The sequence below is a fragment of the Cryptomeria japonica genome, chromosome 5 (assembly GCF_030272615.1).
Source record: "Cryptomeria japonica chromosome 5, Sugi_1.0, whole genome shotgun sequence".
NCBI classification, from domain to species: domain Eukaryota; kingdom Viridiplantae; phylum Streptophyta; class Pinopsida; order Cupressales; family Cupressaceae; genus Cryptomeria; species Cryptomeria japonica.
In genome coordinates this window covers 233,907,503-234,051,681 of record NC_081409.1, presented here as the reverse complement: position 1 = coordinate 234,051,681, position 144,179 = coordinate 233,907,503, and positions in this window count along the sequence as shown.

The window sequence follows — 144,179 nt, the reverse complement described above, 5'->3', positions numbered from 1 at the left end:
TCATCGAATTGTGGGTAAGGCTTCCCACCGTGGTTTTTCCCCTTACAGGGTTTCCACATCAAAATCTTTGTGTCAAGTGTTGTGGATGTGTTTTGCTTTTTGTTTCATGCATTAAGTTGTACTGGTATTAATATAATTGTTAATCTATTTTACCGACACTGAGTTTTAAGTTGGAATAATTTGTTTTGGGTTATAATTTATTGACAATTGATTCACCCTCCCCCCTCTTAGTTTTCCTTCCCAGTTCCTAGCAATTGGTATCAGATTCTAGTCCTATTTTTGTAGAAGCCTAATAGTTTGAGGAGATCCTATGGTAACAAATATCTTTAGGAAGGACAGTCCCAAACTTGATGGAACTAACTATGGTATATGGAAGATCAGAATGGAAACACATATGAACTGCATTGGAAGAGATATATCGGATATTACAAAGAATGGGTATGTTGCTTCTACTTTGAATAACCCTAATCCACCAACCTTGGCTAAGGACTTGGAGAAGCACTTGTAAGTGCATTATCAGATCGTCAAATCATGGGATTAATAGACGGATCCACTGCAAATGCTATTTGGGATAAACTGGAAAAATTGAATGAAGGAGATTCCACTATCAAAATTGCAAAATTGGAATGTTATCGTATCAGGTACGAAAATTTAAAAATGGAAGAGCATGAAAGAATTTCTGCATTTATGGAAAGAGTTAATGAAATTGTTTTAGGAATACAATGTTGTGGAGGATCTTTAAGTGAAGATGAAATTGTTTCTAAAGTTTTAAGATCTTTTCGACCAGCTTACAAAATGAAAGTGATAGCTATTAATGAGTTGAGAACAATGCCTAATACATCAATATCTAGAGATACTTTGGTTGGAAAAATTTCAACATTTGAGCTTGAAGAATTTGGTCCTGTTGCTACAGTCAAGACTGATATAGCCTTCAAAGCATCATCATCGGCATAATCATCATCATCATCTGACAAATCTGATTGGAAAGCACTTTAGGAAAAATAACTTGAAGATATCAGAAGAGAAAATGAAGAACTTGAAGCACTATTTGCAAGGAAGATACCTAAAGGTCCAGCAAGAAGTAAGTATGAAGGTAAATCACCTTTCAAATTTTTAATTGCAATAAAGTTGGTCATCTGGCATCTAGGTGTCCTGATAGACATTCAAGACAAAGAGAGGAGGCAAAAAGAACATATAAACCTAACCCTGAATATCAGAGATACAGATTTAAGAAAAATAGAGATAAGTCATGTTACTATGTAGATGAAGGTGTTATAGATGACTCTGATGAAGATCCAACAGATAGTGGATGGGCATTTTTTGCAATAAAAGAAGATCAACCGACACCTATTGTCAAACCGGTAGGGTAGGCATTAGCAAAAAAAATTGAAAAAAAAGATGAATGGACCATTGATAGTGGTTGCTCGCATCATATGAGTGGTGATAAAAGAAAATTCTTATCATTTCAGGAAATTCACGGAGGTATAGTAAGATTTGGAGATGACAAAGCTTGTTTAATCAAAGGAAGAGGCATTATATCTTTTGATGGTAAGAACAATACTGACAATGTTTATTATCTTGAAGGTTTAAAGCATAATCTTTTGAGTGTTGGTTAGTTAGTGGAAAAAGGATTTCAACTACAATTCAAGAATGGAAAATGCAAAATCATGAATAGAACTGGATTGGAGATTGCAACCGGTAATCAGACTAAAGGTAATATCTTTCATTTGAATACCAGTGATAAGACATGTTTGATTGCTCAAATTGATGAAAGCTGGTTATGGCATAAAAGACACTATCATGTGAATTTTGATTGCATTATAAAGATCAGTTCAACCAAGGTAGTAAGGGATTTACGTAAGATTGTGAAACCTCATAATCTGGTATGTAAGGAATGTCAAGTGGGAAAGCAAGTTAGAACAACATTTAAGAGAATTTCTGAGAAATCCAATAATATTCTTGATTTAATTTATACTGACTTATGTGGCCCAACAAGAACAAGGAGTCTTCAGGGTGATATATACTTTATGCTAATAATTGATGATTATTCTAGAATGTGTTGGGTTACTTTTCTCAGGGACAAATCAGAAGCCTTTGGAAGATTCAAGATATACAAGGCAATGGTAGAGAATGAAACCGGCAAGAAAATAAAATGTTTGAGATCTAATCAAGGAGGAGAATTTACATCTAGGGAATTCAATGCATATTGTGAAGAGAATAGAATCAAAAGATAACTATCAACACCCCAGACACCCCAGTAGAATGGAGTTGTGGAAAGGAAGAACAAAAATATACTAGATGCATCAAGAACCATGATGATGAAAGAAAAACTACCTCATATGTACTAGAGAGAAGAAGTGAATACACTGATTTATATTTTCAACAGAGTTCACATCAAAGGTGAAACCAGTAAGACCCTTTATGAACTATAGTTCGGTCATATTCCTACTCTTAAATATTTTAGAATATTTGGAAGCAAATACTATATTAGGAGAGATGAGTCTATTGGTAAATTTGATCCTTGAAGTGATGAAGGAATATTTCTTGGTTATTCAACTAGAAGCAAGGCATATAGATGTTATAATAAAAGACTACAGAAAATCATTGAAAGTACTAATGTGAAGATAGATGAACATTTTAGAGGAGAATCAAGATCTATAGGTTCTGAACCAGTAGTAGAAATGATTATAAATGAACCGGCACAGATTGCACCATAATAGAGTGAAGAACCAGTCACACCAGCATCACCAAAAAACTTAACTATGACTGAAGAACAACAGCCTGTAAGTGGAAATCAAAATAAACCCAGGTATGTAAGATTGAATCATTTAGAAAATCAGATAATTGGAAATAAAAATCAAGGTGTTATGACAAGAGGAAGGTTGGAAAATGAAGAGGTATGTTTGATTTCACAAGTTGAACCAACATCAGTTGTTGAAGCATGTCAAGCTAAGCATCGGATAAAAGCAATGCAAGATGAATTAGAACAAATTGAAAAGAATAATACTTGGACACTAGTTCCCCGACCTAAAGACAAAAATATAATTGGAACTAAATGGGTATTTAGAAATAAACTTAATGAAGATGGTGAAGTAATTAGAAACAAAGCAATATTAGTTTGTAAAGGTTATTCTCAAAAAGAAGGAATTGATTATAATGGAACCTTTGCACCGGTAGCCAGAATTGAAGGAGTAAGACTATTTCTTGCATTTGCAACTCACAAAAACTATAAAGTTTATCAAATGGATGTAAAATGTGCATTTTTGAATGGAGATCTTGAAGAAGAAGTTTATATTGAAAAACCTAATCGATTTTCATTAACATATGTTAAGGATATGGTTTGCAGGTTAAGGAAAGCATTATATGGATTGAAGCAAGAGCCCAGAGCTTGGTATGCTAGATTGGAAAAATATCTTCTAAAGCTTGGATACACAAAAGGTAATGCTGACAGTAATTTATATTACAAAATCACCAATGATGGCATTTTGCTTATTGAAGTATTTGTGGATGATATCATTTTTGGAGGAGAAGAAGGGTTATGTAATGATTTTGCTAACAAGATTCATGAAGAATTTGAAATGTCCAGGATTGGAGAGATTAATTTCATGGATCAGCAAGAAGTAGACTTATACATCATTATCTATAGCAAAAGCAGAATATGTTGCAGCAACAACTAATTGCACTCAAGTATTATGGATCAAGCAAATGTTGAAGGATATCAAGGTAAAATGCAAAGAATTGGTAATTATTTACTATGATAATTGAACAACAATAGATATATCAAAGAATCTGGTATTTCACTCTAAAAAAAAGCATGTTTCTATTAAGTATAACTTTCTGAAAGAAAATGTTGAAGCAAATGAAGTGAGATTGGTTTATGTGAATACTAAAGAGAAAATTGCAGATATTTTTACAAAGCTTTTTCCTAAGGAAACATTTGCATATCTTAGAGAGAATCTTGGGGTAATCACCCCACTGATAGAGACTTGAATGATGAAGATTGGCATCAAACCAACAGGGACTAACAGGAAAATCTTTTTTCCAATTTTGATGAAGGAGAGCTACTGCTCAGGGAGAGTAGCTAGTTGTATGTTATGTTTTGATTTTGATTCTTGACTACTTTGGCATTTGAGGTCAAAGGGGGAGAGATGTCTATGGAAAAACATTGTACTTTGAAGATTGGGGAGAGATGTATTTTTGGTTTTGGTTATATTATTTTTGGTACAGAACTTTGATTGATCTATTTTGGGAGATTGTTGGTATTTGGCATTCTGTTTTGGCACTTAGATGTTTTTCCATCTAGTGTTGCCATCAATGCCAAAGGGGGAGATTGTTGGTATTATGGATGACTTCATCATGCATTGCATTGGTTTTATCATTGATGTCAACACTTGTCTCTTTGGAGGTCTACATTTTTTATTTGGCACTCTAGTTATATTGGTGTGTTGTTGAACCGACACATTGTGGTCCCGACATGGATATTGGCTTATGCACAATCACCGATATATGTTTCACCGGTAGCTCAGGAAGTTGATGATGACTTGTTATCATCTGGAGATCATTTGGTTATGTTGAAGACATGGATTTGATGTTTACACTTGGTGTTTTTCTTATTGGACTAATCAGGTTCACATATTTGCCTTAACCAACAGACAGGTCTAGGTTATGGACCGGTACAAGATTTTATATTCCACATCAGCATGACACGTTTTGAAAATGGTTTATTGATTGGATAATGTGTAAATATATTGAGATTGACATATTGTATTGCATCAAGACTTATTTTGTAAATGTCATATCTTTAGGGAGCCAACCTAATCATGAGGTCTTAGGTTTTGTATAAATAATTGTAAGATGTATGAGTGTATGAGTATATGAGTGTGCGAATATTGAAGATAATTGTGAAGAGCAAAAATAAGTATATCCTTGTGCGAATCACATAGATATTATCTGAAGGTTGAACGAAAGGTTTGAAGGTGTTTGGCACTCATGGTTAGAGCTTAAACCGGTACCGAATCCAACATTGTAGATGCTATATTGAAGGAGTACATTGTTATTGGATTTAACCATCCAATTGTAGTCAGTGTGACTCCTATTTTGTGATTGAGTAGTGATCTCTAGGCGGTTGGCCTTTCTGCATGTGCAAACCCCTTATTGTATTCACTTACTATCTACAGTAGTATCATCTGATTGTGGGTAAGGTTTCCCATCGTGGATTTTCCCCTTACAGGGTTTCCATGTTAAAATATCCATGTCAAGTGTTGTGGATGTGTTTTTCTTTTTGTTTCATGCATTAGGTTCTACCAGCATTAATATAACTATTAATTTGTTTTACTGCTACTGAGTTTTAAGTTGAAATAATCTATTTTGGGTTAATAATTTATTGACAACTAATTCACCCCTCGTCCCCCCCTCTCAGTTGTCCTTCTTGTTTCCTAATAGATATCAGTTTGGAGGAGAAGAAAGTTTATGCATGAAATTTATTGATAATATGAAGAATGAATTTGAAATGTCTATGATTGGAGAGATGAAATTTTTCTTAGATTTGCATATTACTCAAACTAATAAAGTTATTTTCATTTGTCAAACTAAGTATGTGAAGGAATTGTTAAAAAAAGTTGGTCTTCAAAATTCAAAACCTGTCAGTACTCCTTTGATAATTGGTTGCAAAATGACTAAGAAAGATGAATCTCTGAGAGTGAACCATCTAGATATAAATCAATGATTGGTGGATTGATGTACTTCACTCAGACTAGACCTGATATAATGAATAATATATGTATTGCTTCTCGATTTCAGTCTGACCCTAGAGAAACTTGTGATATTGTTGTTAAAAGAATATTCAGATATTTGGTAGGAACAACAGAGTATGGGTTATGGTATCCAAAGGATGATGATTTTAGATTATGTTTCTATACACTCTGATTGGGAAGAAGATGTGGATGACCAGAAGAGCACTATAGGTGGTGCATTCTTTTTTGGGAAGAAGTTGGTCTCATGGCTTAGCAAGAAACAATCATGCACTTCATTATCTATTGTTGAAGCTGAATATGTAGCTGCTACAATAAATTGTACTCAGATTTTATGGATGAAATAGATGTTGAAGGATATAAGGGTAAGTTATGATGGGCCTATTGTAATTCACTGTGATAATACTACTTCTATTGATATGTCAAAGAATTCAGTATTTCATTCCAAGTCAAAACACATTTCTATAAGGTATAATTTCTTGAAGGAAAAGGTTGAAGCAAAGGAAGTTAGATTGGTTTATGTACCTACTAAGGAACAGATTGTAGATATTCTAACAATACCATTTCCTAGAGATACTTTTGAATATCTCAGAGATCAGTTGGGGGTCACGACCCCTCTGACAGAGACTTGGAGATGCAAGGATCCATCAATCTAGTGATCTTAACTATCAGACATATATTCTGATCTGGGTTCATGAGATGATGTTGCTACTCAGAGGGAGTAGTCAGCTATTTATTTCTATATTTTGTTTTGGCATAAACCCTTTGTCATTAATGTCAAAGGGAGAGATAGTATTCATGTGAAAAACTGATAATCTTAGGGGGGAGATATTGTGTTGGTTTTTGATTGTTTTGGGGAGATTGTTGGTATTCCTTGGCACTTGGATGTTTTTCACATTCAGTGTTGCCATCAATGCCAAAGGGGGAGATTGTTGGAAATACTAACTATGTGTTTTCATTGATGTCAACACTATGCTCTAGTTGGATTTGGTTCTTTCCCGGTTGGTTATTGCTATCCCAGTTCGTTCCTGGTCCTAGTTAGACTTGGTTTTGGCTGATTCTGATCCGATATGATTAGATCCTTCGATTCAATTTTGGATGATTATTCAAGATGGTTACATGCTTGTCACATTTAGTTGGTTCATGATTTAGTGCTTCGGAAGCTATCATTTATATTCCCGGTTGATATTCTTGGTACTAGTTAGCTTTACCAATTGGCGATATTTGATGATTTGGTTAAGTGATTTTGGTCCAGCTTATGGAATTATTTCTAACATGTTGAAGGTGCTTATTGATCATGTCCTAAATGTTTGGTGGCTTTGTATTGGTTGGCATTCTGATTTGGTGGTCCTATTTGGATCTGGTTGATTATTCTATGTTATTTTACTGAGGGTTTCTACTGGTTGGTGAAACGTGTTGGAGATTGGTCTTAGCATGATTTTCAGTGGATATAATTGTTTGAGAATTTGAATTAGGTCCATGATATGTAATTTGAATAATAATATTGGTCTGGTGGTATTATGTGATATAATATTTGTAATTATGGGTTTGTGGGGGTAAGTGCACCAAGTTGTGGTACCAAAAAGGTGTCACTTTTTATCTTTTCATAAAAATGCATCATTGGCATGAAAAGGTCATCCAAACCTACGGGTTGGATACCCAAGGAAAATCCAACCCAAAGGGTTGGTATTCTCCCAAGCAAACCATATGGCGAGTGCCAAATATGGTGCTCACTAAATGCCAAATTTTTGAATTTTTACATTTGGTGCTACAGGTTGGATGCCCAAGGCAAATCCAACCCAAAGGAATGGTATTCTCCCAAGAAAACCATTTGGCAAGCACCAAATATGGTGCTCGCCAAATGCAAAATTTTGAATTTTTACATTTGGTGCTCGCCAAATGTGAAAAGTCAATTTTTTTCATTCGAAGAGTGCCAAATGTTCTGCATTGTCCAATATGAAGGTTTTGTGAGTGTGTAGATTTTCCAATCTGGGCACAAGTTATATCCACCCCCAAAGGAGAATATATACATAAAATATAACATTTAAGTATAGCTCTATAGGACTTATAATTTAGATTCTAGTTTTTAGAGGATCATATAAAATTTCAGAAAGTCAAATTTCAATAATCAGCATGTCAAATTTCAGTAATCAACATGCTCCTATTAGCATTCTTTAGCTATGTATCTCACTCTCTTTATCTTCCCCAAACTCTAGACCTATCTCTCTCCCTCTCTTATCTCTCTCACTTCTCTATCCTTGACTCTCTCCCTCTCTCTTCTCTCTCACTCTCTTATTGTTTCTCTCCCCTGCCACTCCTTTCTCTTGGTCACTACCTATCCCTTTTATCCTCTCTCTTTGCATATCTAGGGTTTTCCCTCCCTCCCTATATTATTACCCACCTTTCTATCCCCCTCTAGGTTTCTCACTTATCTAATTTTCCACCCTCTAGTTCTCTCCCTCCCTCTTCACCTTTCTCTCCCTTCTCCTTACCTCTATCTATTTATTAACTCTCTCCCTCTCTTCTCTCTTTTCTCCAAACCTATCTATCTCCTCATTCTCTAGGTCTCTCACTCCCTCCATGTCTACATCTCTATCCATCTCCTCTTACTCATCTCTTTGTTCTTCTATCTCTTTTATTCTCCATCCCTCCTCTCTCCGGGTCTCTACCTTCCTTTCTTCCTCTCTCCCTGTCTATCTCGCTCTCCCACTCTCTCATCTTCTCTCTTCCTCTCTTATTCTCTATCTTCATTGTCTAGGTCATTACTTCTCCATCCCGCCATCTCTCCCCTCTCTAGGTTTCTCCCTCCCTTCCTCTCCACCTATCTACCTCTACATATAGGTCTTGTTACCCACCTCTCTTTATCCCCCTCTATCTATCTCACTCCTCTCTGTCCATCTAGGTCTCTCACCTATCTATATACCCCTTCTACAGTTCTCTTTGTCCCTCTCTATCTCTCTCTCCCTCCTTAACCCTATCCCTTTATGAACTCCCTCCTTTTTTCTTCCTCCCCTAACCTATTTATCTCCTCCTTCCATAGGTCTCTCACTCCCTCCATGTTTACCTCTCCATCCATCCCATCTTACTCATCTATTTGTTCCTCTATCTCTTCTCTTCTCCCTCTCTCCCCTCTCTAGGTATCTCCCTTCATTTCTTCCCCTCTCTGTCTCTACCTCCCCATCCATACTCCCCATCCATACATACCCCCATATATATCTCACTCCCCCACTTTTTTATTCTCTCTTCCTCTTTTATTCTCTCTCTACATTCTAGGTCATCAACTCTCTCTCACTAGTCTAGGTTTATCACTTCCTTCTTCTCCACCTATCTACCTCTGGATCATGTCTCATTACTCACCTCTCTCCCCCCCAACTCTATCTATCTCATTCCTCTCGCTTGTCATCTAGGTCTCTCATCTCTCTTTTCCAATATAGTTCTCTCACCTATCTCTTTGTCCCCTCTCTAGTTCTCTCCCTCTCTCTTCCCCTCTATCTCCCTCCCCCTTTACCCCTATTTATTTTTGAACTCTCTCCTCCTCTTCTCTCTTTCCTCTCACCTCTCTATCTTCTCCTTCCCTAGGTCTTGTAGTCCCTCCATGTCTACATCTCCCTCAATCCCCTCATACTCTTCTCTCTCTTTATTCTTTTATTTCTCCTCTTATCCCTGCCTCCCATTTATAGGCATCTCCATTATTTTCTTCCCCTCTCCCTCTCTATCTCCCTCTCCCCCCTTATCCCTATCTCTCTCTCCCTTCCCTACTAATTCTTATTCTCTCTTTACCATATACATCATCAGCTTTCCATCACAACCTCTCTACCCCTCTCTAGGTTTATCCTGTTGGTATTATGGATATGTTGCATTAATTTTGTCATTAATGTCAACACTTATTAACACTTATCCTTCTGGAGATCTTTTCTTATGTTGAGTCGGCACATTATGCTCACTGACAAGTTCAATGACTTATGCACAATCATCGGTATATCACTCACCAATAGGTTATATTTTTCATTGACACTAAGGATGACTTGTTATCATCCAAATATCACTTGGTTCTATCAAAGACATGGTTTGGACACCTGGTTTTGTTATTTTGGTTATTGGTCTAATCAGGTTAACATATTTGTTGTTACCAGTAATTTGGTCTAGGTTATTGACCGACATGCATCATCTATTTCAGATCAGCACGACACATTACGGAGATGATTTAATTAATTGGATATTGTTGTAATTGTATTGAGCCAAAATGATGCATCACATTTGACTTATTTGTAATTAATTTAATTGCAATATTCTTACTAAGCCGACCTACACATTTGGTCTTAGGTTTTGGTATATATGTAAGATCTCATTTATGAGATAAATGTAACATGTGGTATATGGTATATGGTTTTGTGACATGGTATGTGCAAATATTGAAGATCATATGAGCAGACCATAGAGAAGGTTCAAGGATGGTTTGAAGGTGATTATCAGAGCTTAATCGATACTGAATCTAGCATTGGAGATGCTACTTGGAACAACACATTGTCATTGGATTTAATCATCCAATTGTAGTTAGTGTGACTCCTATTTTGTGATTGAGCAGTGAGTTCTAGGCGGTTGGCCTCTCTACATGTGTAGACCCCATTTGTATACACATATTATCTGCAATAGTATCATCTGATTGTGAGTAAGATTTCCCATCATGTTTTTTTTCCCTTATAGGGTTTCCACATACAAATCTTTGTGTTACGTATTGTGGATGTTGGTTCTCTTTCTGTTATATGCATTGAGTTTCACCAATATTAATATTAACTGCTAATCTGTCTACCGACATTGAGTTTGGTTTACTAGTATTAAGTATCAAGTTTGATTAAGTTATATTTGGGTTGAAATTAATAGACAACTAATTCACCCTGTCTCAGTTGCCTCTGAGTCCTAACAATTGGTATCAGAGACAAGTCCTCTTTTTGCACAAGTTTAACAACCTGAGGAGATTCTATGGTAACTAACTTTTTCAGGAAGGATGGTCCGAAACTTGATGGAACTAACTATGGTATATGGAAGATTAATGGAGACGCATCTGAATTGCATTGGAAAAGACATATGGGATGTTACAAAGAATGGCTATGTTGGTCCTACACTGAATCAACTTAATCCACCAACATTGGGTAAGGATCAAGAGAATGATTGCAAAGGAAGAGAAGCACTCTTGAGCACCTTGTCAGATCAGTAAATCATGGGATTATCAGACCAATCTACTGCTAAAGCTATTTGGGATAAACTGGAGACATTGAATGAAGGAGATACCACTGTCAAAATTGCAAAACTAGAATGCTTCTGGGTCAGGTATGAAAATCTGAAAAATGGAAGAAGATGAAAGAATTCTTTCTTTTATGGAAAGGGTTAATTAAATTGTCTTGGGAATACAATATTGAGGAGGTTCTTTAAGTAAAGATGAAATTGTTTCTAAAGTTTTAAGAGAATTTCCACCGGCATACAAAATGAAAGTAACTGCTATTAATGAGTTGAGAACAATGCCTAATACATTAGTATATAGAGATACTTGATGAATACTAAGAGGGGAGGGTGAATTAGTATACCAAAAAATACTGAACTGAAACACTTAAACAGTCTAGCAATAAACCGGTAAAACAATCTTACAAACAAACTGGTTAAGACAAATGTAAACCAAACAATAAATAAGGCATTCACCCACAGAAGCACAATCACCATAACACAAGAGATTTTGATGTGGAAACCCAAATGGGAAAAACCACGGTGAGATGAAACTCACAAGTAACTATCTGCAGAATAGTAACCAGACTGGTTAAGGTCATACAATGTTCTTTACCAGAACAGATCCTGTTAGGAATCTCAATCTGTGTTAGGAAATAAGTCCGATTAAAGACTACCTTCTGAGAGGATTTCTGATCCATAGTTGTGAACCACCTTGTTAGATAATTTACATAGGCTTTTCCAGGCCTACCTGGTTAAGGGTTTTCAGACTTGTTGAAGATCTAAGTAATCAACAAGTGAGTGATCTAGATACTAGCACAGTATGCTTGGTTAGATCCTTGATATCTCACTGTTAATGCATTTTAGCATTACTTCAGTCTTCAATATCTCCACTCTCTGTTACTTCGCACAAACTTGATCTTGTCTTCTGAGATCATACCTGCAAAAACTCAAGCACTATTGAAACCCTAACAACAACTAAAACCCTAGACATGATGTCCTTATAAAGGAACTTGATTTCATGTCGGTCCAATAGAATTCCATTGCAAGTTCCTAGGTTCAGTGCATCTAGACACATTTGGTAATGCAACACAAAATCACCATCAAAGTGTCGGTGGATGGTAACTCATCACAAAAATATCGGTTGGTAACACATCACAGAGTATTATCGGTTCATACGACTTTACCGATTATCGGTTGGGAACTCAGAGTAATACCAGTTTACACAACTTTACTGATTACTGGTTGACAGAAATGAAGACTGGGAAAAATGATAACTGCCACTTTTAGTTCCTTTGCTCCGCTCCACTTGAGATCCTCAAACTACTTGAGGTCTTCATGCCTTTTGGGTCTTTATGCCGCTTGAGATCGGTAAACACTTTCTACAAAGCATTGATAGTCTAAAGACTATAATACATGATACCGGTTTGGAACAAATACTGGTTGAGCATAACTCATACTTACAAAAAGTGATCTCATAGCAAGTGTGTGTCCATCAATGACAATCACAACATAATCATCAAAAATGCCAACAATCTCCCCCTTTGGCATTGATGGAAACACTTAGGAAAATTTTTGACATCTAAGTGTTTTACAAAGAAAATGCCATAATCAAAATTACTCCCCCTAAGCATATACACTATCCCTTTGTAGAAAATACAATGTATACAACTCCCTTACAGATATAAACATGAAAGTATACATAGCATGCATCAAAATTTTAAATACCAGAATACTACTCCCCCTTTGCCAACAATGACAAAGTACAGCTGAAAAACCCTCTTTCCATTAGCAAAAAAAATAAGTGTTTATTGTTGGCATATGCACACTCCAATGAGACATTGTAGGTGATTGAAGGTTTTTTCATTGATGGCAACCTTACAATCCTATGACACCGGCAAGGCATTCCATGAGCACTAGCAAAATCAGACTCTACACCGGCACACAGACTACTGGCACTAGCAGTGAAAGGAAGCATACCAACACAGAGGCCGACATGATTTTTGTTGTAATTTAATTTGTTTATTATTGTAAAATCATTGTAATCCAACTTGGCAACATTGTAAAATGACTCATATATATAAGAGATCATTGTAGAACATTTGATGAGGAATAGGAGAATATATTAGGTGAAATAAGGCAGACCTATTATGTGAATTATAGGTTAAAGGTTTATGTAAGAAGCAGAGTAGAAATTGATACTGGATCTGGCATTATGGATGCTATTCTAAAGTAGTACGAGACACTAGATTTATATAATCCATTTTGTAAGTCAGTGAGACTTCCCTTTTGTAATTGAGTAGTGAGCTCTGGGCACTTGGCCTTCCTGCATGTGCAGGCCTCTCTTGTAGCAGTAATATTCTCTTATTGGTTAGTAAGTGAATATTGTGGGTCACAAATCTCATTGAGGTTTTTCCCACACTGGGTTTCCTCATTAAATTTTGTGTTATGGTGTGTTTTTTATGTGGTTGTTTCTATCTCTATTTATTGCATTATTTCTTCCTTATTGGTACACTGTTTTAATGTGCTCTACATGTTTTAAGTTAAGATATTCTACATACCAGTTAGATACTGATTCACCCCCCCCTCTCAGTATCTGTGGGAATCCTAACAATTGGTATCAAAGCCTGGTCCTCTATTTTCAGAAGCCTAATAGCTTGAGGAAGATCTTGACATCGGTAACAATGGAAAACTTGATGAAGCAACTTGAAGCAACTCTCTCAGACTATGATACAGAAAAATTGAAAAACACCAAACTTGAAGATGATCTAAAGGTAGCTCAGGATATTATTCAAGCACTTCAAGAAAATATTACTATAACAAGAAACAAGAGAAGAGAACTTTGTGAAAAGATGCAACATGAGAATGATAAAAAGGAAACTCTTAATGATATGATAAACAAGCTGAAGCAAGAAAACATGACAACAAAGAATGAGATGCAGGATATGACTATGAGATTTTGCAAGGAAATTGAAGATAGAAAGAAGAATGAAGAAGATTTGACAAGAAGATTAAGTGATGCAGCAAATGAGAACACCAGACTTAGTTATGAAAATGATTTGTTGAGGACAGATCTGATGCATACATAGAATGACTCAAATGAACTCATGAGACAGAAAGAATTCTTGAAAAGAGAATTGGATACAACAAATCAGCACAAAGACAAATTCAAGAAAATCTTAGAAGAACTTGGTAACTTATTGAAAAATCAGAAACCTAATGGTGACACTAATGGGCTTGGCTTTGAAGTTGGTGAAAGCTCCGGTACTGCAAACACTCAGGATCACAGTAAACAAGTAAGACAACCTAATGCTTACAAATTCAATGGAAAATGCTCTAACTGTAATAAGTATGGTCATAGAGAAAATCAATGTAGATCTAGAAATTATCAGAACATCAACACACCCACTGGTCAATGTTCAAAGTGCAACAAAGTTGGTCATAACTTTGAAAATTATACAATGAATGTACGATGTTATGTTTGTGGAAGATTTGGACACTTATCAAATCAATGCAGAACACAAACCAGCATAGGTTATGGAAAGGCTATTCAGAAAAATAATGTGACTTGTTATGCTTGTAACAAGATTGGGCATATTGCAAAATTCTACAGAATTATGGGATCACTGATAGACAACAAAAGTTCCAGATTGAAAGGAAAAGAAAAAGTTGAAGTGGTTAAGAAAGAATTCTCAAAACAATGGATTAGAAAGTCAGACCTAAGTAATGTTGGGAATACTCCTCCACCGGTAGAACCAATCAACACTCCACTGGTAGGATAGAGTAGTGCTCCACCGTCAGGAAGCTCTTCATCAAATTGAAGAAAATTTCCTTTGAGGGTTTGGCAATCAAATGAGACATATGCTATTATTCCCTTGATTAATGGTGAGAAGTTGAAAATTACTTCTATACCGACAGACAATGTTAAGTGATTACTTAACCAACATACATTAAATGTGGTAGGTGACAAATAAACATTATAAATTTGTGATTTTGGCTTCATTTCACTTCACTGAGCATTCAAACATTTGAAGAGTGCGAAATTTCTAGAGCTAAGGCATTTCGAGCAAAGAGGCAAAACATTTCAGCAATCAATCCTTCCAAAGGCAGAAAAAGATATTTATAATTATGGCATCCTCCTCTGCACCTAAATTCCTAGCAAACCCTATTGTAGTTTAGCTAACCAAACGCCCTAGGCTGGTATTTCAGCTAGTTCCCAAGATAGCTAAAAAGGATGACAATGTTGGTGCATTTTCCCAAATTCCAAAAGGAGTTATTTATGTAGAAGACCCTAGAATGTACATCCATTGCCATATAGAGGAATTAGGAGATGAGGAAATCAAAAACATATATAAGACTGTTATATGTGATAATTCTGGAAATGTGAAGCTTGAACATAAAATTATTGAAAACCTAGGATTCACTGAAATCCTCTACATTCCAGAATTACCAAGGAAGTGATTAGCATAGTATTGAGTATAGTACATGAAGATTTCTTTTAGCTAGATTTGGTCCATAAAATTACCAAGGAAGCTGTGAAAGTTGTAACAGGGTTACCTTCCACCGGTAACAAACCAGACAAGACAAAGAAGGTCTCAAATGACCTAGTAACAAACCTAACTGGTGCAACATCCGACAAAAGGTCCTTGAGAGTTAATAATGTAACTGACATAAATCTGAGATTCATTAGCATGATTTTAGGGTACAAAGCAACTCATGCAAACAGACTTAACTCAATTTCCCGTTTATGCATAAAGAGTGCTTATGACATGGTTAAGGACAATGTGAAAATTGATGTATGTGAATGGTTAAAAGGTGAGTTGATTGATAATTTAGGTAAAATCAAGAAGGATAAGAAAGAGACTTTTAGATTTGGTAATCTACTTGTATGCTTAATGCTACACATAACCAAAGAGGTGCCCGATATAGGCAACAAGAACCTTGGATTTGATATACCAGTAGGGAAACAGTTATTAGACCTATTCAACAACATGGGTGAAAACAAGGAAAAGAACATCAATGAGTACTTTCAAGCACTAAAGGCCAGAATGAACAAAAGAATCATACTGTCACAGAAAATTGTTAACAAGTACAAGGATGATATATGTTTTGTGATTAAAAAGGATGAGATCTAGATGGAAGTAGTTATCCCAAGAACAATTTGGGTTACTGAGATGGGTTATGAGATCGATGATCACATCATTGAGACTTATGCAAAAGCCCTTCTTGGAGCACCCAGGGAACCCAAGGAAGAAGTATTTGGTAGTGTTGAGACCATTGAAATCCAAATTCAATCTAAGAAAAGAGTGAAAAGGTTGAAGAAACTGTGAGAAGAGGCTCTAGGTAGGCTAAGGCTATCAAAGAAGATGTACTCAAGAAAACTGGCATCACTGAGGATGAGTTAGTAACATTACAGCCTGAAACTCACCTATCATCGATAGCAACTTCTTTAGAGAATGACATGCCAACAACATTCAAAAGAGTTGTAAGGAAAAGGGATCCTTCACCGACATCCACACCCTCACCTAGAAGAACTAGACAAAAACAACAGGTAGTGAGGTCTCCAGTCAAGAAAACAACACCAAAGAAGAAGAGGACTAAACAAAATATTGCCCCTCTTGACAAATTATTGAATGAAATCACAAAAGAAGGAAAACTCAAGAACATAGAGAAATTATATGATACACTATCAGCAGATGAGAAAGAGCAAGTTGAAAATAGTGTCATTTTACACTTGGATATCTATAAGAAGTTCTTAATGGAAGTGCTAGATGAACTGTTCAAGAGGCTAGAAGCAAGAAGACAAGCTATTATAGAGCTTGATAAGAAAATTAGAGTTGAAAAATTACTTGCTATTTACCCAGTAAACTCACCAAAGGAGATAGATGACCTAATTCTAGAAGCCAACTGGTCAGTATTCTCTACTACACACCGACATATTGGACTAATGGTTGGAAGAGTAAATGAGATAATAGAGGAAACATAAAATGCATGGGATATATTCCTTGTTGAAAAATAAAAATAGGAAGAATATAAAAACACTAAACCAATAAAAGTATATCAGAAGCTCAAGGACAAAGGAAAAGGAAAGGTTGGTGGACCTCCTAGCATCAAAGTAAAAGATAACTTACCCCCATCACCTCTGATTACTCCATCGGTAACAACCACTGGAGATCAACCGACATATGAGAGTACGGATATAGAGGATACAAATCCTAATCCTAAAGTTTTATACACAGTTGATGTTGATACTCACAAGGTCAACATTATGATAGATAAGGATACAACCGATAAGATAGATATGGTTAGTGAGCCATCGACAACTAACAACATTGATAACAGAGAAAGAAAATTTGAAGATGATAGTACAGGGCAATAGGTAGAGATTCAGGCAGAGAGACAAGCAGAGCAACAGGCTTCGAAATAGGAATAGGTTCATATGGAAACAGTGCCACCAGCAATAGGAGAGGAACAAAAACCCTTGCATAAGGAAATAGAAACATAGATTGACCTACCAAAGGTCACTCCAAGCTTGGTTACTTCCTCCACTGACAGAATTCAGAATATTGGTTCCTCCTCAGTAGGTTACAAGTCAACAAATGTAACTGAAGTTCTTTTAGACTCCATTAAAAGGATAACTGATTGTAGTTCACAAGCTTATAAAGCTATGGATGACACAATCCCAATTTTGAAGATGATAGCTCCAAACTGCAATATAGATAATAAGGACTCTTTAAGCCAACTTGACACTTAGTCTAAATACATCACTGAGAACATAGTGACAGTTGAGCAAATAAAGGAAGAGGCATTCAAAGATAGGTTGGAAATTGAAAAGCAAAAATTCTTTGAGGATCAAATAAAGAAGTGTACAAGGGAATTTGACACACTTCTACTTGAACCATGCAATTCATTGAAGGAATTTAAAACTCTGTATAGAGACATTTGCAAGACAAACTTTCTAATGGTTGACATAGAAAAGAAAATGAGCAAGGTACAGGATGAAATCAATAAACTTGCTGACAATTTTGTTAACTCACGTGATACATTATCAGTTTTTGAACAAAAGATAACAAGTTTTGAGGAAGAATTACTTAAGTTAGGAAGAGAAAAGGAGAAAATAATAAATAAGGCGAAGAATCTGACACTGAGACTAAGTCCAAAACTGGACTATCTAGCATCCTTGAGGAAGGAAATATCTGAGGCATTAGTACAAGGACAAAAAACACCGGCAGAGCATATGCAACACCTCACCGGTACAATTCAAAGAACAGAGGCAGCAATAAAAGATAGTAAGCAGTTTATGGAAAGCATAAATTTGGTTTTGGCAGATCTTTTTCAAATTGTAACCACCCAGCTACAAGGTTGAGACAGAAAACTACAACTCTATTGACACCTTGACAACCTTTGTCATTGATGCCAAAGGGGGAGTAGTAGTATGAGAAAATAATTAGCAAAAGACTTATCTACTCAGGGGGAGCTCATATATTTTTGGTACATATTTTTGGATTACAAATTTTGGATACACTTTTGAAATTTTCTCATGAGTGTTTCCATCAATGCCAAAGGGGGAGATTGTTGGCATATGCACACTCCAATGAGACATTGTAGGTGATTGAAGGTTTTGTCATTGATGGCAACCTTACAATCTTATGACACCGGCAACGCATTCCACCAGCACTAGCAAAATCAGACTCTACACCAGCACATAGACTACTAGCACCAACAGTAAAAGGAAGCATACCGGCACAAAGGCCGACAAGATTTTTGTTGTAATTTATTTTGTTTATTATTGTAAAATCATTGTAAGCTGACTTGGCAACATTGTAAAATGACTCATATATATAAGAGATCATTGTAGGACATTTGATGAGGAATAGGAGAATATATTAGGCGAAATAAGGTAGACCTATTATGCGAATTATAGGTTAAGGGTTTATGTAAGAAGAAAAGAAGAAACCGGTACTGGATCTGGCATTATAGATGTTATTCTAGAGTAGTACAAGACATTGGATTTATATAATCCATTTTGTAAGTCAGTGAGACTTCCCTTTTGTAATTCACCAGTGAGCTCTAGGCACTTGGCCTTCCTGCATGTGCAGGCCCCTCTTGTAGCAGTAATATTCTCTTATTGGCTAGTAAGTGAATATTTTGGGTCACAAATCCCACTGAGGTTTTTCCCACATCGGGTTTCCTCATTAAATCTTTTGTTATGGTGTGTTTTTTATGTGGTTGTTTCTATCTCTATTTATTGCATTATTTCTTGCTTACCAATACATTGTTTTAATATGCTCTACATGTTTTAAGTTAAGAAATTCTACATACCAGTTAGATACTGATTCACCCCCCCCCCCCCTCTCACTATCTGTGGGAATCCTAACATTTATGACAATAAAGAGTGAAACTTGTCAAAAACTAATTTAAAGTACTGCATAAATTGCTTCATGGATAAGGACCATGACTCAAACAATGAGGTAGCAACCTCACTCTCTGTTTCCATCTAGGATACCTGTTCCTCCATGGCATCCATGATACTCATCTCTTGAGTGACCGTTAAGGCATCTAGATTGAGATAGCATTTTTGAAGTATTTGCAGTCTTGGTAGTAGAACTAGTTGAAGTTCCTACAAATCTTTGGTCTAGTTGTTGATCTCTAACTCTATTCTGGCATTCTGGAGTTGAAACCGATGAATGGTTTGCCCATAAGCGGTGAAGGAATCATATGGTGGATTAAAGGTGCTTATGAATGACTACAAGTCAGATTGCAGTTTGTCTTTCTGAGCAAGCACATCATCACAAAATAAATGGGGTTGGCTTATCTTACTAAATAGTAGGTTCCCCTCATCCAGAGCATCCCTGATGTCTTTCTATGCTTTCTGAAGTTCTATTTGAAGCTCATTCAACTTCTTCACTAAGGTAGTGTTTAGAGCCTTTTCATGCTTCTTTTGTGCATTGGCTTCAACAACTTCTTCCAGGCTTTGTACCTGGTCCTCCACAACTGTGCATAAGAGTTTTAGTTGGGCCAGAGAGGAATCGATACTGGAGAGGTTGGTACCGGGTATTAGACCGGTAAGAGTGTCCACTGCAGCTTGAATCATGTCTTGCTCCTTCTTCCTCCTTATCACTTCTAGGTGTTCTTGAGAAATCTTAATGCTTTGTAGAAACTCTGATTCATTTGCAGATTGGAGGTCAATGGGACTAGTAATGTCAGCCGGTTTGGCTTGACTATTAGTTGCCTTTTGTAGAATCTTTAGTTCGTTAGGAGGGCAATCAAAAGGTAACTACCTTAATTGAACACCGAATGGGAGAATTAAAACAACTCAATGAATTGGAGCTACCCATTCTTTAGAATGAGGACCCTCCAAGAAGAAGACGAGGACCCTCCCCTCCAAGTATTGGTGGCTAGCCTAACATTCTTTCTTGATTTATTTCCTGTCCTACTGATCAGCCCTCACCCACTCTCTTTCTTTCCTGTCCACCTAACCAGTAGTGACCTCCTATTTTATTGTCTTAAATCTAGCGCCACCGAGGGTGTAAGGGCCCTAGGATGGATAGCAAATCAAAACCTAAGGATCATCACTCCCAATGAAGGACTACCCGAGGGAGTAGAGCACGAACCCACCTATGTGCTCTGTGCTGCTTCCTTCTTCTCTTTGGCTCTTAGCTTGTCCTCTTCTGCCTTCTTTTGCTCCTCCACTTCTTTATGTCTTTTCTCTTCTTCCTTCTTCCTCTCTTCTTCTTGCCACTTTTCTGCTTCTTCACCCTTCTTCTTCTTCTCCTCTTCCTTCTTTCTCTTCTCCTCTTCCTGTTTCTTTTCTTCTTCCTTCCATTTCTCTTCTTCTTTCTTTTTTGTTTCCTTCTTTTTCTTTTCTTCTTCCTATTTCTTCTCTTCTTCTTTCTTTTCCTCTTCCTTCTTCTTCTTCTTTTCCTCTTATTTCTTCTTCTTTCTTTTCCTTCTTCCTCTTCTTTTCTCTTGTTCTCCTCTTCTTCTTTCCTCTTTTCCTCCTCTTTTCTCTTTTCCTCTTCATCTGCCCGTTTCTTCTTTTCTTCTTCCTGTTGCTTCTTCTCTTCTTCTACCTATTTCTCCTATCTTGCTCCTTCTGATGGTGTACCTAGAGTAACATTTTCACCATTCAAGGCATCAACATCAATGGGGTCCATTTGATCAGTGACCGGCTCTCCTTCACTATCATACACCTCATCTGGTTTATTGATTTCTAGTTCTTGCTCAGCTTTCCTGTTGGCTTTAGCCACTTGATGCAACCTTAGAGAAAATTGAGCAAGGGAGTGGGTATCTTTTACCACTTTCAAGACTTTTCCTTCTAGTAATAGGAGTCTCCTTCTTCTCATGAAGAAGAGGCCTTTATGTTTTTCCACAACTGCATAAAGTTCTGATTTAGGCACATCAGGAAAGTATTGTGCAACTTCCTCTCTTATTTCTTGTTCCTTCTCTATGGCAATGCGCCATTTGTTATCTAAAGAATTATATAAAGAATCAGGTGTCTTATATCTAATTTCTGATGGCCACCGGTCATTAATACATAGATATTTAATGACTTCCTATTCAACTTCTTCCTTTTCATCATCATTAAAATCATCAAAACATTCTTTCAAATCACTAAGAAGTTTTCTTCTAATGTTCTTAATAGTTCTTTGACAATGTGTCAAAGGTTTGTAAGAGGAAATATCAATTTTTACCGGTGTTGATGTTGCTGGTTCATTGTTGGTTGTCTTTGTCTTCTTCCTCATTTGCCTAGTCTTCTTAGGCTGTTCTTCAAATACAGTGTCCTCTGAGTGTGGTGTGTTTCCTTTTGTCTTTCGCTTTCTCTCAAATACCTTGGTGGGTGCAACTTCCGGTTTCTTCTTTATCAGTGACCACTTGGTCACTTTAGGACTTGCTAAAGTAACCAATACCGATACAGATGCCACTTCCTTCCCATCTTTACTGAAGGTTCTTTTCCTTTCTTTACTGAAGGTTCTTCAACTAGTGTAACCCTTTCCAAATAGGTGTTGGTTCTCTTCTCCTTTTGATCAAGGGGCAAGGAGAGTAGGGTTGAGGCATGCCCATCTAGCATATCATACATTACTTCATATCCCATGGGTTCTACTTTTTCCTGTCTAGGCTCCACCACCTCCATTATGCACTCATCAACCTTGATGGTGAAGCAGATGTCATCTTCATACTTCTTGACAATATCACTAGATATTCTTACCCTTTGGCTCATTTTGTGTCTGAACTCATCAAAGTATTTATTTAGAACTTTCGGATAACCAGTTCCAACCGCTTGAAGGCTCTCTTTGATTTACTTTGTAACCGGTTGGTCAGCAGATCACTGAATATCTCCAACTCCTGGGAAGTAACCTTGGAAATAGAAGAACAACCCAACCAACAGTTGTCCAAACTTAAATCTTAGGGAATTGTCTTGTTTAATCGACTTCAGGTTCACTAGAAGTTGCCTTTGCATACAAGTGCATAAATCAAATGAGGCATCTTCTTTGATCATCTTGTAGGTAGCATTTACCATTGCAGCAGAGATAGAGTTGATCCTGCTAGCATAGAATGTCCAGTAACCTATTACCATACAGGCATACTTGACCAGATCATCATTGATGGTATTGATGGTCATTCCCCATTGGTCGCTCATAGAACTAGTGAGCTTGGTCATTTCACTCTTGCTAATCTTCCTTAGGGTAGGAACTTCACTGATGTTACAGAAATTGGTGATGGCATGGATCACTTCTGGTGTGATTTCATGTGTCCGCTCTAAGTACATTTTGTCACCATGAACTCTGCTTAGGATGATGCGGATGTGATCATCTGAAAACTCTTCAAGGAAATAGACCACATTGTGAAGCTTCTTCTTTTCCAAGATGTTGAATTCTGGTTTGATCTTCTTGTCCTTCCCATAGAATAAACTTAACTGGGAATGGATCATTAGAGATCCTAGGCCTTCAATTTTACAATCAATATAATCTAAAATACCTTCCTTGACTATGACACCAGCGGGTATTTGGGATAGGGAATTATATTTTGCCTTCCGATGGATGAATTCAACTGAATCAATGGGTGCACTAGAGCTAGAGTGTGATGCAGAAGCCATGATAAATAGAGAAATTTGAAAAATACCTTTGTAAATCAAAATTTAGGGCTTGCAGATTCCACTTCACCACACACTCCTTCAGTTGCTGCAATACTGCTTTGTGTTCTACACTTGACCGATTGATATTAGCTTCTGATTCTTCTTCAAGGTTTTGAAAAACTCTTTGAATCACAATGCAAGTCACCTTTTGTCACTCTACACTTGAAAACTTCTTTTCTCAAAAACTGATAAGTGAAAAATGACTTGAAAATTCCTTTTAAACAAGTTCTTCACCTACCATAATAAATGCTCCATTATTAGGGCGTAAACCCTAATTTGCCTTTTACCATTTCCGGTCTTCTGCCAAGAGATAGGTATCACATACTGGTTAAGGTCTTTTACTAGTGTAGACTAGGGGTTCGAAACATTTCACCGTTTGCTCCCTCTAAGCTTTTCTAAAGCTTAGTTTGTCGATTCGGCGACTTCCACACTTGGTGCAAAAACCAATTCCTCTTGTAACACTTCATTAGATTTCTTCTTCCATGTTGTCTTCATATCCAATTGAACATTTTCAACATCAATCTTTCCTTCTGGAATGACTGGTATATCATCCGATATGTTCTTTCTAGTTCTACAAAATCTTGTTGTATGACCCGGTTTGTTGCAATGATAGCAAACCATTCTAGGTGCTCTCCAAGGTCCATTATTCATGTTTCCATTCTTCCTTCTGCATGTTGTGGCAGTGTGACCATGACCATGACAAATCAAATAGGTTACTCTCCATCTGGTTGCCACTTGATAGCCATCGCTACCTGACTAATGATTATAGGTATTAAACCGGTTTGGATTTTGGTTCCTAGAGGGTTCAAGATAAACTCCTTGACTCCTTTGAGGATACCTTCTGGTGTTGTGCATGACAGACCTGTATTCAAATGCTCTATTCCCAAACTTGTTGCATGCATACCAATTACAATTGAATCTATTGGGTCTAGGCTTATCATTTAGAAAATAAGGAAAATTATTGTAAGCCTTACTTCTACATACATTGGCAGTGTGTCCTTCCTTGAGACAATTAAATCAAACATGTTTGAACTTTTATTTACCTTTATCTTTTGGTTCTGGTTGCTTCTTTGATGCTCCATCTTTTGTACTAGAGGTTTCACCTTCCTCATAACCAGAGAAACCAAGTCCATTAGTATTCTTTACCAGTTTAGCTGATTCAAGCTTTTGCTCTAGCTTAACAGTGCTCTTATTGAATTTGGCAAGTATTTCCTTTGACTCAGTGAGTTCTTTGGAAATAGCAGCATTATATTCCTTCAAGGTTGCAATCTCGGAGATAGCGAGGTTTAATTCACCTTGCATTTCTTCTTTTTCAGCTTTTCTCTCTTGAAGATGAGTGGTAAGTGCACTGATTTCTTGTTTTAACTTGAAGATCTCATGATCTTTGTCTTTTACAAGATCTTCATTTTTCCTCTGGTTCTCAAGCTCTTGACACATTCGGATAGTCAGTCCTTCCAACTCCTTTCTCAGGTTGGTATTGGATTCATTCAGTTTTTCCACTTCTAGAACTAGGGCTTCCATGTCCGCCTCATCAGAAGAACTATTTTTAGTTAGCTCCATTAGTTTTTCAACATGCTCTCTTCTTTTTGCCTGAGAGGCCTTATATTTGACTTTGAGTTCATCATAGGCTTGCTCAGTCTGACTGAGCCGATGAGTAAGTTCCCTCACAGTGTATTCCCCCATATCTCTTTCCAAGTGGTTAGACTTATAGAAAAGTTGGCTCTGATACCAATTGATGAATACTAAGAGGGGGGGTGAATTAGTATACCAAAAAATATTGAACTCAAACACTTACACAGTCTAGCAGTAAACTGGTAAAACAGTCTTACAAACAAACTGGTTAACACAAATGCAAACCAAACAGCAAATAAGGCATTCATCCACAGAAGAAAAATCACCATAACATAAGAGATTTTGACATGGAAACCCAAATGGGAAAAACCACGATGAGATGAAACTCACAAGTAACTATCTGCAGAATAGTAACTAGACCGGTTAAGGTCATACAATGTTCTTTACCAAAATAGATCCTGTTAGGAATCTCAATATGTGTTAGGAGATAAGTCTGATTAAAGAATACCTTGTGAGAGGATTTCTGATCCATAGTTGTGAACCACCTTGTTAGAGGATTTACACAGGCTTTTCCAGGCCTACCTGGTTAAGGGTTTTCAGACTTGTCGAAGATGTAAGTAATCAACAAGTGAGTGATCTAGATACTAGCACATTATGCTTGGTTAGATCCTTGATAGCTCATTGTTAATGCATTTCAGCATTACTTCAGTCTTCAATATCTCCACTCTTTGTTACTTCGCACAAACTTGATCTTGTCTTTTGAGATCATACATACAAAAACTCATGCACTATTGAAACCCTAACAACAGCTAAAACCCTAGACATGATGTCCTTATAAAGGAACCTGATTTCATGTCAGTCCAATAGAATTACATTGCAAGTTCATAGGTTCAGTGCATCTAGACACATTTGGTAACGCGACACAAAATCATTGTCAAAGTGTCGGTGGATGGTAACTCATCACAAAAATACTTATTGGTAACACATCATAGAGTATTACTGGTTCATACGACTTTACTGATTACTAGTTGGGAACTCAGAGTAATACCGATTTACAAAACTTTACTGGTTACTGGTTGACAAAAATGAAGATTGGGAAAAATGATAACTATTGCTTTTAGTTCCTTTTCTCCGCTCCACTTGAGATCCTTGAACCGCTTGAGGTCTTCATGCCACTTGGGTCTTTATGCCACTTGAGATCAGTAAACACTTTCTGCAAAGCACCGGTAGTGTAAAGACTATAATACATGATACCAGTTCGGAACAAATACTGGTTAAACATAACTCATACTTACAAAAAGTGATCTCATAGCAAGTGTGTGTACATCAATAACAATCACAACATAATCATCAAAAATGCCAACACATTAGTATCTAGAGAACAATGCCTAATACATCAGTATCTAGAGACACCTTGGTTGGAAAACTTTCAGCATTTGGGCTTGAGGAATTTGGTCTTGTTGCTACAATTAAGATAGATTTAGCCTTCAAAGCATCATCATTTGCAACATCATCATCATCATCTGATAAAGCTGATTGGAAAGCACTTTATGGAAGAGAACTCAAAGATATCAGGAGGGAAAGTGATGAAATGGAAGAGCTTGAAGCACTATTTGCAAGAAAAATACCTAAAGGTCCTATTAGAAGTAAGTATGAAGGTAAAGCACCATTTAAATGTTTTAATTGCAATAAAGTTGGTCATATGGCATCTAGTTTTCCTGATAGACATGCAAGATTAAGAGAAGAAGCTAAAAGAACATATAAGCCTAACCCTGATATGAATATCAGAGATACATATTTTAGAAGAATAGAGACAAATCATGTTACTATGCTAATGAAAGAGTTACTGGTGATTCTGATGAAGAACTGGTAGACAATGGATGGGCTTTTCTTGCAATAAAAGAAGATCAACTGGCACCTACTGTTCCATCGGTAGAGCAAGCCCTAGCAGCTAAAATTGAAGAATAGGATGAATGGATTATAGATTCCGGATGTTCACATCATATGACTGGTGACAAAAGTAAATTCTTATCTTTTCAAGAATACAATGGAGGTCTAGTAAGATTTGGGGATGACAAAGCTTGTTTGATCAGAGGAAAAGGCACTATATCTTTCGATGGTAAGCACAATATTGACAACGTTTATTATGTTGAAGGTTTGAGGCATAATATTTTGAGTGTTGGTCAATTAGTCGAAAAGGGATTTCAATTACAATTCAATAATGGTAAATAGAAAATCATGAATAGAACTGGTTTGGAGATTGCAACCGGTAATTAGACTAGAGGTAATATCTTTCATTTGAATAACAATGAAAAGACATGCTTGATTTCACATATTGATGAATGTTGGTTATGGCATAAAATACACTGTCATGTGAATTTTGATTTCATTGTAAAGATTAATTCATCTAAGGCAGTAAGGGATTCATCTAAGATTGTAAAACCTCATAATCCGATATGAAAGGAATGTCAAATGGGAAAGCAAGTTAGAACAACTTTTAAGAGTATTTATGAGAAATCCAATAATGTTTTTTATTTAATTCATATTGACTTGTGTGGTCCAGCAAGAACTAGAAGTCTATAGGGAGATAGATACTTTATGTTAATCATTGATGATTATTCTAGAATGTATTGGGTTACTTTTCTGAGGGAGAAATTAGGAGCTTTTGGGAAATTCAAATTATTCAAGGCAATGGTAGAGAATGAAACCGGTAAGAAAATCAAATGTTTAAGATCAAATCAAGGAGGTGAATTTACATCTAAGGAGATTAATACATTTTGTGAAGTAAATGGAATAAAAAGACAACTATTAGCACCTTAGACACCTCAGCAAAATGGAGTTGTGGAAACGAAGAACAAAACTATTCTGGATGCAGCTAGAAGCATGATATTAGAAGCAAATCTACCTCATATGTACTGGAGAGAAGCAGTGAATACAATGGTTTACACTTTTAACAAAGTTCACATCAAAGGTGAAACCGGTAAGACACCTTATGAACTATGGTTTGGTAATACTCCTACTCTTAAATACTTTAGAATATTTGGAAGAAAATGATACATTAGGAGAGATGAGTATATTGGCAAATTTGATCCTAGAAGTGATGAAAGAATATTTCTTGGTTATTCATCTAAGAGCAAGGCATATAGATGTTTTAATAAAAGATTACAAAAAATCATTGAAAGTGCAAATGTGAAGATAGATGAACACTTTAGAGGAAATTAAAGGTCTATGGATTTTGAACCAGTAGTTGAGATGATCATAAATGAACCTATACAAAATGTATGGGCACAAAATGTGGATCCTGTCACACTGGCATCATTATAGAATTCCACAGTGACTGAAGAACAATAGCAAGTGAACACACCCAGGTATGTAAGACTGAATCACTTTGGAAGTCAGATAATTTGGAATAAGTATCAAGGCGTTATTACAAGAGGAAGACTGGCAAATAAAGAGGTATGTTTAATATTTGAAATTGAACCAGCATCTATTATTGAGGCATGTGAAGATAAATATTGGATTAAAGCTATGGAAAATGAATTAGAAAAAATTGAAAAGAACAATACATGGACATTGGTTCCCCAGCCTAAAGACAAAAATGTAATTGAAACTAAATGGTTATTCCAAAATAAACTTAATGAAGATGGTAAGGTAATCAAAAACAAAGAAAGATTAGTGTGAAAAGGATATTCACAGAAAGAGGGAATTGATTACAATGAAACCTTTGCACCGATAGCTAGAATTCATGCAGTCATATTATTTCTTGCATTTGCAGCACACAAGAACTATAAAGTATATCAAATGGATGTAAAATGTGCATTTCTGAATAGTGATCTTGAAGAGGAGAAGATGGACTGTCTAAAGACATATTGGTTATTGAAGTTTTGATTGATTACATCATTTTTGGAGGAGAAGATGGACTGTCTAAAGACTTTGCTAATAAGATGCATGAACAATTTGAAATGTCTATGATTGGGGAGATAAAATTCTTTTCACGAGTGTAGATTTCACAAACTGATAAAGGTATATTCATATGTCAAACAAAGTACTTGAAGGAACTACTGAAGAAGTTTGGTATGGAAAACTCTAAACCGGTAAGTACTCCTATGACTACAACCGGTAAATTAATATTGAAGGATGATTCAACTCCTGTTAATCTGATAAGATACAAATCTATGACTGGTGGTTTACTATATTTGACACAAGCAAGACCTGATATAATGAATGCAGTATGTATTGTTTCAAGATTTCAAATTAATCCTAGAGAAAATCATGAATCAACAGTAAAAAGGATTTTTTGGTATCTACAAGGCACAACAAATCTTGGTTTATAGTTTCCTAAAGATAAAAATTTTGATTTATGTGCATACACCAATGCAAATTGGGCAGGAGATGTAGACGATAGAAAGAGAACCACCGGCGGGGCATTCTTTCTTGGTAGCAGATTGATTTCATGGTTGAGCAAGAAATAGAGTTGTACATCATTATCAATAGCAGAATCAGAATATGTTGTAGCAGCAACTAATTGTACTCAGGTATTATGGATTAAGAAAATGTTGAAGGACATAAAGGTAAAATACAAAGAACCTATAATCATTTATTGTGATAATTCAACAACAATTGATATATCTAAGAATCCAGTATTTCACTCTAAAACTAAACATGTTTCTATCAAATATAATTTTCTGAAAGAGAATGTTGAAGCAAAAGAAGTGAGATTGGTTTATGTGAATACTAAAAGATTGCAGATATCTTTACTAAGCCTTTTCCTAAGGAAACTTTTGAACATCTCATAGAGCACCTTGGGGTTATACCCTCACTAGTAGAGACTTAGATAGTTGATGATTGGCATCAAACCGACAGAATTAACAGAGAAACCTTTTTTCGACTTTGATGGAGGAGAGCTACTTCTCAAGGGGAGTAGTTATTGAAGATCATATGAGTAGATGATAGAAAAGGTTCAAGGATGGTTTGAAGGTGATTATCAAAGCTTAACCGATACTGAATCCAACATTGGAGATGCTACTTTGAACAGTACATTGTCATTGGATTTAATCATCCAATTCTAGTCAGTGTGACTCCTATTTTGTGATTAAGCAGTGAGCTCTAGGTGGTTGGCCTCTCTGAATGTGCATACCCCATTTGTATACACATACTATCTGCAGTAGTATCATTTGATTGTATAACCCATCTGGGTATGTGCAGGACCATGGTGGGCCATATGACCCCTTCGGAAACCATTACTATCTATCTTAGGACAAAATATGACCTCTTAGGATAGCATATGGTGTCTTTACAAGTCATCTAGTGTCCTAAAGGGTCATATGGTTTTGTTATAGATCATATGGTGTCCTAAGGCATTATATGGTGTCCTAAGGGGTTATATGGTGTTCTATGGATCCTTAGGATACTATATGATCTATTAGAACACCATATGAGCCATAGAGACACCATATGGTGTCCTAAGGGGTCATTTGGTGATTTATGACCCCTAAGGACATCATATGACCGCTTAGGACACTATATGACTGCTAATGACATGATATGACCCCTAACGACACCATATAGTGTCCTAAGGGGTCATATGGTGTCATTAGGGGTCATATGGTGTTCTAAGGGGTCATATGGTGCTCTAATAGGTCACAGAATACCATATGACCCCTTAGGACTCCATATGATCCCTAACGACACCATATGACCCCTTAGGACACCATATGACCCCTAATGACACCATATGGTGTCATTAGGGGTCATATGGTGTCCTAAGGGGTCATATGGTGTCGTTAGGGATCATATGGAGTCCTAAGGGGTCATGTGGTATTCTATGACCCATTAGGATTCCATATGACCCCTTAGGACAACATATGACCCCTAATGACACCATATGGTGTTGTTAGGGGTCATATGGTGTCCTAAGGGGTCATACGGTGTCATAAGGGGTCATATGGTGTCCTAAGGGGTCATACAGTGTCATAAGGGGTCATATGGTGTCCTATGACCCCTTAGGACACCATATGACCCCTAAGACCACCATATGGTGTCCTAAGGGGTCATATGGTGTCGTTAGGGGTCATATGGTATTGTTAGGGCTAATATTATGTCCTAAGGAATTATATGGTGTTCTATGACCCCTTAGGACACCAAATGACCCCTAACAACACCATATGGTGTCCTAAGGGGTCATATGGTGTCCTTAGGGGTTATATGGTGTCCTTAGGGGTCATATGATGTTCTATGACCCCTTAAGACACCATATGACCCCTTAGGACATGTCATATGGTGTCCTTAGGGGTCATATGGTGTCCTAAGGGGTCATATGGTGTTCTATGACCCCTTAGGACACCATATGAGCCCTAACTTCACCATATGGTGTCCTAAGGGTTCATATGATTTCCTAAGGTGTCATGTGGTTTCCTAAGGGGACATATGGTGTTCTATGACCCCTTGGGACACCATATGAGTGCAAAAGACACCATATGACCCCTAAAAACACCATATGACCCCTCATGACACCATATGGTATCCTAAGGGGTCATATGGTTTCGTAGGGGTCATAGAACACCATATGACTTATTAGGACACCATATGACTCCTAACGACATCAGATAACCCCTTAGGACACCATATGGTGTCATTAGGGGTCATATGGTGTCCTGAGGGGTCATAGAACACCATATGACCCCTTAGGATTGTTGGAAATGTGCCTCCAATTAACTCGACTTGTGTTTCAGGCTTATCGGAGTAACCTATCCCAATGGATCAACTGTCAGTGTGACTCTTGCCAATGGGCTGATGGAACCCTCTTCTTGTGATCAGCTATTGGGCGAACAGATCAAGGTTGATCCAATGGTGGTCACTAGGTCGCAATGGGAAACTCCTCGTTAGAATATCCATCGTGACCCAGTGACAAAGAAGAGCTTCATTTCAGTGGTTTAGTGAGGTTGTGCTAAGGTGGCATGGTAGAGACTCTGGAGCCAATCAAGAAGTGACACATGGCATAAGTGAGTGGCCTCGGTGAGATAAGGGTCACACAAATCGAGAAGATCCAACGACAGATCCAAGGAAGATCAACGGTGGAGTAAAATTTTGGGACTATCAATGGTTGTTGTTGTACCAAGGTTGTGAGGTGCCCGAAATGTTATCCCTCATGACATGGCGACCAAGTGGTGAGGCCTAGAAGGAGAGCGACTAAGGCAAGTTAAAGGTTGAGCAGATCGTAGATGATCAGATGACGATTGCAAAAGATCCGATGGTGGTCACTAGGTCGCGATGGGAAATTGCTTGTTAGACTTTCCATCGCAACCTAATGACAAAGAAGAGATTCATTTCGGGCATTTAGTGAGGCCTTGGTAGGGACTCCAGAGCCAATTAGGGGGTGCCATGTGGTGGAGCTGCATTAGTCGAGTTGTTGGTTTATCAGAAGATCTGAGCAATGCTTTTGTGGTCTTTTTGATGGTCAATGGAGTAGAGACTGACTACAAGTGTGCACTCGAAATGGAGTCTAAAAGATAAACACTTGGACATTGAAGATGGTCTTGTCAGTGTATATGAATACAAACCGACCTGACTTCCTGGTGCATGTGGGATATTGTGTTTCTCATGAATGCAGACCGACATAGATGGTTAGACTTCAAACCATTAGTGCAGTTGCTCGGATTAACTATCAACAATCTAATATATCTAGCCATTGGATAACTATGGTGTTATACTGATATCCGGGATCTGATTGTAGTGTCCAATTCGTGAGAATCTGAGAACGAATACCTATAGTCGTAGACTAAAACTTTATTGTAAATTCATTTACTAGAAATAAAGTGTTTCAATTGTTGGTGGTGAGTTTTTTCTCGAAAGGGTTTTCCCACGTAATTCTTGGTGTTCTGTCTTTGTGTTGATTCTATGTTTTTTGTCTATGTTATTCTTACCATTCTGTAAAAGTTTTAAACTACATTCTTTCTTGATCTTCCCTATAAATTGACATTAGGAAGGTGTTTCCACACTGTGCTTTCCTTACAAGGACACCATATGACCACTAACAATACCATATGACCCCTTAGGACACCATATAGTGTTCTTAGGGGTCATATGGTATCCTAAGGGGTCATAGAACACCATATAACCCCTTAGGACACCGTATGATCCCTTAGAATACCATATGACCCCTAACAACACCATATGGTGTCCTTAGCTATGACCCCTTAGGACACCATATGACCCCTAAAGACACCATATGACATGTCCTAAGGGGTCATATAATGTCTTAAGGGGTCATAGGACACCATATGACCCCTAAGGACACCATATGACCCCTTAGGACACCATATGGTGTCGTTAGGGGTCATATGGTGTCCTAAGGGGTCACAGAACACCATATAACCCCTTAGGACATAATATGACCCCTAACGACACCATATGACCCTTAATGACACCATATGACCCCTCAAGACACCATATGGTGGTCTTAGGGATCACATGGTATCTTAAGGGGTCGAAGAACACCATATCACCCCTTAGGACACCATATGACCCTAACGACACCATATGGTGTCATCAAGGGTCGTATGGTGTCCTAAGGGGCCATATGGTATCCTAATGGGTCATAGAATATCATATGACCCTTGAGGACACCATATGACCCCTAACAAAACCATATGGTGTTCTATGACCCCCTAAGACACCATATCACCCCTTTTAACATCCTAGTACATGACATGACACTTCTAACACCATATAATGCCTCAAGACACAATATGGCGTCATTAGGGGTCATATGGTGTCCTAAGGGGTCATATGGTGTCGTTAGGGATCATATGGTGTCGTAAGGGGTCATATGGTATTTTATGACCCATTAGGACACCATATGACCCCTTATGACACTATATGACCCCTAACAACACCATGTCTTAAGGGGTCATATGGTGTCCTAGGGGGTCATATGGTGTCCTAATGGGTCATAGAATACCATATGACCCCTTAGGACACCATATGATCCCTAACAACACCATATGACCCCTTAGGACACCATATGACTTCTAACGACACGATATTGTGTCTTGAGGGGTCATATGGTGTCACAAGTGGTCACGTCATGTACTAGGATGTTAAAAGGGGTCATATGGTGTCCTAGGGAGCCACAGAACACCATATGACCCCTTAGGACACCATATGGTGTCGTTAGGTGTCTATGGTGTTCTAAGGGGTCATATGGTGTCCTAAGGGGTCATATGGTGTCATTAGGGGTCACATGGTGTTCTAAGGGGTCATATGGTATTCTATGACCCATTAGGATGCCATATGACCCCTTAGGACACCATATGACCCCTAACAACACCATATGGTGTTGTTAGGGTTCATATGGTGTCCTAAGGCATCATATGGTTTCATAAGGGGTCATATGGTGTTCTATGACCCCTTAGGAAACCATATGACCCCTAAGACCACCATTTGGTGTTCTAAGGGGTCATATGGTGTCATTAGGGGTCATATAGTATCATTAGGGGTCATATTGTGTCCTAAGGGGTCATATGGTGTTCTATGACCCCTTAGGACACCATATGATCCCTAATGACACCATATGGTGTCCTAAGGGGTCATATGGTGTCCTTAGGGGTCATATGGTGTCCTTAAGGGTCATATGATGTTCTATGACCCCTTAAGACACCATATGACCCCTTAGGACATGTCATATGGTGTTGTTAGGGGCTATATGGTGTCCTAACGAGTCATATGGTATTCTATGACCCATTAGGACACCATGTTACCCCTAATGACACCATATGGTGTTGTTAGGGGTCATATGGTGTTCTAAGGGATCATACAGTGCCACCATATGACCCCTAATAACACCATATGGTGTCCTAAGGGGTCATCTAATATCATTAGGGTTCATATGGTGTCCTAAGGAGTCATATGGTGTTCTATGATCCCTTAGGACACCATGTGACCCCTTAGGGAACCATATGCTATCGTTAGGGGTCATATGTGATGAATAATGATGAACAGTAAATACTCAATAGATACCAAGAGGGCGGGTGAATCAGTATAGACAAAAAAAACTTCTTTAACAAATTAAACTACAGAGACTACACTAACTGGTAAACAGTATCACTAATATAAAATAGGGCACTACTGGTAAAACATAGTATGACTGTGAAAGACATAAACCGGTAACACTTAGATCTTGACCACATCTAATATCTCATTTCCATTTCACCCATATTCATAAACAAGTAATACATCATTAGAAATATAATGACCAATGGATCAACATGCATTACCACTTAACAGAAAACACTAATCATCACATGAAAAAGCATCACACATGACACACTAATTTTTCACATGGAAACCCAACTGGGAAAAACCACGGTGGGGATGAATACCCACAAGTTGTTTTTGAACTCTTCTGAAGTTTGCTTTGTTAGGAGCCTAGTCTAGTTAAAGACTTTACAACAGGTTCTGCTAGGAACTGATCTTGCTAGGGATCACCTAGTTAAGGGATAACTAAATACTCAGTTAAAGGTTAGAACCTTGTTAAAGGCTACCTCACAAGAGGATTTGAAGAACTTGATGATCTCGAGTCACCTTGTTAAAGGATTTACAAAAAGCCTATTAAATCTACCCGGTTAAGGGATTTTCCAACTGCTGAGATGGTTAGAAGTCAACAGGTAATACACTGATCTGATAAGAGCACTCAATGCTAAGGTAGATCCACTTTAGTTCCTTTACATCTGCAATCACACTCTACAGATCTCTACTCACTGCACTGGTCTGGCAAGAATCAAGTATCTCTTCACTTGGATACACACACATCATTTGCCAACAACTCCAAAATGTGAATCATCATCGACCTTATAGGAAACAGATAGGTTGGTAGCATAAACCCTAAACCCTAAACATTTAGGTTATCAATACAGTTAGTCCAATCCTAACCATTCAAACACATTACATATAATAAAACATCCTTGAATAAATCTCAAGACATTCTCCATTGCTCGTTCTTTGCAGCTTTTGGAAGTTGATAACCCATCACGCATTCTCCACTGTTTATTGAGACTTTGCACATTCCCAAGGTAGATAGGATCAATCTTCTTCATGCAAGATCCTTAAGGAAATTATTCACACGCACAAGGCTGACGTGGTAAGATGATCTAATATTCATTTCAATGCTAACCCATCACAGGATGTCGTCAATCGAATCACACAGACTTGAAATGCATCAATTGGAAACCCTGAAGCTGAGACTACCAACCGGTAGTCATATCAAATGAAACCCCGATACAAAATTTGCATATACCGGTTCACATTCCAACATACCACTTCACTTTTTCATATATACCGGTTCACATCATCATACCGGTTCTCTTGCCAGTTTGCTTACTTCAATATACCAGTTCATACTTCAACATGTTGACATCAATGACAACATACAATATCATCATGTCATCAAACTCTGCACATATGCCAACAATATGGTGTCATATGGGGTCATATGGTGTCCTAAGAAGACATAGAACAACATATGACCCCTTAGGATACCATATGGTGTTTTTAGGTATCATATGGTGTTTTTAGGTCTCATATGGTGTCTTTAGGGCTCATATGGTTTCCCAAGGGGTCATAGAACATCATATGGCCCCTTAGGACACCACATGTTGTTATTAGGGGTCATATAGTATCCTGTGGGGTCATAGAACACCATATGATCCCTTAGGACACCATATGGTGTCGTTAGGTATTATATGGTGTTGTATGGGGTCATAGAACACCATATGACCCCTTATAAAATTATATGACCCCTTGGGACACCATATGGTGATGTTAGGGGTCATATGGTGTCCTAAGGGGTCATCAAACACCATATGACCCCTTAGGACACTATTTGGTGTTGGTAGGGGTCATATGGTGTTCTAAGGGGTTATAGAACACCATATGACCCCATAGGACACCATATAGCCTCTAAGGACAACATATGACCCCTTAGGACACCATATGGTGTCATTAGGGGTCAAATGGTGTCATGTGGGGTCATATGGTATCCTAAGGGGTTAAAGAACACCATATGACCCTTTAGAACCTCATATGACCCCTTAGGAAACCATATGACCTCTTTAGACACCATATGGTGTTGTTAGGGGTCATATGGTGTTCTCAAGGGTCATAAAATACCATATGACCCCTTAGGACACCATATGGTGTCATTAGAGGTCATAAGGTGTCCTAAGGGGTCATAGAATACCATATTTCCCCTCAGGATACCATATGACCCCTTAGGATACCATATGGTGTCATTAGAGGTCATATGGTGTCCTAAGGGGTCATAGAATACCATATGACACCATATGACCCCTACGACACCATATAACCCCTTAGGACACTATATGACCCTTAACGACACCATATGACCCCTTAAGACATGATATGGTGTTGTGAGAGGTCATATGGTGTCCTAAGGGGTCATATGATATTGTAAGGGGTCATATGGTGTCCTGAGTATCAATACGACCACTACCCTCAACCCTATCTACCCTAAACAATTTTCCATCAATCTTGTAACCCATACCATAAACCTTATGTCCTACAACCTATTATCTATATCCTATATAGGGGAGGGAGAAAAAATAGGTGAGAGGGAAGAATAAAGAGAAAGAGAGATCTACGAAGAAAGGGAGAGGTGGGTAGGGAGTGGCTAAGAGACCTAGAGAGGGAAGAGTAGATAGGTGAGGGAGAGAGAATAACATAAGAGAGATAAGTTCACAAAGAGAGAAAGAGGGGTAAGGAGGTGGAAAAGAAAGAATTTGAGAGGAAAGAGATATAGAGGTGAGAGATCTAGAGCCTAGGAAGAGAGAGATGAGAGAACTAGGGTGTAAAGATAGAGGTGAAGGAGATATAGGGAGATTAAGAGACAAAGAGGGAGATGTAGATATGTAAAGATGGAGGGAAGGAGAAAAATAGGTATGGAAAGAGAGGTTAGGAGGGAGAGGTATTCATTAAGAGAACACAAAGAAAGTGGAGAGAAACAATAAGAAGAGAAGAGAGATGGAGGGAGGGAAGTATAGATATGGAGATAAGGAGGGAAGGTGAGAGAGAGAGAGAGAGTATAGGAGAGACAAAGAGAGGGGAGAGAGAAGAAAGGGGGAGTAATAGGTCTAGATTTTTTGGTAGATAAAGAGGTGACAAGAGAGATAAGAGAAGGAGAGAGTTCATAAAGGGAGATGGGTAAGGGGTGATGGAGAGAGAGAGAGGTGGAGAGGAAGGGAGAGAACTAGAGAGGGGATAAATAGAGAGATGAGATATGTAGAGCATGAGAGAGAGGTTAAATGCCTAGATGGGAGAGATAGAGGAGAGATAGATAGAGGGGATTCAAGATAGGTGCCTAATGAGACATTAATGGATAATTATAGAGGTGGAGAGGGAATGAGGGAGAAAACTAGAAATCTGAGAGAGGGACATAGAGTAGGAGGGAGAGGTGAGAACCTAGACAATGGAGAGAGGGAAAAGATAGAAGAGAAAACAGATGACTAAGAGGGGATGGATGGAGAGGTAGACATGGAGGGATTTAAAGACCTAAAGAATTAGGAGATAAATAGGTTTGGAGAGAGAGAATAGAGGGAGAGAGTTCATAAATGGATAGGGTTAAGGGAGAGGGAGATAAATATGGAGATCGGGGGAGAGAACTAGAGGGTGGAAAATTAATTAGGTGAGATACCTAGAGGGAGAGAGAGGTGGGTAATAATATAGGGAAGGAGAGGTAGTGAGGTGAATAGGGAGGGAGGAAGAAACCTAGATATGGGGAGAGAGAAGATAGAAGGGATAGGTAGTGACCAAGCGAATGGAGTGGGAGGGGAGTGAAATAATAAGAGAATTATGAGAGAGAAGAAGAGAGAGGGAGGGAGTGAAGGATAGATATGGGGTTAAGGAAGGAATGAAAGGTAGAGAAGTTGGGTTTACCTATAGAGGAGAGAGGAGTGAGAGAGATAAGAGAGGGATAGGTATAGGTCGATACTTTGGGGATGATAAAGAGAGTGAGATACATAGCTGAAGAATGCTAATTCGAGCATGCTGATTACTAAAATGTGACTAAGTCTGAAATTTTATATGATCCTCTTTAAACTAGAATCTACATTATAAGTCCTATAGAGCTGAAACCACTCTCAAACATCTTGGCAATATATACATGAAATATCACTTAAAGTATAAGAATGTGACTTAAATATTATATTTCATGTATATATTCTCCTTTGAGGGTGGATATAACTTGTGCCCAGATTGGAAAATATACATACTCACAAAACCTTCACATTGGACAATGCAAAACATTTGGAGTGTGCCAAATTTGGCGCTCGCCAAATGCAAAAAATGACTTTTCACATTTGGCGAGCACCAAATTTGGCATGCACCAAATGTGAAAATTTAAAATTTTGCATTTGGCGAGCACCATATTTGGCGCTTGCCAAATAGTTTGGATTGGAAACCACCAACCCTTTGGGTTGGATTGTACTTGGGCATCCAACCCAAAGGGTTGGACAACCATTTCAGGCCCGAGACGTCTTTTTATCAAAAGATTAAAAAATTTCACATATTTTTGGTCGTGCTCTCCATCAGGTTTGCATGTGTTTCAATGAAACTAAAAAAAAACACCATAGAAACCTCAATCTCTCTCTTAGCTATCCAAGCATGTAATTTTTTTCGCATTTTGATTTCATTAAGGCTTTCATCTATAATTTCTTTTGTTAGTGTGTCCATTTTTGGTCAAAAACCAATATGCACTATTTTGGGTACAGTTTTTTACACGTTCATCGGATTTTAAAGAAACTTATATTTTTAGAAACTAGATTCCATTCTACACAATTTTTTTAAAAAAATTGATATTTGATTAGTTATCAATGATTTTAGGGGGGAACATGCTCAAATTTCTATTTTTCAAGATGTGTCCACTTCAAAAATTAGTAAAAAATCATATACTCATTAAAAAATTAGCTGAAAAATATGGCATAAACTACAAGGTGTTAGCTAATTTCTCACTGAAGCGATTTTAAAATTCAAAAAAAAAGTTAACATTTTATGGGGGCCACAACAGACACTATGTTATGTTTTTTGCATGAAAATAGGACCACTTTTTGTGGCCCCCCTTTTTGAAGCCCTTAATCTCCACCATTTCCAAAACAAACTAGTAGTTTAGAAAGTAGACTCGAAGCAACTCTGACTCTTGTTCTTGTTGCATCTCTGAATTTGGAGTGTAACTATCTTCAATTTGTCATTGAAGTTCAGACTTTGCTGATTTCAGAAAAAAGTGGCATCTTAAGACCCCCTTTTCATACCACAACTTGGTGCACATACCCATGGGTTTAGGGTTTAGCTGACCTTTTTATCAAGGTTGACGATCTGTATTTATAGGTAACTTATTCATGTAATTTCAGTATCAATGGTCATGTCTTCATTATTAGAGAACAGTTTATGTGCGAACAAAGTTAGATCATCCATTGAAGGTTGTGAAGGACTTGGTGTTGCAGGGCAGACATTTGTTCTTAACCAGAATTGTATCAAGCATTAAGAAATGCTACTTTCACAGTTCATTTTCTGCGGATTGTAGTTTGATGTTTATGTAAGTCAGTGAGACTTCCTTTTGTGATGAGCAATGAGCTCTAGGCGATTGGCCTGATTGCAAATGCAATCCCCATTGTAATTATTTCACATACTATTGTAGAAGTATTATCTAATTGTGGGTAGGGTTTCCCACTGTGGTTTTTCCCTTTATTAGATTAATACACCCCCCCCCCCCCCCCCCCAAGTATTCCTCTGGTATCAGAACTTCCTAATATAATCTTACTTTCTTAGTGGGTTCATAATTGTATTGGAGAATCTACAGTAAGGTTGGGGTAGTCACTTGGACTCATTGAAGAACTCTTATGCTGATATGTTCAATTTTTTGTGAATATATAAGGACTATGTGCGCACATGTGTAAATAGCATTTTTGTTTTTTGGAGCTCTACCTTTGTCATTAATGTCAAAGGGGGAGATTAGGTGAATGAAAAATATTTATCTAAGGGCGAGATTCTTGATTCTTTGATTCTTTTGAGTCTCAAAGTTTGATTTTGGTTTTGAACTGACACTTAGTCATTTTTCACTAAGTGTTGCCATCAATGCCAAAGGGGGAGATTGTTGGCATGAGATATTACATTGATGATCAGTTGTTTTCATTGATGACAACTAGCATTTGGTGAATCGGATATCCAATCCATAGTTCGTGATTCCTTCATTCCAGAATATTGATTGAGGTTCAGTGAGGTCTGGTAAAAAGAACAATGTATCCAAAAGAGTGTGTTGTTTGGTGGTCATTAGATTATTTTGGTTAAAGTATTTTTCTTTGCAGATCTGGGAGATGTGTTGTGGATATGCAATTCACTTTATTCCAGGTTTGTAGCCTCCAGTGTTAAGTTTGGTGTCGGTTAGAATATTCGATAGACCTTTTCCAATATAACAGTGTTTCGATATAGTAGCGTGTAAATATTTGTTGTGTGGATCATGCGGAGAATTTTTTATGATTGTTTACATGTTAGATATTGATGGGCTAACATATGGGAAGTATGTGGACATCTTTTTTTTGGTTTGGATAGTTGTTTTTGGATAGGATTGAGCCAACTTAGATTACACGTTTCATGTTGTGTGTTATGCGATTTTTGGAAACTGACATGAAATTTGATCTAATTTGATGGTGCAGATATATTAATTCCATTGACATGATAATTTGGTGTGTTTTTAATGTTGTAGAAAGTGTGTGTGTGAGCGATTGTGTGCGATTTCACATGCACAATTGAGAGATCTATGCTCTAGTATGTGATAGACTAGAGCAGACCAGAGTAGAGAGACAAAACAATGGTAGAAGACCTTTTACACTTAACCAAAACTACAATTTGGCATATGTAGATGATATTCTCCAGTTCATTCATTCTTGTTATCATTTGTAATCACTTGTAAGGCAGTGAGTCTTCCTCTGGGTTGTAGTCTTCTTTTGTAATTAAGCAATGTGCCTGAATGCATGTGCATTCTGCTCTATAATATTATTATACTCCTAATCACAGTATTATAATTGTGGGTCCCAGTCCCACCATGGTTTTTCCCTTAGCCGAGTTTCCACGTAAAAATATTTGTGTTATGGTGTTGATGATCTTGGCTTTGAGTTTTTTTCATTTATTTTACTTCATTTGCATAATGTGGTTGTATGATTAGGTTATTAAAGTCAATTATGTTGAACACTGATTCACCTCCCCTCTCAGTGTTCCCTTGATTCCAACACATTCAAGCCCCTCTCTACTTTGCATAATCACTTACCCTCTCTCAAAGACCCTAGAGACATCTTTCTAGACTATGGTGTTTATAAGATCACTTGCATACCTTATATAGGATAAGCGGGTCACTCCTTCAACATTAGAATCAAAGAGCATTGTGCAGACATTAGACATGATCGAGTCTCTAAGTCATCCCTTTCCGAACACTCCTCTTTGAACAAACATCACATCCATTTGGAAAACATCTGTATCTTATCCAAAGAAGAGGACTTCGTCAAGAGAAAGCTCAAGGAAGTCATTGCTATTAGTATCTATCCCAGTAATCTCAATCGCAGTGAAGGTTGGAGTCTCAGTCCCACTTGGCAACCTCTTCTATCCAACCTCAGACATTGACCCCTTTCCCCCCAGCTTTGGCTTTGTAATCCCCGTTTCTTCCCTCTCCTTCCATTTTTCCCTCATGCCTTTGTGGTTTTTTGTCTTTTGGGTTTTTCTAACTTTGTCTTTTTATTCTTCTGTTTTGCTCGCCTTCCTCCATTTGGCAATCTTTGTCTCCTTGGTTGATCTTTTAGTGTTGTTCCTTCTAGTCTTCTTCTTTTTTAGATTCTTCTCTTTGTTTTATTTAACTTCCTTCCCCCCCTTTCATTTTTTTTTATTATTTTCTCTTTTTTCATTAATTTTATTATTATTTTAATAATAATAATATTATATTATTATTATTGTAATAATAATAATATTATATCATTATTATTGATGTTGTTATTGTCATTATTATAACAATTTAACAATAATTAATAATAATAATAACATCATTATTATCATTATTATTATATTAATAATTTTATTTCATTATTATTATTAGCATTCTCTTGTTTCTTGTTTTTTTCATCTCTTCTTCTTAGTTTTCTTATCTTGCCATTTTATCACATTATCGTTCTCTCTTTGTCATCATCTTTTAATCCTTTTCTCTCATTCTCACCTCTTATTTTTTAGTTTCATTATTTTCTTCTCTCATTTTTTAATCTAATTTATTTTGCTTTGAACCTCAAGAATCCTTTCCTTACCTCTATTCTTCTTTTTAGCCAAGGTTTGGTTTTCATATTATCATTTCATGTTCTCACCTCTCTAGTATCCCGATGATAGATCACAGAGTGTGATCTGAAATATTGATGCAAAAAACTGCTACATAGTCTAATCCAGAACTAGATGAAAGTGAAGGCCCGATCACTGAGAATTGAAACACCTAGATTTTATTCTTTCACATTCTTTCTAGGGTTAGGTGTCTAGGTATCTCAATTTTAATTAACTTCATAAGTGGAAGCCCCGGTCATTGAGAAAATTCTAGGTGATTTTTTTATGAGAACAAATCACAAATACAAGGTAAACATGGAAATGCTGGTAGTGTTTGTAGCAACTCTCCTTCACTTTGGTTTTCCTAAAGTCAAAACAAAGAAGATCTATAGAAAAGTATTCAAGGAAGATTTTCTTGGTGGTTTGAGAAATGTTTTGGAGAATATTGAAGAGAATTTCACTATCCCTCTTCCAACTGATTTTAATGTAACTATCAGGAATGTGAAACCTCCTCCAAGGCTTCCCATTTTATATTTTGAGGATGAAAAGATGTTTAAAGAAAAGTATTTCATCATAAAAGAGAATGTCAATTTCCTTTGGGCAATATTCAAACAGACAAAAGCCTCTGAGGAAAATTGGATAATGAATTATCTAGAGTTTCATGGGCTAACTAAATTAGCTCCAGTTGAGAGGGTAGATGATTGGAAAGAAGAACTAAAAGAGGTATTCGCTCGTAGGGGTCCTCAACCAACAAAAAATATTAACTGCTTCCCAAAACCTCCAAAACTAAATCGGGGAAAGAGGACTCTAATCATTGTCAACTAGGTGGACACTTCAATTATTCCTCATTCCCCCTCCTCTGCCTCAAACCCATCTTCTCCTTTTTGAGCTTCTTCATGGTCGGGTTTGGCAAAAAAAGCTGCTTCTTTTAAGTTTTAGGTTAGATTTTCCACTAGTTAGCTATTAGACTCCATGTTTTTAAGTAGGTTTTTTGGTTTACGTCCCTATTAATATCTGGGCATTTCATGCATATTTTCTTCTAGGCATGTTTTATCAGACTAGATCATTATGACTTTTATTATGTATTTTCTAATTATTTTAATATAATATATCTGACCTCGATCCTTTGTTTATCAAAAAAAAAAAAAAATTCAAATACATTTTAAGTTTATGAAAAATATCTAATCTATAGAGCTATCTACACTTCTAATATTTATGTTCACATCACCAATCTCCTATTCATGATCTCCATTTTAACACCACATAACAATATAAATATGTGTTCTCTTGGTCTAAGAAATATTCTTTGATTGCCTACAAGTGGAAAGATTTGTCAACATTTTTTAAACAATAGATGAGAGATGGGTTATTTAGCGTTCGGAAAAATATTTTCAAGAATAATTTAATTTTACATATAGTTTAGTTATCTAAGTGTAGAAAATATAATGTTATCATTTTAGTCATTATTTAAGAACACTAGTAGTCACAAAATTCTTTGCATTTTTATTTGCATTATGTATAATAATATTTATGTTCTATATGGCTATTTTAGTATGTGAGTCTATTTAGATATTCACATAAATAATCTAGTAAATTATGTAAGATCATAAAATTGCAAGGGTTGTGTTATCTTTAGCTAATGCTCTTAATTAGATCAACTTTATTTTGTTGTGGGTGGTTGTTACTAGTGATCTTTAGTTTTGCAAAAGGTATATTTGTGAATCTTTTGTTAAGAAAAGTTTTTAGCTTTATAAGATTTGTCATTATTTTATTAAAAGACTTGAACAATTTTGAAGTAGATGATAACTGTACATTATCCCTTATAATGTTTGTAGGGGTACATTTTTATTTTATTTTTGTTGACTTTCATTTTTTGTTATTATACTTGAAACATTATATTAAAAACTGAATATTCGTATATATGATTTCATATTTTGTATGCATATAGTATCGTTGGAACAATAAGATGTTAACAAAATTTCCTTTCCATTCTACTTACATGAATATCCACTTCAATTATATTTCTAAACTAAGTACCCAATTTGGTTGTGCTTTATTATTTAATATGTTTTTTTATCATTTAGAAGGATTTAACACAAACAATTTTTTGTCAATGTTAAAGTTGCATAATGAAGTGAATTACTACTTAAAAATTATACTCTTTGAAAAAAGAAATTTATGAAAAATAATGATAATCATATATATATATACAATAAATGTATCTTTCTTATTTCAAAGAACTCATTATAATCTAAACATGTCTCTGGAATTTGTGAAACATTCCTTTTAAAAGAGAAATCTATATACAAAACAAATTCAGACAAATTCAGTCCTATTCATTTGACAAATGGAATTGGTGAAAAACTCCCTGTAAAATAAAATTTAAAAAACAGTACATAGTGTTGCTGCAGCAGAATCATTCAGTGCATGAACCACTAATGTTGATATATATGGTGTTGATGTGCCATTTAATGACTGCTGTAAAGGAACTGCTGCATTTGAATCCAAACACATTGTTTCTTATAAATTTAGGAGATTGTGCCATTCAATGAGTTAGAATTTAGGTAAAGTATTGTGAGTTTTGACAGTTTAATCATAGATGTTGGGATTGTACCACTCAAAGAGTTATGACTTAGGTCAAGATGCATGAGCTTTGACAGTTTACCCAATGATATTGGGATTGTGCTACTCAAAGAGTTAAAACCGAGGTAAAGTTCTGTGAGCTTGGACAACTTACCCAAAGATGTTGGGATTGTGCCACTCAAAGAGTTAGAACCAAGTAAAAGATGTATGAGCTTTGATAGCTTACCCAAAGATGTTGGGATTGTACCACTCAAAGAGTTAACACCTAGGTCAAGATGTATGAGCTTTGACAAGTTACCCAAAGATGTTGGGATTGTGCCACTCAAATTGTTATAACTCAGGTCAAGATGTATGAGCTTTGACAGCTTACCCAAAGATGTTGGGATTGTGCCAGTCAAAGAGTTAGAAATGAGGTAAAATTCTGCGAGCTTTGACAGCTTACCCAAAGATGTTGGGATTGTGCCACTCAAATTGTTATAACTCAGGTCAAGATGTATGAGCTTTGACAGCTTACACAAAGATGTTGGGATCCGGCCACTCAACGTGTTATAACCTAAGTGAAGTACTGTGAGCTTTGATAGCTTACCCAAAGATGTTGGGATTGTACCATTCAATAAGTTATAACCTAGGTAAAGTTCTGTGAGCTCTGACAGTTTACTCAAAGATGTTGGGATAGAGCCATTCAAAAAATTAGAGGACAAATCGAGATATGTTAAGCTGGACATATTACCAATCTCTATTGGAATCTCACCAATAAAATTAGAGGATAACAGGCTTAAATACCTCAATTTGCTGAGCTTGTGAAATTGTGAAGGGATGGCAAGAGGAGGGGAGAAGCCATTGTCACTGAGTTCCAAGTGCTGGAGATGGTGCAGATGGAATAGTCCCCCACGTATTTCCCTCCACGACATGAATGGCCATGGGGAATACTCATCAGTAATCCAGGAGGCATTGAGGGAGTGATGGCTGAGGTCCAAGGAAATGACATGAGCAGTGATTGGGTGGCAGATGACACCTTCCCACGCGCAGCAGTTAAATCCCTTCCATGACTGCAGTGTGTTACAAGAGGAATTGAAGTTGAGGCCCTCTTTGAAATCCAAAAGAGAATTTCTTTCATCTGTATAACAAGCAGAAGCGAATGACATCATCACTGCTAACAACAGCAAAACCCACATCAGTACCATCTCCATTAGAAATTGCACAACTGATCTCTGTTCTTCCAAACAACTTGATCTCTCTGTGAAAACTAAGGAAATCAAAAGGTCATTTATAATTGTATTTCTCGTACGAAATCGGTGGCGCAAATCACTCGAAACTTACTTACTCCGACTTTTGATTCTACCAGCGAAATCTCCTCTATTTGATTTTCCACACTTCTTCTAAATCTACGAATACTATATTTTTAAATTGACTGATATATATTGGAAATTGTGTGGAAATTACTTGGAAATTGTTTTATTGAATTTACAGTGCCTGAAGATGAATTGTATTCAACATGAGAAATTACTTGGAAATTTCAACAGCGGGGAAATTAAGCAGTTCATGGAAAGCTCTTTAATAGTTTTTTTAATCTTTTTCTAAAGCTTGTCTGAACTTTTTCTATCAATCAGAATAACATTAGATGACTGTACGTGTTTTTTTTCAGTTTTTAAAGCTCGTCTGAAATTTTTCTACCAATCACAATAACATTAGATGACTTGACTTTTGTTGTTTTATTTATTTATTTTGAAGTCTATAGTGGAGCGATCGCAATCGCACTGTAATGATCGTAGTTGTACAATTAGTCTTTTAGTAGGACGTCAAGTTAATACTTATATTTAAAAATATTTTCAAAAATATATTAATAAATCTAAAAGATAACAATTATAAATCAGTGCATCTATAAGCATGACGTAGTGCAACTGCATAACAATGGGTCTTAATTTTTTGGGATTGTTTTGGACACTTTGTAGACTCAAAACTAAATTTTACAAGTAAGCAATTCAGCTGCGCAAAATTGAGAGTAATTTGAAAAATCCACATAAGATTTTAAGAAGCACCAAGTCAGAATGCTCTAGTATAAGACCTTCTCCCCTATTTCACTTTTAAGATATTTGAGAGAATTAAATGTATTTTGGTTGTCAAATTTGTAGAATTTTGCAGCTATCCCTCCAAAATAAAATAGATCTAGTAGAAAAGAAAGAAGCAAAACTTGCAGGAGAAAACTAAACAAAGACCAAGAGAAAAATAAACTCTATTAATTCATTGTCAAATTACATTATGTTGAATGCATATTTTTATACAATAGTAACCACTGCATGATTGCAAAATTTACGGTGGAAACAAAGACATAACAACCATATTAAACAAAGTTTGTGGTGAAAGAGGCAGAGCATGAATGCTTAACTAGTTGTTGCACTATTCACTTGGTTGGGCTTATGCAAATATCATGCAATCGTGATTGATGCTCGCAAATCACTTAGATGACTGCAAGAAATTGGAACTACCACCGCTAGCTCTACATGATATACACTGCTAACACCCCCCCTTAAGTCTAACTAAGGAGAGATATGGCTCCTAGCAACAAAGCCTGATCAGAAACCCAATTACAAAGAGGAAAAGAGAAAACCCAATTGAGAAAAACACCTAACCATTATTCAAACTATAGAAGAAAGCCGCAAACTGCAAATGAATCCACACTGCAACAGGATTGTATAGAATCATAGAAACCACTGCATGAGTACCTCTAGGATACTTTGAAAATGTAGTTGTACATATTATGCATTGCTCAAATGGATGAACAGATAGGTACACGGTCTCTGAATACAAAAATGTATCATCTGAAGATAGGAAGATATGAATCTGTAGAAATGTGCTCTAAGCTAAAGAACTACAAAGATGACCTTCGGTTGAGATGATGCCATTGTATATCCATTGCTCAATAATGTCCCACTAGAAAAAAACTTTGGAAGCACTCGGGAATGCGACTTTGGAATCTCATGTAGTTAGGAACCCTGCTAGAAAGAATCTCTAGGAGCAAACAAAGTTGCAACAAAGGAATCTCATGTAGATAGGAATTCAAAACAAAAGAATATTTTTGGTTGTTAATTGGACGAAGAGTGCATAGAAACTTAATCTTCTATTTATTCAGGAAACTTATTAAAAGAAACCTATACTAAATGCATTAAGCGAAACCCCCATATAAACTTTCTAAAAGTTCAAATTTTTTTTTAACAAAAAGCCCCAAATTTTCCAGATCTTTGTCATGCGGTGCTTGGAAAGCACGTACAAGTTTTAAAGAATAAATATACAAAAAAAAAAACAAGGAGCATGCAAAAATTAGGGGAAGAATATGCATGCATCTAGAAACAGGGGACTACATCAACTTCCATGATGATGGTAATCTTCAGAAATTTGCCTAATGCTTCTTGTTTCTAACAATCTAGCTCTGATACCATGTAGAATTTTGCAACTGTCCCTGCAAAATAAAATAGATCTAGCAGAAAAGAAAGAAGCAAAAATTGCAGAAGAAAATTGAACAAAGACCAAGAGAAAAATAAACTCTATTAATTCATTGTCAACCACCGCATGATCATAGAATTTATGGTGGAAACAAAGACATAACAACCATATTAAACAAATTTTGTGGTGAAAGAGGCAGAGCATGAATGCTTAACTTCTTGTTGCACTATTCGCTTAGTTGGGCTTATGCAGATATCATGCAATCATGATTGATGCTCGCAAATCACTGAGATGACTGCAAGAAATTGGAACTACCATCACTAGCTCTGCATGATATACATCGCTAACAAAATTTAATAAATTTAAAAAGAAAAAAATCAATTTTATTGCTCTAATATATTTTACAAAGATAATTTTAAAAACTAAAAAATAAGTCAAAAGATTTATATTAGAAAATTTAGAAAAGAGTAATTTGAATTATTAAGAAATCAAATGAGTTTATTTCCTTTTCTTTACCACATTTAGGTCTACAAATGTAATGAGTAATATATATTAATTAGTTTTATTAAGCCGGTAGGATTTTAGTGGGGGCTTTTGCCCGCCAAAGTGTAAGACTCTCTGGTCGTTCAGTTTCCAGCGGTCGGATATTTTTCCCAGGGCGATGGTGATGTGTTGGCAGCAACCGTTTGTGGGGTTCTCTCCATGGGTCTGCACAAATCCCAAAAATTTTGTTGTCTCGGTGATAGTGTGATGACAGTACTCCCTTTTGGCTCCATCAGTCGGCACAAATCTCGAACTGTTTGTTGGCTTCACCTTTGTCAGTGGACATGAATCTCAAAGTCGTTGTCATCGTTAAAACAAAGGTATACTCGCCGCCTAACCCTAATTACTTTTTGGTTGTTTCCATTTTGTGAATTGTTTTTCTTTGCAACTTATTGCATTGTTAGGGTTAACCGTGAACTGTGATCTCCTTGGATTTTGTCATTGACTTCTTAAGGTTTTGCCGTGAAGTCTGTTACTTGTAAGGTAAATCCTTTACATTTTGTTACTATTTGATTATTGTTTATTTTCTACAGAATGTGTTGAATTTATTTTTGACTTTCTTACCGTTTGTTGTTTTTCTGTCATTGGATTTTATTTGCAAGTTACAAGTGCTTGCCATCTCCAAAACAAACGTATATTCACTGCCTAACCCTAATTGCTTTCCGTTGCCATCAACTCTGTTACTCTACAAGGTATGTTTTCTTGGCCTTTATTAGTGTTTGGTTCTTGTTTGTCTGCAAAGTAAACTTCTTTATGTTTTAATGGGTTTAGTTTTGACATATTTTAGGTTTCTTTGCAGCTAGCGAGTGCTTATAGCTTTTAGGGTCTGGTTTGGGTTGATTTTGAACAATTTAATGCCATTCATCTGCGGGGTTGTGACATTGTACTAGGAATTTCTATTATCTGTTATTCTCTGCGAGGTATCATTGTTTTGAATTCTTCAAAGGTAAGAAAATTTTTGCTGTGAAATTTTATAGGGTTTATAAATTTCTTACTAATTAGGGAAATTTTATAGTCTTTATAGTTATTTTTGAATTAATAGGGAAATTTTGTAATTAGAAATTTTTTGTGATTGTTGCTTAATGCCATTAATTTGCAGGGTTCTAGTATATTGGTAGGCTTTTCTGTGATTTTCCACTTTGTTGTCATGAAGCCTTTTACTTTGCAAGGTATAGTCCTTTGTGTTTTATTACTATTCGATTTTTTATTTCCTGCAAAGAAAGGTTCTTTTTGTTTAATTTGCCTTCATTTTGAGGTGTTTTGGGTTTGATGTTTCCCTATCATTGGGTTTTGTTTGCAGGTTGGGAGTGCTTTTAGGTTTTAGGGTTCTGTGTGGGTTGATCTCCAACACTGTAATGCCATTGATCTGCATGGTTCTAACATTGTGCTAGGTTTACCCGTTATCCATTATACTCTGCAAGGTAAGCTTCTTTTGAATGCTTCAAAGGTAAACAAATTTTTTATTTCTAATTTATGGTTTTAGAATCCTTTCTGAAATTTTGTACAGTTTATGTTGTACAGAATATGTGAAATTTATTTGAACTTAGCATTTCCAGTATTTTCCGAGAATGATTGATGTTCCTTAGTAGAGGCATTTATGGTTTATCATGTATGGTTGCTATTGAATTTCTAATTAGAAACATAGTTATAGAGGGTACATCCCTTTAGATTAATGACATTAGAGTGTTGGATTTCAACCACCACCGAACCCTAAAATGTAAAAGTACTGGCAACCTGGAATAATCATGTTACACAAATATTATTTACTCGAAACATTAGATAATTTATTGATAATTATACAAAACTTTATACTGATGTAATGGTGATGCACTATGCCATAATCCTAAAAATTAAAGACATTAAATTGTTTGACATGTTTTAAATTTGTTGTTTCCTATCATTAGATTTTCTTAGCAAGTTGGTAGTGCTTATAACTTTTAGGGTTCGATTTGGGTTGATTTCCAATAGTTTAATGCTATTCATCTATAGGGTTGTAACCTTGTGGTAGGCTTTTCTGTTATCTGTTATTGTCTCCAAGGTATCCTTACTTTGAATGCTTCATAGGTAAATGAATTTTGGGTAGGAAATTTGATAGGGTTTATAAATGTGTTATGAATTATAACCTTTATAGTGTTGTAATGGCGATGCACTATGTCAAAATCCTACAAGGTAAAGGCATTTAGGGTTTATAGTTTTTCCTTGAATTAGGACCATGAGTGTTGGATGTCAACCACCACCGAACCCTAAAATGTAAAAGCACTGGCAACCTAGAATAATTATGTTACGCAGATAATATATACACAAAACATTAGGTAATTTACTGATAATTATACAAAACTTTATACTGCTATAATGGCGATGCACTACGTCATAATCCTGCAAATTAAAGGCATTAAACTTTTTGACATGTTTTAAATTTGTTGTTTTCCTGTCATTGGATTTTATTAGCAGGTTGGTAGTGCTTATAAATTTTAGGGTTTGATTTGGGTTGATTTCCAACAATTTAATGCTATTCATTTGCAGGGTTGTGACCTTGTGGTAGGCTTTTCTGTTATCTATTATTGTCTCCAAGGTATCCTTACTTTGAATGCTTCACAGGTAAATGACTTTTGGGTAGGAAATTTGATAGGGTTTATAAATTTTTTATGAATTAGAACCTTTATAGTGTTGTAATGGCGATGCACTACGTCAAAATCTTGCAAGGTAAAGGCATTTAGGGTTTATAGTTTTTCCTTGAATTAGGACAATGAGTAGAAACATAGTTGTGGAGGGTCATACAAAGTTCATGACCAATAACAATTTTAGGCAGATAATATACTGATAATCTAGCAGCCTTTTATAATGTTGCAATAGCCATCGAGTACAACACAAGCGTACAAATAAATGGCATTACAATACTAAGTATAAATTTTTTTATAGAAAATGATACCCTATAACCTAAAAGCACCACAACCTGCAAAACAAAAACAATGAGAGGGTGATTAGTTTTATACTGTTGTAATGGTCATATAGTAAGGCACAACCCTACAGATTAATGACATTAGAATGTTGGATTTCAACCTACACATAATGTGCAACACTAACTTCAAGATATGCATTCATACAAAGAAAAATAATTATAGAGAATCATAGTTGGTGCATGATCAATAACAAAGACAGGCAACCTGCAGATTTATATAGTACATTTATGTGAGAAACATTGTTATTGATCATGAACCTCGTATGACCCTATATAAATATGTATATAATACATTTATCTACTTAACTTTTTTGTAGATCATGAACCTTATATGCTCATTTTGGATACAAGGTTCATGACGAATAACAAAGTTAGGCAAATTTCAAGGAGATTAGAGTTCATGTTTAACAGTAACAAGGTGATAACTTGTAGATTAAAACAATTGAGAGAATGAAGTCAACAAAAAAGCAATTAGGGTTAAGCAGTGAGTATACCTTTGAAAGCACTCCCAAGCAGCAAATAAAATCCAATGACAAGAAAATAACAAACCCAAAAGAGGTAAAAAAAATACCAAAAAAAATAGAAAGAACTTTACTTTGCAGAGAAACAAAAATCAAACACTAATAAAAGCCAAGGAAACTTACCTTGTAGAGTAACAAGCTTGAATACAGATGGTGTAAAATCCCTAAGAGGTCCATGGCAATAGACAAAGCTAGGTACGTTGGCAGGAACATGCCACCAACACTGGGACAACAAATTGTTCGGGATTCGTGCTGACCAATTGAGACAAGGTAAAGTATGTTCACAAAAAATTTAGCCACAACCCTACAGATTTATACAGTATATTTATCTGAGTAACTTTATTATTGATCACGAACCTCATATGACCCTCTATGAAGATTTACACAATACATTTATCTGCTTGACTTTGTTATTGATCATCAACCTCATATGGCTCTTTATAATTATGTTCTGGCAATATTAATTAAGCCAATACACTTTCAGTGTGGTTGTTTGCCTCCTGAAGATTATGCCATTTTGCATACAAGGTTCATGAACAATAACAAAGATAGTCAAATAATATAGTGATAATCATGTAGAGTTTTATACCGTTGTAAAGGCCCTACAACCCTGCAGATTTATACAGTACATTTATCTGACTAACATTGATATTCATGGACAATAACAAAGTTAGACAGATAATATACATTCAAAACATTAATAGTCTATTACGGTAAATAACAAAGTTAGACATATAGTATACTAATAACTATACATAGTTTTATACTACTGTAATAGACCTGGATTACGTCACACCCCTGCAGGTTAAGGCATTAAACTGTTGGATGTCAACCGGCATAGAACCGTAAAAGGTAAAAGCATTGCAACCTACAAAAGGAAAACTACGAGGGGGAGATTAGCAAACAGAAAAATATCAAGAACTAAATTGCAATGAAATCAAAATAACCTTACTTTGCAAAGAATAACAGATAACACAAAAAACTAGCATTATGTGACAACATTTGAAAACTACATTGGTGTAGTGTCATGTCACCTTGCTTTCAATAGGAAGCACTAACTTAAAACTATGCATACATAAAAAGAAACATAATTATACAAGGTCACAGTTGGTGTATGAACAATAAAAAAGTTAGCCACAACCCTGCAGATTTATATAGTACATTTATCTGAGTAACTCTGTTATTGTTCATGCACCTTGTATGACCCTCTATAAAGATTGATACAATACTTTAATATGCATAACTTTGTTATCGATGATGAACCTCATATGGCTCTCTATAATTATGCTCTAGCCATATTAATTAAGCCTATTTACTTTTACTGGGGGCCTTTACCTGCCAAAGTGTAACACTTGCCGGCCAACTTATTTTCCACCGGTCGGTTTTTCCCCCTCCTAGCACTAGTGATGTGTACTGGCAAGCGTAGTTGAGCTTGCCTCCATCAGCTAGCATGAATCTCGAACTGTTTGTTGTCCTTGTGCTGGTGACATATTAGCAGAGTGCAAGACAATCCACCGTGCTTGTTTTTTGTCAGTTGGCAGCTATTCTTGTACAATTTCATTATTCCTAAAATGTAAAGTAAATGTATAATTTGTTAAATGAAATTAGGTATTCTTTTCTTCTCTTTTTGTTTCAGTTCTTATTTTCACCCGAATTCTTCATATCTTGGGAGTTTTCAAGTTTTTACATTTTCAGTTAATGTTTCTTGTAACCAGTCAATAAATTTTTATTTTGCATTTTCCAAAAATGTTTTTATTTTCTTTCACATTGGTTGGCTTTTTCTCTTGTATTAACTTTTTCAATGATTTATTTTTGATATGTTGGTTCTCACATAAAAGAGCCACATTAACATAATCAAATTTGTACAATGCATAGAGCAATCAAAGAAACAGAGGATATTAACAGTGTAATTGCGAAGTTGTTGCAAGAGAGCAACAAGATAAAGGACAACCTGAGAAAGCTAATTCATCAGTATGAATGTAAAATGGCCAAGCAATCAACAAAATCCCCTTCTACTTCCTCCACTATTGTTACTTCCATACATAGTATGGTATTATGCCCTCTTCCAATACCAACTACTGAACAGTTAACAAATCCACTAGCCATTTTTATGCTAGGAGACAAGATCCTTAAGTGGAATGATAACCAAATTGGATGGGTTGCATGGGTAGATACTATCTCTGTTTAATTACTGAGACTTTCATCAGTTGAACTCATCTTTTGATTATATTTTGAGATGAAAAGTAAACTTCGTGATCCTTGTACTTGATTGTTAATTATCTAAATCATAAACTGAAACTTTGAATTTTGGTACTCGTATGTGTATTACAAGTAACCTAATAGAATCATCCATGCACCAAAATGTTGATACAATTTTACTTTTATTTATGTTAGTTTTTCAGTTGCTTTTACTGTTCCAACCTGATGGATTCCTAAATACCTACAAATGTGGATACATAAAAGATGCATTTAAATTAGATTGAGATAATAAAACCACAAAAAATAATAGACTAGAAATTATGAATTTTTTTTGTCTATGACTTTCATATTTACTAGGATTTAGTTAGGTACTTATCCTTGGCAGTGAATTACTCAATCCATTATGTCATTCAATCTCTTCTAATAGAATATTTTAAATATCATAATAGGATCACAATCAACTTTATTCTACAAGGCAATATACCAGTCTAGATGACAGGACTTCTTTCACCAGACTGAATCTAAAACCGTTTCTGCTCTAACAAACAAGTAAATTAACCTTCTCTTGAAAACTACATTTGTGTTCCCTGTAGATATGATTCCCTCCTTTTCTGCATTTTTTTCCAAACATGCGAAATACTTTCCAACTCATTAAGATTTTCATTTATGAATATATCTTTACGTGTTGATAGCTTTATTTGATGATAATCTGTACAATATTGCATTCTTCCAATAAGCTAAACTTATACATACAAAATAAATTAATCACTTGTTAATAACATGTACTAGCATGTATGTTTAGCCCTGAGATTCCTCTCAAATTTAAAGCTCTCCATCCAAAATGTCATCTGCACCAGGCACCTCTAAATTCATACAACAATCAACAATGGATACTTCGGTAAGATAATACATCATACCTTTTAAAAAAGACAACTTTGTTCTCATTACTTTCATAACATATCTTTCTTTTTTATTCCATCCCTTCCATTTTGGCATGCACCCTTTTTTCTAACATACACAAATATAGTTAAGGATTCTGTAATTTAGATAGTTGAATTGCATACACTCCAAAACAATAAACTATACATTAAGGAATAACCACATATATGTCTTCGTAGCCCTTGACATTAAGTCCTCAAAATTGATATTATCTTTTTGTAGGAAAATACCCAAGAGTATGCCCCTACCCCATTTTTAATTCAATCTATCAATGCTAGGGATGAGATTCCTTCAATATTGCTCCATGTTTTATCATTCCAGAAAATGCAGGGTAGCAAAGATGATACATACAGATATAAACTAGTGTTGTCTGATGGGACATACATGCAGTTAGCAATTTTTCCTTCTAAGTATGCCACTCTGATAGATTCAACCACTCTAAAAATAGGCTCGATAGTCCCGTTGTCCAGTTATACTTGCAGATATGTATGGGACACAAGGTAGGAAACATACTATGTTTAATAAATGTAATATCCTTCTTTGCTATTTTATTGTTTCCAGCTACAATTCAAAAAAACTTAAAGAAAAGTATTTTCATTTTATAGAACTATTATAATACTTAGTTTACAAGTCAAACAAAGCGATTGTCAATTCTTTGGCAAACCAATATACCTGTTCAAAGAACAACAACCAGAAATGATGAGTGAAGATACACCATCATCCTCTAAATGTTCTCTTCAGTTTTCTACTGAATTACCATTCCCCCAAAGTGCAGCCTTTGAAAATATAAGCCCAATCAAAAGTTTAAATCCATACCAAAACAAATGGAAAATCAAAGGAAGAGTTTAAAATCATAAAAGGCCTATAAGGTCATACAGTACAACTACTAAGAATGGCCACGTCTTTAGTTTTGACATTGTTGACATTGAGGGTTGTGAAGTTAGAGTTACATGTTTTGACGAAATAGCTCAACTACTTTCTGACCGCGTGGAGGTGGGTGCCCATTATGTCATTTCTAAGGGGTCCATTAAGGAGGCAAACACAAGGTACAACAAATTGAACAACCATTTAGAGATCATCCTCTCTGATGCCTCCATATTAAAATGCTACAACCAAGAAGAATTACCAAATCAAGAGCACTCCCCTTTCATTCCTATTAGTGAAGTGTTTCAACTAACTAATGATACATTAGTTGACATCATTGGTGTTGTTGTACATGTTGGAGATATCATTCCAATCCATAGGAAAGATGGCACTCAAACACAGAAGCAATTTGTCAGAATTAATGATCTCTCAGGGTCAACAATTGATATCAACCTATGGGGTCCAACATCAGAACAAAGAGGACTAGATTTTAAAAACGTGTTAACCGGTGATAGTGTTCTTATACTTTTTGTACGTAATGATCATGTCAGGTATTTTAATGGTAAGGTTGTTAACATGACAGCTGCAACAATATTACATTTTAATTCTCCTTTCCCAGAGGCAGAACCCCTAATATTAAGAGGAAATCTTCCCTTGCATACTCAGGATTCTTCTACAACAATTACTCACATTGATGGCAAATACATTAGAATGACTATTTCATCAATCCATGAACATATGAGTGTGAAACCAGAAACTATTCAAACCACTTTACTGGCTATTCTGAGATTTGTAAACGTAACAAATAAAACTTTCTATCATGCAGCTTGTCCACTAAAAGTAAATGGAAACCCTTGTAAAAAAAAATGAACTCAACAGGTTGATGATTCATGGTTTTGTCCTAGATGTGAAATGACCATGGCAGAATGCAATTACAGTTACCTTTTACCAATGAAACTACAAGATGCAATGGGTATTGTTTGGGCTATTGCTTTTGATGAGGTTGGAACTCAATTGATAAAGAAAACTACAAAAGAGCTTTGTGCGCTACAAAATGATGCCACAACAACACAAACACCTTGCTCTATGATTAATAAACTTATCTCACATTGCTACTTATTCACACCGTTGGTTTCTACTAACATGTACAACTCTGAATCAAAGATGAAAGTTACAATCAACAAAATCTTCTTTGTTGACTATAAAACTAAGTGTGATGGATTACTTGCAGAGATTGATCACCTCTCTACATAGGGTTAGCTATATTAGGCATTCTGCCTAATTACAAAGGTTGATGTTCATGAAACGGTTTACATTCCAAATTTTACATATTTTATACTATTACAATCCTACACATAACTCTACAAATAGATGTCTTGATAGCCTTATTGATTTTCCTTTGAATCATGCATTATGTAGAACTTTTTTGTATATTGATATAATTCTACTTACAAATACAAACGATTGATTTCTATGAATACATGACTACCTATATATATGTATATGTATATTTATTACATAAATAATAGATTGCATTAAAATTTCACTATTATCTCTTTGCAATTCTTTCCTTACCACATAAACTTTCCTACTGTCATGCTTATTACTTTTGCATGTCCTATTATAATAAAAATTAGTCTATTTATGTATGCATAAATATTATAATAGAGAATTCTTATCTCAATAACTATGTATATTTAGTTTAAAAATTCATACATACATGTCAGCAATCACATCTACAATTGCATATTGAACAATAAGAATTTGCATCTCTGCATATAGATATATTTATATGTTTATGGACAACTAGCTATACAAGGTTTCAAACTCTTCTAGAAGTGCTCGTCGCTACATTGCACAATATGTTTAACTACATACTCATCTATGCTAGTTAATTGCCTTGCAGAATAAATTTGGTTTCCTTGAGATTCCTCTCGTATATAAGTACTTACTGTTCATGTTTTGTTGTACAATTACATATTTACATTTATCTAAAAATTCTAGTTTTCTATTCCTTTCATACATTAATGATTTTCTAGCAATTTCTTCAACTATGATCTTTCTACAAAGTCAACACACTTTTCAATATCTTTTTTCCCTTGCATTCTTAGATTTAATTACTTACATTTTTATCTTTGTTTGCACTCTTTCTATTTCATATGAATATACTAATGTATATTTCTATATACAAAATACAGTCTAAAGATATGTACACATATATAAGTATCTGTTGCATATCTATTTCTACAGATATACACATACTTATATATACTTTTTTTTATAGATATACATTTGTACATGTACATATTTGTATATATATCTATATATATGTATAAATAAATACATATGAAGAATATATCCATAATCACATTCTCGAAATGTTATCGTACCCAAAATTATAAAGAAATACCAAATATAACAAAAAATCTATACAAAAATCTATTTATACATAGTTATAGAATTATATATATACATGTGTATTTATATATGTGCATATCAATGTATATAGATATACACATATTTCATTGATATGTATATATACATGTGTATATATATACATACATCTGTATGTAAATATAATTTTATATATCTATGCATATGTATATTTCAATGATGCCTTTGGGAAGGGAAGTCATAGGTAAACACTACACTCAGCAAAATACGCATTAGTAAATTGAACACTTGCACAACAAATACATCTCGCAACAAAATGATGACCACAAAACTAGACAAAAGAAGATTACAAATTAAATTAACCATTTTCCAATACCCTATGTTTCTAAATACTACTCAACTAAGCATGTGTATACTAAGAAGCCAACATGATTTGTATGCACCCAATATACAATCAAATTCTATACAAAAATATGTGTGTGTGTGTGTGTGTGTGTGTGTGTGTGTGTGTGTGTGTGTGTGTGTGTGTGTGTGTGTGTGTGTATTTATATATGTGCATATCTATGTATACAAATATACACATATTTCATTGATATGCATATATACCTGTGTATATATATACATACATCTGTATGCATTTATAATTTTATATATCTATGCATATGTATATTTGAATAATAGCTTTCGAAGGAAAACTCATAGGTAAACATTATATTCAACAAACTATAATCACCACAAAACTAAACAAAATAACAATATAAACTAGATTAAGAAGTTTTCAATTCCCATATGTTTCTGAATACATACTTCAATGCTTTCTCTCTTTAATTGTTAGAATTCTAACATACCTCTATTCTCTTCCAGCTATTAGATATCTATTGAACCTTCCACTCAAGAAGGTGATGCCATCAAATGGAGGAGGAAGCAAACAAATAGAACTTACTATGTAAAGAATTGAGGCAATATCTCCAACAAACACCAAATGAAGCATTGTACACAACAAACATTTGATACTAACTCAAACATTCTATTACAAACAAAAAGCAATGACCTTGAGCAAAGTAATGTGCCTGAAACACATTTTATTGCTCCTGAACTCACCCTACAGACTCCTTCATTCCTACATGCTTTATCTAACTTCCAAAAAACATTTGTTATGTTGGAGCTCATGGAGGCATGTTCTGTTTGTAGAGAAAGCTATGTGGGCATGACTATTAAAAATGTCAACCATGCAGTTATATGCATGAGATGTTCTGCTGAAAGAGGAATCAGTCATTTCTCTTTATTGAACAATATGGACCCAAGTGAGCAACCTTCTATTTTAAAGTGTCTTTCTCAAATAGAAGAAATGCTCATAGCAAGGATTGCCCCCATTTTGCAAGTTAGTCATGCAAGGGGAGGAAAATATAATTATTTTGGTCACACAATTAACTTCCCACAGGATATTTCAGAAATTGCATTATCCTTGCCACGCAAAATTCAGCATTTAGAAATCCTTATTGTCCGTAGAACTAATCTACAAGGGTTAACTTATGACTATTACATTAATAGGTTTCATGTCATGGATGCATTGACTTACAAAATTAAGCATGACCAATACTATAAAGATGTTGTCATTGATTTAGATGTGGTACAGTTATTACCTAAGCACAACACTAGCATTTTAGACCTTTTACATTCAGTACCTTCACCTCAAGAAGAACCTATACAAGAAATTCCTGATGTGGCCAACATCAACAATGACGAAGAAGTAATAGAAAACACATCTTCATTCATTCCCTAACTTTCATCCTCAATACTTTAAATTTATGCAATCAAGACAATTCTACATCTGATAATACCGACAACAATGTTGTCCCTTGGTCACAAATTAGTACATCAGCCATCAATGAGTACAATACGGAAGGCCTACTTTCAATGGCATTCCCCACACTATTACCTAATGGATTGGCTTTACCACTTCAAGATAGAATAAGGCATGTACATTTACATGAATATTCTTTGCATTTGATAAAATATTATGATCAAAGATTTGGCTAGCATGTCCGTTTTAGTTATTATATCTATAACCTTATGATGAGGCATCGATTTCAACAATCAGCTATTGTTTTCATAACTTAGACAAATTTAGAAGATTCTCTTCTAGTGAATCTTCATGGCCTAGGAGAGTACTTATAGAACACACCATCAAATGAATTGCCAAATCATATCATGCGATATGCTACCTCCTTGCGTGGGACATGCATTTTGGAGCAAATCCCATAGAGACCTTACGACAATGATAGAACAGTTAGATCCACCAACGCTTTTCTTTACTCTAAGCTCTGCTAATACAAAATGGCCTGACTTGCATAAAATGTTCCAAAAAACACAATCAAATATTGTGCAGCACAATAGAAGGCAATCTATTGAGAATTTGGTCAATAACCCGCATATAACAACTTTATACTTGCACTTAAGATTTCAGATCTTTCGTGATGAAGTCATTGTTAAAAAATTGCATGCCACTGACTACTGGTACAGATATGAGGGTCTTCCCATATTCATGGATTTCTGTGGTTTCCACAAGCACCTAATCTTGACAACCTTGATTGGTCAAACCATGAAAGCATTCATTCAATTAAAAACTTCTTTGACTAGTACATCACAACATGGAATCCATGCACTGAAGTGGACCACTTAAACAGGCAATATATACTTGCAATTTTAGATCCATGTCTTTCAAATACAGATGTCATTTTCAGATCTAATCCTTGCACTAACTACACTGAATTAGTGAATTTTGTTCAATGGCATATAAAGTGTTTAGAAAAAATAACTCAACACTTGAATGTTGATACAAAGCACCTTGGCCTGAACAACATGACTCATCATTGAATTTAGACCATAATAATAGCCCATGATACAAGCCAGCAAGGAATGATAGTCACCTCAATGTTCACAACCCAACGATGCTCTCCATATGGAGGGCTAGTGTTGCCATTGGTTAAAGCGGTGTGCTCCAAAAAGGCAGTTCTTCGATATATCTCTAAATACGCATCAAAAATTGAATGTAAATCAGAGAGCTATAGTGACATGCTAAAAAGAATTGTTGGATCAAAAAATTCAGAAGATATAATTCTCTTAGCATATCAGTGATTCATGATGGGAATTGTTGTTGATAGGGACATTAGCGCTCAGGAAACTGGCCACATGCTACTAAAACTCCCCTTGATCTCTTGCACACATCTGTTTGTCACCCTCAATGTTGGGAAAAAATATTCCAACGTATAATAAATTATGATGAAGCTTCACAAACATCCATTTCTTTCATTTCTAATTACATGAAAATACCATCAGAGTTAGCAAACCTAACATTGCTCCATTCAGCTCAGCAATATACTTACTATGAACAACACAAATCATGTAAATGGATAAAAAGAAAGCTACCAACAATTGTAAATGTCTACCCCTAGTATAATTCCTTACCTTCAGAAGTCATCACTACTTTTGAAACTTTCTGTTGGAGTGAATTACTTTTGTACAAGCCATTCCGCAACATCCCTCTACATTTAGGTACCTCAACTGATGAAATTATACTAAATTGGAAACAACTTCGAAGTACTCATTACATCTGATGGCATGTAAATGGCATTGAAGAACAAATGACTACAGAAAATAGTGAAGACCTACAATTACAAGATATTCCACAATCTACTGATCATGACCTCTACGAATGGGAGTTCTTGTCACAAATGGGAGCCTCAAACAACTTTGATGCTGCTACTCTTCAAATGCTAGGAAAACGTGATTTTGATCTTCAATTTAATTAGGGTGCTTCCATACCTAATGAAATGTTGTATACAAAAGCATTTCAATTCATTTCAATGGATAAAATCCAATTAGCTCACACCCTTGCCAACATACATTCAAATGCACCTAATACCTTTGAGCTTGCAACAAACCAAAATACTACACTTGATATTATAACTTTGCACATTGCACAAAATTTAAATTCCTCACCATTACGGTTAATTATTCATGGCACAACACATACTGGAAAGTCATTTCTTATTGATTGTATATGTAGACAACTAAATTTCCATTTAGATCCTACACAATACCCATTTCTTGTACTAGCACCAATAGGTGTATCCGCATATAATATCAAGGCTACCACAATCCATGTTGCCCTCTGTATACCTATTCAAGAATACAAATCCTTAACAGGCCACTCATTATTAATGTTTCAAGAGCAATGCAAACATTTACACTACATTTTGATAGATGAAATGAGCTTTGTTGGTCCTCAATTACTGATCAAGACTGATAACAGATTACGAGAATATTTTCCCACCAAACAACATGAATCATTTGCAACACTCTCAGTCATCTTGGTTGGTGATCTTCCACAACTTCCCCCAGTTATGGATAAACCATTATATGCATCCCACTCAACAACACTCGCTCTATGGCACTCCTTCAATAATGTTGTCACCTTGGATTTTTATTTTCGACAAGAAGGTACAAGCCACTCCCAGATACACTTTTGTGATATTTTTCTTAATATATGCAATGCAACACCATTACAAATAGATTGGGAAAGCCTACAGATGCGCTCAACCCATGCTTTGATACTTGATCAAAACAACCACTTCAACCAGCAAAAACATTTGTTTGCAACAAACGCACACAACATTAAGATGTTGAAGCAATTGTACTCACCCATTGCACATGCAACAAAAGTCATTGCACACCACAAAGATAAAAAAACACACCAAGAAGAACAACTATCATTTCAAATCCTTCTTTCTATAGACTAGGAATTAATGCTTATTGCAAATTTATGGATAGAAGTTGGGCTTGTCAATGGTGCTTTGGGTCAAATCAAAATGATTGTCTATGATGCAGGTTCTAAGCCATCGGATCTACCAAAATATGTGGTGGTCCTCTTCCAAAATTACACTGGCCCATCATGGGATCCAGCAAATCCAAAACATGTTCCCATACCACTAATTACTAGGGGAAACCACACACAAACACCATTAACAATGGCTTGGGGTATTACTATTCACAAATCATGAGGTCTGACACTAGACTTTGCAATAGTTGACATTGGCAAAACAAAGAAAGAAGGCCTTACATTTATAGCACTTTCTAGAGTGAAATCAATTAACCACCTATGGATTCAACCAGCTTTCACCTACCAAAGGTACTCAAGATTGCAAGTTTCTACATCAACCATTTTCAAAAGAAAAAGAAAAAAGAAGCTCGTTTGTTGAAGATTTCTCAGATCACGAAAGAAAATTACTTGCAAAACAAAGATAAATAGGTACTGCAAACACAACTTCATTGTGATTTTACATTCCACATATTTTCTATCAATCATTTCAATGTATTACAATAGTGATGGTGTCACGACTCGAATTAGACCTTAGTTAGATTTATTTATTATGTCAGATACCTTTTGATTAACTTTTAATAATGATAGATGATATTGTGTGGTTTAGTGACAATGATGATGGTTAGTTATTTTATGATGATAATGTTTTAATGATACTTTACTGTTATGATTAATAATACTTAATAATGATGTTTTATTGATATGATGTCATTATTTAATGATGATAAATAATAATGTTATGATGTTAATATTTTGCTAGATTTTTATGTAATGGGATTTGACGAATTTTTGTCAAGTATAAGTTGCAGGGTAACCGTCGAAAGCGGACATATGATCAAGGAGGGGTTTTTCTAGCTCGCCAGTAGCAACCTAAGTATTGGAACCTTGTGCAAAGTACCCAATTAGATAAGCAATTAGTAAATTAAATTAGGGAGTCTAAAATATATTGATAAAATAAAAATAATAATAAGGATAAATTATTAAATATACAAGTATTTAATATTACAATCAAGCTAGAAATAATTATAAAATAATTATTTAAAAGAGAGTAAATAAATTAATTAGTTGAGTAATTAAAAATAAAATTATTTGATAATTAAATTATAAAATATAAAAGATATTTAAGATATAATATCTTATAAATACTAAAATTAGAGGACTAATTAAAATAAATAATGAGATTAATTCAAGAAATTAATTAAAATATTAACTAATAAATTTAAATAAATGATCAAGGCATGCAAAAATACAATGTTGGAGTAAACTTATGTACTAAAAATATAGACGATATGTGAGAGCCTAATAATTAATTATTTTCTTAAAAACTAAATCTTTAACAAATTGTAATTTAATAAAATCAATTAACTATTTTGTGAGTTCAATAATTAGTTTTATTTTTAGAATTTAATCATGCAAACAATTAAATTTTATTTTTAGAGAATTCAATGTTTATAAATATAGGAATAAACTTGTTATTTGATCATTCCAATTCTTTTTGAGCTTCTTGATTCGTGTGATTGTTGTGAAGTCGACAAGGTAGATTGAAGAGATTGTTTAAAATTTGGGAAACGCCTGCGATTCTTCTTTCTTACAGCCAGGTTCATTTATTTTACATATTTTATTGAGTCTTTATTTGATCTTTTTCTTTTAAAATTGGGTATTGTGGATTTAATGCTAGTTTGTTTGATGTGTCAGTTGTGTTGTCAACACCTTCTTCTCGATTTATCATAAAAAGTAAAAACTGGGTTTTTAGTAAATTTACTGGGTTTTTGTGTTTCCATTATTTTTAGTTACTGTGAAAATTTTAGAGAAATTGGAATTTGGGTTTTTAAGAAAATACTGAAACATTACGACTGTATTTGGAAAGTCTTGATAGTGGTAAATTCTAACTTAAATAGAGATTCTTAATTTAGAATTATTGAAAATATTAAAATTTAATTTTGATTTGAGGAAATTATATTAGAAAGGGAAAATTTATAAAAATCTATAAAGAAAACATATAATAATATTATTCTGACATTAATCCGCGAAGGGTTAATTATTTTTCTGTCTATGAGGGATGATTATGGAATGAGAGTGTTTGTTTATGGGCTAACCAAGGAAGGGTGATTTTCTTCACCTCCCCAATAGGGTAATGATGGCCATCATATTTATTTATTTATTTTTCTCCCTGCCATAACTCATGTAGTTAGTTCAACCAGGATGGGTTGTTAGTTCTACATAATTGCACAGGATTCCTTTACTACTAGTTGGTACCGGCTTGCTAGGATACTCCATCGTGAGGGATGGGAGCTTATCAAGAGCACTGGGAAGCTTATGCTTCATTTGGTTGGGCGGATAAAATGCCTGGGTCATTTGTCCGTCATCCAGTTTGCGAGAGGAGGTTATCCAGGTCAAACGGAGGCGACACATCCAGAGACAAAGAAAGTCAGAGATTCCAGATAAAATTTTATGTAATAATTAAAGATGTATATTTTATTTCATTGTAAAGACCAGAATGGTCGCATGTAGAGGTTATGAAAAAGGACCTCTAAAGGTCACATGATGTAAAGTGACAAGAAGTCGCCATGCAATGTAACTGACAAATAAAAAAGAAGAAAAAGGGTTACTAACATACTAACCCGCTAACATGCATGATTTACTTTCTTAGATTAGTTTTCATTTACGCATGCACGCATATTTAATTATCTGGTAGATTATTTAATTATAAGTTTTTGCATGTTAATTTAATTCATAATAATTTCATGCATATGATTTACGCTACTCATGTGCACACGTAACTCGACATCGTAACTAATTATGGTTTGCATTACCTCATACGTAATTTTAGATTGTTATTGTTCGCGTGCACATTTAATTCCTACATGTTATTTATGAGTTGCATGGTTGTTCAGTTACTTATCTATTACTTGCATGTTAATAATTATTGCTTTTGCATGTGTAATAATGGTTAATTTAATAATTAATTAAAACAGCGAGTTTAAGTTTGGTTTAACTAGGGTTAGGACAAGCGGGTCCTTACAGATGGCTTGCAGGATCAACAACAAATGTAACCGGTTATATCTCAACAAGCATTTTTAAATACTATTCAGATTCAATTAACAATAGGTACACATCTACCATGCACCGTGTTCTCAACTATTTACCTTCCTTACAATTATGCTTCTTCTAATGGTTACTAAACTTCTCTTCTCTTCTTCTACTTTCAGGTCTTCTTCTACTTGCAGGGAATGAAAGAAGACACCATTTCAAACAACAAAACCTACAAGGGTATCGAAATATCTCTAACTTTTAACTTTATTATGATTTTACATTCCATATATATATTCTATCAATCATTTCAATGCATTACAATAGTCATGGCTTGTAGGATCAACAACAAATGTAACCGGTTATATCTCAACAATAATTTTTAAATACTATTCAGATTCAATTAACAACAAGTACACATCTGCCATGCACTATGTTCTCAACTATTTACCTTCCTTACAATTATGCTTCTTCTAATGGTTACTAAACTTCTCTTCTCTTCTTCTACTTGCAGGTCTTCTTCTAATTGCAGGGAATGAAAGAAGACACCATTTCAAACAACAAAACCTACAAGGGTATCAAAATATCTCTAACTTTTTCAATCAATGATACTAGCTTATGTTTCTACTGTCTGTGTACTTTGCAGATTGCAGAACCACCACCAAAGATAATCCTACTATTAATAGATGTAACTACGATCCTTTACAATTCTTTTCAATCTACAAACTTTGCAATTTAAAACACTTCAACTTTTCTAATACAATGTTATTTGTCATAGGTATGAAATGGCAGGCAACAAAGCAACCTACAAAACAAACCAAATACAACATCACCAAAAATTGTAACTACCTTCCTTTAATATTATTTATATTCTACAAGTGTTACATACATTTACAATTTCCTAATACAATTTATTACTCACAGGTTTATCTTCATACATTTGCAATTTCCTAATACAATTTATTTCTCACAAGTTTAAGATGATATACATCAAATGGATATACATCAAAAGGCTGTATAACATGCTACCGTTACCAGCAGGGGGGATGGAGTGTGGATAACAAAAAAATTCTAGGTCCAACAAATCCTGTTGGTTGGGATTAATAAAATAGTCTACAATACAAACCATTTATAATAAGTACTCTTTATGGCACTTTCATTCTGAACAACATTCGTTCGGATTAATACAATCTAAAATGCAAAGCATTTGTAATAAATACTCTTCATGGCACTTTCATTCTGTACACCATGCTACATTCAGCAGCATGGGGGATGTTGGGTGGTCAACTTCTTATTTTGGGAACAACTATAAACATTGGCTGCGTTTTGTACAGTGCCAATACTATATATCAATAAAATTATTCATTTTTACTTTTAATTGCCTTCTCTCATTATGATGCATCTACAAAGCACATTTCTATATTATTCATTTTTTCTTTCAATTACCTTTTCTCATTATGATGCATCCACAAAGAACTTTTCTGTAAATCAAATTCCTTAAAAAAAAAAAAACCCTCCTTATAATGTTATAATGCCTTTATAATCAGACCTATCGACCTCCTATTGCAGGCACTCCCCCTACAACTGCTAGTTTAGAGTTGTGTTGGATTATATGGTTAAATTTAAAAATTCAATATTAAGACAAATGAAAGTGTTTAAATAAATTTAAGGTTTAATAGATAGTTGTCTATTGTTTTAATCATAATTATTGACATATAGAATTGCTTAAACTTAAATGTGTTGAATGCAAAATGAGAAAATATTAATTAGGTCATTTTTAAATTTTGGCCAAGGTTAAATCTACTTTAGAAAATTGATCTAAACTAAATCCACCTGCATGAAATGAACTCTATGTGTTTATATGATCTTTGAATCACATAAATGAACCTTTATCATGCAAATAGATAGATATCGAGATGATGGGTGGATTAAAGATTTATTCCCTTTTTAAATGACTTAAGGGTTATGTCTTTACACTTAGATACAATTTAAATGTTTTCATATAGAAAATGGTCGATAACAATTAATGACAATATGAACTAGTGGTAACAAATGAAATGTACGAAGGTCTGGGCCATAATATCTCTCATATCCCAACGGAGTTGAGTGGTAATAAACCTTAATGGGTCTTTTGAATATTTTTTTTTGTAATTTGGGGTATGTAGGGTGTGAGGGGTGGAGGGAAACACTACATTTCCCTCTTTCTTTCTTTTTGTAAACTCTTGTCCAGACACCTAAATTGTCCTTTAATAAAATAAATATTTTTATTTATATAATTATTTTATCCTAGTGTCTTCTATTGATTAAATATTTAAATTTATTTAATTAATTCATTAAGCCTCTTCTTTCAAATTTAAATAAATATTTATTATTTATTTAATCTCATCCCCTTTTCCCAAATTAAATAGATATTTTATTTATTGAATACCACTCTATGTAAAGATAGGGTAGGAAATGGGTTCATAATAAGGTGCCACAATAGCCTATCAAATTAATCCATCGAGTTTAAACACCAAACATCAATGTTGTTTTTTCGGTTGCTTGCAAGTCATGTGATGTAGATATTGAAACTTGTACACCATGGGTCATATGATAATGATCACAATGTGTGTGCAAACAAGGGGAATTTATTGTGGATAGGTGAACCTAAAAGGGTTCTAATATATTTATGTTGAATCATGAATATCAATAGGTGGATTTTAATTGAGATCTTGATATCCTTAAGGGGTAGTGTTATTAAATGAGGGGAATCCTCAAAAACCTTAAGTTACAAGAACTTGTGTGTAGGTATCCTTTGAGAGACTTGGTAAGGAAAACTATGTGTGACTTTGACTTGTATGGAAGTGAGAACGTAGGTAGTCCTTGGGTGAAGCATCTTTGTGTGAGCTCAAGTTCGTAAGGGTAGGGTCTAGGGGGGATAAATCCAAGGTTCGGGGTTGCTCATAACCTATCAACCTTTCCTCTTTAGTAGGCTTTAGATGAGGCCAAATAGGCATTAGACGATTATGAAAGAGTTAAGAAAGACTTAAAAATCATATTATATATATATATATATATCATATTTTTTAATGACAAGTTGATTAAGTGAAAGGGTAGCCCACCTTATAGTGAGTTTGTTTATCTATTGAGTAGATGCCATCTTGTGTTGGATAGAAGTGAAATCTAATCTTAGACCTAGATAAGATTGTATATATACTCCTAGATCAATGAATTATGATCAATTTGTTCTAAATTAAGAACCTCTCTTCTAGTTATAGTGCTAAGCCTAGTACAAGCGCTGACTTTTACGATAATGTATAGAGTTTGGACCCTATGAGGGCATAGGTAAAGGATCATATTACTCTAGCATGTATATTGGTCCTCTCTATCTAAGGTGATCACCAAATAATAAATCCTATGGCCCACATATGATAAGATTATCCACTCGAGATTGACAATAGTCAAGGAGTGTACTATGTCGGTAGATTGTTAGTCGTACCTCCTAGTTAGCGGATGGTTATTTCTAGTTTCATGAGGGAAAGGGATACCCCACATTGATCTAAGGTATTGGGTAGATTTCACTAGGAGCATGTAGGCATGGGAGCCAGTTGCATGTCGACGATGGATGTCCTTATTGCTTAGCTATTCGATGGATTGCAAGGAAGAGAATTTCTAATGAAGAATAGGTAGGTAAGAATTGGTTCAATCTTATTGTATAATTTTGGACATATATTGATGTGGACATGGTATAATTGGCTTTGTTAGGATGAGGATAGACACTTAGTGTAGTATGAGATATATCAAAATTTGTCCCTGCTTGCTTGTTGGGGCAAAAGACTAGACAAGGAATGTGTCCCATGGTGCAACGTGCAATGCGTAGTGCACCGACATTTCTTTCTATCTAGGATGCACTATGGGAAAGTGATAGATAGTTGTAATGGATATGTCAGTTCCTCAGTTTGTAAATGCTAGTCACTAGGTATGGGATGCCTACTGAAGTGAGTCACTATCTTTGAGAGATGTATATTGAAGCTAGTCCCTATGTGTATGGGATGTATGCTAGAGCTAGTCACTTTGTATATGTGACATAAGCCAGAGCTAGTGATTATTGTGTGATGTGTATGAGTTAGTCACCATGTGTAAATGGGAAGTGTGCTTGAATCACTCTTTATGGAATTGGAAATTTTGGAAAGGTAATGACCCCTAGTATAATTGTGTATGTATGTACAGTACTTGAATTCAATTAGATATTTCTTATTATTCTTTTGTTAATTTTTAATAAATAGTCCTATTTTGAAGAGAGATCAAAGATTTGATACGAGAGGAGAGAACAAACTCCCTCTAAACTTCAAGGTTGAACTATGAAGCCTCTGACTTCCCTTAAAGGGATACATAGGCAAGGTCATTGGGAATGAACCCTCAAGGCTCAAGTCTAGGTCTAATTAGGATCCTAACCTCAAGAGTTTACCACCTTTGAGTGTAAGCTTAAGTGGTGATGTAGGTTTATCACTATTTTGGTAATTGAAGAAATTATGAAGATGGCAATTGTAAGAATAGAACAAGAAGGTTGGTCAATTAAGTTGGTATTTGTGAATAATAATAATAATAAATTAGTAGCAACTAAGGGTTGTTGTTACAAATGAGTCCTCAAGAACTACCACTAAATAGACAAGGTAATGAAGAATGAAAAGACATCAGTCTAGGTGATACACTATGATAGGAAATAAAGAATGAACATCTAATAATGCTAGAGTATTCACACTGGGCTAGGTGTTTATGCCATTTCACTGGGCTAGTATTATTCTTATTTACAATTACTTAACTACTCTATTTCACTTAGGTTGTTGTCTCATTCAAACATATGCCTATGTGGTGTGCACTTTATTGACATTCAACTAGTTTAATTTAAGTTGTATCCTAAATATTATCTTAATTTTCTTTATTTATCTTCCACCTATAATGATGGATAATATTTAGTTAACTTCCATCCTTCATCCATTACTTAGATTTATCTTTACTTCATATTTAAGAATAGGGTCATATTTACTATGCAAATGATGCAAGAATTGTAATCAATCAACCATTCAATTAAGAAAGTCGGAAATCTATTATTTCTCCATGTTCTTATCGTCTTGCATGATAGATCTAGGTGTAAGGTTCTTTCATGCTTTACTATCTAGGTTTTCCTCTTGCTTTGTCCTATCTTTCTTTCAAGTATAAAAATAGTAATATTTTTACATTTGGAGGTGTAAATTAGTTTTGCATCTTCAATTGTATATGTAATCTAATAATATGTTTTTATTGATAGATCTGTAGGCTTGTGAGAATAAAAAGTTGCCAACCAATATGTTCAAAACAATTGACTACTATCCTAGCACTAGTTTATCTTTAGTTATCTTCCACCTACCTTGCATTTATTTGATTCATGTTTACATGTACAAACATGGGCTCATTTGTACTATTAAAATGACGAAAGTTACATAATTAAACATACAATCAATTAATGAAGCTGGATATCTATTATTTTTCTATGTTTATATTGTTTATGTAAAGATCAAAGTGGAAAGTGTGTTAATTTAATGATTATTGGTGATCAAAATGCATTTACTTTCATCAAGATTAAGTGAAGGATGATAGCGTGTGAATATATAGTTATATGATATACTTGTATTCAAAACTAATCAAATACCTTAAGGACTTATTGATTGCTACCTTAGTACTATCCACTAGATCATTCTCAACCATGATAATCATAGGGAACTTATTATCATGCCATTTAGAATCCTAATAGTTATTAAATCACCATGAAAGAAGATTGAAAAGTTTCGTTAAGGTTTGTAGAAGATTACTAAAAGAGATAACAATGGATATTTTCATGAAAACAAAGAGATTTCATACAACCAAGGTCCTTCTCCTTGAAATCTCTTTTTTTGAGACAAGAAGAAACCAAAGAAACACCATTAGGATCTATAATATTCAACCTATGACCTTTATTTTCTACTTTTTGCTCGTCCATGCTAGCAAGATAGGGTTGATCCTTCTCTTCCAGACTTCTTTCCTTGTCCAGCAAACTAGTAACTTAGAATTTTTCATTGCAAAATTAGGATAGGAAAAGTGCTTTGTCATTTGTTTATTCATGCAAAGAGAAGAGGGTTGCTTACAACTAGAAGACATTGATTGATTTTTCCTCCAAACTGTATGGTTGTTTTGAATGGTCTCACAAGAAGAAGTGGCATGACCCACTTTTGTATAGTAATCACAAACAATCAGAGAGCTTTCAATTTTAATTTTATGTACTTTTTTTGCCAATTGTAGATGATAAAGTGAGCTGAGTGGGAAAAAAATTATTCTTCTCCATCAACACACAAAATCTTGCATATAGCAAAATTTTCATAAATTTGGTAATATGGTCAATTTAAACTTAAGAACCAAGGAATTTCACAAATAATTCTTACACAATCCTCTAAATTCGAAAAGGAAGAGAGAAAACATTTGTTCATTATTACAATTATTTATTTTCCCCTTTAGTTTCTAGACTCAAGAAACCCATCTTTTCATAGTGTTTATATGAGAAAGGATTGAAAGAAGAAGAAATACACCGAAACACATGATCTCTGTTTCCATTTTCAGCATTCAAAAAATAGAGAATCACGGACCATAACTTCTAACACCTTATTGTAGAGAATAAAGGAATTCATAGGACTAGGGGAAGGAGAATCAATAAAGGGTGGCATCCAAACCCAAATTCATGAATCTATAAGAAACTAGAAACCTACCTACAAGGAACCTTAGAAATCTTAAGGTAGACCAAAACACCAATGGAGTCATCCTCCACAACATTATTTTTCTTGGTTAACTTTGGTTGATTCAAAGCTTTGCTAACTAAAATATTTGTCTTCTCAAACTTCAAAAAAATAAGGAACCTAACCTCAAAGATCTCAACGATAAGGGAATTGAGGAAGATTAGTCAAACCAGTGAACCCGATAAACCCATCTCCACCTGCAACCAATGTAGCAAGGGAAACATGGGGTATGTGCATCATTGGCTATAGATGATAAGGAATGACACAAAACTCTGGCCTCAAACAACAAGAGCTTTTTTGGAGTAGTAGAGAGGAATCCTCTACTGAGGTCGTAGAAAGAAGGAACAACGGTAGGAAAAAGGCTAGCGGCATGAATAGGCATATCCCCTAAATGAAGGGCCTCCCAACCTAGAGCTTCCCTTGAATTTACAACTTTTGATTATAACTTTCATGTTGAAATATTAAAAGGGAAAATTGTGAGAATTTTAAAGACTATGAAATGCCTTTATTCATTGACTACCACTCTCATGTTTGATGGATTTGATGGATGTTGGCATTGCATGTTACTACTTATCAAGTTGCCATTAGTTTTATGTTCAAATTTATTCTATATACTCTAGTCGGTTACTACTACTGAGATATTCAGTCAGTATGCACAATCTAGTCATTTACAGAAGAAAGTAGTTTCAAAGCATAGTTTACATCGAGCTGTCTACCGAGTATCATTCCATGTCTACCAAGCAACAAAGATGACACACTGAGTTGATATACACCAAGTGAAACGTGTTACCAGATTCATTGAACCTGGACATATATATGAAAATGTGTTACAAGATCGAGGAACATCTAACCATTATCACATTGGAAATTGCAATTAAAGATTGTGTATGATTTTGAGGTCATCTAACCAATGAAATATTTTGCATGGTTATTCATTTGATAAAACATGTTTGTAAGATCAAAGCAATTAATGGATCATCGACATAAGAGATCTATATATATAGCATGAGTTAAGAATTAAAGAGGTGTGTGCATGAGTGTAAGAAGACTGTTACAGAGACATAGAGGTCACCGAGAAGGTTTTCAAAGAATAGTCAAAGAACAGAGTAAATAGAAGGGTTTACCGAGTTACTATATGGGTTACCGAGGTATGCTATAAGCAAGGTAATCTATTATGAGCACATAGAATCTGCTATAACATTCCAGATGTAAAGTTGCAGATATTTGTAATGATTTATTGTAATATTTTGAAGTTGTAAGAGAAACCTTCAACAGGGTAAAAGACTCTAATCAAGTCTATAAATTGTAAAGCCTCTAACCAGGTGCAACATTTAGATTAAGTGTTGTAAAATCCTTTAGCAAGGTAGATCTAACAAATCTTGTTACTCCTAACAAGGTAAGCTATCAAAAATAGCTAAACATGTAGCTCTAACCGAGCACTCTTTATTATTGTAGTAGTGAAGTTGTGGGTGCCATCCCCACCACAGTTTTTCTCTCTAACCAAGAGTTTCTGCATAACCAAAATATATGTGTTATGGAGTGAATCATGTATGATTGTTATCTATTTGTTTTACCTTTATATTATGTTACTGCACTATTCGGTTTATGCATAACAGTAAAGTTATTATTGAAGAAAAATTTTGAAGTACTGATTCACCCCTCCCCTCTCAGTACATTAGCTTTCCATATTGGGCCTAACAATTGGTATCAGAGCTTGAATCTTGGAAAAAGGTTTAACTACCTAAAGAGAAAGATCTTATCAATGGAAGGCTATAAACAATCTCGGAGGATTGTATACCTACAAGAAGAGCTGGATCATGCTAATCAAGTGATTGCAGACATACAAAGGCAAATGCAAAAATCTTTGAAAGTGAGAAGAAGATTATCTAATGAATTACAGGACTCTCAAGAGTTAGTGGAACAAATTGAGACATCATCTGAGAACAGTATATCTGAAGAGACTGAAGAAATGATTGGAGTATTGAGAGAAAAGAACAAAGCACTAGCTGATCAACTAAAAGCAATGAAAAGAGAACATGAAAATTTCAGCACACAGATGACTGAAAATCTTGATGCATTGAGGACAGTCGAGGATAAAGTAAGAGATCTAGAAAGAGAAAAACAACAACTTGAAGCTTTAGTATCTGATAAGAATGATGAAATCAAAAGGATGACTGGAATTCAACAAAATCTGTCAGATCAACTAGGTTATGCACATCATGAAGCAAATCTGAAGGATGATGAGAATCAAGCATTGAAACTTGAAGTGTCAAGGTTGACTGATGAACTTAAAACAGAGAAGAAATCCAAAGAAACACTGAAGAAGAGTTATGAAGCATCAAAGATGTTGGATGAGCAACTGAATACAAGGAGACCCAACAAGGATGTAGGACTCATGTACAAAGGAAAAGACTCTACCGAGAAGGGAATTCATGCTACCGAGAGAGGAGAATCATCAAAGCAAGATGGAAACAAGAAGAACATCAAAAGAAAGAAGCCTATTTGCAACTACTATGGAAATCAAGGTCACACTGCCAACATGTGCCAAATCAGAAAAGGTAAGCAACCGAATGTCACTAAGTCCAATGGTTATTGTTACAATTGCAATAAATATGGTCACACATCTAATCAATGTAGGACAAAGTCTCTAAATAATTATCAAAAGGCAAAATTCAAAGGGTTTTGTAAAAACTGCAATAGATATGGATATAGTACCAAGAAGTGTTGGTTTAAGCAAAAGAACTATATGTGGTATGCACACTGAGCAAATGCTAGAGGTTACCGAACTCACACAGATCCTTACTGATAGTATTCTGCAGTACCATGGGATTACAATACAAGGATATGGTGTGAATGTTGTGGAAGATATGGACATATAAGTGCCAATTATTTTATAAGGTTTGGGATGAACAACCGAAGATCATGGAGAAATCCTGGTATGACATGTTTTCATTGTCACAAAGTTGGACACTTGGCTGGAGATTGCAAAGATCAACCTAGAAAAGACATTGAGGAAATAAAAGAAAAATTAAAGATGATTTGGAAAAAGAAGGAAATTGTGTCAAATGAAGAAAACACCTTACCTACCTAGTTAGGTGCACCTATTCCAAATTAATCGGTAAAGGTATGAAGGGACTGCATTCTCTCAAGGCTAAATCTTAACAGTTCCTATTTTATTATGTACTTAATTCAAAATCTGCATAATTAAGATGTAATAGTAAGTTTGAAACTCTATCAAAGTCTTTTGAAGAACTTATACAGGAAAACAGTCAAGTCAGTGAATACAAAAAACCTGTCTAGTCAATGAATGAAGGAAGTTTGGTTACTCGGTTAAAGCGGAAAAAGGAAAGAAAGTTAAAGTGGAACCGAGTGCATTTAATGTTTTTGACCTAACCTGCATGTAGCCTGATAAGGTATAATGTGTACTTAAAAGCATTTTCACGGTCATTTTCACTTACCAAGTTTTCGAGAGAGAAAAGAAAAGTGAATCTAAGATGATCAAAACCTCCTACAAAGCAAATTCAAGGTATTTAAATCAATCTCAATGCATTGTTAAGTTGATTTACCGATCGTATCTAGTTGCCATTATCTGCTAAAGTGTGAAGCATCAGTCATTTGAAATACTAAAACCCTAAGGATCTTTTGTTAGCTTTTATCTGAAATAAAAAATGACACTTAAGATCCAAGATCCCATTGTTGTCAAGAATGTAGAGAAGCCCTCACTAAAATACTCTTTGACTCCCAAAGTTGCATCTGAACCAGATGACAAAACCGCTTTTTCACTCATCCTGGATAGAGTGTTGTTAGTCAAGGATGTGAGATTCTTCACCAAATGTCATGTTGAAGAACTCGGTCATGTTGAAATCAAAGACACCTATGATGAGTTATGTACCAATGGTAAATTGAATAGCAAGTATGAACACATCAAGATCAAAGGATTGACTAAAGCCCTAACCTATCCCCGTGTTTTCAAACCCCAGTGGGTCAAGTTTGTTCTAAGCAGAGTTCACGATGATTTTATGTGGCTAGAAGAGCAACCATTTAAGATTACCAAGGAAATCATTCATCTAATTACCAGTCACCCCATTTATAATCATGCCCGAGCCCAAAAGATGATATCACAGAAGGAATTGATCAGTTTAACGGGAGTGGAATCAAATTGTAGAGGATTGAAAATGAATAATGTCACTGATGAAGATCTAAAATTTGCCATAAGAGTAATGGGTTACTATTTCTTCCAATCAGCAAGGGAAAACAGTGTACCTTGTGCAGTAGTAGACCTAGCATACAAAATTGTGAAAAAGGGAATGAAAATTGATCTATGTGAGGTGTTGCTAAAGAACCTGTTTGAGAATCTGAACACCATCAGGAAGCTGAAGAAGAACAACTTGACTAATACACTAAAGTTTGGATCATTACTTGTATGCATGTTTTTCTATTTTGAAAAATTCTTTCCATCAGTCGGTAAAGTTGTTTGGGAACTACACTGACCAATCACCCATCAGATCAATGACTTCATCAAGAAGTTAGGTGGTAATTTCAATGATATTATGGATGACTACTTTAGTAAATTTCAAGAGAAAATGCATAATAGATACTGTATTCCACCCCAACTAGTGGAGAAATACAAAAATGATATATGTTTTGAAGTAGACACTGATTACTGTTATGTGAATGTTGTGGAGCCAAGAACTCAATCTTTGTCACCTATGGGTTACGAGATTGATATTGACATCACACAACAACAAATTGATGCATTTCTCTCATTACCAAGGCATGCTACTGAGCTAAGGTATGGAACCTATGAGGAAGTGAAGGAAAAGGTAAAGATGAGCATTGTAGTACCCAAAGCTACAAGAAAGGCAACAAAGATGATAAAGGCATTGTCGGAGAAATTTAGAGAAGACTCTTCCTCTACACCTATCAAAGGCACCATTGCCATTACCGAAGAGGAATTTGAAGCCCAAGAGGCAGCAATAACACTAAGCATTGAATTGCCTAAGGGAAAAGTGTTGAAGAGAAAGAAACGGGACACATCAAAGGCCTCACGGACTCCACCTCCAAAGCGACCTAACACTAGAGCATCTGCAGCTTCACCAAGTAAGAAAATAAAGAGTGTTACTATTCCCAAGGTAACAAAGACCTACAAGAAATCTACTCAGAGACTCATTTTGGCAAAAGAGTCTAGTGATACCAAATCAGAGGATGCAAGCAAATTTCAGATTGTCAAGAGCAAGAAGGTAAATGTACATAGTGTTGAAAACTTTTGTGCTAATTTGAAAGAATATGGTGGATTTGGATCATTTAGATATGTAAAGTATGAAACTAGAAATAATGATGAGAAGAGACAAATTGAAGAAGTTGTCATCTGCACACTTCTAAAATTCTGGTTAGCTCCATTGGAACTAGCTAAGTCACTTCTAAATGAACTTTACTTACATATTGATAATAGGTGGAAGTATGCAATGGACTCGAAGAAATAGATTAGAGAAAGAAGTCTGGTTCATCTATTTCCTGACATGTCAGTACTGAAATAAAAGAACATCTGACAAACTACAACTCAAAGTTTCTTGTCAAACAAAGAGCCTTAAAACTGATGAATGGGTTGTATATTGAAGTTGAAAATGAGACAAAAGCAAAGTGGCAGGAAATCTTTAAAGTCAAGGATGCCAGTGAGCAAGGTGAAATTGAAATTGTTGATGTCACCGAGCAAGATCCTAATGTTACTGAGCAAGACCCTGCTGACACCATTCAAATAGATGAAGATGTCATGGATATAGAGGCACCAGAATAGAAAATGATAGAAGGCAATGCATATGCAAAACTTGTATCTAGTGAATCAGTCTTGGAACAAGTTTAGCCTTATCCACTGGTCAAGCAACCTGTCTCAACCAAAACCCCTCATGACACGGATCAAGGCACCGAAGGTCACAAGTCTACAACAGGAGAAGGTACTACTCAAGAACATACATCTCAAGCACCTTCTAGCACTGAAAATGTTGCAATTGAGACATCCAGTACTGAGACACCAAAGGACTCTATAAAGGCAAAAGAAACCAATCAAAGTGTTGCCTCTACCAAGCAACCTACCGAGGGTCATCAAGCCTCACAAGCCATTGTCATAGTTCCATCGGTGAAAGGTAAAGAAAAGAAGATGAAAAAGCATAGTTTTAAAGTTGATTTGTCAAAACCAATAGTGTTGCCCAATGTAGATATATCAAAATTAAAGGAGCAAGCACTCATTGATTTCGGTGAACTATGCAAAGCAAAGGCCGAACAAGAGAAGCAAATGGCCATTCAAAAGAAAAATAAGGTACTTCAGAAGGTGAAAGCACTCTTAATAGATATGCTACCTGAAGCTATAGTGTCAATTGATGCAGCCATCCACATTCAACTAGATGAGCTCCTAAAAAAGATAAAGACATCTGGAGTCGATGCATTGGAGTATTTGAGAAAGCTAAAAGATAAAGATCTCACTGCAAAAATGATAGAAGAGGTACAGAAAGCTATAGCTATTGGCAAAGTTAAACTTGTCAAATTTATTGCTGAGTTGACTCCTCAACTCAAGCACATTCTTTATTTATTTCAGAAACTTTGCACATTTTCTTTATTCATTAAAGACATTAAAAATAAAATAGAGGCAATTGAGAAAGAGATCACCGATCTCTCAAATAAGTTGACCACAGAGCCAAATTCAATTCAAAATTTTTATACAAAGCTACAACAACTCATGGCTCAACAATTGGACCTAAGAAATGAAGAATACAAGATCAGGATGGACATAATGACACTTCAAACATTATTCCTTCCTCATCTTTCATCCATCCAAGAACAGATCAACTGAGCCACCTCCCTATCTACTACACAAGAGGGATGCACTCTAGATGGATTAATATCATTATTGGCTGATATTCAAGCACATAATTCTTTAATGGACAGTGTAATGAATGCACTCTTTGTCGCTCTCATTGAAGCACAGGACAAGTACAAATCCATTTTTGACCAGTTACCACCCCCAAATGGTAATTAAGTTTTGATGTTTGTAAAAAAGGGGGAGTGATATAGTCCTACAGGAATGATAGGAGTGATACAGTATTGGGGGAGTGATATAGTATTCAAAGTATCAAAGAAAAGGAGTATAGTATACAGCGGGAGTATACCGAGTAGAGCAAGCAGAGTATCCAAGAGTAGTGAACTGAGTAGTAAATAGGATAGTAAGCAAAGATCAAGAGTAGCACATAGAACATTGATCATCGAGCATGCAAAATCAGAGTTTTGTACAATATATCGATAAGGGGAGTATATCTGGATATATTATTTCATTGACTATTGTATATACTGTCAGTATAGTCAAATTTTGCAAGTATATAGATTATTGAGTTATAACTTTGAAAGTAGTTTTTGTCAAACATCTCAACTAATGTCAAAAGGGGAGATTGTTACTACTTATCAAGTTGCCATTAGTTTTATGTTCAAAGTTATTCTATATACTCTAGTCGGTTACTACTACCGAGATATTCAGTCGGTTTGCACAGTCTAGTCGGTTACAGAAGAAAGTAGTCTTAGAGCGTAGTTTACACCGAGCTGTCTACCGAGTATCATTCCATGTCTACCGAATAGCAAAGATGACACACCAAGTTGATATACACCGAGTGAAACATGTTACCAGATTCATTGAAATTGGACATACATAAGAAAATGTGTTACAAGCTCGAGGAACATCTAATTGTTATCACATTGGAAATTGCAATTAAAGATTGTGTATGATTTTGAGGTCATCTAACCAATGAAATATTTTGCATGGTTATTCATTCAATAAAACATGTTTGTAAGATCAAAGCAATGAATGGATCATCGACATAAGAGATCTATTTATACAACATGAGTTAAGAATTAAAGAGGTGTGTGCATGAGTGTAAGAAGACTGTTACAAAGACATAGAGGTCACCGAGAAGGTTTTCAGAAAATAGTCAAAGAACAGAGTAAATAGAAGGGTTTACCGAGTTACTATATGGGTTACCAAGGTATGCTATAAGCAAGGTAATCTATTCTGAGCACATAGAATCTGCTATAACATTCCAGATGTAAAGTTGCAGATATTTGTAATGATTTATTGTAATATTTTGAAGTTGTAAGAGAAACCTTCAATAGGGTAAAAGACTCTAATCAAGTCTATAAATTGTAAAGCCTCTAACCAGGTGCAACATTTAGATTAAGTGTTGTAAAATCCTTTAGCAAGGTAGATCTAATAGATCTTGTTACTCCTAACAGGGTAAGCTATCATAAATAGCTAAACATGTAGCTCTAACTGAGCACTCTTTATTATTGCAGTAGTGAAGTTGTGGGTGCCATCCCCACCACAGTTTTTCTCTCTAACCAAGAGTTTATGCGTAACCAAAATATATGTGTTATGGAGTGAATCATGTATGATTGTTATCTATTTGTTTTAGCTTTATATTATGTTACTGTACTATTCGATTTATGCATAACAGTAAAGTTATTATTGAAGAAAAGTTTTGAAGTACTGATTCACCCCTCCCCTCTTAGTACATTATCTTTCCATATTGGGCCTAACATTGCACACTCCAATGAGAATTGTAGGTGATTGAAGGTATTGTCATTGATGGAAACATTGCAATCCTATGGCACCAGCAGTCACCGACAGATAGTTCACCGACGGTGATAAAGATGATTACCGACACCCTAGCCGACATGATTTTGTTTATTGCATATTGTATTTAATTGTAATATATTTTTGTAAGCCGACATGGCATATTGTAATAAGACTCATATTTAAGTATGAGATCTTCTAGATCATTTTGCAGTAGAGAAGAGATACATACATAGATGGATATGATGAGAAAATATTAAGGTAGATTTTGGAGTAAGGTTTATGGTTATTGTATGAGATTAAACCGGTACTGAACCTGGCATAACAAATGCTTTTTGTAGTAGTGCATCACATTGGATTTCCATAATCTATTTTGTAAGTCAATGAGACTTCTTTTTGTAATTGAGTAGTGAGCTCTAGGTAGTTGGCCTTCCTGCATGTGTAGGCACCACCTATTGTAAGTAATATCCATTCATTGGCCAGTGAGTGAATATTGTGGGTCACAAATCCCACCAAGGTTTTTTCCACACCATGTTTCCTTACCAAAAATCTTGTTTTATGGTGTGCTTTATATGTTGTGTATATTGTTCATATTTACTACATTAATTCTTGTTTACCGGTACACTGTTTTGGAATGCAATTTATTTAATAAGATCAAAAAATTTGTTAACTGGTTAGATACTGATTCACCCCCCCCCTCTCAGTATCTTTGGGAATCCTAACAATTGGTATCAGAGCTTGGTCCTCTATTTTCAAAAGCCTAACAACTTGAGGGAGATTCTGACACCGGTAGAGATGGAAAACTTGAGAAAGCAATTGGAAATAGCTCTTTCAGATTATGATGCAGAAAAGTTGAAGAATATCAAACTTGAAGATCATCTGAAGATTGCATAGGAATTCATTTAAGGACTTCAAGAAAATCTCACTATTGCTAGAAGCAAAAGAAGAGAACTTCATGACAAGATGCAGAGTGATGATGATGAAAGGAAACTCTTAATGACCTTGTGAACAAGTTGAGACAAGAAAATAGTACTATGAGGGATGAGATGCAAGATATGACTATGAGGCTTTGTAAAGACATTGAAGACATAAAGAAGAATGAAGAAGACTTGACTAGAAGACTCAATGATGCTAGAACTGAAAATCTAAGACTCAATCATGAAAATGATACATTGAAGACAGATCTGATCCATATGGAACATGATAAAAATGAACTTATGAGACAAAAGGAAATCTTGGAAAATGAGTTGGCTACTGCAAATCAACACAAAGAGAAATTCAAAAAAAGTTTAGAAGAACTTGATAACATGTTGAAAAATCAGAGAACTGATGGAGATACTAATGGACTTGGCTTTGAAGTTGGTGAAATCTCTAATACTACAAACAATCATGATCACAATAAACTGGTAAGACAACCTAATGCTTACAAATTTAATGGAAAATGCTTTAACTATAACAAGTATGGTCATAGAGCAAGTCAGTGTAGATCTAGAAACTATCAGAACACTAATGCATCCATTGGTCAATGTTCCAAATGCAACAAAATTGGTCATAATTCAAAAAATTGCAGAATGAATGTAAGATGTTATGTTTGTGGAAGATTTGGACACCTATCTAATCAATGCAGAACACATACTGGCATAGGATATGGAAAGGCTATTCAGAAAAAAAAAATGTGACTTGTTATACTTGTAACAAGATTGGACATATTGCAAAATTTTGTAGAAGTAAGGGATCATTGACAAATAACAAAGGACCCAATTTGAAAGACAAAGAGAAGGTTGATGAAGTAAAGAAATAATTTTTAAAACAATGGATTAAAAAGAGAGATTAGAATGCTGATGAGACTATTCCTTCACCAGTAGAATAGAGTATCACTCCACCGGTAGGAGATTATTCATCTAACTGAACTAAAACCCTTTGGGGGTATGGCAACTAATTGAAAATCATGTCAGTTTACCCCCGATTGATGGTAAGAAGATGAATTGCTTCTTTACCGAAAGATGTGTTAAGTTTCACTTAACCGACAAGCATTTATTATGGTAGTTGAAGGAAAAGACATTATAAAGCAAGTGTTTTTCACTCTTTTTCACTCACCAAGCATTCAAATTTCCTAAGAGCGTGAAAAACCCAAGCGAAGGCATCCACGGCGAGACGTGAAGCAAAATATTTCAAGCATCCAAACCTAAAGGCGGATTAAGGTATTTATCAATGGCTTCCTCTTCTGCTCCTGAATTCATTGCAAACCCTAGTGTCATTGAAGTGGTTAAACGCCCTAGGCCCATATTCAAGATCATACCCGAAGTAGAGAAGAAGGATGATACCCTAGGTGCATTCTCTAAAATACCCAAAGGAGTTGCATATGTAGAAGACCCTAGGAAATACATACATTGTCATATTGAGGACTAGGTGTTGAAGAAATCATGAATATGTATAAGAATGTCATTTGTGATGAAAATGGTGTTGTCATTTGTGATGAAAATGGTGTTGTAAAACCGGAACACAAAATTATAGATACCCTAGGTTTTGTGGAAATACTTGATATTCTGGATTTCCCTAAGGAAGTTGTGAAGATTGTACTAAGTAGAGTGCATGGAGAATTATTTTGGCTTGACTCTATCCACAAGATCACAAGAGAAGTAGTTAGGGCGATGACTAGCTTACCTTCCATTGGTAGTAGGCTTGACAAAACAAAGAAAGTTTCAAATGACACTATGATGACATTAACTGATGTAACCCATGACAGCCGATCCTTAAGAGTAAATGATGTAAAAGACATATATGTTAGATTCATTAGCATGATACTAGGATACAAAACTACACATGCTAATAGATTGAACTCTGTTTCTAGTTTATGTATCAAGAGTGCTTATGATATGGTGAATAGTGATGCTAAGATAGAGATACGTGAATGGCTGAAAGATGAGATAATTGACAATTTGAAGAAAATCAAAGGTGAAAAGAAAGGTACTTTCAGATTTGGTAATCTTCTTGTGTGCCTAATGCTATATATTACAAAGGAAGTTCCTGGTATAAGAAGGAAATAATTTGGTTTTGACATACTGGTAGGCAAACAACTATTGGATATCTTTACCGGCATGGGAGCTAATAGGGAAAACAATATAACTGAATATTTCCAAGCATTTAAGGCTCAAATGAAGACAAGGGAAAGACTACCTCAAAACATTGTTGACAAATATCAGAAAGAAATTTGTTTTGTTATTAAGAAAGATGAAATTTGGATGGAGGCAGTGGTTCCTAGAACTATTTGGGTGACAGAGATGGGTTATGAGGCTGATGTAAACATAATTGAGACATATGCCAAAGCCCTACTTGAAGCCCCTAGAGAACCTAAAGAGAAAATATTTGGTAATGCTGAAACCATTGAGAGCAAGGTACAAACACTTAAACAAAGGAAGAAGAGAGAGAAACATATTAGAAAAGCAACAAAACAAGCAAAAGAGATCAAGGAAAACTTATTGAATATCACTAGTATTAAGGAAAGTGACTTGTAAGGGTTACAATAGGAAGCTCACCTTTCACCAGTTGGAATTTCATCTAACTGTGAAATCTCAGCTGAGTTTAAGAGAGTAGAAAGAAAAATAAAACCTTCACCGACACCCTCTCCTGCACCAAAGAGAGCAAGAAAGAAACAAAAGGCAGTAAGGCCCCCGACAAAGAAAATGACACCAAGGAAGAAAAAGTTAAAACAATTTATCTCTCCTCTTGAAAATCTTCTGAATGAAATAATAGAGGATGGAAACTTGTCAAATGTTAGCAAATTGTATGATACTTTCACAAATGAAGAAAAGGAAAGCATAGAAAATAGTATCATTCTACATCTAGATATCTATAAGAAATTTTTGATAGAAGTTGTAGATGATTTACCTAGTGTCTTGTATAGGAGACTTGATGCAAAGAGGCTAGCTATTATGGAATTGGATAAGAAAATAAAGATTGAAAAGTTGCTTGTTGTACATCTAGTAAAATCAGTAGAAGAAATTGATGAGTTAATAAGTGAGGCTGACAGAACAGTATTTTCTAGTGGTCGCCATCATGTATCTTTAATGGTTAGTAGAGTGAATGAAATCACTGAAGAGACAACAGACAAATGAGATATCTTCTTTGTGGAAAAAGAAAAACAAGAAGAGCTTAAAAGACCCAAGAATTTCAAAGTGATAGAAAGGTAAAGGAAAGGTAGGTGGACTACCATACATAAAAGTGATAGACAATTTGCCCCCACCTCTTTCTGTCACTCCATCGGCTTAGACTGTTGATACACCACCAGCTACTAAGGATGTGGAGACTCCACATGAGGACATAAATCCTGAATCAGAGATCTTGTACACAATGAACATTGATACACAAGAGGTCAATATTGTGGTTGATAAGGAAACCACTGGTGAGAAGCAAGATGTGGCTATTGAGCCATCGGCTGACAACATTATAGTTGAGACACATGTAGAGCATGCAGTTGAAAACATGGAGATTGGGATTGAGACACAAATTGAACAATTAGTTGATCCCCTAGCGACTAGATTGGTAACTGACAACATTGATGCTAACATTGCTAAACCCACAGAGTTAGAACAACCGGATACTATTAAGATAATGAAACCAGTAGAGAAATTGGCAGTGGACAGTACAGAGGTGCATACTAAGAAATGGGCAGTGAATACCACTGAGACTTCATTAGAGATACTGGCAATAGAGAGCATAGTGAAACCGACTGAGGCATAGCTTGAGAAACAAGAACAAAAAAAGTTTGAGTCATAGGTTCATGCAGAGACAGTGCCACCGGTAATAGCTGAGAAGCCCAAGCCTTTGCTAGTTGAAATGAAAACACAAACTAACCTACCAGAGATCAATACAAGAAAAGAGGTTACTCACACTGGTAGCATGCAGATTGTGAAGGCAATTGAACAAACATCTGGTACTACAATGACATAATTTAGACCAACGAATGTGACAGAGGTATTATTGGATTACATTAAGAAAATCACAGATTGTAATGCACTAGCATATAAGGCTATTGATGATACAATTCCTATTCTAAAATTGATACCACCCAAGTGCATATGGAAAATAAAGATTCCCTAAGTCAATTAGACACATTGTCTAAGTATATCACCGGTAACATTTTGGTAGTTGGTCAAATTAATCAGGGGACATTTAAAGAGAAAATGAATAAGGAAAAAAAAAATTCTTTGATGAGACAATAAAGAAGTGCATGGGACACAATGATACCCTTTTACCTGCACTAAACAAAACAATAATGGAGTTTAAAGAGTAGTACAGAGATACATGTAAGACTAACATTTTGACAATAGATAAAGACTAACATTTTGACAATAGATATTGACAAGGAGATCAACAAAGTATAGAAGGAAATAAATGATATAGCTGACAATCTCATCGGTTCATCAAAACCTTTATCAATTATAGAACAGGAGATAGTAGGTTTTGAGGAGAATCTTGAAAATTTGGAACAAGAGAAGGAAAGAATAAAGTACAAGGCAAAAGATCTTAAATGTAGACTCAGTCCCAAATTGGACTACCTCATATCTTTGAGAAAAGAGATCTCAGAGGCAATTGTTCAAGGACTAAAGACACTGTAAGAGAAAATGCATATCCTCACCAGTACAATTCAAAGAATAGAGGTGGTATTGAAGGACAGTAACAGGTTCACTGAGAGCCTGAATTTTGTATTAGTAGACCTTTTTTAGATTGTAACCAACCAGTTACAAGGTTCTAGCTGATATCTACACTCAGTTAACATTTTGACATCCTTTGTCATTGATGTCAAAGGGGGAGTAGTAGAGATGAGAAAAAGTGATTGATAGAAGAGATCATCTGCTCAGGGGGAGCACACAGTTTTGGTAAGATTTTTGGACTTCAATTTTTGGATATACAATTTTGGATTTTTCTCATGAGTGTTGCCATCAATGCCAAAGGGGGTGATTGTTGGCATTGCACACTCCAATGAGAATTGTAGGTGATTGAAGGTAATTTCATTGATGGCAACCTTGCAATCCTATGGCACTGGTAGGCACCAGCACCGATAGACTCTACACCGACAGATAGTTCACCGGCAGCGACAAATATGATTATCGGCACCCTGGTCGACATGATTTTGTTTATTGTATATTGTATTTAATTGTAATATCTTTTTGTAAGCTGACATGGCATATTGTAATACGACTCATAGATAAGTATGAGATCTTGTAGATCATTTTGTAGTAGAGAAGAGATACATACATAGATGGATATGATGAGCGAATATTAAGGTAGATTTTGGAGTAAGGTTTATGGTTGTTGTATGAGCTTAAACTGGTACTGAACCTGGCATAACAGATGCTTTTTGTAACAGTACATCACATTGGATTTCCATAATCCATTTTGTAGGTCAGTGAGACTTCTTTTTGTAATTGAGTAGTGAGCTTTAGGCAGTTGGCCTTCCTGCATGTACAGGCACCACCTATTGTAAGTAATATCCATTCTTTGGCCAGTGAGTGAATATTGTGGGTCACAAATCCCACCGAGGTTTTTCCCACACTGGGTTTCCTTGCCAAAAATCTTGTGTTATGGTGTGCTTTCTATGTTGTGTTTATTGTTCATATTTACTGCATTAATTCTTGTTTACTGGTACACTGTTTTGGAATGCAATTTATTTAATAAGATCAGAAAATCTATTAACTGGTTAGATACTGATTCACCCCCCCCCCCCCTCAGTATCTTTGGGAATCCTAACAATGGATAGGTTTGATAATGATATTTGATTTTGAATGATAATATATTGATATGTTGAAAAGGCAATGGATAATACAAATGCAAAACTTGGCTGACAATGTAGGCAATGAAAATATATAGTCATTGTGAATAATAATCTAATATTTACATAAGTTCAAAGGATGTATTGAATTCAAACATATAGAGAATACTAGATGGACTCAAAATCATTTTTAGATTAAAATTTATATTATGTCTTTGAAATCTTAAAGCTATGAGTTCGTAGATAATAAAAATACAAACTCATTCAATCAATTGAATTGTATCCACTTCCTTATGTCCAAGGAACCTTGAACATTGGCCAAAGGAACAATAACTCTTGATAGAGCTTGTCATGTATCATCTCTAGTCTACTTTTTGTTTCCCTTGGGACATAGTTTAGGTTAGTACCAAACCACATGTCAAATATAAATTGACTTGTAAAGAACCTTATAATTGTGGACTTAAGAGCATGGACCTCTATTTTACAAGGTCTTGTGTCCATTGAGAATATGGATATGAAGCATAGTGAACTTCAAACATGATGTTCTCTCTAAAATCTAATTAATAAAACTCTTGGGATTGCCAAACCTAGTTTGGGACTTCAAATTGATATTTTAAACTCCAATACAGGTTTTTAAGAAATAAGACAAATGAATTTTGGATGCAAAAATCCTTCTAGATTTCACTTTATCAATTATTTGTTTCAAATTTGAAAGATTTAAATGTTTGTAGATCCAAATGATCTCTTATGTTTGCCTCCACTTTAGCACATTTGATTGGGCTGCATGGTTGAACATTAAAAATTAGTTTGGGCTGAACAATAAGTATAAGCTTTCTTCATATTTGTGCAATCATTAGTTCCAATTTAGTTGTCCATGAAAATTTGCACTCCAAGAGAATGCAACTTTTTTAAAGTTTGAAATTGGTTTGTTTCATCTCATTATAACTTTCTTTCATTTAAGAAATTTTATCTCCAGTCCTTACGTCATTGGAATATCCTTCCTCGGCTCAACTAGAATTGGAAATGAAGATTTAGTACCAAAAGATGGAACAATATGAGTGCATAAATATGGAAAACACAAACTGATGTGGAGACTCAAATGTTGTCCTTGAAAGTTTTACTTCATAAGCTGCCCATTGGAGGTACATTAAGGTGTATTGTAGTTCAACTAGTTAACTATCCCTTCTTCAACAGCATGGAAAATATGAAACATACATTTTGGGACTGCTCCTTTGCTAAGAAACAATAGAATTCTATCTTCAAAAACTTTTTTTCTTATTTTTCAACATAAATGGAATTGGAAAGAACCTCTTCTTGGCCTTAGGTTGCACAATAATGTTATTGTTGATTCTATTAGACAAGTTGTTCTAAGACATATTTGGAAGTCTATATGTATTGTTGTGTTCTCAAACAATTATTTTCAAGAAACTAGTATCTTAATGCTTTACTCTAACATAGTTTTTCAAGTTATTTTTTTGCAATCACAGCTTCCAAAATTGACCAAGAGAAATGCTTCAGCTATGGTTCAACTTTAGCAACTCTGAAAGCAAGTAAATTAGCTTTAGAACAACTACCATATGGACTTTTGCAATGTATTTTGTCATGTTTCTACCTTATAATCGGCTTCAAATAAATTGTTTTGGGTTCTTTGGTAAAATCTTTTGTCATGGTGTTGTCTTGTAATGTCAATTATTTGATCTTTGTAACTAATTGTAGTTTGAAATGTTTATTTTGTGTTGAGTCATGTTCCTTTCTTCCAGCTACAACAACTTGTTGTAGCTGCTATTGTAGACACCTAAAATTGTCTAGTCTAATTAAATAAATATTTTATTTATTTAATTATCTAAGCTTAATTCTTCTATTAATTAAATAAATCTTTATTTATTTATTTAAATTATCCTTTTCCTAAATTAAATAAATATCTTATTTATTTAATTATCCCACTTCTTCTATTAATTAAATAAATCTTTATTTATTTAATTAATTCATTAACCTTTTCTACCCATGACACATGTCATTCATCTCTTAATTCATACACTACCTACCCCTTTCATTATTTTATTATTTCTTTTACCTACCCTCTAATCATAGCCGACCCCCTTTTACACCTCTCAATCTTATCCCTCCATTTCATATAGTGTCTTCTATATAAGGAGATACTTCCTTCATTATCAAATGCTAATCAATCATCTTAATCAATCATCTTAATGACTTGACTACACTACGATCCTACTTGCAACCACATTCTATTCTTTGTTGAGCTCTTGTGCACATAAAATCTGAGGGCAAATATATCAAGCAAGATCAATGGAGATAGGAAGAATGGAGATCAAAACCCTATTGGACATGTGATGGTATAATCTTTGTGATTTCATTTGATTTGCATTGTCTTAGGTAATCTTCATATGTTATGGTGGATCTTTGTTGTTGTTAGGCTAGGGTTTTTGTGGTTGAATTCATTTAGCCTTTCAATATCGTTATTATTGGTTATCCATTTTTACCATATACATTTTGGCACGCTCGGTGGAACTCTTGTCCCTTTTCGCATTTAACATCCTTATTGCAAATTTTGTGTTTTGAAGTTGCAAATCTGATAATTTCAATAGCATTTTGATATTTTCGCATCTACGTACTTTCGGATCGCATTTTTGATTTCCTGGCACGTTTACGACATCTGGAACCACGTCTGTGTTATCGACAGTATTTTATTTTGCAGATTCTGGAAACCGCATTTGTGTTCTGAAGTCACGTTTGTGGTGTTTTTAGCCGCATCTGTGTCCAGAAGTCGCGTCTAAGTTCTGACGTCTATGTCTCACAGAACTGCGTCTGTGTCAGGAAGTCGCATCTGTGTCGAAGGTAATCATGTTTGTGTGCACCAATTTCAAATTTTGGGTTTATTGATTCAGTTTTGGGTTTTGCATTTAAGGTTTCAAATCTGGTTTATTTTGAGCTAACATTTTCAGATCTAGCTAACGAAATTGGTGTAGCTTGTCTTGAAAGCAAAACGTTTTGTTGAAGGCCCCTATTTTCACAAAGTCTTTTGGGTTTAAAATTTACCTAACTTGTGTGCTTGTAGGAAGGGGTGATTATTTGAAACAATCCAAACTACTAACAGCTCTTTGTTGCAGGTCCTTGGCAAGGGTTTTTGGATTTTTATTGTGTTCCTTGTTTTCATAGACTAGAAAACACTTCAATTGGTGCACTAAAATTGAACCATTGTCTTTTATGTCTTGAGCAATAGGCTCTTTTTGTTTAATCTTTAGAGGGCTTGTCTTCCTATGTGGTCATTAGGACTACTAGTGAGAAGAGAATGACCCAAGTGGTAGCGAGGAAAACCCACCTCTTCTGAACCACTATAAACAACTGTATTCATGGTGAAAACTATGGATAACATGTGCTAATTAGTTCATACCGACACTATGTCTCCCCATAAACCTGTTTGATCAAATTTATTTGATCAGTTGTAGGGCGTAACCCCCACCGGCTGGGAGCCTTCTGTATTTACAGAGTTGAAAGTGCCGCATGTATGGCCACACGAGCAGATACCCTTACTAGCACCTTTTTGTTTTAGAAGCCCAAATCCTTCTAGTTGTTGGGGCAGGAGGTCGGACCTCTGGTAGCAGCCCACACACATACAGTTCTTAGTAGAGATACAAAGTTCGCCATAGGGATTTTTCGTGGGGACTGATGCTTGGCTGACCCGAGAAGTGAGTGCCGAGGGTGGAGCCAGTGAGGTCAATCATCTAAGTATCTGCTCTGAATAGCGTAGCCTCGGGGGTAAAACCCCATGTGGGATCAACAACTATTGTCTTGGCCAGCCATAAGAATTTTGCTTGACTTATTTTAAACATTCAAAACATTCAAGACCAAACAACAAAACATTGTGTCTTTTGTGTCTTCAAGTGTATTCAAAAACATTTTTACATCAAACAACACACTTTTTTTTTGGAGTCATTTTGAGTCTAGACACTTGCAAACATTGGGTCTTCATCAACACTGTGTCCTCTTGTCACGAAAAATAGTCAAATAGTCAGATTTGGTCACAACAAAATGACTTCATAGATTGGAAAAAAAATGGCACAAATTTTGCAGAAACACGTTTGTGTCTGACATAATAGCATCTGTGTTGTATAACAACGTCTGTGAAGGGCAGAAACGCATCTGTGTTCTTAGAATTAACAGTGCATTTTGCAAAAATCTCAGAAGCATGTTTGTGTTAAACAAAACCATGTCTATGTCAGGAAATCATGTCTGTGAAGTATACAGGCGCGTCTGTGATCAAAATTGAAACAAAAAAAACTGTTACAATCCAGCAAACAAACACAGTCAGTTTCAGAATTCTTGAGCTTCCTAGGTTATTTCTCCAGGGTTTCATTTAGCATTCAACCTGTCTTTGGGTCTCACACATTCCATCATTGCTTCACATCTCACTTTACATTCACAATTGTCTAAACTTGAGTCAAAAGGTCACTTGTTTGTCCTCATCATACTTTGTCAACACACTACATACAACAACACTTTGCTAAGTGGTCCCTCATCAAGGTCTATCACCTTTGGGTCTCATTTGGTCTTACTTAGAGTCAAGGTCAACTTACCTCATCAAGAGAAACTATCCTCTCTTTGGAAGTCACACCTACTCTACTACATACATACTTGGTCTTACACTTTGGACATTGCAAGTACACCTCAGATTCATTTACATTTCATCCAACTCTTGGTCTTCCATACTTTTTCCATTTTTCATCTAGTCTCACACATCTTGGTCAATACCTAGTTCATGGTTGAAACCCGTCTTCAAAAATCTAGGAGAGAAACTAAAGAGGCTCAAGAGTCCACAAACACGAGTGTTTATGAGTATGACAATGATGTCTTTTTCAATACTGATCATAACACATTACCTGACATGGATGCCTATAGAAACATTCCAAATGTTGAGAACATGGACACTACAAACAACAATGATACACAAAATGACAGTATGGAAAACTTTTCCGTACATTCAGTAGATGTGGAAGAATCCATTATGAATCCCCATTTCAATCAACTGGTTGAGGAAATAATGAGGAGGGATAGGCAATACTTCTTACAAATGATGGCACAAAGTGGAGCCAAGATACCTCATGATTTTGACATGTCTCAAATAATGGAAAATCGGCCTTTGCAAGAAACTCACTCCAACATGGATCAAAGGAGGCCTAATAGTGGAGGAAATAGAGGACCATATATGGTACCTGGATCACCATCATCTTTGCTTCAAAAACAAGAGGTCCCACATACACATGGTCAAGCATATGATACTCACCTTTGCAGACCATTATGGAAGTCTTATGTAGAGAAATATGCTCAATCACATATCAATGCTAAGGATCAACCACCAAAGAAATTGGATATTCAAAGGGATGCTCAAAATTTGGACACAAGGAAACCCCATGTCAAATTTGGGGGCAACACATTAGAACATGACATGCCTATAGAGTATGGTATACATGGACAAAAGAGATATGGCATTCCTCAACATGAATCTATACCAAGTGGTCCATATATGCAGCATCACTATAGACCTCCTCCATATGAACATGTGTATGATCAATATCATCCATATATGCAACATGCTCCTCATCCAATTGGTGCCTCAAGCATAGGGTATGGTCCAAGAAGTCGATCTCCACCTAAGAGAAATTTGGAACAACAAATCAGGGACTTCCAAAAGAAAATGGAGGACATAAATACACCAAAGCCAACATACACAATGAGAGACATATGTCCCTATCCATTTGACAAAAGTATTCCAATGCCTCCATTTCCTACACACTTTGTGACACCTAAGTTTGATAAGTATAGAGGCAAAGGGGATCCTAAGGCACACATAAGACAATTTTTCATAGCTTGCATTGAGGTAGCAGCAGAAGAGACATATTTGATGAGATTATTCCCACAAAGCTTAGTTGATCAAGCTATGGAATGGTTCTCCCAACTTCCACCTTGTATTAAGTCATGGGGTGATCTAGCAGAGACATTTATTCAAAATTTCTCCTACAACATAGAGATAGACATATCAGTCACTACTTTGTGCAACACCAAGCAAAGGGATGGAGAATCTTTTGCATCATTTTTACAAAGATGGAGGAATCTAGCCAGCAGATGCTCTTGTGAAATTCCACAAAAACAAATGGTAGAAATGTTCACACAAAATGTTAACAAAGACATTGGCTATGATCTAAGAAAATCTTGTTTGTCTACCTTCAAGGACATCATTGAAAAAGGCTTAGCAACAAAGAAGGTCCTAATTGAGCAAGGAGTCATTAAGATATTCAAGGAAAACAAAGATGACTATAAAGGAAAAGATAAGCCAAGATTTTGGAATAAAAACAAGAACACAGTCAATGATGGTGTTGTTGATGCCAATATAGTGTGACCCAAATTCATCTTTTTGGGATCAATTTCTACAAACAATCAAGTGAATACTCAAACAACTTCCAGATCACGAAGGAAGTACACTCCATTGGGAGAACCACTTGAGTCAGTTTTCAAAAAGCTAGTGGCAAACAAGGTAATCACAGTTCCAGATTTTCCTTTATATGAACCAAAGGTTAAACCAAATTGGTGGAATGATGATGAGTATTGTGAATTTCATAAGAGCAAGGGTCATAAGATAGGAAATTATCATCGACTAAAGAACATCATACAAGATCTCATTGATAGGGGTGACATTGAGATTGAGGGACACTCATCCAATCAAGAACATGAGATGTTTAAGGAACTATTCCTAAAGCATGACAAGGGAAAAGCTAAAGCCACAGAGGATCAAACCAACTATACTAGAGCATCTTATAACTATGATTCAACCATCAACCACATCTCGATGGACAATTATGTCTCTACCATTATCATCAAGGACAAAACCCCTGAGAATTCTACCAAGAGACCTAAGATTGTCCTAAAAGGTGTTGGATCTTCTTCTGAACCTACCTTTGAATGTCATGTTACAACCCATCGAGGTAAAATCATTTTGCAAGGTGCTACAGCCAAGAACACCACTTCCTCATCAACCAAACCCGAGTATTACCTTGTAGAACAGTTAGGGAAGACACCCGCGCTCATTTCCATCCTTGAGCTCTTATGCATATCCCCGGCTCATAAAGCTATTCTTGACAAAATCTTGAGAGACACCGCCATTCATACTGATCTAAACGTGGACCAGTTTCAAGCCATGGTGGGATACCTTTCCATTCCACATTCCCTCACATTCACAGAAGCCGACGATGCCTCCGTAAGTCAGCCACATAATGCACCACTACACATTGAAGCCTTCATACACAAACATCGAATAAAATGAGTCCTGATAGATGGAGGAGCTAGTCTAAACATTTGTACATTGAGCACAATTAAACAATTGGGATATTCTGATAAAGCTATGAATTCTACAAATCAAATCACCATCAAGGCATATGATGATGAAGAGCGTTTGTCCAAGGGCACAGTCACCTTACCTCTCAGAGTTGGGCCAGTTACGAAGGATTTGGTTTGTCAAGTCCTAGATCTAGATCTCACTTATAACATGTTGCTAGGACATCCTTGGATTTATGAAATGAGGGCAGTCCCATCTACATATCATCAATGTATCAAGTTTCCTCACAATGGAGTGGAGGTAATAGTTAACAATGATCCTAATCCGTTCATATACTGCAATAACCTAAGATCAAAAACTGAGACCATCATTCCCAGTAATCGTGAAGCTATTCCTTCTTCGGCATACATTGATCCTGAGTCATTAAAACCTTCGACATCAAAACAAGGTGAGCTTAAAGGCAAATTCCAGGACAAGTGCATGGGGAAATACACTTTAAATCAGACCATGTACTTACAACAAGTCATGAGTTCCCCAAAAGAATATGGAAGACCACATCCTAACAAGAAAGTATCCATCATGGTACTCAAATGGGACCCTACTACCTTTCAAAGATGGGGTGAACTGGAAGAGGAAGACTTATACAAAATGCTTTACAAAGACATTGAAGATGACACACAAGATCACATTAGTCTACCATGTGAGAAATATGGCAAAGGCTTCAAGATTCTACAAAAATTTGGGTATGATGGAAAAAGCCCTCTTGGGTTATGAAAGGAAGGCATCATTGAACCTTTACAACCAGAATTGAAATTCAAAAAGGAACGCTCGAAGGGACTTGGTTTCCTGACTTCCAAGGTCCACACTAAAAGGACAGAAGAAGCCTTACAAATCAAAGCTGCCAAAATTCAACAGGAGGATCGCTATTCCACAGACTCCAACAAATGGGAATGGGGTTCAGATAAGTCCTCCAGTGACTACGAGCTCATTGAGACATTCAGAGACCCAGATGAACCCATAGAAGAAGAGGAATTTTATAAAAAGTTCAGAGTTGGTCAAGAAACAACCCATGAGGATTCCACACAGTCCTTGTCTCAAGGTTCTAGGTTGAAATCACATAGGATGAGAACACCTGTCCCAGAAGGCACTACTAGTGATGATAATTTGGATTCACTCATGATCAAGACTGATGAGGAGAGTGCCATCGATGACCTCGATAATTACCTTGACATACCTGAATATAACTGCATCTTCACTCTTAGCCCTGCTAACTTCGAAGACATTAAAGGCCTTCCCCTTGTTCACCACCAACTCATTGACTGGGATCATGAAGGACCTGCACAGTTTGACACATTCCAAAATGATGAAGCTTTTATTGACTATCCTGGCATACGAGATGATCTTCCCCCTGGGGACCATAAAGCGGGATACACTATAGAACTCAACAGTGTGGCATATTTTGGTGAGGGTGTCAGACCTTCCAGTCACAAAAATGTGAAAATAAGAACAAACCAAGGGTGTTAGGTGAAAACCACACTGTGGAGCTATCTGACCCCAAAAAAGTAAAAAGAAAGGACATATCTAAGGGCGAAAACCTCTCTGAGGCACTCGAAGATGGAAGGCTCGACATTCTCCCAGCATCATATGAGGAAAAGTCATCCATGCTGGTAGAGGAGACTATCAAAACAAACATTGGTACAGAAGAGGTTCCACACAACATATTCCTGGCTCAATCGTTGACAAAGTCAGAAAGGTCAAAATTCATAAGTTTCTTCAAAGAACAACAAATCAACTTTGCATAGTCATACGCTGATATGCCTATATTAGATCCGGATTTGGTAATGCATCATTTGACAGTGAAACCGAGGGCAAAACCAATGAAACAAAAATTAAGAAAGATGCATTCACAAGTGGCATTACTAGTCAAAGTAGAACTTGAGAAATTATTGGCTGTCGGATTCATACGCCCAATTGATTATCCTGAATGGATCTCCAACTTAGTGCCTGTCAGTAAACCAGATCGTAGCATCAGAATATGTACAGATTTTAGAGACATCAACAAATCTTGTCCAAAGGATGACTTCCCATTACCAAATATTGACTTGATTGTTGATCTCACAGCAGGTCATGAAATGTTATCATTGATGGATGGATTCTCTGGTTATAATCAAATAAGGATTGCACCCAAAGATCAACACAAAACATCATTCACTTGTCCTTGGGGAACTTTCTGCTGGAATGTCATGCCCTTCGGGCTAAAAAATGCAGGTGCTACATATCAAAGAGCCATGACTACTATCTTTCATGATCTCATGCATGTAACCATGGAATATTATGTCGACGACCTCTTGGAAAAATCAATAGACAGAAATACACATTTAGACATACTTTCAGTCATCTTTGATCGGTTGGAAAAATACAAAGTAAGATTAAACCCCAAGAAATGTGTTTTTGGAGTAACTTCTGGGAAGCTTCTAGGATTCATTGTATCCAAAAGAGGAATCGAAGCTGATCCAGCAAAAGTCAAGGCCATCTTGGAGATGCAACCACCAAGAAATATCAGTCAACTTCGGTCTTTACAAGGGAGACTCCAGTCCATATGAAGATTCATAGTGCAACTTGCAGATAAGTGTAATTCTTTTCAGCACTTGCTACATAAAAACATCAAATTCAAATGGGATGATAACTGTCAACAAGATTTCTAGACACTCAAAGATTATCTTCTGAATCCACCAGTTTTGATGCCACCAGTTCAAGATCATCCTTTGTTACTATACATATCAGCTACTCCAACAGCACTGGGGGCACTCTTAGCACAACAAATTGCTGAGGGCAAAGAAAAAGCAGTATACTATATCAGTCGCACATTGGTGGGATATGATCTAAACTACACACCAATTGAGCGTGCATGTCTCGCCATGGTCTTTGCTTCGCAGAAATTATGACATTACATGCTCACTCATAAGACTAAGTTGGTTGCAAGAATCGATCCCTTGAAATACCTTCTCAATAAAGCAACACTTACTGGGCGACTAGCCAAATGGGTAATGTTCTTGAGTGAATTCGACATTGAGTATGTGGACAGAAAAGCAATAAAAGGACAAGCCATCATAGATCAATTAGCAAATGCTCCCATGATAGATGATGTTCCTCTAAGTTCAGAATTTCTAGATGAATCCATTTTAACAATGTCACATGCAAAGCCATGGCAACTGTACTTCGACGGCTCATACACACAGCATGGGGCAGGAGCTAGCATCCTCTTTATAACTCCTCAAGGGGATTCTATACCAAAATCATACCGCTTATCATTTCCTTGCACTAACAATATAGCGGAATATGAGGCATTAACAACTGGATTACGGATCATAGTTCAATGGAAGATCCAGGAACTTCATGTTTTTGGGGACTCTCAACTTGTCATCCATCAAGAAATTGATGATTACCAAACAAAAGATGAAAAATTAATGCCTTACAAACAAATGGTGGATGACCTAAAACAACACTTCACAAAGATAGATTTTGAGTAGATACCAAGAGAGCAGAATCGAGTCGCAGATGCCATGGCTACAATTGCTTCACTGGTCGATCTACCTCCAAATGAGACCCGCTATGAGTTCTTGGTGGATAACCTTTTGGTTCCTTCATATGAGATCATTCCTACTGAGATGATATGTGTTGTTGGTCTTGAGTCCCAGTTATATGGTTCCATTTTCACATACCTTCATGACAATACCCTACCTCCTAATCTATCAAATAACCAACGTCGTACTTTCATTCACCAATCCTCTCGATATGTTATTTTAGCTGATATCCTATACCGATGAGGTCTAGATGGAACTCTTCTTAGATGTTTAGAAAGTGACGAAGCTCAAATTGCGTTACGTGAAGTACATGAAGGGATATGTGGTCCACATGCTAGTGTTCCTACCTTGGCTAAGAAACTCATCAGGACTGGATATTACTGGCCCAATATGGAAAAGGACTCATATCAGTTTGTCAAAAAATGTAAGCAATGTCAAATTCATGGAGACCTCATACATGTGCCAGCACAAGAACTTCAACCAATTGCATCTCCTTGGCCCTTTTGTCAGTGGGGACTCGATCTCATAGGAAAGATTCACCCTCCTTCTTCCAATGGTCATAAATTCATTATCACTACCACAAAGTATTTCACAAAATGGATTGAAGTCATGCCTCTCACACAAATCACTGGAAAATAGATTGCTATGTTCATCCTCAACTATATCATTTGCTGATACGGTATTCTTGTTTCCATTATCACTGATAACGAGTGTCCCTTCAAAAATCAAGATGTTCATGAACTCTGTGACAGCTTCCATATTTTCCATTGTTTCTCCATGCCATATTACCCCCAAGGTAATGGCCAAGCTGAGGCATCTAATAAGAAAATCCTTAAAATCCTCAAAAAGATAGTCGACAACACTGACCGTAATTGGCATATCCAACTTAATCCTGCACTTTGGGCCTACCGCACAAGTGTCCGCACACCTACAGGAGCTACACCCTATTCACTTGTCTATGGCACTGAAGCCATCTTGCCTATTGAGGTCGAGCTACCCTCTTTATGGGTCTCTTTGCAAAACATCATCAGTGATGAAGACTATAGGGTCTCTCGCTTACAAGAGCTTGAACTACTGGATGAACGAAGACAAACTGCTTTTAATCATCTCAAGGCTTACCAACAATGAATGAGTCATAGCTACAATCACAAGGTCAAGCATCGCACATTTGAGGTAGGTGATTTGGTTCTCAAAGAAAACCCCAAAAATCAGCAAGACAGAGAGAAGAAGGGTAAGTTCGAACCAAACTGGCTTGGTCCTTATATCATTACAGCAGCATATGGATATGGGGCATATCAGCTCTCAACTATAGAAGGTGAACCTTTGGAGGATCCTATCAACAGCATGCACCTTCACAGGTTCTACACATATCTCTTAAGAGTATCCTAATTCAAAAATACAAAAAAATCAAAAATTTCAAAACTACAAAAAAAACTCAAAAAATTTCAAAAATACAAAAAAATTATAAAACAAAAATAATCGTTAGTTGGTGAAAACCTGGCAAACAGGCACCTTGTGACACAAAAAACATTGAAAAATCAAAAAAAGTAAAGAGAAATAATTTCGTCCAATGATGAAAACCACTTCGGTGGTGCCCTAGGCAAGTACCATGGTGAAAACTGGGTCACCAGCACCATGCATAGAGACATTGCTCCTCCCTCCTTCAGGATTCTCTTTCATCCTTTCACTTTGCACACACTCACAACCTATTCATTCATAATAAACTTACCCATTCCTATCATGGCTTGTTATTGATCTACCCAAAATCGGTTAGCCATTCATAATAAACCTCCCTTTCCACCTCCCTTTTCACCTCCTTTTCCATCCATAATAAATCAGCTCCTATCTATGGCTAAGACAAATCCTATGTCTAGTGATGGGTGTGGAACTGAAAACATCACATGTTTCGAGGAGTACAGTTTCTTCTAGTTTTCTTCAGTTTATTCGCGCACAATTCGCAATAAAGCAACATCTGCATCGCCAATCTGCAATAAAGTTCCGTCTTCTTCGCAATAAAGTATCAGTTTCATGGATTCAGTCAATTTCAGATGAGACAGCAGCAACAATGGGCTTCAATAAATCAAATCTTTCAACAGACTCAGACAACATATGGTTTAGTGCTATCTATCCTTTTTGTGAAAGTAAACATTGTGACCACAATCAAATAAGACTTATACAAGTGACAAGAGACACTAAACTTGAGGACTACAGTGGATGTTGGTGTCAAGTCTTGGTTTTCTTTTGATTTTATCTTTTGGTGACATGTCTTTTAGCTTTTCCAGGATGTCTCTGACTAGAGATTCTATCTCCAGGATGTCTTTGACTAGAAAGGCGAGGATGGGGTATCGTCACCTATTTGTATTTGTTGTTTATGGATTGTCTCTTAGTAATGCTATGACTTGTCCAAGGATATGAGGACACTGAGTCTAGTGTGAACTGGGGCATTCCTTGTTTGTAACTATCTTATCTCCATGCAAACAGGTACAATGACTTTCTGGGTCGAACATATGCCTTGATTGTCATAACCTACTTGCCATAATAAAGCTCAATGATGATAACACACAAGAAGCTCTTTCACTTTCATATCTTCTGTCTTTCATCCCCCTTTCTTGATTGACTTTCATCATCCTTCTCGAGTCCATGTAGCCTGCTATCATATGACTGAGTATAATGACACACCAAAAACATTTGCATTTCATGTAGTTTCACCTGCATTACCACATATTAAGCATTTCATACATACATATAGATATCACAATTGTATCACTTCCTGCACACAACACATGTTAGAACATTTTATATTCTCATCATGTAAATAGTTATTTGCATTATCATATTCATCTGCATTACATACATTCACATTTACATTTGCATGCACATATAAAACATAAAAGAACAAAAATATTGCATTGCATCATATACATATTTGCATCCATGTCATAAGCATCACATAAAACATACATCATGAAACATCTCATTACATAGGTACACATGCATATAGCTGCCGCAAAGAAGAATCATCTCATATATATATAAAGTGTCATGATACAATGATGTCAAAATACATATGGCTACAAATCACCCGAAGGTGTCTACATCATCATACAAATATGATACAATACTAATACATAGGGAGCCCTCTACGGCTATGATGAACTCCCTCCCTCAGAGCCGCTTAGCCTTGATGGAATCTGAGCCCCTGAAGGACCCACCCTAGGATCATCCCTCCTGTCCCCTCTATCTGGTGGTGGTGGAGGACCCATAACCCCACCACTAGACGCCTATCTCCTCTGGCTCCCTCCTGTAGTTGTCGCTGTCCGCAATGGTCTATGGAAGCTCCTCGCTCGCTGATCAGCTGGCACTGCACCATAATAGAGATCCCACTAGTAGGCAATCTCCTCCCCTGCCCATAGAACATAGGCATATCCAGCCCCTGTGTCCTCTACTGCCTACCTTCCAGCCCTCAGTGCGGTCTCAGCCTTTGTGTAGCATTGAATGGCCTGATCTTTCTCCCCCTCAGTATCTTTAAGCTACCTCTTGAGCCTATCCCTCTCCCTCTCCAGGTCTTGGATCTCATCTGCCTATCCCTGGTAGATCTCCCTCAGCTCCATCAGCTCATCCTCCTCTGCCTCAGCCCCCTATGGCTCTGCCTGTGGCTCCCCCTGTACAGGTGCCTGCCCCTATGCCTGTACTGGTGCCTATCCCTGTATCTATCCCTATACCTATCCTTGTACTTACACCTACTTGGGACCCTATGCTGCTGGCACCTGTAGCGATAATCCACCACAACCTCTCACCACCCGAGCCTGCCTGTCCTCTCCACCCTCCCTTCGTAGTGCAACCCTCCTCTCTCCAACTGCCCCCCTCCTCCTCCATCGGCCTTTACCACCATCATCTCCATCATTATCTCCATCCCCACCACCATCTCCATCTAATAGCTCTCCAGGATCTGTCAGGCATGGGAATGGATGCTCGGCCCAATATGTTGTGTACTCGGTATCCATGTCGGCATCCTCAGTCTCTGGCCACATGTCCCAGGATAGGGGCATCATCTCTACGAGCTATGTAACAGCCTGATCATATGATAATAAAGGCCCAAACTATGCCTGATCTCTGACAGTCCGTGCATACATGCCTGAACCCGATGGCATCCACTGGATCCTACCGAACTGCCTGCCCACCCTGTCTACTAGCTGCCTCTCCAGTACATAGGGCATCTACCCAATCAGATACCTGCTCCGGAAGGTATAGGGTAGCTCTACCGCATCATCCTCCCACTGCTCACATCCCAGGTATGGCCTCCATATCACCATATCAATGTCATCAATCACCCACTGCTAGTGCTCTAACCTGCCAATCCGTGGCTGCAAAGTGATCATGTCGTACAAGTGTACGAAATTGCGTCCGTGACCTCTACCCCTGAAATGTATCAGTCTTGTCATTGGCAGATGCTCTTAGGCCCACACATGTAACAATGTGACCTCGCAGCCCAATCCCACTGACCCATGGTACACAAACTGATGTAGCTTGTAATACAGGTGTGCTAGCACACACGGTCCCCAGGCATATCTGGTGTGTTGTGTCACTAGTGTCTCCAATGCACCTCCCCAGCCCACAGCCAACTCTTGTGTCACTCTATCAGGACACAAGAACCCACTAATCGCTCCTCCTATCACTACTGGCAGTGCTAATCCTATAGTTGTCATGGTGTCCCAAGCCACATGTCCTGCCCTCATCTCCAGTCTTGGGTCCTGGAACACTCATCTCAGGGCCTCCCTGTCTCCATCTTGATTGTACGAAATTAGCTCCCCATCGATTGGTATCCTTAGGATCCTGTATACATCCTCTAGGGTGACTGTCATCTCCCCCATCGGTAAATGAAAACTACAAGTCTTGGAGTGCCACCTCTCCACCAGTGTAGTCAGTAGTCCCATGTTCACCCAAAACTCAGGCACATATAGAATATGTCTCAGACCCATGGCCTCAATATCTGCTCGGTCCTCGAAGGTCAACTCAGGTCGCAATCTCTGTGTCGATGGGAATCTCTCCCGTGACTTCAACATAGGCAAATACTCCTACAGTCAAGCAAATCAATCATGTTAGTCATCATGGCATTCAATGTTCATCACAAAATGCTACTTTTTATCTAAGTGCATATGGCATTCTATTCTAGTGGTACTCCCTATTCATCACAAAGTACTACGTGTTATGCACTCCCTGTTCATCACAAAGTGCTGCTCACATTTGCACTCCCTATTCATCACAAAGTGCTGCTCACATTTGCACTCCCTGTTCATCACAAAGTGCTACTCACATTTTAGTACTCCCTGTTCATCACAAAGTACTATATCTTGGTACTCACTATTCATCACAAAGTTCCTTAATCTATCTTATCCTAGGGCCTATGCTTGAGTGAATCCTCTTGAGTAGTTTCCTAATTGGCAATGTATGTTCTATCACAAAATTGTCAATCCTAGCCCTATTTGTTATCCTAGTCTTCCCTAGAGAACCTGCTTGAGTGTATCCTATTAGCAGCTTATCCAATCGACAACGTATGTTCATCACAAAACTGTCGATTTGACCTAGAAGACACAAATTCACATTTTTTGACACAAATGTGTTTTCTTGACATAAACGTGCTAGAAGACTGCATAAACGCACCTGAAAGACATAGACATGCCTATGCTCTGCACAAACGCGCCTGGGTGACATAGACGTGCCTTCTTGGCATAGACACACCTACACATCACAGACGTAGTCGCATTTGACACAGACGTGTTTTCAAACACAAACGCGCCTGGCACAAACACAGACGCGCCTTGCGAGCATAGACGCGCCTGGCACCAATGCAGACGCGCCTGGACATTTTTGGACATTTTTTTGGACCCTATTCTAAGTGCATTTATTACCCTATCTAGCATGCATTAATGACAACAATAAATGCAACAAAGTACAAGGAGGTTTTGTGGTACTTACTAGCTCTCCTACCTCTGCTGGCCTCTGGAATCGGCAAACGTGGTCGAATCTGTGAACAAAGGCCATCGCTGCTAACTACTGCTACTCTATTTTTGCTCTGCACTCTGATCTTGTGGATGTGTGGATGACAATGAGGATGTATTTTCCCCTGTGGTCTATCTTATAGACTACCCTAGCCCTAGCCCTTGTTTCCTGAGTCAATCTTCATTATCCCGTGACTCTGTCACTTTATCCGGTCAGTCCATTCTAGCCTTTCTTTCTTATCAAGAGATTGTCTGCGATCTTTTCACACATTTTCGTCCAATCTCTCAAGGAGGCATATCATTCCCATCTTGGGGCAACTCTGTATCAGTTCATCTTATCTTCTTTGAAACAAGGCGACAAACCGCATTGTCTCAAAGAGGGGCAAAATGTAGACACCCAAAATTATCCAGTCTAATTAAATAAATATTTTATTTATTTAATTATCTAAGCTTAATTCTTCTATTAATTAAATAAATCTTTATTTATTTAATTAGTTCATTTATCCTCTTCTAGCCTTATTTCTCATTTAAATAAATACATTTATTTATTTAAATTATCCTTTTCCTAAATTAAATAAATATCTTATTTATTGAATTATCCCACTTCTTCTATTAATTAAATAAATCTTTATTTATTTAATTAATTCATTAACCTTTTCTACCCATGACACATGTCATTCATCTCTTAATTCATACACTACCTACCCCTTTCATTATTTTATTATTTCTTTTACCTACCCTCTAATCATAGCCGACCTCCTTTTACACCTCTCAATCTTATCCCTCCATTTCATATAGTGTCTTCTATATAAGGAGATACTTCCTTCATTATCAAACGCTAATTAATCATCCTAATCAATCATCTTAATGACTTGACTACACTACGATCCTACTTGCAACCACATTTTGTTCTTTGTTGAGCTCTTGTGCACATAAAATCTGAGAGCAAATATATCAAGCAAGATCAATGGAGATAGGAAGAATGGAGATCAAAACCCTATTGGACATGTGATGGTATAATCTTTGTGATTTCATTTGATTTGCATTGTCTTAGGTAATCTTCATATGTTATGGTGGATCTTTGTTGTTGTTAGGCTAGGGTTTTTGTGGTTGAATTCATTTAGCCTTTCAATATCGTTATTATTGGTTATCCATTTTCACCATATATAACTATTATTTATAATTTTACTTTGATTCAAAAAAAAGTACAACCTATTTTGATGAATCACTCTTCAAGACATTGTCAAAAATTAAAATTCACCGAAGGAACCAACATTGTGAAGAGATTGAAACTATGAGGGAAGGTCTAAGGGCACAAAGGGAGAAAAGGCAAACACAACAAGAATAAGAGGTTACTTTTTAACTGTATAATAAAAAGAAAAGAAAAGTGAAGAACAACGAATGTTCTCTTACCAATGTAAGATACAAAAATTTCAACTAGTAGTAAAAGATGGGGAGTATGAAGAAGAAGGGTCATACAAAGAGGGAAAATGGAAGAAGAAGCATCCAAAGTGAGTGCTTATCATAGAGAAAGAAGTGTTGGGAACAAGAAGATTACACAACAAGGAAGATAAATTTTCTTGGTGATGGCATAGCTAAACTTTTCACAAGACATTTCAATTTTATGTGAGCTTCCCAAACACCATAATGTTTCAGACTATGGAATGCAACTTCTATTTATTTTTTCAGATGAGAAAAATATAATTAGTTTCCTTTTATACGAGAAAACATCATAGAACATAAATTCAATCTGATTCCATTTAACAAATGGAAATGATAAAAGGGTCCCTTGTAAAATGAAAAATTCACAAGGATGTTATTGCAGCAGAATCATTCACTGCATGGACCAATTCTAGTTGCATTCCTAGTAAATGATGAAACAATCACAACATGAGCATAACAACATGAGCTTCTACCACATTTATTTCAAGGGACAGAGGAATTGTCCCTATCATCTCTTGGAGAGGAAAATATGGGATATCTTCCATGTACTACTGATACAATAATGATGGAAATATCATAAAATTCAGATTTGAAATGGTGTAATACATGAAGCTAAAGCAATCAAAGATGAAAAATGAAAGGAGAATCTAAAGTAAGAAAAATTTGAAATTGTTCTAATTATAATAATCAAATTCTACATAAAAATCTAAAAACATTGAATAAGATTGAAAGACTTAGTTCTCTTTGGCTTACTATTCTTGCATCCATGGTTTAGCAGGAAGTCACTCAATGTGAAATATAAGATTGGTATTCAACATAATGTAGCTTATTTTCTCCCTTGGCTTTGGACATGCTCAAAGATGTTTTGATCCAAACATTTTAAAGTCCACTTGGATAAATTACGACAACTACAAGGCTAGATACAATGAAAGGTGTCTCCTGGCCAATAAAATGGAAGGTCTACTGGTTTTAAAAAACTCTAAATTAGGAATGCATAATTTTTATAGAATAAAAGCATAAAATTTTTGACTATGTCCAAGCAAACAGACATTGAGATGAATGTAAAAACCATACCTTTGGGTACACATACATAGAAATTCCTTTTTGAGTGGCCTAGTTGTCATAGAATAGACAATATTAATAGCTATATATTGAAGAGTGGGTATGGGATCAGGGTTCTCTATACAAATACACAATTGAGCCAAACTCCAATAAAAATTTCCTTACAAAATTGAGAAATTTGAATAAAAATCCTGTACATAGAAAGCATATGAATGTTCAACAGTCAAGAGTAATCTAGCATGAGGCAAGAAAGAATATATCCACTTTATGAAACAAACCTCTGGTTAAACTATAGCACTCCATCAAATAGATGATAGACATTGAAAATCGGAGTCTCCAAAGCATACATGAGAAATTTATCTAGCATTCTCTAACTAGTGTAAAACTTCAATTGAATAATTTATTCATTCCACTCAACCCATTGTCCTGCAAAGAGTGATGCTATAATGGTTTAGACAATAGCTGACTTTAATAATAGAAAAGATATTGAAACTTCAAGGAAATATTGTGATTATAGGTAAGCAGGACAAATTAGAACTAGTAATAATGTCTATTGGATGTTTGACATTTCACAATAAGGTTATGTGAAATTTTTATTTTGATCATGTATGTTGGTAGTTTGAAAATTATTATGTAAATTTCTATCATTTGCTATCTGGAATCAATATGGCAATATAGAAAACACAATGAAAAATCAAAATTGAAATAGCATGTAAACTAAATAAAGTTTCCTGAGAAAATAATTTTTCTAACAAATTGAGAACTTGCACCTTTCTAGCTTTGAAATCACCAACATGGTAGAACTAGTAATGATAGATTAAAATAACTTAGAAGTTTGGAGTCATGGTGGGCTCATGGCAGATTTGAAACAAGGGTGGGTAGGGGGTATGGTAGACCATGGAGTCCCTGACGATATTCTTCGAGAGATCTGTCGTTGGTTGTTAAGAGACCCCATAGAAATCAAGGCTTCTAGAAATCAATGCGATTTTAAAATCCGCATTTATATCAAATGCCCTTGAACTCTCAGGGAAAGAAGAATCAGACTTTTTAAAGGCATTCCTGGCTGGGTTCTCAAACAAGGCCCCTTCCATAGATGAAAGCCCTCTCTCACTAGTCTGGTAATGCCCAAAACGTAAGCTCTCGAAAACACTTAAGCTTAGACTCTTGGGCCAAGAAAGTGGCAATAGGCCCAAATAATATCCCAATCTCAGCTAGGGTTCAGAAATGCTCTGCATCCAAGGCACCTCTAGTCTACAATCATGATGATTGCCAAAATAAGCAAGCTTACCCTTTAGTTGCACCTACCCTGCCTTTTAGGAGCACCAAGGTATTAGGTTTTAAAAAACCATCTTTTCATCGACCAACTCCTAACTTTGTATGCAAGGATCAGAAAGGGAATGGGAAATCCATGGGTAGCAAACTTTTTGTTCTACCTTCTGAATCCATGAACCCCATGATTTCTCAACTAAAAGAAAATGCCTTTTTTGCACAATGGTGTGGTCTAGGCAAGAATAATGAAGAGATAATCTCTTGGTGGATGTCTTCATTTCCAGGCCTGATCACAATCAGACAACGGCAAAATGATTTCCTTCTTCTAGAATGTGTTGACTCATCTCTAAAGAAAGCAATCACGGAAGGTTGTCCTTTGTTCTTCCAAGGGTCGACATTCCACTTTATAGATTGGAAACTAGGCTTTGACCTGGTGAAACATAGATTTGAGAAATCCCTTGTTTGGTTGTCTTTAGTGGGCCTCCCTTCTGAGTTTTGGTGCCCAGAGGCTTTGTTGAAAATAGGTGATTCTTTAGGATCTCTAGTGGGTATTGAGGAGGATTTTCTAAAAGGTCTTAAAGGAGATGTAGCAAATATCTATGTGGAGATTGACCTTAAAAAAGGCTTCTATAGCGACTTAGAAATTATTTCAGAAATGGGTAGATGGAAACAGAGAGTGAGAAGGATGGGAAAGGAAATCCCTGGAAAATGTATCCTTCGAAACCAAATAGTCAAAAACAGCTCAGTGGTAGCCTCAATGGGTGCTATCCACCTTAGACACCAGCCTACAGAGCGAACTACTTCAGAGAAAGAAGGTCAAAAGTTGGTGAGGGGTCAGGAAAATCTATTGGCATCAACTGCAGTGGTTGCATATCACACAGGTAAGAATGCCACTCAACAGTTTCAAGATAGAGCCCATGCTTCCACTCCACTATCTTCATCTCCTCTAGACCCACAAATTTTTCACACTCCCAGATCAAATCACCTACCTAAAGAGACTCAAGGCGATTTGATGCATTATAGTACAGGTATGGTCTCTCCATCTTCTCTTCCTTCTCCTTTTAGTTGTCCTCCTCCCATACTCTCCCCGATTGTTAAGATGCGGTCTTCAAAAGCTATCAAAAGTCTGTTTGATAAAAACAAAACTCCTTCCCTTACCAAAGGAGATTTTAACATCTTTTCCCAGCCTCCTGTTAAGGTCCCAAAAAAGAAAAATAGTTCAAGGCGAAATAAGCATTAAGGACCCCTTCAGCAAATTAAGCGTAGCGAAAAACCCATGCAAATTGCTAAAATCCTATAGGAAGAGGAGGTCATTGAAAATGATCTTAAAGCTGATTTGGAAGAGGAATAGGAGCCTCTTCTATTTGATGGTGAGATTTACTCTTCCTCAGAATTACCCACTACAGTACAGTTTCTCAACCTATCGGTGGAAAGCCCAAATCAATTCATATTATCTTTGACTTTAGCTCCTCAAGACTTGGGTTCCTCTTTAGACCAGAATGCTAAGAAACATCTTCAAGATCTTATGGTTCAGGATCCGGACACAATTTTAGATACCCCCTAGTAGTCCTGTACTCTTAGGTTAAAGAAAAAAGGAAACTAGGCCTGCATTAGAACCAAGAGGGATTGGAGAAACCAGATTTTGTCTCTTTCCCTCCTACGAAGGGTCGCAAATCTCTTATTGAAGCCAGATCTTTAGATGGTGTTGCGAAGAACCAATCAAAACTCCAAGATCTATGGAAAGTAGGGAAGGGGAATCCCCTTCTTGAACAATAATGAAAATCTTATCTTGGAATGTTAGGGGCCTCAATGCCCCTAACAAACAAAGGGTGATCAAAAGGAGGATTATTTTGGTCAGTGTAGACATCATTTTTTTTCAAGAAACTAAACTGGATAGTAAGCAAGCAATCACATTTGGAAGTGGAATTATCTCCCTATTTCATACGTCTTTGCAAGTTACAGTGGATTTAGAAGGTCCTTCAGGAGGCTTAATGATAATTTGGAAGCCTTCCCAAGTTAAAGTTGATGGTATTGCTTCAAATAGAAAGTGGATCCTGGCTAAAGTTTCCCATCTTCAGTCTAATACAACCTTCTTTGTTATAAATACTTATGGCCTAGTTTCCCCTCTAAAAAAACTACTCTTATGTTCTTCCTTAGATGAAGTCTTGTCTTGATTAACTAAGGAACAACTTTTTATAGGAGACTTCAATGCTATTAGAAGAGCTTCTGATCAAAGGGGAGGATTAATCCGCTTAGGTGGATCTCAATAGGACTTCAATGACTGGATTGATAGGAATGGTCTGTTGGAAATAGACTCAGGTGATTTTTTCACTTGGACAAATAGAAGGAAAGGATTTAGCAACATAGCGGAAAAAATAGATAGATTCTTTTGGCAAGGAGATCTGAGGCTCTTTCCATTCTCCCCCTCCTGTTCTGTTATCCCTTGCTTAGGATTAGATCATTATGTCATATTGCTTTCTTTCCTTGGCAATAAGGAAAGTTGTAGAGCCCCATTCAGGTTTGAGAACATGTGGATGAAGGATCCAAACTTTCTCACTTTTATAGAAAGTTGGTGGAAGGAAGCATCGTTTGAAGGCTCAAAACTCTTTTGCTTTACTACTAAGCTAAAAATTGTAAAGTAGAAACTGCTTCAATGGAACTCGCAGCACTTTAAAAATATCTTCTCAACAAAAAGATTAATAGAAGAAAGAATGGCAATGCTAAATGATAAGATCATCCTAGAGGGAATGGACCAGGAATCCTTCCATCAAGAAAAGATGCTTCTCTTGGAATATGAGGATATTTTATCCAAAGAAGAAATCTTCTGGAAACAGAAATCTAGAGAGAATTGGCTTAGAATGGGACACAAAAATACCAATTTTTTTTCACAATGTAACAAAGATTAGAAGGGGTAAGAATTGGATATCAAAACTAGAGTCTAAGGATAACCAAATCACAGAGGATCCTGATGAGATTAATAACGAAATTACCACTTTCTTCTTTATTCTTTTAAATAACTTAGATGGATCTCAATTGTCGAAGAAAAAAAAGATGTTGGAAGTGATCCCCAAGATTATCACAGATGAGCAGAATCAAAATCTTAATAAGAGAATAAAGCAGGATGAAGTATTTCAAGCCCTTAACCAACTTCCCTCAAGCAAAGCTCCTGGCCTGGATGGTTTTCCTACGGATTTCTTTAAGAAGTATTGACATATTTTAGGCCAAGATCTTGCGGAAGCTCTAGAATGCTCAAGAAGATTAGGAAGAATCATTAAGGAAGTAAACAACACGTTTATTGCCCTCATCCCAAAGAAGGAGAATGCATTAAATCTGGGAGGTTTTAGACCCATTTCTCTATGCAATACAGTTTGCAAAATCCTTTCAAAAGTCATGATGAACAGAATGAAGCCCCTCATGGAATCTATTATATCAGAAGAACAAACAGGGCTTGTATCAGGCCGCTCAATTCTTGATGGGGCTATAATAGCGCAAGAATCAATCCACACTCTTCAAAGCACAAAAAGACTAGGTATGATTATTAAAGTAGATATATCAAAAACCTATGATAGTGTAGATTGGTGTTTCCTTTGCAAGGTTATGCAAGATTTTGGCTTTGCAAAACATTGGATTGACTGGGTATTTGAATGCATTTCCACTCCAAAATTTTCAATCCTAGTAAATGGGAAACCATAAGGTTTCTTCTCCTCTTCAAGGGGAATCAGACAAGGAGATCCTATCTCTCCTTTTCTCTATATAATAATGGGGGAGATATTGGGAAGGACAATTAAAAGAAGCCATTTGAACAATTTTTTAGAGGGAATCAAAGTAACTAGAAACTTTGCAGTCACACACCAGTAGTTTGCAGATGATAATCTACTTTTGGGGGCAACAAAAATCAAAGAAGCAACCCCTCTAAAAGAGATATTAGAAACCTATAGGAAAGATTCAAGCCAAATAAGAAACAAGGATAAGTCGAAGGTCTATTTATTCTTTACCTCTAAACTCTTGCAATCTAAAATACTTAGAATTCTGGGTTGTAGTGAAGGTTCTCTCCCTTGTATCCATTTGGGCATCCCAATTGATCAAGGTGTGAGGAATACTAAATCATGGGATCCTCTTAAGCTAAAAGTGGAACAAACCTCAAATTCTTGGAAAGGGAAATGGTTGTCTTGGGCAGGCAAACTAGTGATGATTCAAGTAGTGGTCTCGGCTCTACACATTTATCTATTATCCATCCTACCCCTCTCAGCAAGTCCCAATTCTATTTTAATTAAGAAGATGAGAAATTTTTTTTGGCAAAACACTGAGGAAAAACATAAAATTTCCCTAATTGCATGGGAAAAAAATAATTAAGCCTAAGATCCTAGGGGGTTTAGGCATTAAGGATCTTAAATTGCAAAACAAAGCTTTAGGGGCCAAACTAGTATGGAAGTTCATTAAGAATCCCAACAACACATGGGTTAGAATGCTAGCAACCAAGTATTTACCAGATCAAGATCCTCTCAATATTCTAAGATCAGACATATTCCCCAAGGGATCGAGAACTTGGAATTTTATGATCTCTTGCAGAAATTTGATTTCAGAACAGATCACATGGGACATTCATGATGGATTATCAAGCATTTTTTGGGAGGATTCTTGGGGAGGTTACCCATCTATCGTGAGTTCCCTTAACATACCTATAACAGAGAACTGGCTTAAGATTCACTGGGGTGTTCGAGTGAGAGATCATTTGATTGAGGATGGTCCACCCAATTCTCAAAGCTGGAGGTGGAAATCATTGGAAGGAGTTCCAACCTTAGGGGATGAATTAGATCAACTTTTAGTGCTCCTAAAAGAAAGAAATATCAATCTGAGAAGAGGGAAAGATTCTTTAATATGGGCATCCTCTAAAACAGGGCAGTACAATCTTAAAAATGGCTATAGAGTGCTAGTTATCAACACTGATCAGGATCAACTGGATATTCTGAAGAAGTTGTTTTGGAGCTCCAAGGTCATTCCTAAGGTAGGGATCTTTGCATGGCTAGCCTATCAAAGGAAGATCTTAACTGCTGAAAAGTTCATAAAAATGGGGTATGCAGGACCTTCTAGGTGTATTATGTGTAAAGATCAGTCAGAGACAGTGGATCATCTAATACTAAACTGCCCCTTTGCGTCCAAATGCTGGAGATGGCTCTATGCTAAACTTGGGTTGATCACAACTCTACCAAATGATATTAAATCCCTTTTTCAAAGTTGGCCTCTTCCAAGTAAGGAGAGCACCTTGAGCATAATTATGGAAGTATCCCCATCATGTGTAGTCTAGGAAATTTGGAAAGAGAGGAACCGCAGGTTATTTCATGACAAATCCAGAAGGTTAGAAACAACCCTAAATTCAATTGAATTGGTTATAGTGGATATAGTCAACTGCAAGACAACTTTCTCTTTGGAACCACCTAAAGCTTTCTCCTCATGGGATGAAAGCATTAGAAAAAATTGGCATGGAATTAGGATTCCTCCTTCCTTTGGGAAAAAAAACAATATAAGGAAGGCCATGACCTAGTCCCCTCCAAATCTTGGCTGGCTAAAACTAAATTTTGATGGTGCTTCTAAAGGCAATCTGGGTCCTTCAGGCAGAGGATATGTAATTAGAGATCACACAGGATCAATTCTAGGGAAAATGGCAAAGCCAATTCCTCCAGACACAAATAACATAGCAGAATTCAAAGCATTGCAATTTGGATTGATAGATTGCATAAAGTATGGTTTAAAAAATATTTTAGTGGAGGGTGCTTCAGAGATAGCAATAAATGCAATCAAAATGAAAAAAACTCTAAACTGGAGATTGTAGGGAATCTTAGACAATATAATAGCAAGCCTGGATATAATTGAACACTATAAAGCAAAGCACATCTATAGAGAAGCAAATTAAGAGGCAGATGCTCTTTCAAAAAATGCTTCCCAAGGAACCTACATCTACAGATGAGATCAGGGAAATCTGCCTATTGGTCTAGCAAATCATATCACTTGACAGGTAAAGGCCCTAAAGGATACCAAGTTCAAACGCAAGAGACATTCTCAGGGAAGCGCGAAAGCTAGTTAAAAAGCTTTCATTAGCAGGGCAAACATTAAATTTTATCTTCGGCAGTCAAGTGAAACGACTACCTCCAATTTTAAATCCAAACTTAACAATTTTGGGTAGAGTGGGCCCAGATTTAGTGATGTCATCCAAATCGCAGATTTGAGCTAAGCCTTCCCTGAATCACTTTACGAGACCTAGCTGGCAAGTTGTCAAATCCAATTAAGGTTCGCATGGCCTGAATGGTAGATTTGGCATGTCGAGGACAAACATCCTTCGCCACCTTAGCTGACGAATTAAATGCAATTCTGCCCCTTATTATTTGGCATAAAAGAGTGTGCTCGTCTATTTCTCCATATTGCCTTTTGCAAGTCATTATCAATCTCTTGCCAGTTAATCTCAGAGCTCTATTTTTCATTTCCTTTCTTGTTTGTTATCCTACATTGTCAATCATGTCGATAGAGCCTCCTTTTGGGTTCATAATGAGCGTCTATCCTAGGCCCACCTCCTATTTTGGTGCAGATACTCCAATATCCCTCTTGGCCTTGACATGCCAAGTCTCCTTCAGAAAGATAACAAACTTGAGGCTGAAACACCTCCTCCTTTACTCAGAATTCCCTATCATGCTAGCAGTCAAGATGATATTGGGTAGTGGACATCTGAACAGAGACGAGTATCCATGGGACAACACTAGCATTTCCTCCAGGTTTGTCACTTCATTGCTAGATTTAAAAATTGCAAAGCAAGCAGTTTGGAGCCTCACGAAGAAGCTATTCCCAGAAGAGGTTACCCAAGAGCTTCAATAAATCCTAAAGAAAGCTATACATGATTCTGGGGCTCCTCGGCCAGGAAATAGAATCCTATTTAATGATCATGGTGAGCTAATCAACTACTATCCATTTTTGCTCGACTTGAAAGGAAAGGATCTAGATAGACACAGGGTGTTTGCTGGAGTAGGCCTTAGTTACCTTAAATGGTAGTTTTTGGGGGAAATTTCAGAAGACCAGGGCAGAGAGTATGACCTAATTCAATTTGCTAGACTCAAGGACATTCTACCTATGAAAATAGAAGATGAGAATCCTCAGGCAGAGTAGGCATGTAGGGGCGGAGCTAGCAAGGGTCATCGCGGGTCTAGACGTGGCCATGACAGGGGTCACCCTCTGAGCAAAGGTCGTGTGAGAGTGAGGAATGCAACTCCTAAATCTGAAGCCACCAATGAAACTGCGAGCTAGGTTCCTTATTGAGTATTGTATAAAGTTTTTTAACTATTTTAGACTCTTGAGCAAGTAATTTTGGCTTTAATAAGTATATTCTTTGTTAATTTGGTAGTAAAGATTCTACCACTCAGCCTCTTTATAGTTTTAAAAAAAAAATCTTAGGACTTTCTATGTTAGGTTCAGAAGGACACTATATGTTTGGTATGGTCTGCTTGCCTGGTTGCTTTCCTTCTTGATTTCTCAGAAGGCACACAGATGCTTCCAGCAAGAATTTTGTTAATTATCTACTAGCTATGTCAGCACTATATTTTTGCATAATTAATATAAATCTGGCCTTGCCTTTACTGATCAAAAAAAATAAAAAATGATAGAATTTACGTAAATGATATAATTTAACAACATTTTTGTGAGTATAATTACAACTATGGTAGATTGATTATATCGATGTACAAGAGATGAAGATTAGAAAATATCCTATATTGTATGATACAATTTCTTTCTACATGTTTGGAAAAGAGAGTCAATAATGCTATCCATAACTCTAAAGCATTTTGCACTCCAAGATTTTCTTACACACAAGACCTAAATCGTAATTGTAATCTCCAATGCATAGACCATTCCATTTCCAACATCCCACCATATTTCCTCCTCCAATATGTTTTTTATTTTTTTCATTTTCATTGGGAGATGCAAAATGGCTTCCAAAACATGACACATTGATCTGCAGGCTGCATAGATTTAAATTGTTGCTTGTGGTATGGTTCTTGTTAGTTTATTATAAGACACATCAAAGTAGCTCAAATATGTGAGATTTTGCAGTTCAATAAGAAACATTCTTGATAATTCATTTTTGAAAAGATCAAGTGCTTGTAGTTGTCCCATGATTCCCAAGCATTACATAGAGAGCAACAGGACAATGGAATCAAAGCTGCAAATAGGGGGTTTTCTTATTAGATTTATTTGATATTTGCACACTTTCATTGATTTACATTAAATTTAGTGATTTCCCTTAGCCTAATTAGCTCTATTTGTGATGATTTTTGAAGTAGAGACAATTAATAACTTATTATACAAATTTTATTTTTATTTTAATATAATTATGAAAGTAATATTCATAAAAATATAATTAATTAACATATGAAAGAAATAAAAATAGACTTGACATCCTTAATGATATTATTTGCATTACTCTTTTTAATAGGATATATTTTCTGACGACACCCTTCCCCTTCTCTTCTATGATTCATCAGATCTATTTAATCTTCATATCCACAAGTGCATTGTAAATCAAAAGTCAGTTCTTTATTAATTTGATCATCAGTTGTAAGTTGTTCCCTACCCTTTCTTCTATTAGGTCTCGGAGACAACTGAGAGGGGGGGTGAATCAGTTGTCCAATAAATTCAAACCAAAATTAACTTATCCAAAACTTAATGCTTAATACTAGTAAACCAAAGTTTATGTCGGTATATAGTTTATCAATTAATTGCAGTATTGGTAAAGATTAATGCATGAAACAGAAAGACAATAACATCCATAATACAAAGCACCAATATTTGTATGTGGAAACCCTATAAGGGGAAAAACCACAGTGGGAAGCCTTACCCATAAATAGATGATACTACTGCAAATAGTATGTGTGTACAAATGGAGTCTGCACATGCAAAAAGGCCAACTGCCTAGAGCTCACTGCTCAATCACAAAATGGGAGTCACACTGACTACAATTGGATGATTAAATCCAATGATAATGTACTCCTCAAAATAGCATCTTCATATGCTGGATTTAGTACTAGTTTAGCTCTGATATGCCTTCTTCAAACCTTCCTTCAATCTTGAATGATGTCTGCGTGTATAGCTCTGCACATATTCGCATATACCTTATTACAATTCCTTTTCCAATCCTATCCTTGTATATATTTTAATCTCACAAATGAGATCTTACATTTATACCATAGCCTAAGACCAATTGAGTAGGTTGGCTCACTAAGAGATATTACAATAAAATCAATTACAAATGAATCAATATCCAATGTATGTTGTCAGCTCAATGCATTTACAATAACAACAAATCATCTTCATGATGTATCGTGCTAATCTGGAATAGGTATGCTTGCTGGTGCATAACTTGGACCTATTTACTGGTAACAGCAAATATTCAAACCTGATCAATCTAATGAACAAATCACCAAAACAAAGTGTCCAAACAATGTCTTTGACATAACCAAGTAGTCTTCAAGTCATTCCAAGTGTCAGTGAAGAATATAACCTATCAGTTAACCAAATACCGGTGACTGTTCATAAGTCACTGACTTGCCGGTGAACATAACCAAATCACCAAATGTTGATAAGTGTTAACAAGTGTTGACATCAATGACAAAACCATATCAACATATCCAAAATACCAACAATCTCCCCCTTCGGCATTGATGGCAACACAAGATGGAAAAACCATCAAAGTGCCAAAACAGAAATGCCAAAAACCAAAAACCAACAATCTCCCAAAGAAATCATTAACCAAAAATCAAAATACAGATACAAAGAGTAATCAATCTCTCCCCAAATTATCAGTCTCTCCAAGATATCTCTCCCCAATAATCTCTCAAAAGATAATGTGTTTTTCCATATCTATCTCTCCCCCTTTGACATCAAATGCCAAAGCAATACAAAATACCAACTCATATACAAAATACCAACTACTCCCCCTGAGAAGTAGCTCTCCTCATCAAAGCCGGAATAAAATATTTCTCTGTTAATTCTATCGGTTGATGACAAACATCAACTGTCTAAGTCTCTACCGGTGGGGGTATAACCCCAAGCTGCTCTCTGAGATATTTAAAAGTCTCTTTAGGCAAAGGCTTAGTAAAAATATCTGCAATCTACTCTTAAGTATTCACATAGACCAATTTCAATTCTTTTGCTTCAATATTCTCTTTCAAAAAATTTAATTTGATAGAGACATGTTTAGTTTTTGAGTGAAGTACCAGATTCTTAGATATATCAATTGCTACCATATTATCACAGTAAATTGTTATAGGTTCCTTGCATTTTACCTTTATATTCTTCAACATTTTCTTAATCCATAATACCTATGTGCAATTAGTTGTTGCTACAACATATTATGATTTTGTTGTTGATAAAGATGTGCAACTTTGTTTCTTGCTCAACCAAGAAATTAATCTGCTGCCAAGAAAAAATGCTCCACTGGTGGTGCTTTTTCTGTCATCTACATCTTCTGCCCAATTTGCATTTGTGTATGCACATAAATCAAAGTTTTCATCTCTAGGATACCATAAGCCAAGATTTGTAGTACCTTGCAAGTACCGGAAAATCCTTTTTATAGTTGATTCATGATTTTCTTTAGGATTACTCTAAAATATTGAAACAATACATACTGCATTCATAATATCAGGTCTTGTTTGTGTCAAATACAGTAAACCTCCTATCATAGATTTGTACCTAGTCAGATTAATAGGTGTTGATTCATCCTTTAATGATAATTTATCAGTTGTAGTTGTAGCATCGGAATTAGGAATCATCAAAAGCAAGTAATTAGATCAAAACACTAGACATGATAACTCAATCATAAGAGCACTCATTGCAAATGAACCTAATCCTAAGCACACTCAATAGAGACATAAAAACAAAGCATTCAAAAGTAAATACTATGCAAACCAGATGCTTCTTCCATGCGGCTCCATTGTTCTTCTTTCCTCTTCAATTGGATTTGTGGATCTCACCTACAAGTGCACATACAATTGAAAGCAAGATTGATGAAAAGCTCAAGAGTACTAGAAGCATAAGTTCATTAGTTTGATTAGGAATTCGGGGCTAGGGATTTGATTGAAGAAATTCATCCAATTTATAGATAAATTGGAGAAATGACAAATTAGCATGAAATTGATTCGAATAGAAATTCAAATCAAGAATAGCAAAGTTATGACATGTTGCTATGCAAAGATTTATGACAATTTTATGACAAATTCTATGAAAAATTGCTATGTCAAGACAAATTCTATGACAAATTGCTATGTCAAGAGAAATTCTATGACAAATTGCTATGTCAAGAGTATGACGCATGAAGCACACAAATAGGGAGAACTAGAGACAAGATAATTAGGTGGAATTTGAATTAGAAAATTAGAAAATAGGTGGAAATTAGGAATTAGAAATTAGAAATTAGGAAATAATGAAATTAGGAAATTAATGAAAATTAGAAAATTAGAAATGAGGAAAATAGGAATTTAGTGAATTAATTAATAATTTCTCATTTATCAATTAATTCACAAAGAGGGAATGAAAAATTAGGAAATTAGGAGTTAGGAGAAATTAGGTAAATCAATTAATAAATTTTCATTTATTAATTAATTCACAAAAAGAGGAATAATTAATTAGCCAATCAAATGAAACATTTAATTGCGACACAAAGACCTAGGATAAATAAATAAATTATTTAATCCTAGAGGAAAAAAATGACACACAAGGTTAAATGATTAAATCAAAAAACCCTGGAAGACGAATTAGGTCTTGAAAGATAATTGACTCGATTTGATTTGATTTTGGATTGATAAATGACCAATGTGATAAATGATTTGATAAATGCGCCAATTGACGAGGAATAATGACAAATTGATCCAAATTGACATAATTGAGACAGATAACGATCGATGACAATATGATCGCAAAATGACAAGATCGACAAGAGGACAAGAATCGATGACAAAATGGATTGCAAGACGACAAGATTGATAATGACCACGATCGATGACAAATTGATCGCAAGATGACAAGATCGAACAGTGACAACGATCGATGACAAATCGATCGCATGATGACCAGATTGAAAAGAGAACAAAACCCTAATTAGGATTGACGATGTCCAACATGATGACAAATTAGCACGCACATTGATGAAACAAGATAAAATCGATCAAAATCATGACTGGATAATGTTGTCGACAAGACCAAATTCGAGGACGAGATGATTGAAGAATATAGAAGAATGACTCGATGTTCGCAAATGATAAAGACCAAGTGCATGACATAGGAGAAATGTTAATGCGATGCAAAAACCTAAAATGAGGCAATGCGCAAATGTTAAAGTATGACTTCGCAAGCGTTGATCATTTTTGGGTAGAGTGTCTACAGTAGTCATCGGCGTGCTTACTGGTTTAGAGTTTTCCATGCCAAATTTCTTTAGTAATTCCTTCAAGTACTTAGATTGACTCAAGAATATACCTTTATCAGTCTGTGAAATCTGTAATCCTAAAAAAAATTTTATCTCCCAAATCATAGACATTTCAAATTCTTGTTGCATTTTGTTACAAAAGTCTTTACATAATCCATCTTCTCCTCCAAAGATTATATCATCAACAAAAACTTCTATAATCAAGATGTCATCATTAGTCATTTTGTAATATAAGTTGTTGTCAGCATTACCTTTAGTGAAACCAATCTTCAAAGGATATTTATCCAATCTAGCATACCAAGCTCTAGGAGCTTGCTTTAGCCCATACAAAGCTTCCCATAACCTGCAAACCATATCTTTGTCATTTGTCAATGAAAATCCATCAGGTTGTTCAATGTAAACTTCTTCTTCAAGATCTCCATTCAGAAATGACATTTAATATCCATTTGATATACTTTATAGTTCTTGTGTACTGCAAAAGCCAAGAATAATCTAACTGCCTCAATTCTAGCTACCGGTGGAAAGGTTTCATTATAGTCAACTCCTTCTTTCTATGAATATCCCTTACATACTAATCTTTCTTTATTTTTTATTACCTTACCATCTTCATTAAGTTTGTTTCTGAATACCCATTTAGTTCCAATTACATTTTTGTCTTTAGGCCAAGGAACTAATATCTGTGTGTTATTCTTTTCAATTTGTTCTAATTTATCTTCCATATCTTCAATCCAGTGTTTATCTTTACATGCCTCATTAACTGATGCTAGTTCAATTTGAGAAATAAGACATACCTCTTCATTTGCCAATATTCCTCTAGTCATAACTCCTTAATACTTGTTCCCGATTCTCTGATCTTTAGAGTGGTTCAATCTTACATACCGGGGTGTCTTTGTTTGTTGTTGTTCCTCAGTTACTATGGAATTTTTAGATGATCTTGGTGTGACTGGATCATCATTCTATACCAATTTACTCATTGTAGGTTCATTTGATATTAACCTTTGTTGCTGGTTCAGAGTCCATGTATCTTAAATTTGCTCTAAACTGTTCATCAATCTTCACATTTGCACTCTCAACAATTTTCTGTAATATCTTGTTAAAACATCTATATGCCTTGCTCTTACATAAATAACCAAGAAATATTCCTTCATCACTTCTAGGATCAAATTTTCTAATATACTCATCTCTTCTGATATAGCATTTACTTACAAATAGTTTGAAATACTTAAGAGTAGGATTAATACCAAACCATAGTTCATGAGGGGTCTTACCGGGTCCACCTTTGATGTGAACTTTGTTGAATGTGTAAACTGTTGTACTCACTACTTCTCTCCAATATACATGAGGTAGATTTTCTTTTGATAACATACTTCTAGCTGCATCTAAAATAGTTATGTTTTTCCTTTCCTCAACTCCTTTCTGCTGGGGTGTTCGGGGTGCTGATAACTGTCTTCTGATTCCATTCACTTCACAAAATGTATTAAATTCCTTAGATGTTAATTCACCTCCTTGATCTGATCTTAGACATTTGATTTTCTTACTGGTTTCATTCTCTAGCATCACTTTGAATAGCTTGAATTTCCCAAGTGTTTCTGATTTCTCCCGGAGAAAAGTAACCCAACACATTCTAGAATAGTCATCAATGATTAGCATAAAATACCTATCTCCTTGTAAACTTCTAGTTATTGTTGGACCACATAAATCAATATGAATTAAGTCAAGAACATTATTGAATTTTTTAGGAATACTTTTAAAAGATACTCTGACTTGTTTTCCAAATTGATATTCCTTACATACCGGATTGTGAGGTTTGACAATTTTAGGTAAATCTCTTACTGCCTTAGTTGTACTAATTTTCACAATGCAATCAAAATTTACATGACAAAGTCTCTTATGCCATAACCAACTTTCATCAATATGTGCAATCAAGCATATCTTTTCACTATTATTCAAATGAAAGATATTACCTCTAATCTGATTACCGATTGCAATTTCCAAACCAATTTTGTTCATGATTTTGCATTTACCATTCTTGAACTGTAACTGAAATCCTTTTTCAACTAATTGACCAACACTCAAAATATTATGCTTCAAACCTTTAACATAGTAAACATTATCAGTATTGTGCTTACCATCAAAAGATATAGTGCCTTTTCCATTGATCAAACAAGCTTTATCATCTCCAAATCTTACTAGACCTCCATTGTATTCCTGAAAGGTTAAGAATTTACTTTTATCACCAGTCATATGATGTGAGCATCCTGAATCAATGATCCATTCATCCTTATCTTCAATTCTAGCTGCCAAGGTCTGCTCTACCAGTTGAACAGTAGGTGCCAGTTGATCTTCTGTTATAGCAACAAAAACCCATCCATTGTCTGTCGGATCCTCATCAGAATCATCAGTGACTCCTTCATCAGCAAGATAACAAGATTTGTCTCTATTCTTCTTAAATTTGTATCTCTAATATTCAAGGTTAGGCTTGTATGTTCTTTTAGCTTCTTCTTTTAATCTTGCATATCTATCGGGACACCTAGATGCCATGTGACCAATCTTATTGCAGTTAAAACATTTAAAGGGTGCTTTACCTTCATACTTACTTCCAATTGGACCTTTAGTCATTTTCTTTGCAAATAGTGCTTCAAGTTCTTCTAGTTCTTCATTCTCTCTCCTGCTTTCTTCAAGTTCTCTTGCATAAAAGGCTTTCCAATCAGATTTATCAAATGATGATAAAATAGAACATGGTGCCTTGAAAGCTAAATCTGTCTTTATAGTAGCAACAGGACCAAATTCCTCAAGTTCAAAAGCTCAAATTTTTCCATCCAAAGTGTCTCTAGTTACTAATGTATTAGGCATTGTTCTCAATTCATTTATAGCAGTTACTTTCATTTTATATGCCAATGGCAATGCTCTTAAAACTTTTGAAACAATTTCATCTTCACTGAAGGTTCCTCCACAACATTGTATACCCAAAACAGTTGCATTTACTCTTTCCATAAAAGCATAAATCCTTTCATCTTCTTCCATTTTTAGATTTTCATACCTGACCCAGAAGCATTCAAGTTTTGCAATTTTGACTGTGGAATCTCCTTCATTCAATGTTTCTAATTTGTCCCAAATAGCTTTAGCAGTAAATCTGTCTGATAATCCCATGATTTGCTAATCTGACAATGCGCTCAAAAGTGCTTCTCTTGCTTTGCAATCATTTTCCTCATCTTTACCTAAGGTTGGTGGATTAGGTTGACCTTGAGTAGGAGCAACACAACCATTCTTTGTAACCTCCCATATGTCCTTTCTAATTCAATTAAAGTGTGTCTCCATCTCGATCTTCCATATGCCATAGTTGGTTCCATCAAGTTTAGGACTGCCCTTCCTAAAATAGTTAGAAGACATTGGATCTCCTCAAGCTGTTAAACTTATGCAAAAATAGGACTAGGCTCTGATACCAATTGTTAGGTCCCAGAGACAACTGAGAGGGGGAGGGGGGTGAATCAATTGTCTAATAAATTCAAACCAAAATTAACTTATCCAAAACTTAATGCTTAATACCGGTAAACCAAACTTTATGCCGGTAGACAATTTATCAGTTAATTGCAGTACCGGTAAAGATTAATGCATGAAACAGAAAGACAATAACATCCACAATACATAACACCAATATTTGTATGTGGAAACCCTGTAAGGGGAAAAACCATGGTGGGAAGCCTTACCCACAATCAGATGATACTACTGCAGATAGTATGTGTGTACAAATGGAGTCTGCACATGCAGAAAGGCCAACTGCCTAGAGCTCACTACTCAATTACAAAATAAGAATCACACTGACTACAATTGGATGATCAAATCCAATGATAATGTACTGCTCAAAATAACATCTTCATATGCTGGATTCAGTACCAGTTTAGCTCTGATATGCCTTCTTCAAACCTTCCTTCAATCTTGAATGATGTCTATGTGTATAGCTCTGCATATATTCGCATATATCTTATTACAATTCATTTTCTAATCCTATCCTTGTATATATTTTAATCTCACAAATGAGATCTTACATTTATACCATAGCCTAAGACCAATTGAGTAGGTCGGCTCACTAAGAGATATAACAATAAAATCAATTACAAATGAATCAATATCCGATGGATGATGTTGGCTCAATGCATTTACAATAACAACAAATCATCTTCATGACGTACCATGCTGATCTGGAATAGATATGCTTGCCGGTGCATAACCTGGACCTATTTGTCGGTAACAGCAAATATGCAAACCCGATCAATCTAATGAGAAAATCAAAAAAATAAAGTTTCCAATCAATGTTTTTGACATAACCAAGTAGTCTTCAAGTCATTCCAAGTGTCGGTGAACAATATAACCTGCCGGTTAACCAAATACCGATGACTGTGCATAAGTCACTGACTTGCCGGTGAACATAACCAAATCACCAAGTGCTGATAAGTGTTGACAAGTGTTGACATCAATGACAAAACCATATCAACATATCCAAAATACCAACATCCTCACAGTTGGATATGAATTCTTCCACCTCTCATAATGGCGCTTCAACAAAAATATCCACAACATTTCTAGAATATCCAATTTCACAATGAAAATTACACCTGTTATAACAATGACAACATTTGGAAGAAAAGTAAGCCCCGCTCTGTCTCACAATCTATTCTTAAATGAGCTCAAACAACACCACTGTCAGGGCTGAAGTTTTCTGTAGCTAAATCATTATTTGAGATGAAATAATTAGCAACTCTTTAATCATCATATCTAGTAAAATACATTGGATTTACAACAACAATGATGGGAAATTTTACTGCAGAGACATGGCCGGGCCTTTGTTCCTCATTCAAAGAAGGTTAAAGCAGAGGCTATTGAAGAAAATGGTATTTTTCTTTTAATGCTAGAATCAACTTTTGGGATACTGTAAAATCGTTCATTTTTCATCTTTCAGGGATCGATACAACATTCAGATCCCCGTATATTATCAATATTTGCTTATCTTTAGATTCTAAGCAATTTTCTTTTTATTCTTTTGATCACAGAAAATCATGTTTTAAAAGGTGTCCCAAAAAGGATACAGGCTTGTCAAGAAATGACTGTCTTTGTGTCTAATTTAAACACTAGTGTTTTTCAATAATCCATGCAGAGCTTTTCATTGTTAAAGCTTTCAGAGCAGTTGCTTATTCTGTGACATGTTGTAGGTTCCATGTGAAGCAGCAGAAGAGGACTTGAGGAAACATTTAATGAAGTGTGGAGAAGCTTCAACAACTTTCTCCTTGCCTGCCAAGAAGGTATACAATTGTATATATGATAATTTTGTGAGGTTTACAGTATTTCTATTTATAGTAGTTCTTCTCCCAAGCCATTCTCTGTTCTTGTTCATGCTTAGATTTTCGTTAATATTAATTATTTGATCTTGTTCACTATAATGCAAAGGGGAAAAGATTGAATTTGCTACCCAGGAAGGTGCAGAAAAAGCATTGATGATGAGTGGAACATGCCTTAGGAACACAAATTTGCAGGTACCCTTAAATCTTGTTGCTATTCTAACTACATTGAATTTGTTACAAATTTCACTAACCATGGTTGAAACCAAGTTATCATGGTGATTGATTGTTGTTGTACTGTAAGGTTTCTCCTATGGAAATTGGTGATGAGAGTTCACAAGAATTCAGTGAACTTGTATCAAAGGTTGCATGTTATAGCAAGAAACTTGAATAAATATTCAGAGAAAGCCTTATGAAGTGAAACATAATATGTTTTGTGAATCTAATCCATTTTCAATGCACACAGAGGAGGAAGGAAATTCTTTAGAAAGCTTTGTACATTTATGAAAATTCTCAACTTCTTTGACTTAGAGCAAAGATAGTTTCATGTATATTGTTTTCGATGTCACTTAGCATAATTTAAATATTTTTCCTAAATCAAATGATAATTTTGAGGATATTTAATGTGGCTTATGTTAGTTTTGTTTGTCTTGATATATACAATGGTTTGATTAAACTAAATATTGTCAATGGCAGTTTTGAGCATATGTTGTCTAATCTTGTTAGAGAACATCATACTTGGGTAGATTATGAATCAAATATCTATTTATAATTTGTTATTATAGTATTTATAATGTGTATTTAAGTTTAATAATGTAGACTGGTAGACGATTTAGATAGTTGAAGGTCTACTAATGACTATGTTTTCACTTAATTTGAAAGTACACTCAATTGGATGAGTAAAAAATAATCATGATTGTGTTGCATCCCCACACCAAACTCCTTCTAGATAGACATTAAAAAGGTCAAATATTATAAAATAAAAAATGAAAATAACTGGTTTGTTGCATTTACACCAGCCACTAAACAAGAGGAGACCAGCATATTAATAGAGTATGGCTTGGGCAAGCATGAATAACAAGGATAAAAGAGTAAGGGTGAAAGTGCCATAATGGAGGCATGGCATCCTAGTTCAATGATCCCGAGTCCATATCATCAAAATTTATTTGAAGTTCAACTTGCTCATGAAGAATCACATGTTCTTTCATTTTAAGAAGACATTGATATTTATCCTACTCAGTTCTTATTAATTTGTAGATTTTGCAATATTTGATAGTTCTCAAGAAGAATCACTAATATTTCCTTCCTAAAAGAGAAAGTTTAGTATTAGGTCTGCTAGTTGTCTCACTGAAATATTTGGTTAAATAATTCATTTTCCTCATGGACTTAAGGCATTGTGGTTGTGGAACACATGTAAATTATGTGTAAAAGTATGTGGGGATAATTGTATAGTGAGCTCTTAACTTTTGTCAATTATATCTTTAAATATGAAATAGGGTTACTTTAGGGTTACTTTCATAGAGGTTTATGATATAAAAATAATAATATACTCATACATGCATGCTTGATCAATACTTAAATTTTATCTATTTTTATTTAAGGAACCTTAATATAATGAAACGTTTCTGGGTTAGGAAATTGGGTTTTCTTTCCCTCTGTTTAATTGTAAAGGGGATTTATCTATTTTATCTATGTTAAGGCTCTTGAATGTGGTCTGCATGGGGCTGCCCTTGCTAGCATGTTTCCTCTTTGTCTAAGTTTTGGATTCGCTTGGGCCCTTCCCTGTCTAAATCCTCTTTTCTCCAAGTTGCTTGGACTACTGGCCCTTCCTTTATTTTATGGCATGTTTGGCTTGAAAGAAATAGGCGGATCTTTAAGAGTGTCAAGCTTGGGATTGTCCACCTCTGGGGGAAAATTGTTCATTCTCTTTATGAAATAGTTATGGCGAAATGTGATTGGTCTAGAGGTTTGGACCCGAGAGATGTTGGAGGATAGTGTTCCTTTGCTAGTCTCCCGCCACTATGGGAGGAGAGCTAGATATCGCTCGCAGCATGCTAATTGTGAGGGGCACTGGACTCCTCCTCTGCCTGGAGTTCTTAAGATTAACACTGATGGATCTTCTCGGGGAAATCCTGGCCCTACAAGAATAGGGGAAGTGGGGCACAACAGCTCTGGAGATGTTCAGTTTCTCTTCTCTATCTAAGAGGTTCTCATACCAGCAATCTTATGGAGGCCTTGGCCATCCAGGTAGTGGTGGAGCAATGTTGGAAGCAGGATTTGCGTAGGATCAGTTCTGAGATAGACTCGCAAGTGGTTGTCAACTTATTGAATAAAAAAGAGCCGATGGATGTTGATTGGCATTTGGCTTTGGTTATTAAGAAGATCACTCAGTTATGTCGGACCCTTGACTCTGTCATTTTTTCCCATATCCCTCGGGAGTAGAATGGTGTGGCCAACTATTTGGCTAAGTGGGCATCTGAGTATATGCAGGATTGGAATATTACAGATCAGAGGCATCTTCCCCTTGAATTGTCTCACGAATTAGATCAACTTGTTGCTCAGGATAAAGCTCATTAAAGCTCTTTGCATTTTCTGCTATCCCTTTTGTTGTATTGTTCTCTTTGGATTTCAATAAATTTTTACCCCTCTTTTAGTTTGAATGTTATTAGAGATATGTCTATATGGATATGTACTTGTATTGGTGATTTTAACTATGTAATTAAAGGTTGAATTAATATTGTGGTAATTATATGACAATGTAATTATCCTTTTAAAAAGAGGTTACACATTGATATTTTCATGAAGGTTTTTCTATATAATATCCTTCATGGAAATTTTCTAACTTGTATGTAGTCTTAGACTTGCATTGTAATCTACCTAGAATTGGAATGTGGTATTATTTTGGTATATTATTTTATGAAGAATTTAATGTTGACATTGATTTATCTATAATAATTTTCTACTTATGGTACTCTTGAATGATTTATCATTCTATCATATTCATAATATAGATGGTCATTATATGTGTAGAATAAATGATAGAATAAACTATGTAGAGCTAAGTTAATCTTGTGAATATTGTACTAGATTATGGATGAGGCAATATATTACTTGTTTACAAATATTCATCTAAATTTTTGAATTGGAGGTGGATTTACCCATTTAAATGATTATAAATGATTATGCTTTGAGTGTAGTTATATATAAATTCAAATATAAATTTATGTGTTAGGTTTTAGGGTAAATAGGGTTCCGATTTTAGGTTTTAAGGTTTTGGGTTGAAGGTTTAAATTACTAAATTAAGATTTTTAAATTTTTAAATTTTATTTAAATTCACATAAGTACAATTTATAACTAATTGCTAGACCCTAAACCCCAATTTATATTCAATTATATATCAATTAATTATTTATGTTTTAAGTTGTAGGGTTCCTATGTTTTGGTTTAGTGTCTAGGACTTTCAATTTTAGGGTTCACATGGAAAGTATGTAAGAATTTTTTTTTTCTAAACCCTAATTAATCCATTTAGCCCTAATATCAAGTCAATTATTTATGTTCTAGGTTTACAATTTTAGGGTTTAGAGTTTTAGTTTTAGGTTTCTTGATTTAAGGTTTCAAATTTACATTTATAATTTACCCATCTTCAATTTTTTAATTTAATACGAAATCATATAAGTAAAATTAATTGCTAAAGGTTAATTTATACAATTGATTAGCATCAAGTCAATTAGTTATGTGTTGGGTTTCAGTTTTCATTACTATGGTTTAAGGTTTTGGTTTTAACTTTTCTTAACCTATGGTTTTGAGTTTAAATTATGATAAATTAAGTTTAAAATTTTAGAATTTAATACAAAATCACATAGTAAAAATGTTTTCCAAATCCTAATTTACCCTAAACCTTAAACAAACCTTAATTTGTGCATTCAATTACACACTAAGTCAATGTTTCTAGAGTTTCAATTTTAAAATTCTAGTTTAGTGTTATAGAGTTTGATTATTTATAGATTCTCTTTAAGAATTTTTAAATTCAATATCCAAATTCACACCAATAAATCTTCATTAAACTAAATTCAAATGTATTTTTAAGTTTATGAGAAATATCTAGTCTATTTATCTATCTACACTTCTAATATGTATGTCCACATCTCCAATCTCCTATTCATGATCTCCATTTGAACACCATATAACAATACAAAAATGTGTTCTCTTGGTGTAAGAAATATTCTTTGAATGCCTGCAAGTGGAAATATTTGTCAATATTAAATGAGAGATGGGTTATTTAGACTTTGGAACACTATTTTAAAGAATAATTTATTTTTGCATAAAAATTAGTTATCTAAGTGTAGAAAATATAATGTTCATTTTACTCATTATTTAAGAACTCTAGTAGTCATGACAAATACACGGGATGGCAATGTCGTGCTCTGCGGGTTGAGCTAGGGCATCTGTGTCCTAGCTTGCTTTCTGTTCTTTGCTTGCTGGTGCGACGAGGGGGGAGCTGTATGTATTGGGGCATTGGATTTTGCATTTTTTCACAATTCCTTGCTATGTTGATTTCCTTGGTGCGCGGGGTTTAGTTTGGGGCATCCGCCTGCAGCATTTGGGCCAGGGTTAGTGTTGTGGGTGGTGGCGATTGGGGGTGGATTTAAGGGTAGCCTCTTGGGGAGGCTCTGTTTGTTTGCAAGGCACGCTTGGGGCTGGTTCCGTAGGTGGGGTGTTGATGTTTGGAGTGAAGCGGTTGTTTTCCTTGGACAGAATGTGGTTCGGTTCGAGTGAGGCGTGGTCCTGCTTATAGTTGGGGAGTTTGATTTTGGTGGGTTGCGAGTGGATTTTAAAGGGTTTTGTGATAATTTTTGTGAGAATATCTTCCTAAATTTTCTTGACCTCGGGGCTTGAATGCCCGCTTAGGGTATCTTTTTTTGCTCATGTCACGAGGGTAACCATTTGGGGATAGTCCAAGGCACCGACATAGGGTGCGGAAGTTTTTGATAGTAATCTGTTTGCATCGGATCAGGAGATGTATGGTTCAGGATCGTTTGGAGGGTCAAAGGTTACAAAGATGAATGGTTACTTGGAGAGATGTAAGGAGAGACCAAAATTGATTATCTCAATAGAGATGTTGGTTAATGATATCGAATATTATTCAAAACACTCTTTTTATTGTAAGTTTATGGGTCTGAGAGTCTCTCTGCATTTTTTGGAATCTTGGGCTCAGAAGACCTAGATGTCGGAAGGAGAAATGAAGATCAGGGTTTTGGTGAATAATTACTTTATGGTTACCTTTGATAGTATGGCTGATCAGAACAAGACTTTTGAGGGTGGCCCCTATTTTATAACCAAGTGGGCTTATTCATGAAGTCATGGTATGTAGGTTTCAATCTGACTGAAGAGCTTCCGACTAAAGTTCCAGTTTGGGTTCATTTGTCGTGGTTCTTGGTCGAATGTTGGCGAGAGGATGTTTTTCATTTGGTGGCTTCAATGCTTGGTAAACCTATTGGGTCCTCTCAGCAAACATAGTTTTAAAATCTAATAAATTTTGCTTACATCTATGTGGAAATTGATTTAAGAAAGCCATTGCCAGATTTTGTGGAAGTATGTGCAAGATCATATAAATGGGTGCAACAGTTAAACTATGAAACTTTACCTTTTTGGTGCTGACTTTGCCATGAATATAGACACTTGCAGCGTGGGTGCCCTAGACCTAAGCCTGTGACACTCCAACCTTTTCAGTCCTCTCGGAATCCGCTTAGGGTGGATAAGGGGAAGGACCCCATTTTGGGAGATGGTAATGATGAGGATGGTTTTGTCTTGGCCAAAGTTCGCAATAAGAATCAGGGACAGAGGCGGACCTTTAGGGAGAGGCAAGAGTATGACACTTTTAACAGGTTTGAGGTGTTGAATGATCTTAGCTAGCAGGAGGTGAATTCGGGATTGATGCATTTGAATCAAAGAAATTTGGGTTCAGGAAAGGATGGACCTCCTTTGTAGGCTATGCAGGTTGTGCAAGATTCATGTGTTGGGCAGATGGATACAGATCATTGGGTGAATGTTCAAGTTGAGTTGGATCCTGTTATGGGGGTTTTGAAGAGTAGGGGAGGTGGTTCTCCTTTTCTCTTAAAGGATGGTGCAGGAGGTGGAAAGAGCTTGTTATCCTCTTCTCACTTGGGTATTCAGCAAAAGGAGCCAAAGAAAGGGGTTGGTGATCAGAAGAATCTTGAGGTGGGTAGGAAAAAGGAGATGGAGAAGATTAAATCAACTGGGAAAACTTTGGTGGAGTTAGGGGCAGTTAAGACCCTGGATTCGCACTTTTCATGTCCCCAAAAATGATTGTTCTATCATGGAATGTTAGGGGCTTGAACAATGGCCCTCAACAAAAAGTTGTTAAGGATGTGGTTAGGAATCAATCTCTAGATGTTCCTTTTCTTCAAGGGAACTAAATTATCTATGGAGAATATGTTGAGTATGGTACCTAAGTTGTGGGAGTTTGGGAGTGTCAGTGTATTGGATCTCATGGTGTGCATGGAGGGGTGGCTTGCTTGTGGAATCCTAGAAGGCTTTGCCCTCTTTGGTGGGTAGTTTCTAGATTTTCTATTTTCCTAGTGGCCTCATGCTCTGTGATAGGAGAGTGTGTTCTTCTCTCTAATGTGTATGCACTGGGTAAGAGTTCGCAACCTGACTCCATTATATCCTTGGATTCTGGTTGGTGATTTCAATGCTATCATGCAGTTGTTTGAGAAAAGGGGTGCAACGACAAGGTTGGAGCCTTCTGCATTGCTGCTTAGGGACAGTATTTCAAAGTTAAATCTTATTGATGTACAACCTAGTAATGGTTGTTTTACTTGGAATAATAGGAGGATTGGTGAGGATTGTGTTGTTGAAAGGCTGGATCGGTTTTTGGTCTCTTGTTATTAGGTTGGGGATAGGTGGTCTACTTCCTCTCAATTTTGGGATTAGAGGGGTTCAAACCATTGGCCCATCAAAGTCAATATCAGCTCAGCTCGGGTGCCTCATTCTCCTTCCTTCAAGTTCCAACTTATGTGGCTTCGGAACTCTACTAGATTTTATATCATATAGTTGTATGGTGGAGGATTGGTAGACCTATGTATGGTACAACTATGTATACTTTCTCCAAGAGTCTTCAGTTTGTCAAGTACCATCTTAAAAGGAGGAATCAACGATGTTCAGGTAATATTTTTATGAAAAGGTTGTTGCACATGAAGAGTTAAATAGGATTACATTGTTGATTAGAGATAATGGGGTTTCAGAGGATCTTTTGAGAGAGGAGGCTAGGACCTTGAAGGTGGTGGAGAAGTGGGAACTTCGCGAAGAATTTAATTGGAAGCAAAAGGCAAGGGTGGATTGGTTGCAAGAAGGGGATAAAAACACTACCTTCTTCTTTAATTCAGTGAAGGCTAGGAGGCAAGGTAATTTCATATCTAATTTAATTAATGGCAGGGGAGATCATCTGTCATCATTTCATGAAATTGTTGCTGAGGCGTCACAGTATTTTACTTCTCTATTCAAAGAGGATGCACAAGGGGGTTTGGTTGAGGAAGCACATATTATTTCTTATATACCTCAGTTGGTTTCCAAGGAGGTGAATGAGTATTTGATGAGAGATATTTCTCTTGAGGAGTTGGAGGGGATTGTGTTTCAGATTAAGAGAGAGAAAGCTCCTGGCCCTAATGGTTTCCCAGTAGAGTTTTTTCAAGAATTCTGGGAAATCATAAAGTTGGATCTTTTGGCGGTTGTCCAGGAATCCCAGAAGACCAAACTAATGTTAAGAGCTTTAAATTCCACTTTTATTGCTCTCATTCCCAAGTGTGAAGGGGCGAATAGATTAACTCAGTTTCAATCTATTTCCCTTTGTAATGTGACCTATAAGATTATTTCAAAATTAATGGCCGAGAGGTTTAAGAAGTGGCTTAAAGGGATGATATCAGAGGAACATAGTGGATTTGTTGAGGGTCGGCAAATTCTAGATGGAGTTGTTATTGCTATGGAGACTATTCATTCCATGGCTAGCTCCCACGAGAAGGTAATGTTCATAAACATGGATATGGCTAAGGCTTATGACAGAGTTAAGTGGCCCTTCCTATGTCAGATCTTGGTTTCTTTTGGGTTTTGTGAGGAGTGGGTCCAATGGGTCATGAGTTATGTTACTTCAGTGTCCTTCTCAGTGCTGATAAATGGAGACCATTCTGAGCTTTTTAGAGCTTCTAGGGGTCTACGCCAAGGAGATCCTCTCTCCCCATACTTGTTTATGCTTCTTGCTGAGGGTCTTTGAATTTTGTTGAAAAGAAATGTTGAGTTAGGCATCATTCAGGGTTGGTGGTGGGGTAGATATTTGCCTTTGTAATCTCATTTGTAGTTTATTGATGATACTGCCTTGATGGGGATGGCTACTATTAGGAAGGATACTTCTTTAAGGTAGTTGTTGGACGTATATCTTGTGGCTTCAAGACAACTGATTAATGAGGATAAATCCTCCATTGTTTTCTTCAACACTCCAATACCCATCCAGAGAAGAATTGCTAATATCTTGAGGTTTTAGGTTGGGACCCTTCCTTTTACTTATTTGGGTATTCCAATATCTGTTGGTCATCTTCCCAAGGGTTCTTGGCAGAGTATTATTGACAAGTTATGAGTGAAATTCACTCATTCGACACACAGATGGTTGTCTTTTTTTGGGTGGCTTCAGCTTCTAAAGTTAGTTGTGCAAAATCTCCCTACTTATAGGTTTATGCTTCAGGTGGCTGCAGTGGGGTTCCTTAAGGAGTTGGATTCTCTAGAGAGACATTTTTTTATGGGGAGGATGCTTGGGGTCATCCAAGTGTATCCTATTCAGGTGGGAAGATGTGTGAAGTCCTAAGCAATATGGAGGGTTGGGGCTTAGACAGTCTACATTGTTCAGAGAAGTTGTGGCAACTAAGCTTTTCTGGAGATGGTGTGTGGAGAAAGATCATTTGTGGGCCAGGATAATAGCTCATAAGTATTTTCATGGAGCTCCTTGATATGATCTTCCTAGATACCCTCTTTAGGGGAAAGGTTTGGTGATTTGGAATACTTTGCAGAAGGGTGCAAAGCTCATCAAGGATGGTTTATTCTAGATTTCCAGGAGGGGTACTCAAGCCCTTTTTTGGTCAGATTCTTGGGATGGTTTCCCTCCTCTTCCCTCACAGTTTCCTCACTTGATTCTTTTGTGCCAAATATTTTTTGTAGCTGGTTGGGATAGGGTGAGTGACTTCAAGTCTTTCTCCTTGTTTGGCCAGTTGGAGAAGGCTTGATGGAAGGATCTCGCTGACTGACCAGATATTGGAATGCAGGAGGAGAGAGATGAGCTTCACAAGATTCTATGTAGTAGGCGTTGTAGTTCTCTCTCGAAAGAAGACATTTTGGCATGGACCCATAATCCTAAGGGGATCTTCTTTGTTGCTTATGGTTATCGGGTGTTATTCGCTCAGAAGTTGGCTAGGAGAGAGGTTAATTGGTGGAAGAGGGTGTGGAATAATCTCTCTTTTCCAAAATGTAATTGCTTTGTTTGGACTTTGTCTTGGAACAGCTACTTGACCTGGGATAATATACACAAACATGGTTTTCAAGGGCCTTCTATTTGTGTTGTATGTGGGAAAGACGAGGAAGATTCCTCGCACTTGTTCTTCAGGTGCTCCTTTGTTATGCAGCTTTGGCACTGGTGGTGGGAAGTTTGGAGGAAACCTTGTGTTCATGCTTTGGTGGAGTTCTGGGATAGTATGGGAAGGCCCCCCTCGATGACCTCCTTTTTGCAGGATGTTTGGTATGTTGGACCTACTTTTCTTCTATGGAAAATTTCGCTGGAGCGAAATCGTAGCATATTTCGTGGTGTGAATTTGATAGGGAAGCAAGTGTGGATGTGTGTGTTAGGTATGATATAGGAGACGATTGCAGCTAGGAATGAAGTTCTTTTCTCCTTGGGGAAAGAGGATGCTGAGTTCATGGAAAGACTTGGTCTACAAGGGATTCAGTCTTTTTATGGAGGTTTTGGAGATGCAAGCTTGGGAACAGTGATGGGGAGGTTACTCAAAGAGATCTTAGACCTTGTTTAAGGGCAGTCAAATGTTTTCCTAGTGGGATTCATGATTTTTTCATATTTTATTCAAAACAATTTGGACACCTAAGCTCCCTAGGAGTGCTCCTAATCCAAATGTGCTCCTTGATTGCTCAAGCATGGTTGAGATTCACCAGGGTAAATCCAACCTTATACTCTAAAACACCTCACAAGTGCTTGTAGAGGTTTTAGCAGGTGTTTGTGATGTTTTCCTAATTCAATCAGTTGGTTTTGAGTGAGGGTTTCATTATTTTCCCCATCACTCCTTCCTTTTCCTACTTTCTAGGCCTAGTAGCCCTAGAGCCCCAATTAGCCCTACCAAATGGGTTTTTGTGAATTTTCTCCCAACTTCTCCAAAGACTCACACAAAATATTTTTTGATTAGGATACCCTTTTGGAATTACTTTCCAAATTCAAAATTTAGGAAGCTAAGTCTAACCGTACAAGTACAGAACCCGAGAAATGCTTGTTTTAGGTTGTTTTGGGCTTATTTTGGTCGTTTTCCAAGGTTTAGGTGTCTTCCTTGATCTACCAAACCTCCAAATTCACACATATGTTCTTCCACGCATCACTTGTTCATCCCAAAGACTTTGTAACTCCAACCCTGCTCTTTCCTACAAACACTTGCATAATCTCATTCATTTCCTAACTGGGCTATGACTGAGCTCACCTAGGAAATGATGCTCATGGCCTTTCAATGACCTCCAAAAGAAAATAAAAGATATATACATTATAAAAAATTTCCATGGCTCGAGTCCCAAGGGTTATTGAGAAGAACTCAAAGGACTTCAAGCTGGAACCATGTCTGGGCCTCTCAAACCCTTACTCAGGCCGAGAGCTTACAAAATTGGAAACTCAATTCAAACCTGCAAATAAAATAATCAAATTTCTTCTTGAGCACTATAATAACATGTACAAAAAAACAAAAAAGTACAACAATGCAATCAATCCATTAAGTACGGATTGCTGCTCTAATTCTTGACAATTGCAATGTAAAACTTCAAAAAAATGGTCTCAAAATGTATTCCAATCTACTCCAGGCATTGAACAACCTCATTACATTGATTCTCAAATATTTTTTATGCCTCTTTTGGCCTAAATAACTCTCCATTGGGCCCTTAACCAACCCTTTGCACAAAAATGCAAAAAGTTGCTCAACGTTGCAAAAAGTTGTCAAGCAACTTTGACAACTTTTGCCAAAAAGTGCATTTTTGCCTTTCATGCTTGATTCTCTCCTTCACACCATCTAAGATTCCAATGCCAAACAAATCTATTCAAGGAATTTTTCATCAAAATACAAGATTTTGCCATTTTAGGCTTACAAGGGCTTACAAGCCAAAATTGAGCAAATGCATTGTCCTAAGGACATTCAACCTACCAAAGAACTACAAAAACATATTAAGACCTAAGATAAGACTCTTATTCACCACTCAAAACCAAACTATGAACAAGCACACCAGAATGTATAAATGGGACTCAAAACTAGCTCAAGATTAGGTGCTCCTGCACCATACACCCCCAAAGAAAAGAAGTCAAGTGACTCCTTGAGGCAGAAAGGAAAATGAAACTCCATGCTTAGAGAAGTTTGCCTCAGGTATCCAAGTAGCCTCTAATGCTGGAAGGTGGTGCCACTTGACCAAGTGCTCCATGTAGGCGGTATGCCTTGTTTTCTTCAAAATTCTAGAATCTAACACCTTCTCGGCTTGGGGAATGGGTGCAGCTGGTAAGGGAAGGTTTGAAAGTGCTTGAGAGACTTATGAAACTCTACTATCTTCTACTAGAAGTGTGACCTTATACTACACCAAATCTGCCACATTGAAAATGGGTGACAAAGCCATATCACCGAGTAAGTCTACCTTGTATGCATTGATGCCACACGTGGCCAAAACTTTGCAAGGACCTATCCTCCTCATCTAAAGATTAATAGGGACACCTTTTTGAAGTCTTGCTTTGTTCAAATGAACCATCACCATATCACCAACAAAAAATTTGATATCTTTCCTTTTCTCATCCACCTTGCCTTTGATATTTTGAGTAGTGTCCAATAGGGCTGTCCTAACCTGCTCATGAACCTCTTGCATTGATTGGGCCATGTCCAAGGCATGTCCACTCTGCTGTCCCATCTTTCCCACATCTTTGAGTTCCAAAATCCTCTAGGATGCATTCCATACACCACCTCAAAAGGGCTTTTACCATTGGACCTATTCACACTATCATTACAAGCAAATTCTGCTTGATGGATGATCTGATCCCAATCTTGACCATACTCTTTTGTTAGGCATCTAAGTAGATTCCCAAGTGTTCTATTAACTACCTTAGTTTGACCATTCATTTTGGGATGATAGGGCAAACTGAAAGACAAATTAGTACCTAATCTTTGCCACAAAGTCTTCCAAAATTGATCAATAAACTTTGCATCCCTATTGGACACAATGCTGATAGGTAAACCATGAATCCTAATAACCTCTTTGAAAAATAAGTGAGCAATTTGGTTGGCATCACTAGTGACCTTGCATGGAGTAAAATGTACCATCTTACTAAACCTATCTACCACAACATAGATGTTATCAAAACCTGATTTGGTTTTTAGCAAACCATCCACAAAGTCCATACTTACACACTCCCATGGCCAGTTGGGAATAGGTAAAGGCTGATAAAGACAAGCATTGGAAGATGTACCCTTAGCTCTTTGACAAAATACACATTTCTCCACATATCTTCTGATATCTCTTTGCATCTTAGGCCAAAAGTAGAATCTTTGGACAAGTTCCAAAGTCTTGTTCAAACCAAAGTGTCCACTCAAGCATCCATTATGCTTTTCTTGCATGAAGTTTTCCCTCATAGACCCTCTAGGGACACATAGTTGTCCTCCTTTGAACAAAAGGCCATCTTGCAAGGTGTAGTCTGCATACTCACTATGGAAATGGTTTCAAAATCCTTGGCAAACCTTGTAGGCAGCAGCAAAATCTTCATCAACCTCATACAAATTTTATAAGCTATCCACTCCAATGCTTTTGAGCTGCACTTCTTGCACTGTTAGTAATCTCCTACTCGATGCATCAGCTACCTTGTTACATTGTCCTTTCTTGTGTTTGATGGTAAAGGTATATGACTGCAAATACTCTACCCATTTAATATGCCTATGGTTTAACTTTTCTTGTGAATTAAGAAAGCTAAGAGCTTGATTATCAGTGTAAACAACAAATTCCTTAGGTAACAAATAATGCCTCCACTTCCTAAGTGATTGGACAAGTGCATACAATTAAAAATCATAGGAGGAATACCTTTTCTTTGCATCATTGAGTTTATCACTGAAGAAGGCAACCGGTCTATTGTCTTGACTCAAAACTGCTCCAACCACTATGTTGCTTGCATCACATTCAATTGTGAAGAGTTTGTCAAAGCTTGGTAGGATAAGTACCAGTTGAGTGGCCACCTTTGTCTTCAAGAGATCAAAGCCTCTTTGTGCTTCCTTTGTCCATACAAACTTAGTTCTCACACCTCCCTTGATTTTCTCAAGCATGGGTGCACATATTTCACTCAACCCTCTGATGAACTTTCTATAAAACTGAGCCAAGCCATGGAAAATTCTCACTTCACTTGTTGTCCTAGGTGCAAGCCAACTGATTCTAGCTTCCACCTTAGAGGTATCCATCTTTAAATCACCTCTTAAGACTACAAACCCAAGATACATCAATTCCTATTTCATAAACTCACATTTCTCCAAATTGATGGTTAGTTGTTCATCACATAGTTTACGACAATTTCTATATGCTTAAGATGCTCATCTTTAAACTTGCTAAAAATTAATATGTCATTTAAGTAAACAACAACAAATTTACCAATGTAGTCATTGAGTACTTCATTCATGAGCCTCATGAATGTGCTAGGGGAATTTGTGAGTCCAAATGGCATGACAAGCCATTCATAGAGTCCTTTTGTAATCTTGAAGTCTGTCTTCCATTCATCACCCTCCTTTATTTTGATTTGGTGGTAACCACTCTTAAGATCTATCTTAGTGAAGCATTTAGCACCTCCCAAACAATCCATCAAGTCTTCAATTCTTGGGATGGGAAATCTATATCTAATAGTAATCTGGTTTATTGCTCTAGAGTCAGTGCAAAGTCTCCAAGTACCTCCCTTCTTTGGAGCCAAAATGGTGGGTACTGCACATGGGTTGCTGCTCTTCCTGATTAGACCATTATCTAGGAGTTCTTGTATTTTCTTGGCTATCTCTTTGTTTTGATCCAGTGTCATTTAATAAGCTGCCTTATTGGGTAAAGAATCTCCGAGTATAAAGTCTATTTTATGACTTATGGCACGTTGAGGAGGCAATGTAGTTGGTGTTCCATCACTAATGATTTCCTCACACTGATCTAGAACCTATTGCACTTCTTTAAGAATGATCACCTTCTTCTCTTTGCTGTCCTCTTTTGGCTTCACAACAATGGCAAACCCCACTCCTTCTCCCTCATTGAGTGTGTTGATGAACTCTTTCTCACCAACCAGAAACACATTAGGACCTTTGGATCTGCCCTCTACTTGGTCTCCTATGGACTGGATTTTGTAGGTGGTTCCATCTTTTTGGAAACTATAAGCATTCTTCTCTCCATGATGTATTGCATTTCTGCCAAATTGCCATGGCCTACCTAGGAGTGGCAAGCATCCATGGGTAAGATATCACATAAGATTTTGTCTTTGTAACCTCCAATGGTGAACTCAACCCAAGTTTGTTCATTTACAAGAACATGCTGCCCCTTGTTGAGCCATGTAACTCTATAGGGATCACTATGTGGGATTCTTGGAAAATTGAGCTTACTCGCCGCTTCCTCTGACACTGTGTTGTTTGTGGATCCTAAATCCACTACCGCTCTACATACCTTTCCCATGATCTTACATTTTATTCTGAACAAGGATCTCCTTTGGCTAGGTTCCTCCTTATCTGGTTCTTTAATCAAAACTCTCCTTATCATGAGGTTCTCTCCAACCTCTGAATCCAAGCTTACTTATGATGCTTTCATGTTTGTTGCATCCTCTTGAGCATAATTTACTCTCCTCTCACCTCCTTGGGCTGAAGAAGACTTCTCAGGGCATCTATAGGCCATGTGTCCAAGTTGATGGCAGTTGGAGCACTTCATGGTGGCAAAATAGGACCCTCTTCCTGATCCACTAGACCTTCCTCTACTAGAGTTGCTAGATCCCCTTCCTCTATAGCCGCTCTTGCTATTGGAATCCCCACTTTGCTCAGCCAACTTGGATTCCCCTTGGGATCTTTGGTCTATGCTTCTTCCACCAAAACTACCTCTCTGACCTCTACCATCTGCCCCCCTACCTCTACCTCTATTGCTTTGTTCTTGTTTCGTCTTTCTCTTTTCTTCCACTCTTAGTGTCAACTGATAACACTTGTGCATGGTGTTGGGGCATAACAAGCTTAATTCCTCTTGGATATTCCATCTCAAGCCATTTAAGTATCTAGCTACCTTGATGTTCTCATCCTCTACTACCTTGGATCTTAGACACAACTTCTAAAATTCCTAAATATAGCTTCTCACATCCAATTCTCTTTGCCTCAAATTTTGTCTCCTCTTGTGCAATTGGATGTCATAATCTTTAGGGATGTATGCCTCTTTCACCTTGGCTAACATACCCTTCTATGTAGCTATGGGGTTCTTTCCCTCTTTTTTCCTCTCTTCTTGGATAAATTTCCACCAAGTCAATGCTGCCCATCTCAATCTAGACTTGGCCACCTTCACCTTTGTGCCTCACTGATTCCATCACATTCAAAGTGATTCTCCAAACCCTCTATCCATTCCAGGACTACCTCGGGCTCCATTTTTCCACAAAAAAGTGGCACTCCTTCTAGGGATTTTCCTCCTAAGGCTTTAATTATTTTAAGGAAAGGTTCTTTAGGTAGAATAAGGTCTGGTTCAGGAGTCTTATCCTCTTCTACAACTTCTTTACCCTTCCCTTCATTGACCTTGATTGTCATTTTCTCAGTCTTATCTTGAACTGCATCTAGTTTACTCTCCAGTTGTAATAATATTT